This window comes from Anguilla anguilla, chromosome 11 (assembly GCF_013347855.1).
Source record: "Anguilla anguilla isolate fAngAng1 chromosome 11, fAngAng1.pri, whole genome shotgun sequence".
Classification (NCBI taxonomy): Eukaryota; Metazoa; Chordata; class Actinopteri; order Anguilliformes; family Anguillidae; genus Anguilla; species Anguilla anguilla.
The window spans coordinates 18,807,699-18,948,023 of record NC_049211.1 but is presented as its reverse complement, the minus strand read 5'-3'; the positions used below and the strand labels follow the sequence as shown (position 1 = coordinate 18,948,023).

Here is a 140,325-nt window from a genome sequence, read left to right as displayed (position 1 = left end):
TAACCCTTACCCTAGCTGTAATCCTAACCCTAACCCTTACCATATCTGTAACCCTAACCCTAGCTATAACAGTTACACTATCCCTAACCCAAGATGTAACCCTAACCCTAACCCTAACTAAATCCCTAACACTAACCCTAACCCTAGATGTAACCAAAACCCTATCTCTAACCCTAACCCTAACCCTAAAACTAACCCTAACCCTAGATGTAACCAAAACCCTAACCCTAACCCTAATCCTAGCTGTATCCCTAACCTTAACCCTAGCAACATCCTATCAACCATCTAGAACACCTTAGTAACCACCTTCAACTCCATGACATCCACCTTGCAACACCCTAGCAACCACCTAGAACACCCTAGCAACCGCATACCGTGAGTAAAACACTGAGATGTCAAATTTTGATGAAGAGTTCATTTAGCTCTGTATATATGTGTCGAAAATCAACTCGTTGCCGTGATGTTATAGCACATACACAATATTCTGTCTCTGCTCATACTACAGACACTGTTATTATTATTATTATTATTATTATTATTAATGAGAATTGACAGGGAAGTGTATTGTTAAAATGTAGTTACTTTCCCTTTGCACGGTTCTAAGTATGACGATATTTCTCATTGCACCCAATATGTATGACAGGCTAGTCTCACCCCTGCTTGATGTAATTCAATAAAGTCTGGCTTCATGTATGAAGCTACACTCAACCTTGGTGTAGAATTTTACAAACTGCTGGATAACTGAATTAAAGGAATCAATTTTAATCTGCATCGACAATAGAGCTTATTGTGAAGATTGCAGGCAATGGATTTACCATGAACTACCATGACTAAAACTATTTTAATGTTATGATTTTCCTCTGATTTCCAATTGCATGGAATTAATAAAATGTATGATTTTTTAAATTATTGTAAGTGGTGACATTCTTATATGTCATACTTGTCTAAGTGTGTGATGAATGCAAGGAAATGTGATGAATATTCAGAAATAACAAACTAATAACTCAACTAATGTCATCATAATTTAAGGCCAATAAGTTGCATGGATGCCAATAGCTAAGTGAGTAGCTGCACCATTAGCCAAGCCTGTAGCTAAGTGTGTAGCCAAACCAATAGCCATGCTAGTAGCTAAATGAGTAGCCACACCAATTGGCAAACAAATACCTAAGTGAATAGCAAAACCATTGGCAAAACAAGTTGCAAAGTCATTTGCAACTACCTCTGCAGAGCTAGCTCAGCAAGTTCATCAAGTCACAAAGCCAATTACATTGCACAATGCAAATAATGAAGTAGCGATACCAATGGCTTTGCACAACAAAAGCGGTAACAAAACTGATAGCAGCACACAGTGCAAGTAGAAAAACCAATTTCATTGTAAAACATATGTAAAAGTTTTTGGCCTAACCACCTTCCATACCCAGCACTGCCCCAACCTCGGGGCCTTCCGTGCTATAAAAACATGCACCATTGGAGGTGAAGGTTATTGTGCTCTTTCTGGCTGTTCCTGTACATTTTATTCATTATTCATGTCTGTTTCCCTCCCTGATACGGGGATATTGATCTGTCTGCAGATCCTGCTTCATCTCTCTCTTATTCATTCCTTCCTCCAGTCTCACACTCTCCCTTCCCTACCCCCTCTTTGTCCTTTCCTCCCCTTTCTCTGTCTGCTCTGTGACAGGGGAGACAGGGGTTGAGGCATACCGTCACTCTCTCCATGTAGACCTCATGGCCTAAGCAGCAGCCCTGCGGCCTGCCACTGGTTTACAGGGCTCATGACAGATTGTGGAAATTAAAAACACTATTTCATGGACCTGTAAACTTAGCCTTCACTTATACATTTTCTTGTTCATGTTATTTTTGCACTGGCAAAAACCTGGAAATTTACCCCATACCTGGTAACCCCAGGTCTGAAAATGAATGCATCTTATCAAGGACCTGATCAAATTTCATTGTCAGGATTTGTGAAAACAATTTGCATAAACACAGAGCACTCTTGCTGTTCCGCCATTCACAACAGACTAGAAAGTTCACCGAAACCACCGATCTCCATTATGCGCCTGTCAAACGTCTTGCTGATGTTAATCTTCGAACCGTGCCATTTCAAAAATGACTCTCTCAGGCATTCATGCATAGCCAGCCTTTCTTCTCCATAATTAGATATAAATTAAGAATTTGTTTTGTTTTCAAATTACGGCTCAAGTTCTTAGTTTAATTATGAGAAATCAATAGCAAAACAATAAATAAATTGTCACCTCAACACAGGGGGACAAAATCAATAGCAGTTCATGAATTTGAAGAAATTCTTACTTGTATGCCTACTTCTTTATTTTGATTTGGACATTGATCACAAAGCTCTATCTTTAAGAGAATAAAAAAATGAATGGTTCTGACATAATATGGTGATTTAATACAGACACAGACAACACATGGACAGAAAGCCTTTGGTGGAAAAAAGCTTTTAATGTGCAAGAGAATTAAGAACGTGTCAGGCCCAAGAAGCCCTACTCTCCCTACATACTTTTGGCACTATCTCCCTAAATGTTAATTGAACTCCCAGCGTTCATTGGAAACAAAGTGATAAAGAGAATTCTGAAAGAGATGGTAGTTTTTTACCTAAAATACGACATTCAAGCTTGATGCATCTACCTAAAAATTAGTGTTACATTTGACCTCATTTTAGATTTGGCCCTACACTCCTCTACATACAGTTTTCATTACAATGCTTTCACATTTGAAATAACCAGCTAGTTTCCTCACAGCATGCAGTATACAGTTACACACATACACAGAATACATAAATGCACTATACACATATTGTGAAATTAAATATTTACATGCATATTAATTGTAACAACTGAGAACAATATTTGCTTGATTAAATTGCAGTCTCACACACTTTGCATCAAAAATGAAATTTATTTATTTTGTCTGACCTATAAGCAAATGCTTTCATACTTGCAGGTCAATAAACAGGCAGGAAAGAACATCTTTTCTGCATTGATTTACTTGTCAGAGGACTTCAGTGTACAAGCATGTGGAATATTTGCTCAATCCATTTTGGAGGCACCTGGTACAAAAGACTCACCGTCTCCTGCAAAGAAAATCTCAGTGCCCTTCATCAATACCATTTTGAGAGTGTCAGCAGAAGACCTGATCTGAAATATTTTCAAACAGCACTTTGACACCGTGCAAGACGGGACAGTGCAGATACAGCGTGAGATTAAAGGGATGGGTGCAGTGTGTGTAGATGAGCCCCATTCATAGAAATGTTAGGATGACAGACTGATTGGTTTAACAGAAAGAAATGATATAAAGATAAAACTGTTAGAGGATTCAATGTCTAAAGCCTTTCTGATACAATACCGCTAGAGCCAACCACAGAAAGAATAAAACTCAATGGTATAGATTTCTGAGTCCAAAGCAAAAACACAAAAACATTCCATCCTCCTGTTAAATTCCCCAAGTCTTCTCTGCATGACTCAAAAGCATTAATGGCACCAGTTCCTGCTCCCATTTAATTTACTTTATTTATTTATTTTATTGTACCAGGACTCCAAAAGTTTGAAGACATTTCAATAATGTGGAGCCTGGAGGCAGCAGCAATAAAGGGACAATTCCATCTACCACTGAGCATTTAAACTCCAGTGATAAAAGATTGTGGAATATAAAACTGTGATGTTGAAAAACAGCAGGTGACACATAGATTTGCTGGCGTAGTTGCACTTCAAATGATATAAGTTCAGGAGAGTAATTTCTGTACTTTCCAGTTTTTTTTTTTACTATGTACTATCAGGCACTACAGAAGAATCTGTGTGTTCTCCAAACTAAACCTTCAATGACACTTTCCTCTTTGGGTCTGGGCCCACAAAATGACTGCAGAAATTGGATAAAAATGCAGATATGTTAATAAACTTGGATATTTTTATTTTTATTTTAAAAATTATTTTACTTTGCTTGCCTTTTAAAACTCAAGATTTCAACCGTTCAGCTGGGAAAAAATAAACTCCTGGGATTCGTTTGGAGACATTATTGAAAGGGGATTTATGATCTTGGGGGTTATTTTCTGTAATGAAATATTAACTTGAGGTGAACTGAGCAGCTTGTTTCTGTAAGTCTGAACATGCTCTGTGCAATTTCAATTTGAAATTCTAATTGAAGGAAAATCAAGTTTCTGTGCCACGAACCGCACCTCTGTGCTGAAGCAGGAATATTGTCATTTTTGTTATACTGTTATGCTTTTCACGTAAATAACAAATGGCCATTTAAAAAATTCTATGCACCCACCACAAGTTCCAATTTGTCACAGTTTAATATATATTCATTCATGAATTGAACTAAGATCAACTGCTACAGGAAAGGTTACACTGTGCTTCTATCTGAGATTTGGATCTATAGAGAAGAGCCTTTTCTTGGGAGAATGTGTACTTTCTTGTTAACCCCACTCCTAGGGAGCCCGGGTGTGGATTACCTGGGAACAAGCAGCCTGTGAACACGTATTAAGAGGCCAAGAGACTGTTAGCCTCAGAGCCACAGGTCAAAAGTCCAGCTGCAAGCTCAAGAGAGACGGACTCCATATATTATCATTAACACCATGGTTTTGTCATGGGTCCCACAGAATGAACACATTAACCCATAGAATTTTAAAAACGGAAAATATATGTGACAATAAAATGAAGCATTCATAGGAGAAACTACTACTTATTTTTCACAAGTCATTTTGGCACAAAAAAAATTGGTTGTCAACAAACTGCAGAAGAATCAAGTGTGCTTCTGAAGAAAATCATAGATTTTCCCAAACCTCTTTTTTTCTTTGTTTATACTCAGGCAGCTTTAATTTGTGTTCAGATTAAAAATACAGGATGTATATTATTCTTTTAAAGTGACAAAATAAAAATATACTCAACCCAACCAAGCACGGCTATGTGAACCTCTCTCATCTTCAAAAAAAAATAAAAATAAATAAATAGTATAGAGTGCATACTCAGTATTAATTAAATTTCAAGATTAATTCACAACTCCAAGGATTTTCCAATTTTTTATTCTTAGGAACTGTGTGGCAATGGGTCATAGGGCCATAGTCATGTTGCATGGTTAGACTATTTAATCCAGAGACATTTTCTCAAATTCCAAAGGACAAAATACTCCTGCTACCCTAATTTGCTTATTATGAGTGGTATAATTAATGAACAGTCAGTTTGTAAAATCTCCCTTGAAAACTTTTGTTCACATCTCACTTCTCATTAGTACGACGGACAGTAATGCTAAACTGCATTGTTTTCAAAACAATGAAAATGAATTTATTTTGAACTCATCAGGCCATTATCATTTCTTTAGATCATTACACATTATTACAAAAATCAGAGCTTATTAGTATTTTCTGGACAATCTAAGAGAATCTAATACAGCTCCCCTTTTCTTGCTGCTCCTGAGAAACATAATGGTGTCAACATGTTTTTGAGAACATTCTAGCATTCCCTGTGTTTTTGATGACATACATACTTCTGTCCATATTCAAGAAAAAGGCCAAGACAATCACAGGGTAGTATTTTACAATGTGACCTGACAATGACCTCAAGGATCCTGCCACTGGATCAAATGAGTTCTTGAGAATGAAAAATAAAATATTTAACGTAATCACTCTTGAAATTCAAATCACACCGAGCGTCCATTTTACTAGTTGAAGATCAGAGTGATGTCTCAAGAGCTGAAAACTGAAGCTCAACAAGGCTGAAAGGGCACCGCAAAGTATCTCAGATTAAAAATCAAAGGGTTTAGTGATGCAATTGAATCACAGGCTTGACAGAGTTATGGATTACAAGGAATACACAATGAAAAATTGACTAGAACAGGAAACGCACAAAGTAAGATTAATTTGTCCCAATACTTATGATTACTTGAAAATGAAGGGGCAAGCAGAATTCATTCAAATTTTGTTATTTAAAAATGGTAATCCATGTCAAAGTACCCTCAAATATTTGTCACATTATAAAAATGCCCCTCATATTCTGATTTTGATCACAAGAGTACATTACAGAAATACCATATTAAAAAAATCACTTGAGTATATATTTACATCTATTATACCACATATGTTTTAAAAAAGTGTTCACCAATTCACCACCCCCAGATTCAATACTTTGTAGAGAGGCCTTTGGTAGAAGTTACTCCTCACAAATTTGTACCATTCCAGAATACTGACCCCTTGTTATTAAGCTATTCCTTTGTAGTTTTTACCATATGCTTTCATCATTGTCCTGTTGGAACAAAAATTGTTGCTGTAAACACAGATCACTCATGGCCTAAAACAGGTTCTCCTCAAGGATCTGTCTTTCCATAGATGGCATCAACCTTCCCAGTCCATCTGGCTGAAAAGCAACCCCATAGCATGTTGCCGCCATCACCATGCTTAACATTGGGGATGTGTGTTACCTGGGTAATGGGATGTGTGTGCTTTGTGCCAGACATTTTGCTTTTCGGCCAAATAGCTCAACTTCAGTCTGATCAGATTAAAAACTTCTTAGGGATGGCCTCAGGGTTTCTTCACATGGCCTCTGGCAAACTCCGGGTGTGACTTCATTTTGGCATTTCACAGAAGTGACTTTTGTCTAGCCACTCTCTCAGTGCACTGTGAAGCGCTGAGGGGATTGTTGCTCTACTGACAATTTCTCCCATTCGGGCCAACAAGCTCTGCAGCTCTGTTAGTGTTCTAACTAGCCACTTTGCCACTTCTCTGACAAGTGCTCTTCTTGTCCAATTGCTCAGTTTGTCAGTGTCATTTTTGTGTTATAGGTTCTGCCAAATTTCTTGCCCATTTGGATACAATGGAGTTAACTTACATGAAGGTTCAAAGCTTTGCCCATTTTTTAAACCTTCCCCAGCTTTTCAACTCCTACCAATTTCTCTTCACATCTGCCTAGTGGTGAATACATGGTGTTTGAAGTTCAGTAGACATATACAGGGCCATAGCAGTACTGTAGCTGTGTCCCGATACACCTTGATGAAGAGCAGGTTGGTGTTATTGTTAGGGTTGATCAGTTTAATTGTTTTATTGAGGCTTTTGGCAAATGCTTACTAAAATTATTTAGTAAATTGTTTTTTTTTTTTTGTTTTTTTTTTTGCATGATAAATTTGATTGCACATGAAGTGTGTATATTCCTACTAATTGTCCCCAAATTGTGTGCATATTCCTACTAATTCTACTATTCCTACTAGGTCCTCATCTTTTTCAGTCATCCCTTTAAAAAACATTATTGCCATTCCAAAAAGTGATGCTTTTCACTTTTATTTCCTGTCCACATTAAATGCTGAATTGATGAAATAATGAAGACCTGCCTAAAACATGTACGTCTACAATTGTGGAGTATGTGACTTTGACCACCAAAGTGTCACCAAAATCAATCAACTTTCACTTACTTTTCCTGAGAATATAAAGCAACATTTTTTCCATCTAAACTATTTCTAAGGCACAGGATGGAAGACAGTAATATCTGCTTGGATACTGCCCTTAAACTCTAAGCTATTGTTGTCCATAAAAGCACTGAGCCATGCTGTCATTGGAGGGTCATATATAGACTTCTGTCACATAATCTTCAACAGCAGCATTGTTCTTCAAACAGGCAGCTCAAAAAAGCCCTCCAGTGGTAAACAGACACTCTGAAGATGCTGAACACAAGAAGCTGACGATGCACAAGGGCTGAAAAAGATGAGAGCAGAGTGCTTGAGCAGACATCTTATGCACACACAGGGGAGCAGGCATGCATGCATGAGGTGTGAGTTTGTATTTTGCAGTCCCAGTGGCCAGTCACTTGATGCTTGCGATCCAACAGCTCACCTTGGAGCCAGCATAATACACATAAGCATCTCGCAAATACTTTGCAAAAAAACAAAAAACTGCCATTTTTGTGATGGCACTGTAGACTCCCATCTCTATTTTAGATGGTGGCTGGAGCCACCATCAAATAGTTCTAGTGGTATAATTTTAATTAAGCCATGAGATGCACATCCTCTTCCTTATTCCCATAAAAAGCCTCCCTCTGGATTGCTACCCCCAGAGGGAGCCCTAATCTGCTCCGATGGCGAAGGATGATGAGGCTGGCGGATTCAAGGGACAGGGGCTGGGAGGAGACAATCACGCGGAGCAGCCTCTCCATCTCTGTGACCCAGCCGGGGGTCCAGCTCAGGGCTTGCCATCAGAGACTTAATAATATGCATCCTTCAGTGGCAAGGATGAGAGGCGCAATGAGGAACAGCCCAGAGCAGATAGCGGAGGATTGGGCTTCATAACATTCCGTCCCTGCTGATCGACTCAGTTCCGACTGTTCTCCTCATGCTGACTGGAGCACCCCCACCCATCTCCTCATCCATCACTACCCTAGGCATGAGCCCTGTTCTCTCTCTCCCCAGATCCAGAATGCACTGCAGGAGCTTGTAGAAGGAGGGTGATGTTGAATTCCTCAGAGGATATCTCCATTATACCAATGAAACGCAGATGGCTGCGTTTTTTCTCTGCCATCGTACAATACCCCTCCTGGTCTCCACTGTGAAACACTGCTACAAAATCGCATTGATGTTATTCAACTGCAGGTTCTTTGGCTGAGCAGGCTGTTCAAATATTTTTAATATTCAAATATGTAATATTCTGCAATGCATTCTTCTCTGGAAGTGCACATCATGCAAGGAATTTTGCTTCTACATTGTTTATAGTGTATTTTGTCAGATTTTAAGTTTCTAAATTTTACACACAATATTGTCCATGAAGTATAAAACAAAGCTTGGAATCTTTTGTTTATATTTGCTAAGGAGAGAGATGAAGAAAATACCAGTCATATAAGCTTGTAAATACATGTGCACAGCTCCTAATAATTCTGTATTAACTCCCTGCTGTTGCTGTGCATATTTTACCTCGCCTTCACATCCCATCTTGTACAATAGATTCCATATGCAGGATGTCCATCCTTTTGTGACCCCAAGCCAAGGTTGACCTGAGCCATTCTATATATTTACCAATTACACCATTTTGTCATTTGGTATATTATTAATTCATCACATATTTCCTCTTACTCAATGGAATGATACAAACAGCATCATAATGAACCCAAATCTCTGAAGCCTTGTCATCCATGTAGATGCAATGTCTGCCACCACGATCTTATCTCACAGGGCCATTCTCAGTTCAGCACCAGAAAAAGACTCGCCTTTTCTCTCTCACTCGCATTTGCGTGCGCGCACTTGAGCGCACCCACAACTGGAAAACATGCAGACGAGAAATCTGTCCTTTGGGCGCTCTCCTGCCCCTTTACTGCTGCTCAGCACAATCTCTGCTCTCTCTAACTGGGCCATTTCCAACCACAGACCTGTGAGCTCCTGGGAGGGCTGCCACCACACTGGGAGAGAGTACTAGCTTTAAATGGACTGAGAAACATGTGGTTAGATATGAAATTGCCTTTGGGGGGTTGTGGAGACACGTTCGCGCCAATACTTCATATGCTCCCCTTGTGATTAGGATTTCAATTATGATGGACAATCAGAAGCAAGGCAGGGGACAGTGACGTTGGGAAAAGGGGGGGGGGGGTATGTGCAGGGTTTTTTTTCCTGATATACTTCCACACATTAGATGGCTGGGCTGACACCCCAGAGAATATTGAGAAAATAGAGGGACAATGGCACATGCATTATAGTTACAGGGAAATGTATTTGCACTGAGGAGTAAATGCGTTTTTGCATAATAAGGAGAAAAAAAGCGAGCTGTGGTGCACCTGACAGTGTTATTGTTTTGAAACCCCATTGATTTATATGGAGTCGCAACTCAGTCATATGTGAAATTGAACATGGCCTTGATGTGAACCTATCATCAACCATCAGTTGACACATGACACGGACTGACTTACACTGCCACTGAAGGATAAAGGGTTCAAACAGCCAACAGTGCGTACAGAGCCACCGTCCTTTTATATCGCAGCATACACACTTGAGAAATGGACAATAAATTAAAAAATAGAAGCACGGAGCCATAATTCTGAAACGTCTGTAAAATATTCAATTTTAATGACTTAATGGAATTATCCTAAGTAATATTTTTCAGAAAATGCATTCCCCAAAGAATGTGCTAGAAACATTTGCACCCCTGTTTTCAGCATTTTGTGAATTCGCCTTCAATTTAATCCATGAGTCATCTTCTAGAGTCTTATGAATCTGGTGAACATATAGGGGGATCTTTGACCATTCCTCTATACAGAAACCTTCTAGATCTTTCAGATCCTTTGATCTGGCTTTGTAAGCTGCCCTTTCTATTTCAATCGGTTTCAAGTCTGGAGCCTGATGTGACCATTTTCAAACAGTCATATAAATGTCTGTCCCATTTGTAAAACTCCAGGGTTTTTTAATGCCTTCTCTGTTTAAATGCTGCCATAGTCCCCGCTTCCCCAAAACTTCATAATTCTGCTGTGGAATACAAACTAGGCCAAAAACACTAAAAATAAATAAAATTAATGCACTCTGTTTGCTCAACATAAAGCTGTTTAATGAATGTAAAAGCAAGAAATTGAAATCCTCCAAAAATAAAAAATGCCATGCCTTCTGTTACTTGGTCAGCTATTATATTACTGATGATATTTTAATGAAACATTAGCATTCATTTCCTGCAAACTGCTCCATTCGTCAAATTTGAAATGGCGGTGCTTGTCCTGCTCTCAGTATGTGTATGCCTATTATTTCAGACAGAATGCAAATATTTAAAAGACTGATGAATATTATGTTTTTATAGACAAGAATTTCTCTTTGCCAAAATGCTGCCTGAAAAGTAAATGGTATCACCAGTCAAATAAATCAGCTTGATTTATTAAGGATCAAAAGTATTTCTTTTGTGAATCACAACCACAAAAAGGTTATCTGAGGATTATGCATCCATCCACAGTATTGAACATAAATATTCAAAGTGGCTACCTGAAAGGTCAGAATGTGTGTGTATATATATATATATATATATTGCATGGCCAAAAGTATGTGGACACACCTTTTAATAAGTGAGGTCAGCTACTTCAGCCTTAACAACCTACTTCATAGTTAACAAGCACATAAAATCAAGCATACTGCCATACAACCTCAATTGACAAAATTGACAGTAGAATGGTCAGTGACTTTCAACATGGCACTGTCATTGGATGCCACCTTTCCAACAAGTCAGTTCATCAAATTTCAGCCCTGTTAGAGCTGCCCCAGTCAACGGCACATAAAAAAATGGTTTCCTGAGTTTGGTGGGGAAGAACATGACTGGCTTGCACAGAGTCCTGACCTCTGCCCCACAAAACACCTATGGGATGAATTGGAACGTTGACTGTGAGTCAGGGCTTACGCCCAACATCAGCACCCAACCTCACTAATGCTCTTGTGGTTGAATGGAACCAAATCCCCGCAGCCATATTCCAGAATCTACTGGAGAGCCTTCTCAGAAGAGTGGAGGCAGTTACAGCAGCAAAGGGGGGGAGGAGGGTCCAACTCCAAATTAATGCCCTTGGTTTTGGAATGAGATGTTCAACGAGTATGTTCAGGTGTCCACATACTTTTGGATATGTAGAGTATATCCAGTGAGCCCCAGAATGTTTGAGGCACAGGTGTTTCTGATCAGTCAGGTGTGTTCAGTTGCTTCCATAGTGCAGGTATAAGAGAGCTTTCAGTATCTAGTTTTGATTCTAGCCTCTTGATTGCCTTTTCAAATTCGTTATTGGCATTTGTCAACATGAGGACCAGAGTTGCACAAATGAAAGTCAAGCCATTATGAGGTTGCAAAATAAGAAGAAGAAAAAAAAAACAGGCAGAGGCCAAACCTTAGGCTAACCAAAACCAACTGTTTGGAACATCATTGTGAAAAAGAGCCCTGGTGACCTCAGAAATACACAAAGAGGCAATATAATATATATTCTGTTACTGGAAAACTGTATTTGACTGCAATGTACAGTACGCTGGGGCTCCTCAGAGATTTAACATTTGGAACATTAAACATGAAACTGTTTTTAACTGCATGTTCTACATTACTTGATGTTGATAAGCTAATAAGTTTTTTAATTAATGGCGATGAAACGTCAACAGATACAGACCAAATGTAGAAAGCGGGGTGCAAATTAGTTAGAGCCATTTAGTCTCATAAAACCATTTAAACATCCATTTAATTTGACAGAAATGGAATGATGGAATAAACAGAACATTAAAGCATATTTCTCATCTGGCCATAGATTTATATTCACCTTAATGTACAATAAATCATCAGTAACCATCACCTTGGATTTAGTTACATTTCTACTTGTTTTATAAACCATCTGTTGTCATACAAGTTTCCACAAAAACACTTACTTAGATGTGTACACTTTACCACTGAATGATGCAGACCAGAGTAAAGGAATCCCTGGGGAAGGATATTCAACCTTTCTAAATGTAATTTTTTTAAAGACATCTCTGAACTGCCCTGCAATAGATTGGCGGTCTGTCTAGGGTGTATTCCTGCCTCTCCCCCAATGCACACTGGGATAGGCTCAGGGAGCACCCCTGACCCTGCCCAGGATAAAGCGGGTATAGATAATGGATGGATGGATGGATGGACTTCTCTGAACCTTACAGCACTGGCTATGTGACCAGAGATGTGGGCATTAATTTTATTTCCTGCCGAATTCATTATTATAGACTATCCTTGCAGGGGCACAAACTGACGTGGCCTGGAAAGACAGCAAGATTAAAACGAGTAAAAAAACACCCACTTTGATAAAGGCACTGAGCCGTTAATGCATGATGACCCAAAGTGAGCGTAGAATCTCTTGGGGATTTTTAGGCTTGAGACTGTGTTCATTCAGAGCCAGTTGGTGTAGTTCTGAAACATACTGCCAAAACTGTGCATTTTAATTTGATTTACAGCTTAAAGTAATCCTTTGCTTTGTCTCGCACCTCACTACACCCAAGATTCATGGCATGACACAACCTCCTGAGCCTTATTCTGGCCCAATATGAGGTGGCGATTCCAGCAAACATTTAAAACCCGGGACCACTTTCATTCAGTGAAAGTCAACAAGTCAGGATACTGTCATTATCATCGATTTAAAATTATTTTAAGATGATTAGTCGACTTGTACATCAAGTAGAGGTAAACAGCCACAGTCATTGTGGAATTGTTTTGACCAGATCAATACGGGTCAAGCAAAAAGCACTGGCAGGGTTTTTTTTGTGTTTGTGTTCAGTATCAACAATGTCAATTTTGATGCAATCTTTTTTTTTCCTTGTTTTGCTGAACAATCCTATTTCAGATACCTCCTGGCAAAATAATATGAATGCTCACCATCTGAGATTCATTTCCACAGCGAGCTGGAACCACAGCCAAACTCCCCTTCCTTTAAAGAAAGAATTTCTGTATGTTTTCTGGCCATCTGCGATAGAAAGAAAGCTTAGTTGCTCCCTAATTAAAAGTTAATCACAATAAGGAATAACTTGCATGCTTTTGCAAAGCCTTTCACACCCACAACCAAGCAGCATTTTGCAATAACTAATCAGAACTCCCACCACAGATCAAAAACAGGTGCCTCCTGTCAAGAAATATGACATCATACCATTTTATGCCGAAAGGAACCAAGTTACACTGCAAAAAAAAAATCTAAACTTGAGCAGGCTACAAGTTTTTTGTGAATATTAAGGCTTCTTTAAGCAACTGAGGGCTTTAACAATTCAAGATGTTTGGCAGTGTAAATTGTTTCAAGTGCTACTGAAGGTAAATCCAGCCACTGTTTTTTTGCCTTATATCACACATCATTTAAAAGACAATATTAAGGTGGCCTGACAAGGCTCTCAGGGAGTAATGAGAAGATTTAATGTAGTAAGTAATATAAACAAGAACATTTTGTAGGCTTAAACTGACACAACCTTTAAAAGTATGCAATATTCTCAAAAAGAGAATTCAGAATGCATGCAACGGTGGTAATGCATCCAGGTCCGAGGCAAAGTGTGTCAATAAGTTGTAATGGAGCTCTATGATCAACACGCTGTACATGATGTAGCTAGGTTACCTTCAATAGTGTTGAAATAAACAAAAACAAAAAAGACCGGATGAAGCACATTTTTCATTCGAAATTTACAATGAGAACATACTAGGGATTATTTGGTAAAGATTGCAGATTACAAACAGACTGCAATGGGATGGAGAATGCCTCTTTTTTTGTAAAGCCAACCTCAATGGAGGCCTCTATGAGAGCCTTGGCAGGCTGGGATACATTTCTTAATTAATGGTGTGCAAAACCTGTGTGGGTAGCACTGTCGCCACACAGCAAGAAGGTCCTGGGTTTGAATCCCGACCTGGGTCTTTCTATGTGGAGTTTGCATGTTCTCCCCGTGTCCGCGTGGGTTTTCTCCAGGTATTCCGGTTTCCTCCCACTGTCCAAAGACATGCACGTAGGCTAATTGGAGATTCTAAATTGCCCATAGATATGAGTGTGTAAGTGAATGGTGTTTGCCCTGCGATAGATGGTGACCTGTCCAGGGTGTAGACCTGCTTCTTGCCCAATCCACGCTGGGGTAGGCTCCAAGACCCCCCGCCCCGCCCCGCCCCCCCCCCCCCCCTTGTGAGCCAGACCAGGGTAAGTAGATATAGAAAATGGATGGATGGATGGAAAACCAGTGTGATAGCCTCTGCTTTGTATATACTTCTTGTCTTATCTATCCAGGTTTTTCTTAGAAGCTAATACAGAAGTCATTGTTAAAGGTTACATCTCCTTTATGCTTTATTGACAGCACAAACTTTTTAAAACATGTTCTTCAAAAAAATAATTAACATATGCAGCGAACATGATGCATTTGCAGAATTGTCATGCAAACTAGTTAGAAAAAAAAAAAAAAAATGTTTACCCTTTAAGATTAGCCACTTCGTTTTATTTATATATATATATACATATATTGACATAACATGACTATACACGTGAGATGTAAAGCAACCACACAACTTCAACCGCTCGGTCCGCTGGGATATGTCTATGCCCTGAGTGGGATTTGATGTTGACTTTAGTCCGAGACAACCTGCGCATTACACGCTTGGAAAACTAATTACTTAGGCAAAGAAATTGCCTTCAAAGGGTCTATTTTTAATCATACAGTATGGATAAAGAAAGCCTGACACACATAGCCCATCCGGTGATGTCAACCGCGGGATGATTAATGTGGGATGCAATCCATCATATAACATAAAGGAAATTACTTTTACGCCAACCTAGTGGGAATGCATTTGTAGTTTAGCTGTCCAGCAAGAGTTCAGTATTGACCAAAGGCACAGCCACGTCTCTACAATATGCTCTGAGGAGATAAGATTCACTTCCAAAGTGTACTTCCAAATTGGAGTCACAGAGTAATTTACTATCTGGGTGAACATTTCATTACTTGTGACACTAAGGACAGTTATATCAAATGTATAAAACCATGAATGTTATGTGTGTGTGTTTGTGTGTGTGTGTGTGTGGATAAGTTATAGATTAATATAGACATGTCAAATCCTAAATGGTCATTGGCAATAAGTATTTATCATGATGAGGTGTTGGCTATCGTAAGAAATCTCAGCGGATATGAGAAATGTATGTAAATTCGAATTTATAACATGCTTTTGACACTCATGCCAATGAAATGGGGATTTGAGACAGTAAACCATGCCAAAGTGGAAATAAAAGCAATGGGCCAGACTGGCTTTTCAGCTTCACCCAATAATGCAGCCTTCAGATGCTATCACAGTGCACTGTTATCAACAATGCAAAAATGTGACTTTCATAAAATGTGTTGCATTTATCAGTTAGACCGTTTATCAGTTCATCAATTAAAGTTAAAATCCTATGAATAAATATATAAATAAACCACCAGCAAAATATACTAGACAATTACCACTCAATGTCATTTCAGTGAAACAAATTATATAGGCCTTAATTCAACAAGGAGAGACAACTTAAAAACACTTGTCTGGAACTTGTGTTCGCTTAACCTAAAGTTAAGTCAAAATATGTTTTAGGAGAACGGTTTGATCTAATTTAGTTCATTTGGACCTTGAACAGGAAGAGAACGTTTTTCAATTAATTAAATTTGCTTTAAACCAGGGGTGCAGAACTCCTGTCCTAGTCTGCATGCTGGTTTTTGTTCCAACCAATTACCGTAGGGTTTGTTTTCTGACAGCTCTACAAACTATGCGGGTTCCCTCTCGTACGTGAGAACAGTAAAACCTTTAGGATACATTACAGTCTGAGGCTGTAGCTGGTGCTTATACAGTTGTCAGATCAAGGTATAATTGAGCTAATTAAATAATTAAAATCAAAAACTCAGCTTGGCAGAAAATCCTGAAACAAAGCAGCCCTTTTTGTGCACCCCTGCTTTAGAAGGTTGCAAAACACCTCACTGTGAACAGACAAATGTACGCTACCACATACACACATGTGCATTTGAAAATAATGTACAGCAGTAACAAGACTAAAATATTCTTCTCTCCCTGTTGCGGTGTTGTATTTATCTATTGTTAGCAACTGAATTGCAATTTTGTTACAATGTGTTTAAATCAAAGTAACCTAGTTTATATGCTAATAGAGAAAAGTCAACTCACACCAGCGGTAGACAACTCCTAGCGGACTGCCCTTGTAATTGATGGACACTTGGCATGCATGGTGCACCCAGCGATTTGTAGAATCCATAAAAAGAGATGTCGAGGTAATTATGTTTGTCATGATATATTGAAAGCAGGAATCGGAAGCTAATCAGAATGCCTGACAGCTGTAGCGTACAGATGCTATCAGACCCCTTGTCCAAGACTATAAAATGAAAGCAGGCCATTTTAACAGGTAGCAGCTGTTCATGGCTAATTTGTTCAATTAACGGAAGAGGCTGCAGGCTGAGGTTGTTTCCTGGCCCTGGGGTACTTCTATTAGGATGTTCTCTTCCTGCATGGAGACAAAAACTTGTATTTATATCTGTACTGAATATGTGTTAAACTTGATTTGTGGCTCTCTGATGCAGCTTTATATGGGTCCATAAATGGGGAACTACTGTACTTCAGATAAGCAACTATAAAGAAGTGTAAATAAGCAAGTACTGGCAACCCAAAATATGCATTTAAAATTACAGTGTTTCTGACCACAGTCCTGCAAATGATGTGATGTTCTTGTTTTTGTTTCAAGTGCTTTTTATGCAATTATCGAGAATGCTTGTTTGAGCTATTAATTGAACACTGGCCACTATTCAACCTCTCTTGAGGGTTAATGTGCTGCAGATGTTATATAATACAAATGTGTGATTGTACAATTATTTGTGCTTATATAGATACACACAAATGAGCTTGGTCAACAGCACCTTAGTGTATGCCCCTTGATTTTTTTGGCCCCAATACACTTAATTGAATAACTTACTGTAGTCACCTGCATTAAGAATAAAATAAATTATTGCTAATAATTTGACCCAGTGGTACAAATGAACAAAAAGAAGTTGACAAAATGCACTATTATAATACAAAATTATTACGAAAGTCTAAAGTCCATTTATTTCATTTAGCACTAAGAGTAGAAACATTGCCAGTCAAACCCAGATCAGCATGCAGTCAATAAAATATATTAAAAAAGCTTAGTATGAAACTAAACTGGTGTATAGAGTGCTCACCCAGGGTTGAGAGAAAATGACATCCTAGAAGCCATCTGACAGGGTGCGCCAAGAGTAGTGTACCTGTCTGTCTCTGGGGTGGGAAAGGGACTCCACAGGCATCCTGGCATTGGTCACCTGCAGCAGAAGCACACAAGGAGCCATGAGACTTGCCTCTCACCCTGAAGGTTGCCCCTGGCATACTCTGGGAGGCCAGACCCGCACCCCTGCTCCTGCCCTCTCCCCCTGCAAGTTGCCCCTGGCATAGTTTGGAAGGCCAAACCCACACCCCTGCTCCTGCCCTCTCCCCCTGAAGGTTGCCCCTGGCATAGCTTAGGAGGCCAGATCCACACTCCTGCTCCTGCTCTCTCCCCAGCTCACTATAGGTGCATGATTGTCAATGTCCAGCTGCTCCTTCCATCAGATTTAGTTCAGGCGCTCAGGAGACATAATTGGCCCCACCCCCTCCAGGGCACAGGGAACATCAAAGCACATGACTGCGGAGAGCTCTTCCCCTGACAGGGTGGATGGAACAAGCCCACCTTGCAGTCCTCTCCTCCCCTTGGCGCTGTGGGAAACGGCAGTCCGTTGGGAAGAGCCTGCTCTAATTTGACATGAGAGCATTGCTTCCTAATCCTCTTCAGTTGACTGGGAGGCGCTCGGTGAGTGTCATCAGAGTGTCTGATGTATCTCTCAAAACAAAATATGTTTTGCCTCTGGTACGGAAGCATCTGACAGTGTAAGGGATACAAAATGGCAGACGTCACCTGATATTACTTTTTCAGAATGAAGTCTTCTTTTTTGAAGGCGACATGGAAATTTGTAAAGATCTGAAGAAGCTGTAATCCTTAAGTCAAAATCTTCAAAGAATACTCTTTCTTGTAATGCTCAACTGCTGTCCTGATTTGATAACCAGCCATTTGCCGTATGCAATACTACACTGTGTGAACTGGCAAAAGTAATTAAATGCATCAGTACATATGAGATTAATTTGTCCAGTTTTCCAAGCTGTTTTACCTATCATGTTTTCCTGATTTTATTCCGGCCTATGTGTGTTCAGTTGTCCAGTTCTTTTGTGCTGATACATTAAAGCTGTTCAGTCATCTCTGTGGTTGTGTTTAAAAGCTGAAATATGCGTAGGCTTACAATTAATTGCTAAATTGCTCAGAATTGGTATAATTAAAAATTAAGCCCATTCAAAATTTAATTCAAAAGTTCCATCAAGTCAAAAAGTTTAGATTTTTGGGTGACCCCTGTAACACACAAAATGTGTGATTCACAGTCCTAATTATTATCACCCGCACAGCACTCTCAGGGGTAGATTTAATAGAGGTAAATATGAGCCTGAGTACATAATTGGAAAATGGCTCTCCTAATACAAATTTGAAGGGAGATGTAAGTGCAGCTGTTGTGAACAGCAGACATTCACATTTTGGTTGATCTACATTTACAGCTGTGCGCGTAATTTCCAAGGACCTAGAATTATGGGTAGAGTTTGTTTTTATTACTCCAGTAAAAAACTAAGGCTTCTGCTAATGCCGTTGATGTTATGCTAATTAGCCTTATTCGATACTTGCATCAAAATAAATACTTGTGTTCAGTGGTTCTACTGAACACAAGTACGCATCAACACCAGAAGTGTGGTTGACTTTTCTGAAACTAAATTAACGAATCACAAGGCATGTCCACAGATGGCAAAATTTGGGTGAGTATATACAGTTGTTGATAGAGCAGCAGTCGGTGGGTTGCAATCACAGCACAGAACATAGTTGACTGCGGTGTAGCACAACATTGCCCTCTGGTGGACAAATGTAAAAAAAAAACAACCATTTTAATAGTGTGGTTAAATGGACATTCAGTTCCATGGAAAAAGCACAGATCGCTTCCAAAAAATGCACTCCACCTTGGAATAAAGGGATTACCCTAATAGTGACTCAAAAATAAGCAAATTCAATTCAATCCATGTAAATTGCTTTGCTCTTTGCACACTGTGTGTTGCCTCTGACTTGGGCTCATGAACCCCTTTGTACCCGGGCCAGTCCATTTTTTCCAGCAGAAGGGACGCACATTCTGTTATACTTCACAGAAGCTTCATACATCATAGCGCAAAAAGCTACAGTCCCTGCTGCTCTGTGTGTGTGTGTGTGTGTGTGTGTCTGTGGGGGGAGGGGGTGAAGTACTGACAAACATAAGAAAGGTTTATTTTCTTCATTTTTAATGAAGGAGTTAATTCTCTTTCAATCCTCTATAAAACAATAGCAATTAAAAACTTTTCTTAGGTAAAATATTTACATATAAACAAACGACTGTGCAAAATTTACAAGAAAAGAGGGAACCATAGGCCTCTAGTTTTCTTGCATTCGTTTTTCTCTGTAAAAGAGGAATGGGGAAGGTGTGTAACAGCCACCAGACAGCGGTAAAAACACTGAGAAACAGAAGGTTAGAGGCTCTTTCCATTGAATAGTCAAACAGATCTGTTCAGTGAAGATCTATCAAACAACCATTATAAGGGGCAAACAAAAGTATGTACAAATCATAAAAGTACTATCTTTGACAATTTTCATACAGTGTTGCAAAAAATATAAAGAACCAATTCAATAGTATATTCATTAAAAAAATAGGTAGAAATTGGGGTTTCCCCTCTGTCTTATTGTCTAAATGAGAGCAGATCTGTCGTTGGATGCAGTCCTTTACCGGCAATTTCACGAGTATGTGCCCAGGTTACACAGCATTACATCGTTTCCACAAACTACTCTTGATCTTCAGCTGAAACATTTTTTCTCAAAGACATTATCTTTAGATTTTTTATCTTTTTTTCCAATCAAAACAGTGCAATTAAAGTAGGTCTGCAGAAATAATGCTTCAAAACTATTAGGAAATAAATGTTTTTTTTGTTTGTTTTTTTTTGTCTAAAGGGATATTGGTGCTTTCTTTTTCTTCATTGAACATTCAAAAATGGACATTTATTAGACGTAGGAGGCCTAATCCATGCAATAAACTGCTAGTAGCGAAAGAGATTACATATAAATACATATATTTAAAATTGGTGAGTGTATATATATATAACCTCCTTAATAAAGAGAACGTTAAACTGAGATAAATAATTAAAACTGATTCATGGGAAATACAATAAAAAAATATAACGACAGATTTATGAACAAAAAAAAAACTAGTAAACTAATTGGAGAACAAGAACAATTGCTACATCTGACTAAAAAAAGCCAACTGCTTGATTAATTGCTTAGCCTTGAAAGGTCAGATACAAACACATATATGGCTTATATTGGCAAGAAGGCAACTCACTAAATGGAACTCAAAACTGTCCAGTTAAAACAATCCACAGGCCATAATAATGGTAATAAAATAACCAATGAATAATAAGATCTATGTCTTATGGAGACTTGTCTTACTTTCAAATTAGCTTTTATAGAAACATAAACATGACTTTTTAAGTTACGACTGTCATTTTTACAGTTGTTCATTTGCATGTTACAAAATGGCTCTAAAAAGTTCTCAGAATTTTTATATGTATGCATATATATTCATATATATATGAATATATATATGTACATACATGCACACACACATACAATACAGGCCAAAAGTATTAGGCCACTTGTGGTTTTTATTTTAAGAAATAAAAAAATGTAAAAACTTCAGGTTGCACATTCAATTAATATGTGTACATTTATTGAATAACAAACCAAAGTATAAACTTTTTTATTTTTTATTTCTACCTACAATAACACAAAAAGATTAATTTTACTTAAAAGACAACAGCACTTCTAAGCCCAACTCCTTTGCCATATTTCTTGCAACTTCAGTGCCTAAGTTACTTGCACTGCAGGTTAGAGGCATTAGGCTACCTGTAGTTTAAAAAAAAACTTCAGGTAGATAAGATTTCACTCAATTTAATTATCCCTCCACCTCCCACTTTGCAAAAGGATTGGATAGACTTCCGATAATTTCATTGACCATTAAACCAATTTTAAGGAAAGTCGTGTCCAAGATTACAGTATTGAAGTAAAACTCAACTTTGTGTTATTGTGGGTAGAAACTGAGAAAAAATAAATTAATAAAAACGTTGATTCGTTATTGAATAAATGCACATATATTAACTGAATTCTTTAAAAAAAAACCGCAGGTGGCTCAATACTTTTGACCTGTGCTGTGTGTTTGCGTGCGTGATAAATATATATAAGAATGAAAATGTAAAATAATCATAATAAAAGTCCTGTTCTCTGCCAAGAGTCTCGGTGGCCACCAGTAGGGGGCACTATTTGAGGAAGCCGCGGTATAGCAGGTGTGAGTGGCTGGTCTCCCGCTCGTTCTCCAGGCAGAAGAGCAGGTCCCTGAGATTGACGCGAGTGATGCGCTGGCGGGTGAACTGCCTCGACGCTCCCGAGCCTGAGCCCCCCGTGGCAGACGAGTTGGACCCCGAACCCTGGGAAGGAGAGCAGAGGGGCGGAGGTCAAAGGGGAAAAGGCCTAAATGTCTGAACCTTCAACCTCATCTGAACCGAAAACCGGGGAGAGCAGGAGACCGACTCAAATTGCCGTCGGGTTATTTGGCATGGCTGCTGTGGCCTTGACGGCTCTCTGAGGCGTCCGTGACGTGCGTGTGAAGACGCGTGTACCTCGGCCCCGACCGCACTCCCGGGAGAGTCCAGTTTCCGCTTCTTCCTGGGCCCGATGGCTGCCAGCGCTGTGAGGTTGGCGTCTCGCTGCCTCATCTGAGCAAGCTCCTGCTGCTGCATCTGAACCACACACAGCGCGGGGTTAGGCATTAGCCCCACCTTACGGTTCTATAAGCCTGATCAGGATGACGCCCTGATGCGAGATCATTTTGACAAAACTCTGTGGATGTGTTTTTATTTTATTATTGCTGATGAATCAAGCGTGGGCGGGGCTCCAATTGGAGGGACAGATTCAAGGCAAAGCAACCATTTAGGGCCGGGTGAGAGAGATTTATTGTAATATGGACTTCATCACTACTCAGGACAGCAGACAGAACTGAGGTAATAGGCATGTAATTTAATGCAATGAGCCTTATTTATGTCAAAATATTATAGACCTATCTGATCTATAACATGAGGCTGGCACCCTCAAAAGCGGTAACTTCCCTTTCCAAATGCTAGAGAAAGCGTCTGGGGTTAAAACAAGATGGCCATCATCACGCATCACACTCCTACCTCTTTGGCCTTCTGTTTCAGTCGCAGCTGCTCTGGGTCCTCTTGCCGTGATCGAGACTGTTGGGCAGACGGCGACAGAGAGGTCATGGACAGGTCTTTGCAGGGGAACGGCAGTGGGACATTGCATGTCCTGTCTGCTCCACTAGATGTCAGCGCAATCTACACCTACACACAATTTTAATAGGGCACTGGGCACTGCCATTTGAAATTAATTAAGTCAAAGTTAATATGCGGCTACAATGACATTCAATTACCAAATTTACAAAAGAAATATAATCATGGCTGAGAACCACGAGCCTGAAGGCAGTGTGGGGAGTCCGACAGTGATGGGGCCTGACTGTGATCAGACTGTTAATTCTGCGGGCAAGAACGCTCCGCGGCGCTATCTGAGTAATTCATGAGACATGGAAACAGCTTTATCGCCCCCTTCAAACACGTGCTTCTTACTGCCGCTGAAAATGAAGACACCTCTTCTAAAACTAAAAAAAGTTCATTGGAAACACATGGTCCGTTGGTTGGGCGGCAGAGGCACATGTCTGAGGCTAGAGAGCTGGTCTGGTGACCTTGCAGGCAACCAGCGTAGAAAGCAGACGCGTGGTGGAGGCGCTTGGCTCCGTTACCTTCGCTGCTTTCATCAGTATCTCCCTCTCCTGCTCCTCTTTCCTCTGCTTCTCCATCTGGTCCAGCTGCTCAAAGAACTTGAGCTGCGAGCGCACGTCGCTGACCTGCTCGTACCGGTCGTCCTCCTGCGGAGAGAGGCGCGTGAGGCGGGCTGCTCTTTCGCTCGGGCCCTCATCGCCATGGTTACCCACAAAACGGGCACAAATGACAGAGGGCGATGCCCCAGCTGTCACGAGCGTGAGGCTGTTCACCTGATGGGACGAAAGTGGAGTCAAACAAGCTTTTATAAAGGCCTGCATTTGTATCGCGCCTTACGCCATTTCAAATCGCTTTGCAGTGAATGGGCAGACGCCTCAGCTGGTGCCAGGCGGGACCCCTTTGCTAAAAATGAATAGAATGCTTAATGGCCAGAGTGAATCAGGGCCTCAATTTCCTCTGACAGGAAGCGTGTGGCTCAATTGTGCAATGCTTTTATTCGTAAATGAATGACTTTAAACACAGGAGCTGAAAAATAAAAACAAAAAGATAAAAACATGTTTCTTTACTGCAAACCAGCCCACGCTCATAATAGCCAGTTTATCGGGGAGACTGAATGCTTTGGAAAGCACAATGCGGATGTTATTAAATTCACTGCTGTTTGAATTTTCATTTTATGGGACATCAGAAAAAGGAGTTTCACAAAAGTTATAAACCAACAGAAAGCCAAGCGCCTTTCTAGCACTTCAATATTTCAAGCACATTCTCAAACATGTACAGTACTATCCCAATTCATAATCCAGCACTTCCAAGTTTCTTAATGATCCAAGGGACTCCTGATCTGACAAACGGCTGCCATGGTTTGAGGAGCCTTACTAGTGGTGGACACTAAGATTGTTTTTCAAAGCTTTCATTTGTCTTTAGTGATAATCATTAAAACAAAGGGAAGTTTCTCAATTGGCTAAACAGAAAACATCATTACTCAGAAAACTGATACAACACACCCACAGACATATGGATGCAATTACGAACAGTCAAAATAGTGTACAAAATCAAAGATGAAGCAGCCTTAAACAGAATACAGGAAAGTCCATATTAAGCCAACCATGTGTAAGCCAATCATATCAGAAAATACTTTCTGGCAAAATAAAATCCCTTCAGTAAAAGGAGAGATGAATGAATGCAACTATGAAACTAGCATCTGCTGAATAACAGCCTCGCTGCAGAGCAACACAGGCATATGGTATACCCATCTAGCACAGACTGCATTTAAAAGGCTGTTTTAAATTTGCACAATTCATAACCTGTACTGTTTAAAGAACCGGCTCGGTTTGAACTTATGTGAACTGCCCAGTGGGGTGGGCTGGGTTCCCCAAACTCCTTCTGTATGCTGGATACGGACATACCCTTTCTTTACTCAACATCAAAGCCACAACCGTAGCATATGCAGTTGGGTCAGGTGTGAACAAAATACTATTTTATCTTACAAGGTTCTCTCACTGCATCTATTAATTCTGCCTTTGGGCAGTAGAGGGGCTCATACATGAAATGAAAAGCTCATCAAACAGCTTTCCCTGTATGATCCTGTGGCTGTTCTCACCGGGTGCCATTTTGGCTGAGAGGGAAGCGCAAGCAAATAACCTGTGACCTGGAAAGCAGGATTTAATGAGGCTGGAAAATACAAGCGTGACGCTCAACAGTTTTCTTTCCCAAAAGAGCCTTTGATACCGGGGCTCCCAGTCAGATTACTGCGTTTCCAGAGGCGTGCCCGTGACCCCGCCGCGGCGAGCCGCGCTTATGACCAGAATTTAGCGCACGTGTCTCCAGCCGAGAGTTTAGCTTCTCCCGTCGCCGTTTTTAAAGCCTCTGGAAGTCATATTTTGAAAAGGGGGAGAAAGGCTATTAAAATCTGGCTTTCGAGTCGTCTCTTAAAAATAGGCAGAGTTTTGACAGCCTGCCATCTGTCTCGCACGCCGCACAGTCTTAAATGTCTGCGAGTAAATACTGACAGACTAAATTAACATCACATCCAGCCCCCGAGTGCCGCGGTAATTTAAACCACGTACAAAGCGCAGCTGGGAGATGATGACAAAATGATGCCACGACGTTCATATCACCACTCTCACTTCAAAAAGGATCCCATTCGATCGCGATCTTGGAAATGTAAAAATGACATTGAATTGGTTAATATATGGACTGTAAAATGATTAAAATCATGAAATGAGGCTAAATGTGTTTTCTCTTAATGTTGGACAGCAATGAAAAATGTGTCATTTGTAGTTAGATGGCCAAGACAGCATGTGTACTGTTTTAGACCAGCCAGGCAATCTTCCCTCTCAGATACCACTAATGACAATTGACAGTTTCAAAAACACCGATCATGGATGCTTTCCCATGCAAAAAGATGATGGCACTTGCTTGCCTGCTGTGTAAAAGTAGTATTGAACAGAAAGGAGTGTAATTTTTTTGCCAGTTGCACCCACACACCCCCTCAGGTCTGATTTCTACAGAGAGCCCTATCCACTGTCGATAAGCAGCCTGGCTGACATCACCAGTCTCACAACTGTCCTCATGCACTGTCATTTCTATTTCAAAACAAAGTTGGCGAAGCGTTAGCTATCGTAGCATCAGTGTTTTGATTTGTAAGTAGGCAGCTGCCTGTAAAATGGTACATAGCCTCAATCTTGTTAAGTTAACTGTAATTCTAGTAATGATGAAAAACGTTACTAGAATTACAGTTTGTAAATCTACTATTACAAATGTTACATTACATTAGGTAGACCTCATCCCGATGAAAATACTTACAAAAATTTGCTGCTAAACTACTTAACCCCACATAGGGTTTTCCTACATAGTAAATACCATGAAGACAGATATGCGGTTCACCTTAAAGGGGCAATTCTTCTGTTGGGCGGCCTCCGACACTTTCTCTAGAAGATTCTGCAGCCTCTGCTGTGTAGCATGAGAGACAAAGTTGATCACATCTGGGCCCAGCTCAGTTATCCCGTACTCTTTACCTGTGGAGAGAGTAGAGGGCGGTGTTTTCCATTACTACCCTCAGGTAAGATTGAAATGACACCAACATATTTAACACTGCTGTCACTGCAAAATGAGTTCGCTTGAAAATAAGGCTAGATTTGCATTCTGTTACTCTTGGTGACCAATAAAAAAAATGTGTTACTTTGTGTGAAAAGGATAGGGGACATAAAGGATGGAGGCTGGCTCACCGATGTCCATCACCCGTCTGTGCAGGGAGGGCGTGTAGAGGAAGGCCTCGTCCTTGCAGGAGCGGGTCACCGTGCCCACCAGCTCCGAGTTGGTGGCCAGGATGCGGGCGCTCTCCTCCGACAGGTTCACCCCGGCCATGGAGGCCACGTCGTTGATGTCGTCATCGTCCCTGGACACACGGACAGACCTTTAACAATCCGTCCCCATTTCAGCCCCAGCACCTAAAAGCCAAATGTCCTGCTCTGATGGGTCATCCATTCAGACAACTGTCCCAGGAAAAAGGAAAACGTGCCATACTAAAAACTTACTGCAATGATACAGGCTGCCAACCTGAAACAGAACTGCTTTTCATGGCTTATTCACAATACAGCCTATTTTGTTCCTCAGATATAGAATTAGACTATTGTAGTCAATATAAAATAAGAGTTAAAATAAGGTTAAAATGCATTCTACACTTAATAATCTACATGTTGCAACGTGATAGTATAACTTCTTATTTTCATTACATCGTTGTTACAAACTATAAAATGGTCAGTAAATTTGCCTATTGTATTCAGGGGTTAATCAATCCCGCTGTCTGTTTTGTCACTATCAATCAACGGTTTTATGTGAAATCTTTAAGTGGAACATCACATTCCATTGCTTTTGCTCCCTTCTTGCACCCCCTAGTGGACATAACAGGCAGAAAAGCTTAAAAGTATCATACACATTAGAGCCAGGGATCTCAAACTCTAATCCTGAAGGGCTACTGTGTCTGCTGGTATTTTATGTGTTCCTGCATTTGAGTGCATAATTGAAGTCACTGATTGGGCAGAGTCTGGAAACCTTGTTTCCAAGACCTAAACGGACTTGCTGACTGAAAGGACATCACAAAAACCAGCAGAGACCGAAGTCCTCTAGGACTTCAGTTTGAGACCACTGCATTATACAAATGCAATAATGATTCCAATTTTTCAATAATTTCTTAAATATTCTAATCTGTCATTTTTGGTTCACTGCTTATTTTATTTTTTTGGCCCAACTGACAGCCCTAGTATGTGTGAGCCTTTGTGACAATACTAACTTAATTTCTTCCTGGATAACATAAAATAGGGATGATATAAATGCCACTGGATATGTATGTCAAGTACATGCTCAAATGTATCACATCGCATGCACAGGGCTTTGCTCAATTCAGCTAATAAAATATGAAGAATCAAGACTTGTCTCTCAATCTGCTGACCTGAAGGAACCTCCAGCTGCCTCTTTGAGTTTGTTCTTCTGGGCTAAAAGGGCCTGGGACTGAACACCAGGTACCATTTTGGCTCCTGGAAGGATGCCTTGCTTCATCAGCGGGACTGAGGTGGAGGAAAAAAAAGGGCATGAGGAAGCCAAGTTGTAATCAAATAAATCATACAACCAATGCTGCCTCCTGTGAGAAAACCATGTATTCACTTATCGCCCACAAGGGGGCAGATTTTCCAAGCTTGTCACGAGACCGTGAGAAATCATGGTCACCTGAGTGAGGACATTGGGAATACGGTTTGTCACATCATTGTCTCTAGAAGCTAATGGCTCCAAGCTCCAGACAAAAGCAATATTATGTGGCCAGATGTGTTCTGTCACAGTCTCTCAAGCTCTGTGGAAAGGGACAGGTCAAATATGTTCTAGGGGTCGCCTAATTTTCAGTTATCTGGGAATTGAATAGACATATATAACCAAAGAAAAATGAACTATGCTGAACTAAAATGACTCAATGTTTTAGATTATCCATCTGTATAATGTATAGTAAATATTTAAATAAGATTTGCTATTTGCAATATGGAGTCCCTGCATTTTAAGATAAGTGATGAATGGTAAACACAAAAACATTGTCTTTCTCACATAGATACACACGCACACGCGTGTGCCTGGCACAAACCTGTCTGGAGATGCTTGACCACCTGCGGCTGGCTCAGCATCGGCCGGCTGTGGGGCTGGCGGAGAGTGACCATGGGCATCTGGGCCAGGGTCACCTGGGGCGGGCGCACCACGGCCCCCTGCTGCTGTGACTGCTGGAGGATCTGCAGGTGGAGGTGCACAGAGGCTTTTCTCACACACACACGCAAGGCCCCCCTGGGGGTCACTGCATTCATTACAGATCAGCCATCGGCTCACAGGGGAGAGGCTGTGCAGGGGGCACATGCAGCCAGTCGGCCATTCCCCTCCCCGAACCACAGCCAATTTCTGAACAATGCTGAAAACATGCTAATCAAATAGTCAGCGGTTTAACATTCCAGGCAAGCATCACCTCTAAGTCACGAATAAAACAATATAAAGTACTGGCATTCTATTCATAGAAATGCTAAATAGACTGAGCTATATAGAGGACCAGCAGCAGGGACACATCTTTCCAGGCAATGTACCATCAGTAAACCCTTACCCTGCTCACAGAAACATTTCTAATGACAAATGTGTTTCTAACTGACAATAAAAGACACAAGTGACAGTGGAGGAGCAGTGACTGATGAGGTACGACAATGTCAGATAGGTGTGGTCAATCACCTAGCAACCCAGACAGTAAGCAACTCGGGGCCGGATCTGCGCCGATTCTGGCCCCCAAGTCAGCCGCAGACCCGGCCTGGAGTCGCTGGCTATCTGGGTTAAGCGCTCACAGTCAGAGACACGCGTGAGGGATGTCAGCAGGGTGGGGAGGAGGCGCCGTGGCTGTACCAGCGATGCCGGCTGGCCGGCTTTGCCCTGGCCGGGCTGCGTCAGGCTGATGACGGGCTGGTGGACGGTGCTGGTGACGGTGGCGGAGGCCTTGCCGGCGGCGCGCTGCGTGGGGCTGCTCAGCACCACGGCGGTCAGTGCAGTGGTGGCGGGCTGGACGCTGGGCTGCGGAAACTGGCTCTGCTGGATGAAGGCGGCCGAGTCCGGGGTGAGCTGCCGCAGGGCCGGGAGACTCCTCTGAGCGGTGGGGGGGCGGAGGGGGAGGAGCACAGCGGGGAGGGGGGAAGAGAGGAGAGAGACGGGGAACATTTTAATGGAGGGACCACCGCGCTAGCAGGCTGTTAGCAGGCTACGGCTGTTGAGAGAGAGAGGCGCGCGTGTTCGGCCGCCTGGTGTTACCTTCAGGAAAGGCACAAGGTATGGCTGAGGTGAGGAATTGAGCTCTCGGTAGAGCATGCTGGTGAAATCTTCAGCTTCCAGCTTCCCTTCCTGAAAGGACCAAAAACAAGACGCGAGAGATGAGAGCAAGTTCCCGCGCTCGCACGAGGCTGACTGAGGCTCAGCTGCTAGCCAATCAAAATCCGGCCACAGCGCAAGGATCTCACCAGGAGGTTCTTCACCAGCTCCTTCACGTTAGCCGCCGTCTCCGATGACTGCTTCCCACTGGAGGCCAGCTTGATGAGCGTGGACAGGAAGTTCTTGCACTTCTTCACATTTTCCAAGGTTTCCTGCACACAGAACACAGACGCTGTCATGACCTCTCAAGGCGAGCTGCTTCACCAGGGGAGAGTCGTCGGGCATCAGCGGCTCAACCGTGTGTGAAGACCCCTTGCTGCTCACCGTTGCCGTGGCTGCCGGGGCCCCGGGCGTCCCCGTAACCGTTCTCTGAGTCGCACCCGGTTGCACCGGAGAGGCCGTTCCAACAGAGGTGGTGGCAGGTGACCCGCTGAGCATGATGGGATTCTGGAGCATGGGCAGTGGTGCATTGAGACAGAGTAAGCAAGTCAGACACAGCACACATTAAATCTATCTGCTCTCCATTTTTTATTCCACGCTTAAAGAGAGCATTGTGTATTACGTTTTATGTATAAATATACTTGTTTGAATCATCTTCTGATGTGCTACAAACACACCCCTTAGCTTTTATTTACAATAGAAAGGCATTTCTTTTCACGAACCAGGAATTTTCCATAGGAATAATAAGAATGATTCATACTGCCTGCCCACTAAGTTTATGAGAAGAACACTCAATGGCAAACAGATACTTTAACAAAAGAACTAAAGTCAGGTTGTAACCCGACCATTCAATTGCCTGAGCATGGATTCCAATGGATGGAATACATACACTGTCTTTAAAATAAATCCAACCTTTCACTGAATGCACTGGCACTGTTAATGGATATATAGGGGCACCATGGTGACACATACCTGAATTGCACAATAAAGAACAACGGCTAAATCACAAACAGCTGAACATGAGGCTGAAATAGATGGATATCAGGATAAGTATAAAAAGTAAGCTGTGCCCTCCTCAATTTTCCTGTGCTCACCTGCAAAACCGGAGGCCTCTGCAGGGTGGTGGTGGTCTGCACGGTGCTTTGGGTGGGCGTGGCCTGTTTGATTATGGTTGTGGGCGTCACCTGACGAGTGAGGATGGAAGTCCCTGGTGCCTGGAGGGAAATGGACAGAGAAGGGTCCTATTTAAAGTCCTGTTTGTTTCTCCTGCGCTGTACCGATCCTTATGATCAACACATCTAAAGCACAGTAAAACAGAACGGACCACGATCAAAGGATGAGAATTAGTCAAGCGAGAATTAGTATTAGTGATGCTGGCTTGGCAGGCAGAATATTTAAAATAAATAATTATGACAATCTGAAAAAAATGAATTATTTTATGAATCTGATACGATTTCAACTTCCGCACTCAAAATTCCCCAACAGCAACATTCAGTTGCTCACACAGGTACAGGTCTACGCAAGCTCTCAAGCTGAGGCAAGGAAATTTTGTGTTGAAACTGATCGACCAAGAGTTAGAAATGCCTCTAATTTAATCACCCTCATCACAAACTCCCAGCCCTGAAGAACGGAAAGGAATCCTCTTTTTCCACGAACCAAGCCGCGATGGCTGAACAATGACCAATGACGTTCGATGCAGGGCAAGTGTCTTTACGCCCGGGGCTTACCTGGACTGAGGTAAGCTGGACTGGGGAGCTGCTGGTGGGCGTGGCCGGTCGAGGAGCCATAGAACCCTGGGACTGCGACTGCGCTTGCATCTGGGCCAGCGTCTGCTGGTGGATCATGAGCAGCTGGCCGCTGTCGCTACGCACCAGAACCATACCTGCGCAGACGGACACAGACCTGGGTCAGGAACAGCAGAGCAGAGGACGCACTCGCCCTTTACTGACAGCCCAACCACGGAAGGCTTTCTTCCCACTACTCACAGCAGTGAAATCCAAGCAACATCTCAAAAAAGGAGAGGGAAGGAAGGCTCGATGACCTTACTGTGACCTAATCCAAGAAACTGAATAATGTGAATTTTACCCCAGATCTGACTTGGATACACAATGAAACAGAACCTATCAAGAATGAGTCTGACAAAATGATTTGCTGTAGGGTAGTGGTGGAAGGTAAACCTCAGACCGTCATATTGAACAGTGAATTTGAATGCTCAGGGCTTCCCCTCCAATCAGCCCCTGCGAAACACATTCTGTAGAACTGTGGCTGGTGAACTCAGTCCAGGATACGTTTTCTTTCCCTCGTCCTCAGGGATGTGAGCACATACAGAAACACTGTATTTTGCTACATATGCTTACTTGAGTATTTGACTACATTCTCATGCCTACCTGAGCCAATAACATCAAATCTTTGCAGCAAAAAATTACATTAAATAGTAAGGTGACAGGTTAGAAAAAAAGAAAACTGAAAATAAATTCAGAGAACTTTAAGTTAAACTCCAATACGGACAGGGTCCAAAACAGACAAGCAGATGGTCAAGCCCAGAACTGCTGCCCAGTCTGACATGCAGGTAGGTCACTAATGGATGCAGTCCAGAGCAGACTGCCACAAATCCTTGTGTAGTGTCTTACTGGGTAAGGACATTTTAATTGCTGAACCAATCAGAGAGCAGAACAGTACAAAACTGTGTTCAACAGTGTTCAAAATACAAAAATGTAATGGTGAGCCCGTGTTCTTTTTAATGCTTTCATACTGTATAATACTGTACAGCAGAATGGAAAGTCATTCTGTTTTCACGACTAACTAGTGGTTTGCATCATGCAGTGTAGCCACGGTAGTTCTGAGCGTGAAGCCGACTGTGGACAACAGTCACTGACGTACCCAAGCCTGCCTCCTGAAGTGTTTCTGATCTGTCAGATATATGTTTCGGGGTTTTTCTTCATTGTGGTGAGAATTCTTTGGTAATCAACTTCAGAGGTCTAGCTTGGCCTACCAAGCTGGTTACTCAGCTCACCAGTTCTCTTGGTCTTCTTAATGATGTTCCAAACAGGTTATTTTGGTAAGCCTAAGGTTCGGTCTATGCGTATGAATTTCTTTTTCTTTATTTCTCAGCCTCATAATGACTTCCTTGACTTTCATCAGCACAACTCTGGACCTCATGTTGACACACGCCAATAACAGACTCCAAAGGCAACCAAAAGCCTAGAATCAAGACTAGATACAGAAAGCTCTGTTATACCCACACAAAGGAAACAATTGAACATATCGGACTAATCAGAAACACCTGTGAAGCCATTTTCCCAAACCCTGTACATTTATGAACCATAAGATAATTAAAAGTAGAGAGATAAATGCATACGCATACAAACATGCAAACAATTACAATCTAGCTCAGAGGGAACACATAGGCATGGGTTTATAGTGTTATTTTACTGCCAGTTGTTGAGAGCAGAGTAATTAAATTAGATTCATACAGCTCTCATGCAGATTTCGTATTCTCTCGTGCAAAACTATATGCGCGCCCTCAAATTTACACTGGTCTCACACAAAATTGTACACGCGCACTCAAATATACTCGGCCCTTGCACAAATTTGCTGTTCTCTCACTTGGAGAATATAAGCGCACATTCAAATTCATCCCACCCTGGATATCTCTGTTCTTGCTCAAACAGCCCTCTCCTTGTGCTCTGATTTTCAGTGCAATAACACCACCAAAAGTCCGAAACCAATGAGAGTAGGATGTGAGTTTGACAAATGAAATTGTTAGGCCGATTGGTCCCCTACATTCTCACTGAATTTCAAGAAAAATCTTGAAATTAAAAAACAGATAGGCTATTGATGGGGAGTCAAGTTACCCATGTTTTAGACATGCAATCAGGCATAACACTTGAAATGAACCACAAAGCTAAAACATGTATGGTTTATTTGAATGAAGAATGTTGGAAGCACTTATAAATGCAAATGATGATTCCTAAAACAAAATTGCTATGATCTTAATTTATTTAATATATAAATAAATTATTTATTTGTTCTGATGGAACAAAACAAAGCGTAGTTAGTTTGCACGCTTTTTTATGACTACTTGAATGGAATGTTGGCATACATAGTGTGAACCTCTTTTGGTGGAACAAAAACATTTACTGTTCCTCTTTTCTTCAGTATTGACAAATAACGATGCAATTTTTAACACTGTTTTTAAGCATATTCAGGTGTGTTCTTTATGATATTTTTGAAATATATTGAATCATTACACTTGTATCATATGTATCGTATTGCCAAGTTCTTGCCAATACACAACCCTATTACTACAACTACAACTAATAATAATTATTATTATTATTACCATTATTATAATAATAATTATAAGAATGTTTCTTTATTAAATGAGGCACGCAGTGACACTTTGATAATAATGCATACTTGGGATGTCACAAGAACCAATACTTCAATACAAAGCCAATGCCAGAACTCAGAAAATGCAACGGTGCTAAATCTTCTACAGTACCAGTGGTACTGAGTCCAAATTGAAACTGTACTCCTGTCTGACTGATAAAAAGCAGAAGATGTCTAGAAAAGCTGTTAAACTTGGGAACGCCTACCAACATGAGAGAACAAGTAAAAGTAGCCAACACTAGTGCTTCTATAGCCATAGCTCTGCTGCCAGTCAGGCATCAAACCACCCACCATAGAAATTTAATGGTTTGACGCTGTGTTGTGACGATGATCATGTGCAAGCAGCTTAAGAGTATAGGACTACAACAGCACTGAAAACTGACAGATTTCACTTAACAAAACTGTAAAACAATGAGAAATGGACCGTGGATTTATCGGTACAATTTGGTCGTGAATGATACTGCATTTCAAGTTTTTCAAGTTTTGACAGCTTTCAAGTTGGCGTGCAACCTTAGACACACTAATCTAACAACAGAATGGTAAATTAGTGTGTATCCAATTGGGTGTTGAAAATCGTGGAATTTCAGAGGTATCCAAGTTAGGGATGTTAATAGTTAATGAACTATTAATTGTTAATAAGAACATTGCTCAATTCCTTTTATTGGTTAAACGGTTAAATTTCAATGAATAACCTAACATTGGCAATTAGATTTTACATTAGAGCAACGTTTCTTCGTCATCAGACACAAACCTTCTCACCTAGTGGAAAGCTGAGGAGTCATACTTCCCTTGACAGGCAGTATTAGCGAAACGCTATTAGTCCATTCCTGGAACATTGGTGCCATCTGAGTGCATCTTCTCAGCAGCTGATCTCACCTTCAGCAGACTGCACACCAGACTGACCCCAAAGCACGTAGACATAGCCTACTTCTAATCCTTAACAAAAATGCTTAGGTATTAAGTTAGGTAATGGCATACAGGCTATATTGTTCATATTACGGCTATATTTTTTAGCCTTCAGGAATATAGCCAATTAGCAGCCTTCTGTTGGGTGTCTGTAGCACTTCATTCTATTTTATGCCTTTGCTTAGCTTTTGTTTGCTGTTCATCAAGAGGCCGACTTCGCTAAGTTGGGAACCTGCTACTATTTTGTTAAATGAACAGCCAACCACTTGCACTGTAGAGTACGATTTACACTATTGAATAGATATATGCTTTCTTTTTATTACAAGACTGTGTTAGAGGCTACAAGTGTTCTCAGAAAGAGAAAACAACTAAAGCGGTTCAACAGTTTATTACAAAGTAAAGTGCTAATGAGGTGCATTAATATCACAAGGGCAGTTCATCCAGGCTGTAATAAAAATCTCAGTGGTCTCTCCTTTCCTGCACAGATTTCTCCATCTGTGAATCCGTGTTTTTATTATTATTTTAATGATTTGTCTGAGCATGTCTTAAAACCTCTGTGATGTATACAACTCATGAATTGGTAGACCTATTTGAGTCATTCTTTTTATAGGCTTTATAGTATATTTTAAGCATATCAGTTAATCCTCATTAATTGATTAATGGGTGCTGATTAATGCAATTTAATTTGCACTCCTAGTATCAACCACACAAACTCTGGTATTGTGAATTCTCACACTATATTGTTGGGATATCATTTTTAAAAGTTGGCCAAAGAGTAGGCCTAACTGAAAATCTTTCACTCCTCCATCATGACTGGGTAAAAAGCCCCATACTTGGTGTAGACTAGTGACCTGACATTTTACAATAGGTTTATGCATATGAGCTTATTGTCAACATTGTCAACCTTTATTGGGGTGTTTTCACTTTATTGTCACTGAAAATGTGCATTAACCCAGCTTGTCATTCATAAGAAATTTTAAAGTGGTAACCTGCTAGAGTAGGGCTACTACCTCACCACAATTGTAGAGAAATTATCTGTTAAGCATTTTAGGCAACTCACTTCAACACAAATGAGGAGAATAACATATAATATAGCTATTCAAACATCAATCTACCGTTTCAGCGTATTGTCATGCTCCTACATTAAAGTGACAACAGAGTAGACTGCTGATACTCTATTAAGCAGAGTACTATGAGAGGTAAGGTATGAACATCACCAGCATGGGGGACAGACTTCTGACCAAATATGAAGAGCCATATAATAGGATTGTGACAAAAAGATTGCACGAGAGAATGTACACTTACAATATAAGTGACAATATAACTAGTATCATACAGTATGAAACTTTTAGTTTACTCATAATGCAAAGACATTTATTTCCTATGCTTGAATGCAAGGCAACATTATTAGTGATAGGTTTAACCTATAATCAATGTAAGTGACTTCAAACTACAGATGTAATTGTGGAGGTATGTGGTTGACCCATGTTGCTGAGGGCATCTGTACCTCAGGAATACAAGTTAGATAAATACATAAATAAATAAATAAATAAATAAATAACAAACAATACAAAATTCTTCCCAACTGTACTTTCCTTCATGGAAACTATTTTTTTTTTTAATACACAAAATGCATCAAATGAGCATATTCCACTGACTGAAGGCAAACTTTATCTAGAAGTACTATATATAAGATTTTATGGTAAAACTACATATCATTAATAAAATAACAGATGTTGAGTCAGATCAGCATTAACATTAAGTAACTTTGTAAATCTAACTCGCTCAGTGGTACTTGGGGCCTTTATCTTGGTTTTTGGCTGGACCGCAACAGTGCTACAGCGCCAGCCCTACAAACGCTAATGTCTTCTGTGACTGACTGAGTGAGTGATAAAGTTACACCACGCATGTCTGTGATGTCGGCCGGTTCGGTCCAGCCGTATAGGCCTACTAGGTTTTAACCTGGTCTTGTTAACCATTTACATTACTGCAGCTTATCAAGCTAATATGCTAAATTTGCAGTAACGTTAGTGTATCACAACCCTTCTTCAGCATTTGATGTTGGCATGCCTGAAGGATATTGCCCCCCCCCCCCCCCCCCCCCCCCCCCCCATATACGTTTGCCATCTTCTCCAAGAGCTGGAACAAAGTGCACAAGTTCACAACAAGCTGAGAGAAAACAGAGGTTCAACTGATGGACAACCAGAGTTGATTGGATGGCCAGCACTTGGGACTTTCACTCCAATGAAAATGTTCAGAGTTTAGATTGAAATACCACTTATAGCAATCCCAGATCAAATCAGGTGTCGATCATATACGGATCTGGGTGATTACAGACAAAATCTCTACAGGAATTTCAAACTTACAAATTTTTCGGGTATTACCATAACTAGAGTGTGTATTTAACTTTAATTCTAAAAAATGATTTTTTTTTATAATCACAGTCTGACATTACAGAAAGCATGCAAAATGTGTTCAGCAACACTTCTAAGCAGCATGTATTGAAGAACTGTGGTAATTTGCCACAAGCAATATGCCAGAATAAACTTTAATAGTGGAAAAATTACCTGGAGGAAGTTGAATGTTCTGGATGTTTGGCTGACTCTGGGAAGTATGGGGGAGTCTTGGAGCTAACACCTGTGGTGCGATGGCTCGTATCCCGCCAGGAGTGGCAGCAACTGTTGCTGCAGTGGAAGTCCTTGTTACATTTTGCAAAACTGTGTTTTTCCCTATTGCTCCTGTTGTTGAAACACTTGTCGCTGAATGCAGAACACTTTGCATGGTCTGGCAAAGATTAACGTTACCTGCATTTGCAACACCTGTTGCTACAGTCTGAGGTGTGGCTTGTACGATAGTTTTAGGCGACTCTGACTTGATTACCGGAGTCTGTAAAGGAATCCCCGATGCAACAGTAGTACTCAGGTTCGCTACATTGGCGGTGGACGCTAAAACTGTATTATTACTCCCATTTTGCGTAGCACCCAGTCCTGGTGATTGCATAGGCGGCCTCACAAGTGTAACGGTAGGTCCACTGCTCATGTTTGTCGACGAGATCACTGTCGAAGTAACAATGTTCTGTGCATTCATTAAAGGGGTCTGGATGACAGTACTTGAGGGTGGAGGCAAAACAACGTTTAAATTTTCTTTTACAACGGATCCTGGTCCGTTGTTTACAACTGTGACAGCAGGTACAGTGTTACTGCAGCTACCAGCACTAGTTGTACTTGATGGTGTCCCTGTGAATGCGGCGACACTTCCTGAATTGTGAGAGTTTATTACCACATTACTTCCATTCAAAGTTTGCACAACAGAGGTCCCGACTTTTCCATTGCCCACATCGTGGTTAGGCACAGTAGTTACCATGGCACTGACGGCAACTGTCTTGCCTTGGCTGGGCCCCACTGATGTCTCTGACCCAGCCGGCGATGTGATTCCTGTTGCTGCATCCATAGCTGAACCCTGGGATCTGTTATTATTAATAACACCCCCTTGCACTCCAGTCCCTGTTGGAACGGAAACAAACAAGAATGCGAGGGAAAACACCAAGGAGTATAACAACACATCGTAGAGAAAGCATTTTCTTTCCGTTTAGTTTTTAAAAAGGATAAACGTGAAAAGCAAAACAACGTTTAGCTACATTACATTGCATTACCTGCTTTAGCAAGCTGTTGTGCAAGTCCCATTTTGCTTTCTTGGACATTGGAATTACCTCCTATTCCGGGGTTGGCAATGTGGTTAGACACCGCCTGGACCCTTACTTCTGAGTTCCCGTGACCCGAGCCAGTAAGCTCAGACTCAAGGGACCCTACAAGATCGCTAACTACTTTCTCGTCCACCTCTGTGTTAAAGAAAACCTCATCTAGTAGATCAGAGCCCGCCGCCATCTTTACTCTGTTACGAACCGAGGGGGGCTCACATTAGACACCGCGCATGCGAGAAAAGGGTATAACGTCACCAGCACAGGGATTCCGGACTGTTCTGATTGGTTATTTGTAGATTTAAAGTGCGGGACAAATGGCCGCTACTGTCATTACTGAGGGTAAAGGCACGGAGACAGACAGTACTTCCAGCAAGGGGACTAGTGGGAAATGCGTAAATGTCGATTTAACTGCAGACCTCTATGTGATCCCAATTCTGTGCATCGTACCCTACTATGCTTGACTGGATTTCATTATTTCGAGTGTGTAACCCCGCTATTGAGCAGTTAACAGTTTAAATCAAATTGATTGTTTTAGTGGTTTTTGCATTTGTGTTTCAAGATGGCTGCGCAGTATTCGCTCTGTAGTTCAAGCTACCTGACCTGATGAAAAGTGTGCGAGAGCGCCACACTTGCATGTTGCCAAGTTCCGATACTGTAGCTACGCATTGTTGAGTGCAACGATTAGTGAAGTGATTGTGTAGCACCTACCGCAACAACTCGCGTTGAATTTGTTCTAATTTAGCACACTTGGTAACGTTATTTTCTGGCCGTTTTTAATTTCGCATGGTTTGAAATCACCAGAACTACAGCGATCGCGACTAATTCACAGTCCTGGAAAGAAAAAGGCAAACTGACTAGCGTCAACCTTCGCTAAAGCAACTGTCCCCAATTTTTTAGATCTTTTTAGCTAACATGACCGGATATTCCAAAATAGTGTGAAATTTACGCGCGTGGATAGTGACCCGTCTTTAACCTGTTTGCTAACGCTGACAACTGCAAGTTTAGCCTACTACATTGACAGTCATTAAATGTTTGCAGATTTAAATTCAGCTTGTTTCTGAGATTTAATGTTTAGTCTAGGCTAGCCTACACATTAACTTTCAAACGTAAACTGGGTAACGATGACTACAGAGTTGAATAAACTGGATTTCCCGACTCATTACAGTTGCAGAAAAACTGCATCAATTAATGGCAAAACCGCTGTTCCTGCACTAACTTTTACTAATACCGGCACCAGTAGCCTAACATGCGTTTATGTAACGTTAGTTTACTTTCTTTGTTCTAATCCAAAAATAAATGGTGGTTCGTCGTATAAAGTGCACAAGTGACCTGTCTTGCGATGCTTTGTGGGGGTAAATCTTGAAGTCGTCCATGCATCGTCAGGCAGTGTGACCGAACACAATTCGTTAATTAGCTAACACATTCTTGAGCTGAGTAAGATCGCAGATAAATTGCATTAAAGCCACTCATAACTAGAACCCACAATGACATGATTTCTGGCGTGCGTTTAGCGAATTAATTGCACGGAATAGAATTAAACGCATATGCTACATTGGCTTAAAAAAAGTTCGTACAGATAGTTATTTGGATAATAAACAGGAATATTCGGCTCTAAACACATTCGGTACAAAATGAAAATTTGTTTCGCTTCTGCCCTAACGTGGGCATTTCATTCTGAGTAACTGGTGAAGCTGCTGTTCTCCCTGTAGATCTCCAGGGGGAAAGTAGCCTAAAATTAAAACATTAAAAAAGCCTTTATTGTATAGCTTTAAAAAATAAAACGCAAAAAATGAGTCTGCAACAACTGGCGCCTTCAGGGTACAAGCGGAACCCAGCACAAATGTGAATAGGTGCAATAGGTTTATATTCACCACTTGTCTCTAACTGCGGAACTACTCTTGCTTTCCTCAGATTAACGACATTGTGGCATAGTTTTGTAAAAGACTGACATTATTAGGTGTGACCCATGTGCTGCTGTATTTAATGTTGTCTTGTTTTTTTATTTCTCCCCCTTTTTTGTCTTGTTTTGTATTTTTTATTGTTGGTTTTTGTCAAATTCTATCTATGGGGGAAAATATATGGATTCTGGACTGTTGTTTGTATTATGTGTAATAAATTATGTTTAAAAAATAATGTTTTAGCATTTGATTTCATTTTAAAAGCTGTTACAAGCAGTCATCTGATAACCCACCCCCACCACCATTTTCACCACCACCACCCAGCCCTTGTTCTGTACTTCATGCACAATTGTTATCTGTAGCATCTATGTATTTTAAAAAATGTATTGGAAAAACATGTTAAGATATTTCTGTCTAGTTACTGTCAACTCAAACTTACTCTAGTGTCTCCTGTTTATTAATCCAAGGGCAACTGATCAGACATTTTATAGGTGTCAAAACTAGTCCTGTGACATTAGGTTCCTGTTACAGGCCTGTATGGGTGCAATGCACTACCATCAAGAACAGCAAAAATACACACCCCCTTTGTAAGTGTCCAAATAAGTTCAATAACTATACATTTATGACAATATATAGGTTTAAGAGGTGATACTTTGCCATCAGTGTCTACAAATATGAATAAAGAACTAAATATTTATTGTGTTTTCAATAATTTGATCAATTGCACATGTTTGTTTTTCTATGTACTTTGATTTCCATCAGGTCGCCTATGTCAACAAGGAACTGTACTGTTAACCAAACACAGTTATATTTAAGAATAAGTAAAACCATTTAACAGCCTATACATTTAGTATATTTTCCAATGCATTTACTACAGTTCTGTTGAAGGGGTAATACATTTGTGTGATAGACCAGATAATTGTGAAACACACTGGCCAAGCAAGAATTAGCCTAATAATTAAACCAATGAAGAAGACATTTGGTTCAAAGTATTCTGATCATAAATTTCTTCAAACTGCAGAAATTTTCCACCGACTTTGGCGAAAATCTGTCATATGGTAGGCTACTGAACTAGTTATGAAATAGGCTAGGTTACTTGCATTTTCACTCTGCAATTTGCACTGTAGTCTATACTTGAATGAAAGGTTGAAGGGGTAGGCTAATAAAGAAAAGCTAAAAGGATGCTTGGCTGTCCTTTTCGGGACGAAATCGGTCTCCAGCCCAACAGGTGGCATGTTCTAGCTAAATGAAAAGGCGTGCCGCATGCTCACCTGTTAGCAAGCGCAGATTGTCTATAAATTCCTCTCTCGCTACCTGATGACCGAGCGTTGTATTCGTTCTATGCAAGGTTTTACTGTGACGAAGTGCAAAGTTTGTAACTTAGTTACCTGCAACGGTCCCTAGTTCTGTAGTATATTTACGAACGTTTATTATTACAGGTGCTGTAGTTAGCAAACATGAGCACCGGAACTCCATATATTGGCAGTAAAATTAGCCTGATATCCAAGGCCCAAATTCGATATGAAGGCATTTTGTATACAATTGATATGGATAATTCCACAGTGGCTTTGGCTAAAGGTGAGGAAGTTTCACTTTGTCGACTGCATTTCCACTGCTAGAATTTTAAAACAACAGTTACCTAGCTACACTATTTTACCTACAGATAGTTTGATTGTTACTGTCCGCTAAATACACTTGGCGGATGGAATGGATTGCGTCTTTAAAAAGTAGCCACTTTGGCTGTTGTAACTACATTGTTGACTAAAAGGCCTACTAACGTTGCCGCTTCCGCTTGTTTCCTCCAATTTATAGTGAGATCCTTCGGTACGGAGGGGCGTCCAACGGAGAGGCCGGTGCCGCCAAGAGATGAAATTTACGAATATATCATTTTCAGGGGGAGTGATATTAAAGATATCACTGTTTCCGAGCCTCCAAAATCGCACCATGGATTACCTCAGGATCCTGCAATAGTGCAGGTAGCATAGCCTTTGCGAGGACCGATTCTATGAGCGACGTCAGATAGGCTCTTAAAATAAGCCAATTACTGTTGTGCCTACAGAAATCCCTGTGTAATTAATAGGGGTTTCTTCCGTCTTCCAGTCTTCAATTGCCAGTTCAACCCAATACCAGCCTCAAGTTCCCTATAGTCCTTACCGGGGCATGAACCAGTCCTACAGTCAGCTGGCTGCCAGCTCCCTCCTCAATCAACAGTATGCTGCAGCGCTGGGTCTGGGTAAGTTGAGGCACGAGCCTTAATCACTTGGAGGGCATTAGGTGGTTGTTGTGATTTTAGCCCTTGTGTTAACACACCAAGCAACTGCCATTTATTGTATTTGTTATGTATTTGATTATGTATGTCCTCCTATATTTATATATACAGATATATACAGCTTTAAATAAGTTGAATATCATAGGCTACAGCCCCACTCCCATGAGCTATGGGTCTGCAGTTTATAAGCAGGTGAAGGTCTACTTCCTCATGTCCATAACTTCACCTGGCTCCCTTTATGTGGCAACTGGACCCTGAGCCAATCTGAGTCCCATTAGGAAACAAATTAGCAGAGCTATCAAAGGTATCATTTCTACTCCCTTGTCTCTGGGTCTGGGCACTTGACAACTGGCCACCCTGGCTCCGGCCCCCCCATGTCCTGCTACATTTTATTTCCCAGGGGCTGGATTTCATGGTTTCCCAATGAGAAGAGGCCCAATGGTAGAGCAGGCTGTGCAGACCGTGCCAGCGGAAAGTGCTGCTCAGAAAAAGATCCTGCCTGTGTCCCAGCAACAGGGCCGAGAAATGACCAGGGCCCCCCAGGGAGGTGGACGTGGGAGCCCCCAACCCCAAAGGACTGGTCCCAGTAGTAAGCAAAGTCATTAGGGTGGTGGATCTCCTCCTGTTTTTATATTCTGGGCATGCGCCTGTACATACTCTCAGGGAACACTTCAATACTTTCTGGGCTCCAATTACTCACGGGTGTCATTCTGAACTTTTTTTTTGGTGCTATAGTTTTTTAATGCAACTTTGATCAATCATATTAAGAAAATGTATTTGATATCAAACTCAGTCCCTAGTCATGCAGTATATGCATTTTAAGATTCTGAAAAGACTGCTTTGACCAAAATGAACAATTTCTTCATCTAAAGCCAGTTAAGTATAACCGGTATGAATTTCACAAGGAATTAAACTGACCTGTTTTATATTTCTGAATTTCTATGTAGTCTTAATGTATCATTTAATTTGGAATTAATATTTTGAATATCTGAAAACTGAAATATTTGTTATTGTCAAAAGTCAGAAATATAAAGAGGACAGTTTCCTAAAATCCAAAGTGGTTTCTGAATTTGATTTTGATAGAGGCTAGAGGACAGGTAAGTGAATGTTATTTGATTTGATTGATTTGATTTGCCTTCACCAGTTTGAACAAGTGGGGACTATGTGCATTTACTACCACGGAACTGAATCTTGAGTGAATGACTAATTACTTCCAAATCTTGCTTTAAGATGCAGTAGTAAAACAGCCTGGTGTATTGCAAGATCAAGAGCAGGGCAACGATGAAACCCGGCGGTCACAGAGGAGGAGACAGGGTAAATGTTTTTGCTTTAATATCTGGAGCCTATATCATAAAGCAGGCTAAGAGGGATAGGCAGCTAACTTTGGGTTCAATCCTGAGTTTTTTGGTATGAGTTGCTCTGTTCTGATTGGACCAAATTGCCATGGTGATTTATGCTGCAGAGCTAACTTGCTCCAGGGCTGTTTTTGTTAGAGTTAAGCGTTCAACCCATACAACCCTGACCAATCAGCTCAGTGTAAATGGCATGTGCATTCCGGGAGGATCCCATTTATGTAAGCATAATCCGGTCATAATTTTAATATGCAAATTGGCAACTGCGTTTCATTTTCATTTAACGTGGGCAAAAACTATGACAATTCAAATTCAAAAAGCCGAATTTTCGTTTTCAATTTAACATGCACTATCTGACAATTAGAAAATTTAAATGTAAAGTCCATTTGACTTCATATACCATATACACACGAGACAATCATGGCATAATTAAAGTGCAAGTGGGAACCATCAAAACTGTCCATTTGAAATGGCATTCTTCCTGGATTATGCCGAATGATCACAACTGATGTAGAACTACTTCTTCAACAGGTTTTAATTTCTGCAAGATACCAAGTAGTCTTAATGCTTGTTTCCAAAACAACCTTCAGTGTACCTACACAAATTTGTTTACATTTTTTCCATATATACAGGAAATAGAAGGTCCAGGAACCGTGGAAGAGGACAGATTCTGGTTGGAAACTCAAAACCTAGCACACTCCAGTTTGAATCTGACTTTGATTTTGAAACCGCAAATGCCCAGTTCAACAAAGATGACCTTGAAAAGGAGTTGCAGGATGAGCTTAACCTCAAAGGTGATTTGAGTGCTGTTTACACAAACCAGTGAGCATGGCACAAATCCGAATGAGTTCTGAAACTTTGAGCAGGTGACCAGCCCTGCTCTTGTATTGCTGTTCTCTTGTTTGATCCTGACCTTTAATGAATCTGATTCAAGTTTAATTGGAAAGATTCAAAATTATTTTATCAAGAAGACCTTCAATGTCCTCCCAAGTAGCATATCCAATGATAGCACTTGTACTTGGTATAGTCATAGCTTTTGCAAGCACTCCTGAATTTATGGAGGATGTTTCAGTGATATGGTGGGTCAATTACAATATAATTTTTATTACTGGTAATCGTTAAACTGTCCAGTAATTCACGCAATACATTTTGGCAGCTGATGGTAATGATGCTGCATCAAATGGAGAACTTGCTTTTATAACCAGATGCAAAGGATGATGTAGAAGAGAAGGTGGACTCTGGAGTGGACACTCAGAACAGTGAGGGGACAGTGGAGGAGGATCCCTTTGGTCCCAAGTGCTACTATGACAAAACAAAGTGCTTCTTCGACAACATTTCATCCGAGCTAAAATCCAGGTATATGATCTAAAAAAAAATAAATTTTTTTTTTAAGTTTCCCTTCAATATCAAACAATTGTATGACCGCTCACAAAAGCAAGTCATTTAATATCTTGACTGATGCATATGAAGTTATAACACATGTTTTAACCACTTTTAAAGGAAACCCTTTTGGATTATTTTCCTGTACTGTGCTTTTGAGGCATTTTACGGTTTCTTTTCAGGCGCACCACCTGGGCAGAGGAGAGGAAGCTGAATTTGGAGACGTTTGGGGTGCCTGGCAGATTCCTGAGGGGCCGAGGGTTTCGGGGAGGCTTCCGTGGACGGAGGGGACGGGGTGGCCCACAGCGTGCTCCCCCCATGCAAAAAGTGGGCTCTGGGAGACTGTAATGGGCCAGTAAGCATCTTTATTGAACTAGAATTTTGATGTGTGACTGCTTCTGAATTTTAAAGCATTGCTAACTTTTGAAAATGAAGTACTAATCTCTCCCCCATTTTTGTTTTCAGGCCTCTTGGAGCTTGATTGATGTCTTCAGTGGGGTGGTGCAGTCCTTTTTTTTTTTTCCTTTCTTTTTTTTTTTTCTTTCCTCCCTTCTCTCCTGTTCAATTTTAGTTGAGATTCTCTCACCACCCTGTAACTGACCCTAAACAAACCTGTGTATCTGAAATTGGATAGGAAGTGATTTTTGTATGTTACACTCTGACATTTCTGAAATTAATTACATATTTGTCCTCATTTGTTTAAAATACTGTTTTATAACCTTTTTAACATTTACATTAATTTTGCTCCTCCTGGAACAAAGGCTTCAAATATTTGCATGTGCAATCAAGATGCATTACTACAAACACTTCACTTCCTAAACAATTTGTATTAAAGAATTTCAGACTGTTTAAAGGCATTTGATATGATGCTGAGTCTGAGGAAAGCACTTTATTTTGAACTCTTTATATTGTAAATATGTCACTGAAGCAGTGGAATGTTAATGGCTTAAGAGTGCCCAAATATTTGCCTAAAAGATGAGAATCCCATAAGTGTTTGACATTTAGTTAACATTATATAAAGAGGCATTTTGTTTTGATATTTCTGCAAAATACTAGAAATGCAACTCACATGGTGAGGATATCTGTACTATGATCCATTGCTAATAAAAAAAATAAAAATAAAAAAAAGACTGCTCCATGCGATTCAGGGATGGCCTTCCATATTGTGTGTCATTCCTTTACTTTATGGGACAATAGCCTGTAATGCCCTGCCTCAAACTAGGTTCTTACTTGGTGAACGTCTAAGCCTAATCTACAATTGCATGTTTGTAGTCCATGTTTGTTGGATCTGTCTGAAAAATGGGTAAATCCTCAATCTGCATGCTCAAAGCAGTCTAGTTTAATGGAGGAGAATGAGGGACCGAATAAGGTTTATTTGTAAAACATTTTATGGATGTTATGCATTTAGTGATGTTTCAAGTCAGGGAAACTCATTGTGGCACCAAAAAAGTGGCTACATGGTACCCTTTCAGCTTTTTTTCAGTCTGAGATATACACTTCTGTTTTTTCAGAATTTAATATCTGAGCACAAAGTAAAGGTGTGGGTTTATTCAAAATGTACATAGCATCTTTTGTTCTCATATCATGAATGTACAGATTTGCACACCTTAAGTGACTCAATGTTTCATAATGGAAAGCTTGTTTTCTCCACATTAGACAACATGGGGGTGAACTGATCACTGTTGACCTCTTAATTTTGGAGTTCCTAATTTGAATGGCTTGCTAAAACTACAGTTACCATGTTTTCAACATCTAAATTGCTTGATGTCATCAAAATAGAATCACAATCTTACGTTCTGACCAGCTTTTTTTCTTCTTATTCCAAATTGTCATGTTTATATTGTTTTTCAAATAATTCCCTGAATTAAATAATGGTGGGCTGTACCCAACCCAAAGCTGTGAATTTTTTTTATTTTTTTAAATTAAACGAGACCGGCTACTGTGTAGCCTACTGCACATCTACACTTAATATTATTGGAAAGTCAAGACCAGGCCCCCAACTTGCAAATAATCTGCAGTTTAATAAGGACATTTTTCAGTAACCTAATTCTTTCCTAAATGAATGGCTAGGAAAGGGTTCATTGGTTCTAGATAAATTGACCAAGCATGACTGCACAACACTTAAATCAAATTAATTCCCTATCAATTACACGGACACACTGATGTCTCCAACAAGAAAAAAAAACTATCTGGCTATTCCAAGACTGTCACCAAAATATTTGGAAAATCTTAGGCTTCTGAAATTTTGCAAACCCCTCCCTCTTATACCTGGCCATTTTGGATGTTGGGCATTTAATAGGGTGTCCCTCAGGAAGACTAAATGGTACTCATCACTTTTACTTTCATGTTCACTTTCTGCAGGTTTTTAAAAATATTTCAGTTTGATTGTGTATTTTTATTAGCCCAGACAGTTTTGTGTGTGATTAAGAATATTTTAGATATTTACATTAAGTTTCTGATGACCTGCCATCTTTATAATTGCTCTTATTAGGCCATTCAGGGATTTTTGTTCAATAACAAAAACAATAGATTTTTATACACCCAATGTTTCAGCTATGTCTCTGATCAATTTATTCTGACTTTTTCAGCCTAACGATGGCCTGCTTTACTGCCATTGACATTTATTTGGTCTTCATGTTGAGAGACATGAAGCAACAGATTCCAAATGCAAATTTCACACCGAGAACTCTAGACCCTTTGTTAGCTTACTTGTGCACAAACTAATGAAGAGGAGAAACACAACTGGCCCAGAAACAGGTGAGCAGCCAAATGTTCAATTAATTTTTCTCCTCTAAAATGGGAGGACTACGTATAACAAGGGCTGTAATTCCTATACAGATTACCTGATATGGATGTTAACACTGACAGTCTAAACTTTAACCTATATTCATTGTTTTATTAGAAATCCAATGTGCTGGAGTACAGAGCCAATGCAACAAATTGTCCAAATACTTACACACTGCACTGAATATCAGAGGACTGGTGGGTTTGAGGTAGCAGGTTCCCTAGTAGAACTGTTTTACCCCCTAAAATGCAATTTAAGTGGGCGAGTCATTTTGGGCACAGGCTGTGCAGTCTACCACATACATCTTAGACCAATCATCTTCATCTTCAAGCAGAAGTACTTTGGTGTTACTGATGGAAACATTAGTGAGACTGAACGCTGAGCCTACCTTCAACGCATGATATGTTCTGGATCGGTCAATTTGGTAGATTCTCTGTTCCATCAGTCAATCCTGGCATCGGCCGTCAGTCCTATGGGGAGAGCGCACCTTTATGAATTGCAGTAGGCTATTTTAATGTATATAGGATAATATATATCCTTCAAATACTGCAATGTGAAGTAAATTTAGACATGAACACTTTTTCAAGAATATAAAGTCAGTTCTTACTGCTGTCTAACCCCTTTTCTTTACTTCTTGAGCATATTCCGACATGAAAAAATAACCATCTGGAAAAAATAACTGATCGCTCAGTCGTAGCTCATTTTACACCATAAAGCGAAACATCCGATATAGGTTTCAAAACTGAAAGTAGCCTAACTAAGCTTGAATAAAACGGGTTCATGTTGCACACCGCTTCCCGGAATACACTGCCAGCGTACTTTTACGTATGATTTATTGCGTTCGTGCGTTTTCAAATTACTGCAATTTACGTGGAATAATATACGTATTGGTTGTTGTGAATCATAGAACACCCGCACTACATTGGCAGTGGTAGAGTAGTAGGATACACTGGTACAGACTGGATTGTACCAAAAATGACATCCGTACATGTGTAGATCTGGCTGCCACCGAATATTTAATTATGGTTAAAAACCTTTCAATATACAATATTTCTCATGTTGCAGAGTCATCATAACACTATGCAATTCTATTTAAGGGTTCGGTGTTTGGCTAAATATTTAATCCCTGTCTGATTGGTCTTGAATCTACAAACCCCCCTATTTTTTTCAAAGGATTGGAAACCTTAGTATGTAATAGGAGGTTGCTTGCTTGATAAAATATTAGATTAAAAAGAAGCGTTTTTTATATATAGCTATTTATAGAGACTGAAAATGTCTGTTGCGTTTGCTTCGGCTCGCCCCAGAAGTAAAGGGGAGGTGACACAACAAACTATACAAAAGGTATGCGTTTTTTCCTCCTTCTGATTTTCAATGTGAATGCTTTTTATTATTATTATTGTTATTATTATTATTGTTGTTGTTGTTGTTGTTATTCTGGTCGGGTTGTGGATGTGTCAATTGAGAGAAAGTAAAATTCAGCGATTATGGGTTACTGGCAGACTGTAGAACACGCTAAACAAAGCGTGTGGTATGGCTTTTAGCAGGTGCATTCTCAATAATAATAATAATCAGAATAACAGTGATATCATATCTAGTAGGCAGTAGGCAGTTACATTGTATTTTTTTAAATGTGGAGTTGGCTGTATACTACGCCTTAAATATAGCCTTATATGAAGTAGGGTACTATAAGTATACAGTATGAAATTACAAATTGGAGCTAGCATTTAAGTAGGTCTTTCTTGATGAACGTTAATCATTAAATCTAAAATGTATCTATTCAATACTGAAATTCTAGTCTATTGGTTCGGCAGGTGCCTTTTGGAATTTAAAGAGACTATAATTGACATTTATGCTGTGGAGAATGTTTTTGGCTCCATTGTATCCGTGGCAAAGTGGCTCTGTAGCCTCCTTGTAACGTTATTTGCGCCGTTGAACTGGAACTGCAATAGAGCTTGGTCAAAATGGAAACAATTTTATGCCCCCCACAGAAAATTATTGAGGAGGTAGCTGGCTATAAATCTGGGTCTGCGCATCCCGATGGTCTTCGCTGCGCTGTGTGATAATGGAAGGTGTGTAGCAGTCACTCGGGAGAGACCGTCTGTCTACGAACATCCAGACCTTTGTTCCCCCTGTAGCTAACACGCAGGGAGAGAAAACAAAACAGTGAATTACACACGCATAGGCTGGCTACGATTTTCTCAGGTGTGATTTCACAGCACGCCTTAACATTAATACCGAACCTGCGTGTAACCAAATCTTCTGTTTTATTCTTTGTTTTCGTAACAAACAGTTCGATTCTTTGCGGACAATTTAACGATATATTTTTATTTAAAGAAATCAGTGAATGTGACGAATGAATATGGTTAAATGACGTGCATATGCTACAGAGATGGAATCAGTCCTCTTTTCAGTTCAGCGCAAAACCTCCTGCTGACCAGTTTATGGGGACTGGGTGAATCAACTGACCCAGATCATTTTGTCTGGAAAGTAGACGAGGCTGACTAGCTCCGTGCAAGTGCAAATAGGGGGAATTCGGGTTTAGATTTGCTAGTTTTTTTCTTGTTCTATTTTTCAATGGATCACGTCGAAAGGTGGAAGAGGTTATTACTACACGGCAACAAGGCCTACATTTGTGACAAACCCTGAAACGATGATTTTATATTCGATGATTTTATATTATTTAACGAATATTCTCTCAAAAGATGCTGGATGAAAATCATCATCTGATACAGTGCATTATGGACTATCAGAGCAAAGGGAAAACGGCGGAATGCACTCAGTGAGTACATTTTGGCACAATAGAGAAATAGTTTAATATTCTCGTTCTGCAGTTCTGTAGCTGTGCCTTTGTCATTAGTTTGCATTTCAGCATGGTACAGTAATATAAATATTAATCTTATGTTTCTGCCTTCTAATTGGTTGCTGGTAACCTTTACTAGTTTTCTACATGTATTTTCACAGGTATCAGCAAATATTACACAGAAACCTGGTGTATCTGGCTACAATAGCAGATTCAAATCAAAACATGCAATCATTGTTACCAGCGGTAAGTTAAAATCATGTGTGTGTTTGTGTGTCGGTGTGCGTTTGCAAGTGTGTACGTAAACATCTCAGCATACTCCAGAGCCCTCTTTTGGCCTTTCCTTGGTACTACTTAAGAAAGGGGGTTACAATTTGCTCTTAGCTGGTTTTAAGACCTTAATTACACATGGGTTACCTTTTAGTCAAAGCAAGACTGTTCATCCCTCTGTCAGGGCAAGAATGTATTTTACAGCAAATAGCATGTGCTCCAGTTCCTAATGTTAATTTTACACCTGTGTCTGCAAGCTAGACATCTCATATTGTCTTGCTCGTTAGTGAGAACCCCACTCTGGTGCAGATGTTTGCTTTTTGCCCAGAGGTGGTTAGATGGCTACCCTGGGGCATACTGTCTTTCATAGTGTCATATATTGGTTGGTGAGTAATACCTAACTGTGGTATCCTCCCCTACCACCTTCCTCCTCCACACCCTCAGCCTCCCACTCAGAACATTAACATGGGCCCAGGGGGGATGGGTCAGAGTGGGAGCAGCCAGTCCCTGCACTCCCAGAGCAATCTGAATGACAGCATGGCCACCGGGCTACCACCCACCTCCCTCATGCAGAGCCAGATGAGCAACGGTGAGCATTCAGCAAGTCTGTCTGCCTGTCCATCCGTGTCCCTTCTTGTCCATGCTCCTGTTTGCCTACCTCCTGGCCTGTCCCATCTGCTCTGTTGTCCATCTTAACTTCCTGCTGATCTGTCCATCCTTCTTTCTATAGTTCTGTCTGTGAGTCTATGATAAGGAAACAAGACAGGACACCAGAGGGAGATGAACAGATTGTCTTTTGTTTGTTGCCTCCTTCCAGCTGTTTTTCCATTATTTTTTTCCAGTCCTTTGTTTTTAACTTATTAATGAACTGAATGTGTTCTTTGCACCGGGGTGCTCACTGACTGTGTGAGCATGTATTGTCAGGCCCAAGTCACGCCTCCATGCAGCAATCAGGCCAGACGTCCCTGCCCTCCACGTCCATGAGTATGCCAGTCAGTAGTCATGGCTCGGCCACAGGGTACAGCCACTCGGTGCCATCTTCGCAGGGCATGCAGATGCAGAGCCAGGGCCAGTCCATGGGTAGCTACGCCTCCCGCAGCAACCTCAACATGCAGTCTAACCAAGGTGAGCCAGACGGAGAGCCATGTGACCATCGCACACACATCTCCATTCAGTGGCAGTAGTGTCCACTCAAGTCCTCACTGATCCATTTGTACACATGCTCCCCTTACATGTACTGTAGTGGCACGGTCCATGATGTGTGTGCATCGTAGTGACACAAGTTTTTGAGCTACCAATAACATTTCAGTGGGTGAAATATAGTAGGAAACACTGATACTGTACTTGACATTCCTGTGATAGAATGCATTAATTGTTCACAGTTTAGAAATAACATTGTGCGGTACTCATAAAACTGGATAGCAGCCAAATAACAGGGCTTTGTTGTGCAAAATAAGTGCTGTTGCCATTTTTACCTTTTGATCATACAGGTTTAAAGTTGCAAATATGCAGCATTTCTATGCCAGGCTCTCCCTTTTGTCCTCTGTGGTTCTCATTTATGAAAGGCAGTTTCTTTTTTAAACTATCCAAGATTGTTCAGGAGAGCAGTTGTGAGTTATTATTATCAGCCATTATAATATTTGTCAATATCTGAAATTATTCTGAGTTGCACAATGGACATACGGTCAGCTTACATCTCCAGGGTCTTGAACCTAGCTCTGTCTGATTGGAGTTTGCATTTTCTCCCTGTTCACACCAGGTAGCTTTCAGCCACTCTAATTTCCTTCCACATACTGCCAGGGTTATTGGCATCTCTTTATTGTTGTGTTTGTGTGTGTGTGTGTGTGTGTGTATTTGTGTGTGTGTTGAGGGGACTGGCATCCCCTCTAGCATGTGTTCTCACTTTGCAACTTGTGGCTGCATGTTTTGAATATGTTCTTAATATAAAATAATTCTGTCCTTATAATTTGGCTAGTAAGCATGTGGCACAAAAGCCAGAATGCTATGATAATGCACTTGCCACAAGCAGTCTTTCTCACCAATAATATTCTTGATTGACTGAATTTCCATACCAACTTTTTAAACAAGAATCTGCATTACCTCTGGTTCATTGTATTTAAAAGTATGTTGTATATACGCACAAATCCTGGGCATTCCAAATTAGGAGAAAAGAGGGGTAAATGCTAAGTTTTGGATCTTTTGATACACATAAAAAATTAAGACTGGAGTTGTATTGGCAAACATTATAAAAATAATAAAATTTTAGGCTTTCAATTTAGGAGAATTTTTTTGTAGTTGGTATTGTTGCAAGATTTATTTTGCTAATACTTATCTAGACACTGATGCTAGGTCTAGCAGACCAAAAAAAGGCAACATAAGAAGGCGTATTGAGGACTTGCCAAGTGCATTACAGGGCACTTGCTTTTAAAATATTTTGATTGCATTCTAGTTTATTTTCTGTTTCCTTGTATGTAAGTACTTTTCCTTGATAGTCACAAACTGAACATTGAAATCTTTACTCTCTAAAAACGATAAACACATGCAGTTCATCAGCCTGAAGCCACTCCCCCTCCTTGGGATGATGTTAATTTCCTGGATGTAGCCCCTTCCATTAGTGTGTTTAACTCTATCTCTCTGCATTGGCCCCTGGCTTGCCAGTCCTAACGGGCACCTGACCTTTCTTGTTCTGTTCAGACCCCTTGCTTTTGTTCTTTTAAGCTGAATTCAGGTTTTTTCTTTTGCTCTCATTCCTACCCTTAGCCCTTTTTTTATAATGTGCTCGTTTCTTTTAATGTGCATTATTTCCCACAATCCTTCCAGTCACAATGATGCACCAGCAAGCTGCGACGTCTCATTACTCCTCAGCTCAAGCGGGGAGCCAGCACTATCAGGGGCAGCAGTCCATGGGGATGCTGGGACAGGGTAACCAAGGCAACAGCATGATGGCACAGAGACCCATGGGATCCTACCGTCCCTCACAGCAAGGTAAGGGATGGGTTCAACCTATGAGCTTTCGGTGTACGCTAAGCCTGCTCGCCAAGCTGTAACCTAGAAGAAGCGTGACTAGATTAATATGCAATAGACATCCTCACAAGGAGGGCTTATTGAAAGCTTATTGTTGCCTGAGGTGATGGTATTACCACCTAAAATCCAACTCGGGTGCACAGTTGGCCTTGCTGATGATGCAGGAATATAGTTGTTCATAAAAATGAACAGAATTTAATGTGGGTAATGCAATATAACTACAGGTAGGCAGGACAAGAAATATTGTTAAGCTGTGGTGCAGTATTGAGCAAATCCTCTTGTAGCTAGATCGTTTTCAGACCTTTTGACAAGGTACAGTATGGCATAAGTGCTGGTAGTATTGAAAAGCGCGTTGTGCATTCGTTTTGCAATGGGTGTGTTTATCAGGCAAGATGGTTCTGGATTGAAGGTTAGACATGGGAAACATATCCAGCCTTAGTTGGTACCTCTAATGGCAATACAGTACAGCAGAGTAACAAGGCCATTGTGTGGTCTGCCTGTGGCTTTAAGAGGCCAGTTAAGATTTATTGTAGCTGTCACTTCTGGTTCCAGTCTCTGTAAATCACCACTCAGAGCTTTGTCAGCGGGCACCCAAAAATAGTCCCCAATGTGCCGCTGTGTGTTCAGCGTGGACCTGGACATTGTACACGGTTGAGCTACTTGTACATCTGACCCTAGAAGTTTGGGATTTTCAGGTGCATAGTGTCTGCTCCCCATCATGCACACCTTACTGGGACCTGCAGGGTTCACATTATCATGAGAGCTCATTCCCTCACTTGGATCTCGCCCCCAAGCCCCCCCCCCCCCCCCTTACCCCTCCAACTGTGAACCTGATTAGTCTCTTGGTTGTCATTAATTCAGATCACTTGGTTCTGAATTAACTTTGCATATTGCATCTGTATATGCCTTATGGCTTTCTATGTGTTGTTCCGCTGTATGTAGTGCCTATTTCTGACGGAAATCCTGTCTGCCGATATACTGTATGAGCATGAAAGTGAATAGTGCAATGTGTCAATTGAATGTACTGCAGTATGCTCAAGAAGAGTAAGCATCAAATTACAGCCTGAAGAAATAATTAATTATTTCACCATCACTGATGGATTGTTGTGTGTCTGGTGGTTTCAATCAGTCAGTCAGTCAACCTTTATTTAATTCCTGGAAGACACATTGAGGAAACGAGCCCTAATTTACAATGGTGTCAAGATTAAAATGACAATAATAAAAAGACTAAAAGACTGAAATCTTGGTTACCACTGAATTAGGCCTATATTTTTGCATGCTTTGTGCATTTATATAAAAATAAAAATGTGCTGGGAAAAGCAGTTTATCCTCTGCCACAATGATTTGAAGGAAACAAATAGCATCTGAAGTTTCTGCACACCATCCCCAAAGATTAATGTTCTCTCTCTCTCTCTCTCTCTCTCTCATTGTCTCGCATTTGTTTATGGGTTTTTCTAACTCACCACTTCATTTCATTTTCATACAATTGTATATACAGTAGATTATTTGGTACACAGTATTAGAAATTAGTGAAGCATTTAAATTTGGAAAGAATATTTATCTCTTGCCCAGTCGCAGTAGATTACAAAAAATATTCAGTGTAGGCTTAGCTTCATTTCATTGGCTGTGGCCATATTAGATCTCTAACTTGAATGGATTTAAACCATTATATGATCCCCATTCACCAATGGGTAATCTTTACACTAGGGATTTGTAGACTCTGCCCCTGCCCCATCTCCTTGTCCAACAGTTAGCAGTATGCACAATGGGATATTGGTGAAATCAGCCGATTAACCAACCCTGGTGTCGCCTGTCTTGCAGGATCAGCACCGCAGTACATGGGACAAGACGAGTTCTACGGCGAGCAGTATGGACACAGTCAGAGCTCCAGCGAGCCAATTAACCAGCAGTATTACCCTGATGGTAATAATCACAGTCTTCATCCTAAACACACATCCCACACCCTCCTCCCCCAGTGTCATCTCAAACCATGTTGTTTTAGTACCTCCAAACTCCCATTCTTTTACAAGTGGGTTTATGTAGTCAGTTTTGCAGTCCTCCTTTGACTGTATATTCTGGTGTGCTGAAATTTCAGATCTGGTTGCTGTTTCTGCATGTCTTGCTGCATGCAATGGCGTGGGGTGCAGTTTGTGAATGAAACACTGACTCTGTGCTTTGTACTCCCCTATGTGTGCGTATACAGTTAATGCTGCAGAATTATTTCAAGGGTAGATCTAAGGGGTTATTTTTGTCTGTATGTCTCCCTACAGGTCATGGGGATTACTCCTACCAACAGTCCTCTTACAGTGAGCAGAGCTATGAAAGGTCCTTTGAGGAGTCTTCACAGCATTACTACGAAGGAGGTACATGTGTTTGCTTGTCCCACGGCTACATTGGGCTCAGCTTTAGGTGTATGTAGTCAAGAAGTGATTGTTTTGCTGCGATCCATCCATTACGTTGCAGTCATGCTTTCCCATTGGCTGACAGGCCATAAAGTGAATGGTGCTTGTGCGCTCTGTGCCCACAGGGAATTCACAGTACAGCCAACAGCAGAGCTCTTATCAGCAGGGCTCCAGCCAGCAGCAGCCCTTCAGCCAGCAGCAGTACCCAGCCCAGCAGAACTACAGCGGGCAACAGCAGGCCTACGGTAAGGGGAGGGCCCAGAGTCCTGCCCAGCAGTGATCTCCCAGTGACATTCACATATGAGATTCACATCTGAGGTTGTCTGTGGTCTTCAGTGACTTTCATTCACTGATAAAAAGTCACTTATTCTCTTTTGGTGGCTATAATGATAAGTTCAGATCATAAACACAATTTTTTGTCTGGTATGTAGCCAGGGCACTATTCTGTTGGTGAATGTTTGCTCCTGAAATTCTGGCTTGAAGGCTGCAACCTGCATAGAATTTACTGCCTGATGTTACTAATGTATGAGAACAGAGAAGAGCACAGCTATACCACTGTCAGTACAGTATGTGCAAATTGCACAGATCTTTTTTTTGTACACAGAGAAACCAACCAATATGTCCAATAGCATACTGCAAAGTATATTTATATATGTGAAGTTATTGTTTAATTATTATGTATTAAATCACACATAAATCTCAATAGTTTGCTCCCTTTTTCACATACAGGATTAATTTCTCTGTATTGTACTGTATCTGTAAGTTAGTAAGGTTTGCTTTGTTGATTGTCTATGAAAAAAGCCAGGATAGTGACTTGAGCAATTGCTTTGGAATTTGCTGTGTTTTCTGGATGTGGTATACCTTGAATAGTTTGAGTGTGTTTGTTAGGCTAGCTGACTTTACTAACTGTAGATGAACTTAATACACTCAAAGCCTATCTATTATCTATTATCCTTCTCTTTGGTCCATCTATACTTTGTATTCGTAATGAAAACACTTGTAAACTTAATTTTGTAAGTGTCTGATGAGTGCCTAATGTACTGTGAATGTGTCTGTTCTCTCACAGGGCCAACCCAGGGAGCTTCGTCCCAGTACTCTGGCTACCAGCAGGGTCAGGGCCAGCAGTACAGCTCCTACCGCTCATCACAGGCTGCTGCCGGTGGCCAGACACAGAGGCCCTACACATACGAGCAGGTACACACCACTGTCATTTACTAAAGCCTTGTCAACACTAAAGTACTCATAACTGATATTAATAATAATAATAATAATTATTATTATTATTATTTTTTTTTTTAACTGAGTACATCGTACATTCATACACACACACACACACTTACACACATATACACACACATATGCATACATGCATACAAGGGTTTCAATCTTAACACGTCCATTTTACATGTTTTAGCCATCAATTTTTATGCAATCAACAATTGATGATAATTACAAATTAATCGATAAGAAAATTTTTTACTAAGCTTGCGTATGTTTTTGTGATTTGAATAGCTAGCAAACTCAACAAATATGTCCTGTGATGAATGAATGCTGAAGACAACCAGTAAGAATTTGAAGAGTTTGAATGGGTTAACGTTTACAAATCTGATATTTTTATTTCACATGCCATATGTAGAAGCAGATGTGGACAATTTATAAATTCATGTATATATGGGTATAATGGAATATAAATTTGTACATTTGTACTATTTGTATACAACATGGTGTTGTCACACTTATTACATCCTTTATCTTTTATTTTATGTGCTAGCATTGTACTGCATTTAATAATTTAACGGGTCCGATTTGTGTGCAGTTTTGTAGTTCATGTTAAGTACGGAATGACTTTCTGTGTGCTGATACACATGCACTGCTAAACTTGCCCTTTTGTCATCTATAGGGTCAGTATGGAAACTACCAGCAATAAGGTGCTAGAAGTCGATGACTGTTGGGCATATCGAAGAGTAAACAGTTTTGTGTACACTGCTTGATAGCTCTTTTCTTTGTTTTATTTGCGCTAAACAGTTGGAAAGTAGGGTAGCCCATATGAAATCCAATGATCTTTCATTCACTGTTTGACTGTGTGAATCTGATTAAAAGCCGGTTCAGAGTTGTCTTTTTATGTCTCTTGAGATGAAAGAAAGCACAAGGGAAATGTTGTGTGCATACATGTTTTCAGTTCTTCTTGTAACAGAGAAACAAATATGCTAATTTGTTTATGAAGTCATTAGGAGCAGTTTATTATATCCTGAATTTAAAAAAAAAAACTGTCAACCATGGAATAAGTCACAGTATCGAAGTAAAAAGTAAGATGTGGGAGCTTCTTTGGGTTTAAATAATCATATGACATTATTTGTTCATTGTATATTGTTTTTTAATCTTCGCTGCTGGTGTTGTACCGTGTATTGCTGCCACTCTCTGACAAGTCTCACTTTTCATCAATGATCACTGCTATGGCCAACAGCCTCAAATTGTGTAATTCGTTTAATCCACATTGAATGCTATGGCACACTTTGTTGTTGGTGGTGCTGTTGACTCTTGATCTTGTTACATGCATGTGCATAGCCATAGCACGTGTGTAGCAAGGCTTCAGGTACTCTAGTCAAATGTACCACTTGTCTTGTTCAACAGGCACCACTAACATTACATGTGGTTATCTCCTACCTTATTCTGTGAGTTCTTTGCTTGCTCAGTAGCTCATAGAATTCATATCATCCTCTTTTAGTGTGTAGGGTGGAATCTCTCAGACAAGGGTGCCAGATTTATGTTTATTTGTCTTAAATCTATTTTTATTTAGGTGGGGTTGTTTTCTTTAGATCACATTATAATGCATCCACAGAATAAATATGGTATTTTATTTTTTATTTACCTTTTTACATATTTTATATATTTATATTAATTTATTTAATCTGTGGATTGTTCTGTTTGCTTTAAAGATTATTTTAATATATTTTGTGCAAAAATATCATTGTCCTTTCTGTTGCAATATGATATTATTATTCTCTAATTCTCCATTTGAAATGCTAACGTTATTTATAGAACGTGACTTCAAAACTACCAAAGGAACGTTTTAGGTCTGTAGGTCTACATACTGGATGTTCTAACATTTCTTTGTAAATATCTTACCTTTACCTGTATCACCAAGTGCAATACATTCAGTCACAATAATGGATATAGAAATGCATGTACATGTGATTTTCGGATTTCTATGCTCTCGTATCCTGTTCTCTTTAGGTGGGACACATGGAGCAGATTTTACATGGGCTTTTATATTTTATTTCTGGCTTTATCATGCTCCGTTGTAGTTTACAGTAGCATTTTTGGCATATTGACATTTAGACTGGCATATTTAATATGTATTATTTCAAAAGTTTGAAATCACAAAAATACCAGTAGGTATTAATAGAAGTATTTTGGAAAGTTAAGGATGGTGCTGTTCCATGTGTTTGATTAAGAAAGATAAAATAACTTTATTTGGTGCCCAGCAGATTCACTGGTTTAAAAGTATTAATATTTACCCAGTGAAACTCATGAAAGGGTTAGACCAGGCCATGCTGTGCTTGCCCCCATGTGGGTATGCTTTTATAGAATGTGTATTTTTCAGACTGATGTGTATTGCTTCTCTGTATGTACAGTATATGTGTGTGCGTGTGTGTTTGTGTGTGGGTATGTTCATATGGCATTTCAGTTTGATATACTTTTACTAAAAGTATTTTATTTGAAGTATAATATGGTTGGTTTGTTCAGTGTCCTCGATGAAAGCATGTACTGTCAGGTATAAGGGAGTGTACAGGTGGGAGCTTCATTGTTTGGTAGATGTTAAGACATATTCAAAACAAAGGTTCCACAAACACATTTGCCTTATTGTTTCTATGACACTGTACAGTATGAAGTTTTTTGTGATTGTTTTGTATAAATCAAAGTAGCATAACTACCAGTATTGCAAAACTGGTAACTGTAGGCGATATGAATTATATCAGCTGTGATAATGACCGTAATAATGCCATAATAATGCAAATCAGGTGCTGAAATTATCTGAACTACAAAAGAGACAGCACAATTCATTACCATTTTGATGTTACAAAAGGAGTTTGAAATAGCATTGATGTACTTGGCTGTTAGACAGCTTTATTATGTTACACAACTGTTCTGTGACAATCGTAGACTTCTTTCTCTACACTACATCGTGTCAATTAGAATTGATTTGGTTTCTGTGAATTGGGTATATTATCTGTATTCTGTTTAAAATTTGGTTATAGTGTAAAAAAAATCACTGTAAACCATTTGGTGTGTGTGTGTGTGCCTGTGTGCGTGTGAATGATAAAGAGCGACTGCTGTAAATCATTGACCAAATATGAATGTTTCATTTGCAAGTAACCTGTACTGCATTGCTTGTTCTATATTGTTTATTATTTTTGGTTACTGTTTAATATGAGAAATAAAGTTTCGCATTTTATGTGTGTCTTCATATGTGCAAATCTCCAAATTATGTGAATGTGTGTACTGCACTCACAAGAAGAAAGTTTCATAGTTTGGTATTAAGGCCTTTCAGACAGAGACAAGTCAGAACAGCAAAGCCATCCATCTCACCAAGAGGATACCTAAGACACTGAAGGATGGAGAATGCATTATATAGTTCTACCAGTAGCTATCGCAATCTCATGTCACATCCAGCCAGATAAGATCACACGCTGGCTTGAAACAAAAAATGATTTTTGTTTTGTATTCCATTTGAGAAAATACATTTATGGAAGAACAAATTGCACTAAACCAGTTTAATCATTACAATCAGAATGCAGAAATACAAACATTTCCCAGTAACTGCACACATTCAACTTTTCACAGGTACTGTTAACAGTACTGCACAGAAATTTACATTCCAGACTGAAAATTTGCTGAACATACCAATCAACTGAAAGGATTCACCAAAACAGATGACACATCTCACATACTCTGAATTTCACATAGGCCTACTGCACTTCACGTTTCAATTTTAGGATATGAAAAAAGGCTGAATTGTAAATAAATAAAAGGCATTTTAACATTCAAAACTGAATATACTTCTTAATCTTAATCTGGTGATACCACGTGTCCAGTTTATGGTTATACTGGTGAAAATGACTAAAATAAACGAATATGCACTATTTTCGCTCGCCGATGAAGCCGTTATAGTTTCGTAAATAAGTTTACATGTTTCGGCGTAGCGAATTTGGCCATCACTGCTCCCCGTAGTTTCATTACTTTCCAGTCTTTGATTTCAATACGCACGGACACCGGTAAATCGTAGTAGCTACATTTTTAAAGCAGTATTAGATGTATTTGTGTACATGTATAGACACGCGAATGCCTAGTTAACTTCCTCGTATATAGGTAGTTAAAGATAGTTGGATAGCATCACTGACCGGGGCCAGCATGTTTCATGCAAGACCCATGCGAGTTGAGGCTAGCAGGCTGTTAGCGTGATATCCAATAATGATATCAACTTATTATTCGTTGCGAGAAACATATAGTTAACAAGTTATCGAGCAATCCATAGATCGATATATACTAGCTCTCGAAATGTCCCATGTCTGTGTGACAGGACGCGGAAGGCGTCCGTTTCCGACAATTTAGTAAGCTGTGCAGTAGTATACTAGTAGTAGCTAGCTAACTACCTTGCTAATTTAGGTTGCCAGCCAAAGCATTGCTTTCCTTGGCTAGCTAGTCGGCTAAGTTTATTGCTATAACGTTACTTTGGAATGGAACTGTTTCCCCGCCAGGTTATTCTGTAGCTCCAAGCCAATGACGACATTGAAACTGTACACAAGTTACCTAGCTAGGTATCACTGCCAAGCTTATTTACCTTAGTTAAGTCACTACTCATACGACATACTTTCTAATTTGCTTGGGATTACTTGAATTTACTCGTTCACAATGTTGAACTCACCGAACTTCATACGAAAATTGATTGTACAAGGAATGAAGCGGATGGTGTGGTCCGTGGCTGACAGGAGACGAATACACGTCAAGTCATTCGTGTCCGACGGTCACAAAATGCTGTGGACAATCTTAGGGAATGGGAGCTATTTCTCCACAAATTCCGCGCTCTGCGCCAAGACTCGGGGAATTCAGAAGAAGAGAGACCTTTCAGAGAAGAAACTGGTAAGGGCAATAGTGCTGCAAATAATAGTATTTATTTATTTATTCGCATATGTTGCTATGTAAACAGCTTTCATATATATATATATAATGCAGTGCATAAATATCTGTGTGTATCTGCTCTCCAGCACTTCGCATTTGAAATGAAACCATGAATAGAGACTAAAGTGCAGACCGAATTTTACATCCATATCGGGTGAACCGAGTAGGAATTGCTGTCTTTTTTATACACTGTTCCCTCATTTTAGCAAACTTAAATAAGTTAACTTTTGCCTTTCTCCCTCAGACTCGCTACTTTGTTGATCACCGCACAGTGAAGCTGGTGGCTGGCACTGGTGGCAAGGGTGCTTGTACTTTCCACAGTGAACCCAGGAAAGAATGGGGAGGGCCAGATGGAGGGAATGGAGGTGATGGAGGAAGCATTATTATAAAAGGTACTCTTTATACATTGTATTAGTATGTAGTGCAGGTAAGTGACAGTTCTTCATTCAAGTTTGTGGATGAGCGTTATTACTGAAAAGAAATTGCGTATTTTCAAAACACATTATTGTAATTACTTGTTAGATTTCTGTGCATTTTACAAAAGAATTTGGATTAGAGATAACCACAGTGGTTGATTTCATGAGTGCAAAAATGTTGCGTAAAAAATGATGCTGTGTAAATATATTTTGAGCAGCTGTCCATAGCCTAGCCTATATCATTTTACCTACCAATTTTTTGTGAAATGACCTGATGAAAGTTTATCCAAAGATGTGTGTTGTGTTGTAATGAGAATTAAATTTCTGGGCATTTGCCACGTTGTGTGTTCAGGGAGTTCCATTAGATGTGACTTTTGTTCTGAATGTGCCAAATTGAATATATTTTTGGGAATTCATCTGTATATTATTGGACGAATTTTGTTGTGAGCAAGGAAAATTAAAATGATGACTTTGGTGCATGGTCGTGTAATGAAGATGGAAAATGTGGAGGCTGTGGAGTCTGCCAACTGGATGTTAAACTACACATTTTATGGAGGACACGATTTCCTTTTGCACATGCTTTCTGTGCTACCTCATATTTTCAGTTGACCAGCAAGTGAAATCGCTGTCATTGCTCACCCCGGTTTACCGTGGGGAAGATGGAGAACGGGGGGGCAGCAAAAACTGCTACGGCCGCAACGCAGCCACTACCTACATCCGAGTGAGTGTCCATGTTTCCTTTCCATCGCCCTCTCGACACTTTAAAGTCGACAAGGGCTTGAATCACAGCAAGGGCTGTGTTTCGTGTCGCCCACCGCAGGTACCTGTTGGTACAGTCCTTAAGGAGAATGGGAAAACTGTTGCCGAGCTGACACGTCACAACCAGGAGTATGTCGCCGTGTACGGTGGAGCTGGGGGCAAGGGGAACCGTTTTTTCCTCTCCAATGAGAACCGTGCACCAGTGCAGACCAGCCCCGCGGAAGAAGGCCAGCAGCGGGTTTTACACCTGGAGCTGCGTACCATGGCACATGCCGGACTGGTGAGAGAGACGGGAACAGCCGAGTAACAATTCTTACTGCAATTCACATGTGGTTAAGGTGCACATTCTCAGCTTTTATTTAAGGGTATTTTTTTAAATACATTTTGGTTCCATTGTGTTGAAATTACAGACCTTATTATGCGTAGTCCCCCTTTCCAGGGCACCATAATGTTTGGAACAAATGGCTTCACGGGGGTTTCTGTTTAGTTAGGTGTGGTCAATTGCTGCCTTAGTGCAGGTATAAGAGCTTTCAGTATCTAGTCTTGATTCTAGGCTTTTGATTGCCTTTCTGTTATTGGCATTTGTCAACATGAGGATCAGATTTGTGTCAGTGAAAGTCAAGAAACAAAGAATTTTCACCATAATAAAAAAAGAAAACCCCAAACACCTGTCCAACTGATCAGAAGCACTGTTCAAAAAGCAAACATGGATGTGTCACTGTCTACTGTCTGCAGAAGACGTCATGAACAGAACTACAGAGGCTGCACTGCAAGATGCAAATCACTAGTTAACCATGGAAACAGGATGGTAAGGTTACAGTTTGCTAAGAAGTACCTAAAAGAGACTGCAGATTTCTGGAAACGGGTCATGTGGATAAATGAGATCGAGATAATATCATTTCATATCAAATGAGACCATTTATCAGAGTGATGGCAATAGCAAAGTGTGGAGGCCAAAAGGGACTGTCCAAAATCCAAAGCACCCCCCCCCCCACCTTATCTGTGAAACATGGTGGTGGGTGTGTTATGGTTTGGGCATGTATGGCTGCCACAGGTACTGCTCACTTGTCTTCATTTGTGATGTAACTGCTGATTGTAGCAGCAGAAAGAACAGAATAATCTGAACTGCTCAAGTTCAACTAAAGGCCTCCAAACCCATTTGATGGCACTTCATCCTACAGAAAGATACTGATCTCAAACATACAAGGGGTTTTTCAAAGCCGAACTGGATAATTCTTGACTGGCAAAATAATTCATTCAATCTGAATCCGACTGAACATTAAATTCATATGCTGGAGAGAAAAGGCAAATAGCACCTGAAGCAAGCAGGGACTGAAGGCTGCAGTACAGGTCTGGCAGAGCCCCGCCAGAGAAGATACTCAGCACCTGATGATGTCTGTGGGTCACAGATGAGCAGTCATTGCATGTTACGGAAATGCAACAAAGCACTAATCATTTCTACTTTTATTTGCATAACATTAATATGTCTCAAACATTACGATTCCCTGAAATGCGGTGGGGGGCTATGTATAAAAAGTGCTGTAATTTCTACATAGTGAAAGCTCATAATGTGCAATTTAACCACATGTGAATTGTTTTATTACAAATCTAAAATTGTGGGGTATAGAGCCAAATCAAGAAATTGTATAATTTGACTTTGATATCAGGAAGAACGCTGCTAATAGAGCTTACATTTAATTTCATAGTAACCATAGATTTTTTTAATATGCTCATTGCGTTATGTGCTTGTTGTTCTACAGGTAGGATTTCCGAATGCAGGAAAATCTTCACTGTTACGAGCCATTTCAAATGCAAAACCAGCTGTGGCAGCTTATCCCTTCACCACACTTAACCCCCACGTCGGCGTTGTGCAATACCAGGACTATGAGCAAGTGGCAGGTGTGAGAGTAAGACTTTAGATACTTCAGAAACAGCAATAATCTTTGCAATAATCAGGTTTTTGCTTTAACATTTCATTAACAAATGAAAGTTATTTCAGTCTCTGCTTTAGGTTAGCTCTTCAATTTAGTAAATCTATTGGCTAGCTGATCCCTGACTATTTAAAGCTGAGCAAGATATTTTTTTTAACGAGTGCTCATTATGGTTTTTGCCCTTGTTGCTGTTTTGATTCCCATTAACCTGTCTCCATGGTGACAGTGGCTGACATCCCAGGGATCATCAGGGGAGCGCACATGAACCGCGGCCTGGGGGTCTCCTTCCTGCGGCACATCGAGCGCTGCCGCTTCCTGCTGTTTGTGCTGGACCTGTCGGCCCCGGAGCCCTGGGTCCAGCTGCAGGACCTGCGCTTTGAGCTGGAGCAGTACCAGCCAGAGTTGTCCCGGCGGCCGCAGGCCATCGTGGCCAACAAGATGGACCTCCCCGAGGCCCGGGACAACCTGGCCGCCCTCAGGGGTCACGTGACTCAGCGGGTCATCCCCGTGTCGGCGCTCACTGGACAGAACGTGGAAGAGCTCATCCTGCACCTGCGGTGGTTGTATGACGGACACCCACACGCAGAGGAGGGGGGAACTTCAGAAGGGTAGCTGTGAGAGGAGAAGGAAGCGCCTGCCCATTTGGACCCCTCCCTCCTGCTTGGGGCTATATATTATTATAAATTATTTGTGAAACTGAAATGGACAATGCATTCTAAGCTAATATAATTTAAAATAAATTTAGTACACATCTGGTGATTTGTATTTATATACAGTTATCTGGTCAGTCACACACTTTTTTGTGTATGAATAAACGTGTACACTGTGCAGGTGTCGTACATTGTCTTCTCTGTTTGATATGTGTGTGTGCATCAGTAGTGCATTCTGAAATCACATACATTTGGCCTCGCTTTTCAAAATGTTCTGCCGAGGGATGATGTGTTATTTATACTTTAAGCTACATTACTGTTGTATGGCAGACTTCTGGCATGGAAAAAATTACAGAATATCTACTAGTCACTGCACGTGAGGGTTATTGCTGCTTTTTAGACATTCTTTACACGTTGGCATGCACAGTGCCTTTCTATTAATTAAGGTAGAAACATATTTGGCAATTCTGATGGTATTCCTACACATTTTCATATGAAAACCAAAACTGCACATCCTGAAATTGTTTGATGGAACTTGCACAGTATAAAATTGGGAGGTTAGATGTTGTAGTTAAGCTCATTGTCACAGAATCAGCCATATGTTGCATCTGCTGAATGAACTGATAATTGTAGAGTGGCCAATGGATTATTATGAACTGAAATGTAAGACAGAGGGGGATTGGTCTGGATAAAGAAACTGGGCCTAATGGCCGAGACAAAGCTCTTGAGCCTTTCTTACTTTCCTTACTTAAAGGGATAGTTAAGTGTATGTTTTCTATTGGCCCTGTTTTGATGTGCAATTGCATGCATGCAGAAGAGCGAATACTTTGAAGCGAAAAACTGAATCTGCCCTCTCCCAAGGAATACTCTTGTGACTGTTACAATGAGAATTAAAAAAAAAAAAAAAAACAAGTCACAAAACATTTAAATAGTATGGAATAAATGACAGTAGCCATGCATGTTCTAGTACTGATGACATCATAGACCCTTTATGAGGTAGGATTTGTAAAAGCACATTAGTTAATTTTATAAGAATTCAAAACCATTTGAGGCACGCTGACTCCAACACAGACAGAGGCATACTGTAAATGTTAAGTTGACACGAGGGTATGAAAAAATTTTAAAATATTTAAAAACTCATATGACCATAATTATTGCTATAATTTACTTCATTACTAGTCAGCTAACTAGGCTAAGTGAAGACATATACACATTGTTGGTGGCCTAGTATTTTTTCTACCTAAACTTCAGATCTGAAATAAGTTAGAATAAACAAGTTTTTTCTTTTAAGTAAAATGGGCTGAATTGAAGTTTTTCTTTAATCCTTATATTAGCCTACTGTCTTGTCTACTTCAATGGACAAATATGTAGCTGCTATAAAAATGTGATCACGCAAAAAACTGTTTTTCAAACTCAATATAGCAAATTATGAAAAAATTAATAATTTAAGACCATTTTTCTTAGGGGCCTCAACCATCATCATTTTGAAATGCGGAAGGTCCAACACACACTTTGACAGACATGTTCTGCATCTCTTTAGTCTTCCATCCAGCTGTTGTCTACAAGGTCAAAGCTATGAGTGACCATGCTCAGTATCCATTTGCTCAGTGTTCAGTGTTCCTAGCCTCATTGTACCTCTTTAGAATATCTGGTGCCTGAGGTTGGATATTTATACATTTGCTTCACGTTCATGCATTTATTTTCTATTTTCCTACCTTGCAACCTCACCATCTCATATGCCTACAAAGCTGGAACCCAACTGGAGTGGTTGTTTCCATTATGGCTTGCCTGATTGCAGTTCCCTCATTCTGTCTTTGCCATCTCCTTATTGGTCTTAAAGGGTGGATATTTGTTTTTGTTTTTTTCCAGCAGTCAAGGTTTTTCAAATGATACCATCTGATGCAAAACTAGTTTTTGATGGGTTATTTACAACCCACTCTGTATGTACACACTATCTGACAGCTATGCCCAACCCAACTGGTCTGAGAGGGTTACAAAATTACATAAATATGCTTAGGGCTGCCTGCAATAACAGACATTTACACACACTCTCTTTCTGACTGGACCTCCATACTGCCAATACAGGTCCGTCAGATGAACCATGAGATATAGGCCACCTTATGTTGTGCTGGAGTAGAGTCAGATGACAGAACAGGGGTGACAAACAAAAGAGAGGCACGCAGTCACTGCTGGGCAAACAGGCATCAGTGCAGCAGCAGCTAGCGCAGTCAGTAGAGCGCTCCTAAAGGCCTCTGGTCATGTCTCGTCTGTGGCTCTGCCTCGCAGTGCTAATCTAGGACAGAACTGCTGCTCTCAGCACCAAGCCTGGCCAGTTACAGTAAGTGGTAAGTGGAGAGGACGGGATGCTGACGGAGGTCGGAGATAATGTCACGATGCATGAGGCCACGCGCAGGCTGAAGTGACTGTTGCGTGTGTTTTATATCGAAGATGAAAGCTGGTGAAAGTGATGCTAATGGCACTGGGATAAATAGTATTTTTAATGCTTTCTCTTGTGCCTCTGCTGTGGAGGAGGGGAAAGAGGACCTGGCAGCCTGGCAGTGTACTGCGGAGTAAAAGGCCTCCGGTGAGATGTTCTCTGCTGTGAAACTGAAATTTAGTGGGCCTTTGGGCATACGAAGGAGCTGACTTCCTATAAATATGAGGCTACAGATGGGTGTTATCTGAAATCCTTTACTTTTTTGCTTACTTGCTGAGTGTATGAGTTTATGAAACCAAGTTGGTGCTTAAATATAATACTGTGTATTTATATCAAAATGAAAAACAAATTCTTTAAACACCCTCTGGTAGTCATTGTAGAGATGTTCTCCAGCAGCAGGAGGTCACAGCAGCACCAGCCAGACTGGGATTTAGGTGAAACAGCACGCTGAGTGATGGCTGCCCTCACTGTGGTGTCTAACGTGCCTGATTTACTGTCCTTCAGGCGGTCATGTAATGGAAATGGATGATGAGTGTAAGAAATCGACTCAGGCACTGTGGGACTACTTGCATCTTCACCAGCCGCTTGAAAAGGTGAGACCTCTCGTATTGCTTGTGCGTGTGTGTGCGTGCCTGTGTGTGTGTGAGTGTGCCTGTGTGTGTGTGTGTGTGTGTGTGTGAGAAAGAGAGGGCAAGAAGTGTTTAATTGTATCTCTTTTAATTGTCAAGCTGCCTTGTCATTGAGATTTCCATTTTGGTTATGATATTTCAGCTCTGTTACTTACAGTGGAGCCTTTACTGAACCAAAGAGAAATGTAATGTTGACATTAGCTAACTCCTGATAATTACTCTTTTTCTCAGAGTGATGTTATAATTGGCCTGGGCTGTCATGACCTGCGTGTAGCAGAGAGAGCAGCTACACTCTTCCTGGAGGGGTGGGCCCCCTGGCTGCTCTTTACAGGTTACCTGGGCAACCAGACTGCAGGTGAAGCCAATGGGATGACACAAAGCCCTCACATCACGGCATTAACATCTGAACGTCATCGTCAGTCAGTGTTTTTCTATCACTAATGTCGCCGCCTGCCCTAGTAACGTTCCACCAAATGTCTCACAGGTGTCTGGCAGCACCCAGAAGCTCAAGTCTTCCTGGAAATTGCACTAAAAATGGGGGTTCCAAGAGAGAGGATTCTGCTAGAGACTGAGGCCACCAACACTGGAGAAAACATCCGCTTTTCTTACCAGGTCCTTAAGGACAACCTTGTTCCAGGTGTCTACCGCAGTCAAAGGGGGAGGATGAGTGAATCTATCTTTTAGTTGACACTAAAGTTGCTGGAGTTTAGCTGGCACAGTATAATACTCCTGTCAAACTTATTCTGCACCGTAACTATACAACATTGCCCTTCTGTTCTTCTGCAGTTTTTTTGCATTTGTACTACTCATTTTAAATTAAAATAAATATTCCTGTTTTAAGATTTCTTTCCCCTATCGGTTCAGGAGATATAAGGTTTTCTTGAGCACACTGGCAAAATTCTAAATATTGCTATAATATTAGTCTGCCACCAGAGGGATTAGTGAACCATGAAATGCCAACTGATGTTCAAAGCGGCATTGTACTCTGATCTAGAGGATGCACCCTTTGGCTTTCTCATTTGTACAGCCTATACTGTTCACACACGACACATGAGTAAATCATTTGATCTTTGCATTCGAGGGCATTATGTGAAGATGGATTGTGTGCTGTGTAACATCTTTCATATTTCTCATGACGGCAAAACAACAAAATAAAAAACAATGAAATGTTGCTATGTGGGTGGATGTGTCTCAGTCGACAGGGTTATCCTAGTCCAGCAGCCATTCATGGAGCGCCGCGTGTTGGCCACCTTCTTGCGCCAGTGGCCTGGAGATCAGGAGAACACCCGCGCCATCGTCACCTCCCCCTTCACTGACCTTGCCCAGTACCCCCACCCCACGGTGGGCACCGCCAGCGACCTTATTGGATACATGCTAGGTATTCCACTCTGTGGCTGTTCGGCCTGACCCCAACATCGCTCCTTAGCTTTCACCGTCGCTCTTTTTCTGCTTGTGTGATAGTCTGTTTACTCGACGGATTGTGCTATTTATTTTTGTATTTCTACAGTTATGATTGTTATTTTCATGTGGTTGCAGATTGATAGCTTTTTTTTACATTTTGATTCAACGATCCATTACATGCACCCTGACTCGTGTGGTTGTGATTTACCTTTCAGGTGTCATTGAGAGAATCCGAGACTATCCAAAGAAAGGCTTCCAGGTTGAGCAGGAAATCTCACTTGAGGCGCTTGCAGCTTATCAGTGGTTCCTGAATGCTGGATACAGTCCAAAATAAGGCAACGTTACATTTTAAACGAAATCCATCTACACTTTAGAGAATCCTTCTTGTTAATAATATTGTCCAAAGGCTGTGTTCATAAGTAAAATGGTCTTGACACCGACGTCTTTGATGTTTCTTTCACTCGAACGTGTTGTTAATTCATTATAACCTAATTCAAGCATCATTAACTGGGAGGCGATCTAGTTTCATTTCAGTTCCTCTCTCTTCATTCAGTATTGTTTTTGTCAAAATAATTCCCTCGCTGTAATTCCCATTTCAGACAATATGAATATCGATAGCTTAGCATTATGTAAAATGCATAAGCTACCCAGATACAGCCTGGTGTGCTTGCTATATCAATTTACTCTAAGAAGAGTACTTTTTTATATGAATGTGTTAAGGTAACCACAGGTTTTTAATCAGTTTCAGCGGGTGGTAGTTTTATCCTTATTAGAACAATTGAGTGCACAATGGTGTGTCATAAATCATACTTTCCAAGGTGTCTTATGTGATAAGATCTCTAATGTAAATACAGATCATTTTCTAAATTCCAAAATCAACTTTATTCTAAGGCAGGGTCTTCTGATCGTTGACAGCACATGAACTGTTAAACCTGATTTGTTTTCTCCCCGGAGGACATAACACAAGAAAGCAAGCCATACTAGTTTAACTGCAAAGTGAGACAGTTGCATATATTAGAATGACGTATCTGCCCTAGGCACAAGACTCACGCTGAAAGGCCTCTATGCACGCAGCTTCCCCTTTTTGGAACTATGACTTGGGTTAAGAACCGGGTGTGGTGTAAGTGCAGTATGTCCAGTGTAGTAAAGAATTATGGTCTGCGTCTATTAACAGCAGGTGTTCTGATTTCTGTATGGATGCATTGGACTCATTATCATTCATGACTGATTTCTTAAAGCAAGAGTTTATCAAAAAAATAATCTTTTTCATATGATTAAATGTCCTGAAGTCATAACAATTACTAAAGATCCTTTCCTGTCAGAATGAAAGAACGGTCTGAGGTAATGGGCACTGAAAATACACTGAAGAGATGAGTCATCTGTGGCATGGAATAGTGTAATGCAAAAGCATACATTAAAAAAAAAATGCTTTTATTTAATTTTATAAAACGCAAACATGTCTGACTATACATTTGACTCTATGTCCAGTATCTAACAATTCATAAAGAAAGCTTTGTTGTTCGATCACAAGTAGTAATAAGAAAACATGCACACTTATTATGCTCTCAATGTTGTAAATGTAATGTATAGAGAGACGATGTTTCAACTCAAAACGGGCCTTCATCAGGACAACCACAGTAAAGAAACACTGGATTTAAATAGTGGTGATCCCTTCAGGGAGAGTGTGATATGTTTCTAAAGTGCAAACAGATGTGTTCCAACAATTAGGAACATTCGCACCACCAGGTGTAGGCCTGTTCCTGTCATTATCTATTTATATTAATTGTGCATCATTAGGAACATAACAAGCATGTATGTCTTCTTATTACTGTCTTTTTTATTTCATCAGCCTTATAATTTACTATGTGAATGTGCAATTAGTAATAGCTTCTGTTAGCTTTCTTGTGTGTTAGCTAATGATGCAGAGATACATAGCAGGCCGAGAAACAGCTGAGCAGCCCATTGTCCAGGTACCCTTGTGGGGGGGACTATGATCATGCGTGGATCATCCAATATGGATGTAAATACCCTCCAATTGAGTCTGTGCTTTTACCTCATATTCATCATTTTATTAATAATCCAATGTGCTGGGGTACAAATCCAAAACAACAAAAATTGTATCACTGTCTCAATACTTTTGTATACAGTGAGCACCATAATGTTTGGGACAAAGACTTGTTTTATTGATATGGCTCAGTACCTCAAAATTTTATACTAGAAATCAAACAATGCATATGTGGGTAAAGTGCACATTCTCGGTTTTTATTAAAGAGTATTTTTATACATTTTTGTTTCATCATGTAGAAATGACAGTACTTTTTATCCATAGCCCCACATTTCAGGGCATGCGTGGAACAAGGGGGAAAAAAGCAACTCCAAAACTTCAAAATCAGTTTCCCTCAGGGATAGAATAATGTCTGGATTTGAACAGATTTCAAATCCAAATATTGTAACATAAGTATATAATATATGTCTATAGTATGTCTATAAAATGTTTTGTTGCCTTGTGCATGGATCCAATATGTTATTGGATAATGAAAATTCACAACATATTTTTAAAATAAAAACAGGTCAAGTATTATAATCAGTTTCTATATAAGCCTTTCACAAACCCCATTCTGAAACAGCTGTTAACTCATAATTAAATAACATTTCTGCTACAAACATCAACGAAATACTCAAAATGTGCAACAATATGTTTCCGAAATTTGAGTACAGATTTTCTTCAGGCTTTTATTAAAAATGTAAGAACAGGAACCCACTCCCACTATGTATATACATTATCCAAATTCAGTACAGCCCAAACAGTGCCTTACATATGCTATATCAAACTACTCTTCTGCTATTGACAGAATCACAGGTATTGTGCTGAACCACTACGACAGAATGGTATTTACATTTTAGGCATTTAGGAGATGCTGTTATACAGAGCAACTTACATTATTTTTATGTAGTACATTTCAACTGTCAGATATTTACAAGGGTACAACTGCAGTGCCTTAACTGTGAACCAAATGCACAACCTAAAATTTACAAGCTCAGTCCCCAAACCATTATGCAACACTGCTGCCCTATATGGTAACACACTACAATGCATGTGCAATATAGTGCTGCATGATCAACCAATATGCTTTCAAGGATCCATAAACCCCATTTGATCGTTTTGTATACTCATTATAAATGGCAAGTACCATTTCACCTCCTTCTTGGCATAAATTCCATTTCAGTTCAGGCAATTTGGGAATTGAATTGAAATTCATTAGTTTAAAAATTCCCAAATTTTCCATGGAGATTTTAAAATTTATGAGTTGAATTTCTGATTTTTTTCCTGAATTGACTGCATTGAAATGGAAGAGACCTCAGCACTGTATGACACTGCATGCCAAATCCCAGACATCCTACACAAGGTGGGCTGTGTCACATATCACCCAGCGTCCTCTACTAGAGCACAAACTTAGAAATGCACTACATTATTTGTCGGTACAGATCTCAATTCTGGAGACTTTTTCTTCTTCAAATGGCAGCATGAGAACAGGAGACAATAGTTCTGCTTCTGAAACCTTGTGGAACGTATGACCCTTGTTTTCTGGCATACATAATTGCCATTCCTTAGCGGCAGTCTCATCAGATCCTCTAAGCTGCCTGTAATTGATCCATGTGTTTCTCTTGCAGTGAAACCATCCTAATGTGCTGGTGGGGTGGAGTTGCAGATAGTGGCCAGGTAATTAAACTGGGGTCCTAACTCCAGGAGCTTGTCTGGGGCAAATTCGCTTTCAGGGATAGAAATGGCATCCAGCTGGGGGTCAGTCACTAAATCCTCCTCATAGGTGTAGACGCGAGGCTCATAATGGAACAGCTCCTGACCGGGTGTTTGGATTGAAAATATCCTCTGCAGAAATGGATTTAAACACAATGAGAAAAAGAAGCAGATCAAACTTTTAATGTTTTGTATTTTGTTTTAAAGACTACAGGACCACCAAGTTGTGGCCAGGCTGGGTACAGTACGCAGAATGAAATGTCAAGAATTGCATTGTGCAGGAATAGTTGAGAAATGAGTAAAAAAAAAAAAAAAAAAACATTTTTTTTGTATAGGATGGATAAACAAATGTTTTTATACCTGTCCAAGCAAAGAGTTCAGGGCTTCATTTTGCATGAGGAGACTATCTCCTCTGGATATTGAATATGATCTTTGGAAGGTTGATCCCTGTGTAATAAAAATACACATTCATGAATATGTTAAAAGTAGAGATATTTAAAAAGGACATAAGCATATATGTACTTCACTTGTCAGTATCTGATCTACATAATTATGCTTATAAATTACTTTCAGTAGTAGTTGATATTGTTAAAGAAAGTGTGGTTTTTAATTGGTGCCATTTACCTGATACTGGCTGCTTCTGCTCTGTGACTGCATTGGCAAGCTCTAGAAAACAAATAGCAAACAGTCAGACATTGGATTCATGTATCCTTAATTTTCACCAAGAATTCAATAGGTGTATGTAAATACCAAGTGTAATTTTTCCTTCTCAAAAGTTTGCATGTCAATGATTGGAATGTTAATTGAATCCAGGTCTCATCATAATTTCATTGTCCAACACAGACTCTGTGATATCCGAAAATCATATCATGTCGAATAGTTTAGGTGTATTCTCTTACCCTATACATAAAACTTCCACGTTGGAACTGTTGGGTTGGCCTGGCACTTTGCGAAAAACTTGACAGGCCTTGAAAACTTGATTGTAGCATGGTCTGTGAAAATGTTGGTACATTCCTCAGAAGTAATTAAGACCTTCAGTGTACATATAACTCATCTCACTCATTTAAAAATATTTTTTACAGAATAGAAAGACAAATGGAGGGCATTCTTCTATAACTGCGAATTGACAGCGCTCTCCTACCTGCTGAGCCATCTGGACTGGTTCAGTTTCCAAGCTTAGAATATGATTTGACTCAATTTTTTCTTTATCTACTTGGAGTAATGTTGAAGGAATCTGTGTAAATGGATGACAAAAATTGAAACAAAATTATCCAAATAGATTCAATAATGTGCCCATATGGGTCCTTTAAAGTTAGTTGACCCTCAACTCAATTATTCAGCTAAATATAGTAGAACACGTACAGAGAATGTACATGCAGTGTAAATACACTGATTAACCCATTGTCACTTAGTTACCTTACAGTCAGTCCCTGGTGTCTCAATATTGGATGGAATCAAATACTCTCCAGAGCCTTGGTCAATCTGGATGGCTGATTTTTTACTTCGGCAGGATATTAGGAAGACCAAGAACACTAAACCTTAAAGGAAAAAAATGTTCATACATGTACTTCTTTCTGCAAAAGGTATGGCTGAGGTATATTATATCTTTCATACAATAAAATAAGTTTCAGCAGCATTATAATATTTCATAGGAGTCAAATACTGAAGGTACCTGTGTCTTAAGATTTAGGATTTGTTTATGTTTTTGACCACTAGATGGCAATGGCAGACATTTTTATAATGTACAAGGTGAGTGTCTGGAAATTCAGACTTACACAAAATGTTATTATTATTATTATTATTATTATTATTATTATTATCATTATTATTATTATTATTATTAATAATAATAATAATAATAATAATGTTTATGTATACAGGATAGGTTGACTGAGTGCACATGCTCTTTTACAGCAGCGCAATATGAGTTCCTCCCCCAAGTAGCTTGCCTTAAGGGTCTGGTAAATGTTTTGTTTCTTAGAAGCTAATTTAAAGTTATGAACACTGTGAGTTACTGTTATATAGCTTTTGGTGGGTAGCTGTTGATTCATTCAAAGAATTAAAATGATGCCTGATTAGCTATACTGAGAGAGCCAGATTAGGATTTCGGCCAGGACACTTGAGAATGCCTTTATTCTGCAAGGAAAGCTATAGGATATTTAACAACTAAAGTGAGTCAGGACACAGATCCACAGGTTAATAGGCCTTCGGATCATGCGTGTGTGCAGTCTATTATGAAATTAAGATAAGAATGCTTGTAATACTAGCTAGTCTCCTACCCATTAGCAACAGCAATGCACAGATCATTATTCCGACGGCACTCCCGCCCAGTTGGGTGCTGGTGGCACTGCGGACCTGGCAGTTTGGCACGACAGAGCATTCACACACAGTAACAGCGAGGTTTTGTATGAAGAACGCTCCTTGCGTGTCATAAATCTTCAGCATCAGCTTATGTTCTCCAGCATAAACCGTATTGGCCTTCACAAGGTTTATAGTGGTTCCTGTAAACAAGGAGACATAACATTTCAAAACAAAACAGTATAACAATGTAATGCAACAAATACAGCTCTTTTTTAGGAAAAGGTCTTCATTCAAAGCTGTTTTTGAAGAGAAGGAGATGCAATTATCATATACCTATTCTTGATGAAATTTTCTATGGATTACTTTTTACCATTCAATGTTCCCAGTCACCATTTGGCAACTTTGCAATGTTATTTAAGGACACAGGTAAGAATTATGGGTTTTTACTGCAGTTCACAAGTTAAGTTGAAAATATATTTTGATATATATAAGTATTGGAAGTTATGGGACATATTGAGAATCAGACCTGACTAATATTTTGTGTCTGCTCAGATTCACTTGGCCATGCCCTTGGCAATAGTTATTACAAATGCAGGCTGATTATACCAAGCAGCAAGAGCTAGCCACTAAAATTCAGAGAATTAATAAATTATTGAATTAGCAGGCATATTCCTATCACTGCAAGATTACAATGTAAAACTATATTTTTAACACATTTGCCATTGCTTTTCAAGGATGGTATTTCAAGGACTAATGGATTCCTCTCCATAAATTTTCCATGACTTATTATTAACATTCTCCAGGGATTCCCAGAGGTTATGGGAACACTGACCATGGAATGTCAAAGGTAGTGGTTAAAGGTGGTTAAATCAGTGGCCTGTTGCCAGTCCAACATACCTCAAACCACAAGACCATTGTAACAGCAACAAAGTCTAGACAGAGAGCTAGTTTCCTTTACCATAATTTGGGTCTAGGTGCCATTTGTTCTTGACGTCCCCCAGTAGCTCAAAACGGAACGGTCCGCTGTAGGGGGGTTCATCCGAGTCAATGGCGGTAAGACTAGCAAATGTGGGCCCGTCTGACATGCACATGTCTAGCATTTCAGACAGCAAATGGGGCAGGTTGTCATTTTTGTCCTCCACGTGGATGGTGAGTGTTGCGGTCGCGGTCATAGGGGTCTCACCTGTCGCCAAGTGAGAAAAGCAGTTATGTCAATGCAGGCTAGTGCAGACCAAGAAGGCCTTCTCTGCTCCTGCTCCATTCACATGGGAGTGAATACTGTACCTCCCACTTCAAAGAAAGCTAGATCTAAACTGAAAATTCCCCTATTGTAATGGAGGTCTGTTACTGTGTTTTAGTATACAAATATGTCAGAAGCTTGGTTTGGGAATAGACACTGCTCAAGTAGGAAAAAAATCCCACCAAATCATTGTAATAATCATACATTTAACTATTTAGGAAATGCGACTCGTAAAAGTAATATCCAATGCAAAATTAATGGCAATAAATGTTGTAGGTAGTTTGCCTATTTAACTGGTTCTTACCATGAGAAATTGCATACAAGGTTACAGTGTAAGTATTGTTCACCACATAGGGTGATTCTCTGTCCAGGAGCTTTGCCGTTGATATCTGACCAGTTTTAGGGTCCACAGTCACCCAGTTATCTGGGTCATCACCTTTACTGTATCTATTTGAGAGAAGAGGGTGAAAAAAAGCAAAGTGTAAGTTTCTTGTACCTACTATACAAGGTTCATCGCTGGTGTAGGTTTCATTTCAACTTTTGGGGAGACACTTTGCTGGACCACCTAATCTTGCATAGTCAAACAAGCGTACTAGCTAGTCTAGAAATGAATCCATATGAAAATAGTGGGGCTGCAATGTCTCCCTGTCTTCCCCTAAACCTATGTGTATGACCGCAGATATACTAGGTCACCAGAAAGAATAAGCAATATGTATAAAAAGTTAGAAATGCTACAGGTATTTGGTGAAAATGAGACACTAAGTGGTTTTCCTTCTGATAATCTCAGTGCAGTTTACTTGAAACCTAGAGCTGTTTATGCTACTTCCTTTTCTCTGGATAACAGTGACTGTATTACATATTTACAATGTTAACACTTAGCATTAAAAAGACCCATTCATTTTGACATAAATTAGTTACAAACTAAGGTATTAGTTGATTAGTTGCACCAATCAATTAATATGTTCATTCATACAGCCATAAATATATATTTTTAATTTACATACAAATACATCACTATGGAATTCAAAATAAAAGCCGTTAATATTCAGCCTTACTCAAATTCATTGTTGAAACTGAGATCCATGTCCACAGCAGTGAATTGCTCTAGCAGTTGTCCAACCGGCACGTCCTCCTCCACCATGACACTCTTCACCTTATGCGTGAACACCGGTGGGTCGTTTATATCCTCCACAACGATGATGACTTTCTCTGTGACAGGCTCAGGGATCAGGCCTGTGCCACTTGTTCCGTCAGCAGTGACCACCTGCCAGAGCTCCGTCTTGGTCTTTCTTTTCACCACACAGGAGAAGTATGGGTCCTCGTTCTCCAGGCTGATGAACAGGTTCCTCTCTGGGCCCTCTTCGAAATCTAGGGGCTGAGGTCACACCAACAACAGGCTGAGAGGAGGCAAGCATGGTCAACGTGCACTGCATAGCGCATTGGCAACACTACATGGCGGCTCTATGCGCAGCCACCCATAACACATACATGCACCAAGAAGGAGTAACTCTTCTACACAGTCTTGTGTGAATCAACATGCTTTACTGGTGGACTACAGCTAACCTTTTGATCGAGAAGGAGTGAAAGTGAGATGGCTCTATAAGGTGCAGTGTGAGCGATCTAGTTTATTCACGTGCCTCTTCTTCTATTGTATAGCTGACATGGTGAGCAATTGTTTTTCATGAATACGTTTGCATGAAAAAGTTGTTTGATGGCATTGTTTAAATATATGTTAACCCCTGCGGGAGGATTACACTTCTTTTGAAGAAGAACATTAGGAACTTAGGGAATGAAGAAATTCACCATTTAGTTACCTTTTGCACACTTAAGACTCCCTCATTTGTCTCTGGGTCCGTTTCTATCTTAAAGTAGTTTCTGTTGTCTCCATTTATTCTGTATTTTACTCTCCAGGCCGGGGTATTTTCTGCATCCCTATCTTCTGCTTGTAATCGGAGAACTTCCTGCCCGGATTTCCCCTCCTGCACTCTGCCTGTTCCCTGAAACACAGAATCATCATAGCACCCTGGCAAATATCATGCAGTCACTGAATTGCATCTGCAATCCCTTCATCATCAATTTGGGGGGACAGAGCAATTACTACAGCAGAAAAGGGAATACTCAGTGGGTAGAAATGGTCTGTTTTGGAGATTTACTACCATTTTGACTTTTTTTTGATTTTGAGATATTGACATATTTATTTTATTAACATTTTATTAGCTCCCTTGAAAATATAATCTCAAAGTGCACTACAGAAAAATAATGAGGAGCTGTGTATGAAATGACAAACAAAAAAGCATTTTTTAATTATCCAAAGAGAACAACATATCTGTTATACTATACAGCTGAATGTGATGTCATGCTATCTAATTAAACCAGATATGTGAGACTGTGAGACTTGAGAAGCTGTGTATATGTACGTGAGCTCCATAACATTTGGGACTAATATGCAATGGGCATGTTTTTTCTTGATTTTGCTCTGTACTCCACAATTTTAGGAGCTGAACATGGTTGCAGTGCAGGCCTGGCAGAGCATCACCAGAGAAGATACTCAGCACCAGTTGAAGTTGTTGGGCCACACATTACAAGCATTATTACATGCAAAGGATATACAATTAAGTATTAAATATAACTGCTTCATTTACATGACATTAATATGTCCCATATTACGGTGACCTGAAATGGGGGACTATGTATTACAAAAATGCTGTAATGATGAAAAGAAAATGTAAAAAAAAATATTTTCAATAAAAGCTGAGGATGTGCACTTTAACCATGTGTGAATTGTTTGATTACAAAGTAATTTTTGCAGTGTATATGTTTGATTTTTGTTACCTGCCTATGATTCTCACCACAATAATATGGTATTTCTATAATTTTTTTAATATGACACAAAAATATATCAAAGCAATGCCACAGACCATATTCCACAGCTGGATAGAACTCTACATAACCACTATGACACTCTAAGTGCTTATCTTTGAGTGTGAATTGTAATGGTGTTGTGATACATAAAAAAACGACAAAACAGCTTAAAGCTGGCAGTTTTATGACCGGTTTTCACTTAGAGAGCAACATGGTCTCTACCACAGTCATATTTGCAAATGCAAATTTAGTTAAAACCAGTGTAGCAGTGAGAAAAACGACTACATTCACAGACGCATTATAATAGCCATTAATTTCCCAGGTTCAGCTCATTTCCAAAACAGAAAACATTTCCTTTGCATTGCACAATGTGTAGGTATGTTACACCATGAGAAAGAACCGAAGGCTACACTTCAGCATTTTATAGGCTAAATTCTTTACTTCACGTGGCCCCTGCTCCTGAAATATGGCTTTGGGTAAACATGGGGAGAGTTCAGTTTCTAATGCAGTGCATATTTTTTCCACAATCTAATATATATCAACTTCAAATTTGTTGACTTAGTAAGCTGACTAACAAAAAATTCTCAGGCAGGCAATACCTTCTAGGCACAAAAGCAGTAATTTCCAATACATGTAGAAAATGTAACCAAATGAAAAATGTATGGAAAGAAATGTATATGCTCCTGATGATATCCTCTAAAAATGATTGAAGCATTTTAAAAATGAATCTTATAATATTTATACCATAGAAAAGTTTACTTACTGTGCGACCAATGACAGTGGGAAGGTGGTTATTTTTGTCTATGATGTCAACCAAGACAGTGCAAGTGCTTGAAAGCCGTATCACCTCACCACGGTCCTTGGCTTCCACCAGGATAGTGTATTTTGTTGCTTTCTGAATTTAAATCACAGATCCAGTCCATCTCAATTTAGTGTCAGTACTAGTCATTTACATTACTTTAATAAATGAAAGTTTGTTTATTCATTATTTTTGTTAATATGTCATTGCTGTATTGTCTGATATTCCCCTCAAACAAAATAATTTTTTTTTTAGATACAGACAAATTATAAACTAAGATTAGCAGAATGCCTCACTGTACCTTCCTGTGCATTGTGTTTGAAAGAATTCGTTTGAAGTCTAAACAAATTCATGCTCACTGTCTAACCATTTGTAAACACTGCAGTGAGAGCCAGGCATGTACGTGTCACTAACAAGTCACTGGGTGGCCCAAAGCAAACAAAAGCAACATCAACAGGCATTTCACCCATCTACAATGCTCGCCTCGGTTTTGCAGGCACAAAGTTAAAACTACTGTCATATTAATGACAAGATGTATGTTGCTGTGCTTTTTCTTTTCCTCTGGAATTTCAGTATCTGATATTTTTACTCTGGCTGTATAATTATTGTTATTATTCATAATCTGCCTATTCAGAAAATGTATCCAGACTGCCTCTTCTACAGTAGCAGTACTGTATGAAAATTTATGGGTGTTGTTATGGCTTTAGGGCTAATATATCATTTCATTTTTCTATAACTTGACAGCTTCACAATATTTTTCATTGCAAGGAATTTATGCCAAAGGTGTAATTTACTGTTGTTAGGGAATGAATTTGAGGCCAAGTCTTAACCAATACCACATCAGATTGAAAGATGAAATGTTAATATTTGCATTTGTGTGGGAAAAAAAACTGTTGGGGGTGGGGGTACTTATCCTGACCACAGCCTGATTTGGTCTTACAAGTAAATGGTGATTTCATGGAAGTGGTACATTTAGTACACTTATAACACACGATTCTTTGTTGGTGGTTTTACATTAAATGTTGTTATAAAAATGATATAATGATTATAGGACCATCTAATGGTCAGGATTTAAAACAGCACAGCTGCCATTTACTGATGTACATTTCCCAATATTTTTATACATTTTATTTGGAGAACGGTAAAACTAATATTAATAATAAGTCATTCAACACATTATGTTTGTCATACAAGATTATATCAGCAGAAAGTCCTCACCTCATAGTCCAAACATCCTTTGAATGAGATTGCTCCATTTGTTTTAATATAGAACTCTACATTAGGTGTTTGGGGGTCCACAGAGACAATATTGTAATCAAAGGTCGAATTTGGACTGTTTCTTGCATCCTTATCTGTGGCAAGCACTACAATGACATGTTGTCCTGTTGGTAGAAATGAAGGCAAATGGTTTTTAAAACAATCTAAAATATAAAATAGTTTACTACATGAAGTATACTATTTTAAATAGTATACTATGTCAGCACACTGTTTTTTCACATGGACATATATGGCATACCTATAACACATGAATGGCCCATGAAGATGATTATGTTGTGATAAAGAAGCTATTCTAAATGCTTCACAAAGGCCAAAGTAATATATACTTAGTGACAAGTCTAACCACAGTTTTTTTTTTTGTTTTTTTTTTGCAAATGGGCAACCCTAAAAAAATAAAATAAAAAAAAAGAAATTGACCATTATTACCTTGTGAAGTAGATTCTTCAAGTGAAGTTTTATATAACTCCATTTGGAATTCTGGAGCGTGGTCATTTATATCACTTATGGTTACTTCAACACCAAGCACAGTGTCTACCACCATGTTGGACATATTTTTGGCTTCAAAAATGAGCTGTAAAACATACAACCTCTCACTTATTCTTTTTAGCCCAGACTTATTTAAGTCTTTGTAGTTGTGAAACCATAATGTTAAATTTATTGATTTAACAGGAGACATGCAAATATATACATTTTATACACACACACACACACACACACACAGTATTGATTTCTTATGTCATATAACAGTTTAGTTTTTTATGTAGCAAACAAAACTTATTTATATACACACCATATATTTTGAAGAAATAACTTTCTTAGACAATGTTATAACACAATTTAGATTTGGCTTACCTTGAGTTTCTGGTGCTGCTCATAGTCAACCTTTCCATTAACATAAATCACTCCAGTCTCTTTGTCAATGGAAAGGATGCCCTTAGGTTCCTCATCCACCCCCTTTCCATGTAGTGAAAATCCTACTTGGTAATCCCGCTCAACCTTTACCTGTGATACAGTATGTAAAAAGGAAAATGTGGTCAAGAAAGGGATTGTTATACCTGCATGTGTTTGTGCCTTTGATTTGTTGCATTAAGGTGTAAAATCCATGAGTGCTTTGAGTTTACATATAATTGCTATGCATTTCAATAAACATACTTTTCATAACAAACAATTTTGTCATGAATGTTCTACAGCAGGAAGCTCAACCTCAACAGCTGGAGGGCTGCTGTGTTCCTGTATTTCATTTGCGTCACTGATTGGCTAAAGATTGTGTACACCTTGTTTCCAAGGCCCTCCAAGACTGGAGTTTTAGACGCCTCTGTCCTACACAGTCAAAATTCCAAATATTTCGATTTCAGTGGTTCAGTTTTTATACTTACATTCCCAAGCACATATGGGAAAGGGCCAGGGTGTTCTTCCTCAATGATGAATGAGTCTATAATCCAGGCTCTCTTCTCACGGATATGTTCCTTGGAGGAAATGGCTCCAAGAATGTCCACGTGCTGGTAGAATTGGCCATGTACAAATGAACATTCAACTTTGCATTACTTTAATTTAGCAGATACACTCATCCAGAGCTAAGAATATCATGAAACCATAAAGAATTTCATAAATTTAAAATCATACAAAACCGTCACCTGAATTTGTACAAAGGGTGGAAGTGGTAGGGGATGGGGATAGGAAGGGATTTAAGATTAGAGTCGAAAGTGAGTTTTCAATCTGCATTGGAAGATAATGATTCTGCTATTCTGACAAATGTGGGAAGTTCCACCAATGGGGAGCCAGTAGAGATAGGCTCCCAGGTTTGGGAGAAGTGACCATGCACGGAGGGAATATCCAGTTGTTTTGGGATTGTCGAATGGAGAGCACTGGCCATGATGCAAGGCTTGAAAACTGATTGGATGTATGGTGGAGCTGTTCCATTCACTGTCCTGTAGGCTACTATTTAAACTTGACGTGAGCTGTGACAGGTAGCCAATAAAGTGAGATGAGGAGGGGTGTGACATGAACATACTTGGGAAGACTGTAGACTGTAAGTCACAGGGTTGTGTTTTGTATTAGCTGCAGGGGGTTAGTGCATGGAGATCTTAATAACAGACAAATGACTAAATATTTTGCAAATATGTTTTTAGCAAAACTTCATTTCTTGATTTATTCATTCATGGGCTAAACTGACAATTGCGTTTTTTACTGCCATTTCATTTGTTGTCAGTATAATGTACTGATTTTGTAAGGAACTCCATTGTCCTTCCCATATTTTAATAGAATGGGCTATTTTCTTTAGTTTTTTAAAATAAACTGACTCATACACTGTAGTTTCTATATAATGGAAACACTTTACATAGAGAAAAACATTCTTAATGGTTTTTCCCAATTTTCTCCCCAACTTGAACAGCAAAGGCCTGTTGCAAGTCAAAGTTTCTCAGCCTTCTATGTACGTGAAGGGCTATATATAATAAAGCCAAAGTGTCCCCCATGCAAACTACAGTGCACTTAAGGCAAGAGCTAGTTTGAATTATAAAATCTCCAGATTATGGCCCCAGGTACTGTTTCATAAATCAGAAGCAACTGTGAATTGGATAACAGAAGTCCTCTGAAATGATAATTATTTGGAAAAAAATATTTTGGATTTGAGGCCTAGTTCATTTGTATTTTTTATAACTTGTAGCAATACATCTGTATATATTTGTTCTGTTTAGTTTTTTTTTTTAGTTTTTTGTTTGTTTACTATTTTTTTGATGTACTTGGTTTATATAAAGTACTGAGTTGTACTGAAATACAAGATGGCCTCAAAAAAGCCAAAGCTATTCATAGAAGGAAAAAACGTGTGAACAACCTGTTGCCTATTGTAAAAGTATTGTTGAGCACAGTAGCAGCACCCGCCTAGCACAGTCACACAACAATGCAATCTATTGTACACAACAGAAAAAAATGTTTAAAAAAAATTATATGTACCCAGATGCTTATAAACACATAAAACACAGTGAAGGAAAAGCAACACAGATTTAAATATGTTCTTATGTGTTTATTTGAATCTGAGTGTAACCCCTTCCCACATGGGTGCGTTTGAGTGCATCCCTGTATTATCCAGTATGGTAGCCAACTATAGACTGGGTGATACAAATAAACTCAACATTTCTTTTAGATATAAAGAACCATAGATTGCCAGACACACTGAAAATCTGTATGTTTAGGAAAGCATGATGTTAAAAAAATTTTTTTTAAAAAGTTTCAATTACAGGTGATTTTATTATTGTTTCAATTAAACTAAGGTCTATGTATACACAATGAGAGTAGCATATTTTAAAAATAAGGTAAAGTTAATATAAGTAATTATTCCAATGACAATTCAAATTATGTAAGTTGGCATAAGTTAACACAGAAAATTAGCCCCAAAAAGTCCTTCTAGGACCAGTTTAGATACTACAATGATTTCATCACCATGTTGGCCTTAATAGATAGGACTTTCAAGATGAAATAAAAGAACCCCTTAATCATTTCTGGAATGGGAGATAAGCGTGAAGTCACAAGCTGTTTTTCCAAATTCAGTCAAAGCCAAGTAGAGTATACTTATTCTTAAATGTTTGTCTTAATGTATGAATCTCAGGTAAATTGCTAAATTTGTCAAATTATTTTGGTTTCATGTGTCCCGCAAGCTTTAAGATTGACTTTTTTCTCGCATTTTACCAAGTTCAGGTAAAACATTTTATTAACAGATATTTTTGGAAATCCATTTAGATCTGTAAGAACTGAGAGGGCAATCAATACTGTTTCCCCCCATTTTTCCCGCAGAGACTGGAGGCTGAGAAGAAGCAAAAAGTCCATAAGGTTGTCATGTGAAACAGGGATGTCCCCAGAATAGTATACATGCATATTAAATTCTTTTTTGGCAGTTTGATATATTAGCCAATTTACCTTAGGCAAACTTGAACCTGATTTACCCAGAAAATTAACCTGTAAAGAAATATTTTGGATTCAGAGCAACTCAATAGTCCATAAAAAGAGGAAGAAAGAAATGTAATAGCAATGACAAAAAAACAAATCATTGGATTTCTGATGACTGGTGGTTTCGTTGTTGTATTACTAACTTAAAGTGAAGTACTAAATGTGAATAGTCCTTTTAAAAATAAGCCTACCAAACACCCCAATTACAATTTTAAGTGTAAAATGGTATATTTCCACGGTCACTTTCAATGTAATGATATTTGAGATTATTTGGATTATTTCCAAAAAGCCTCCATTGCATGATGCATTAATATCCCTGAAAATTCGTTTTATTGCTATGTTTATGGGTTCATAAATAATTTTGACAATATATTACACATTACATGAAAACTAAGGTGTATTTGTATGGGGGTGGGGGGTGGGGGGGGGGGGGGGGGGGGGTGGGGGGGTAACAACTGAAAAAACTCCTTTGCCTTAAACCTAATTTGTACATTTTCAATTCACTATCAATTCTCTCAATTTTGTTTACATATCCGTTTACATACATAACTTTCAAATCTCAAAAAGAAAAAATATGTTCTTGAGAATAGGAATGAAGTAATAATAATGGTTTCTCACAATGATACATGTGAGATGCGTTCCTGGTCCTAGTTTTATTTGACTTTTATGCAAATTAGTCATTTAAATAAAATGATGACATGAAAAAAAATGTTTTACCTATTACTTCCCTGTCACAGGTAAAAGCCTTTTTAATGTCACAATATTAATCAATAATTCAAGTGGTTTTAATTTCATTTAACAAACATTGATTGAATATTGTTTCAGACATTTAGACTGTTAGAACTACTGGCTTTGTAATTTCAATGCAATATGGCCTGTATTCAATCAATGTTTGTCCTTAACTCTGACTTATGAATAAATGTAAGCATTACACTTTCTTTACAAACTCTTTTCAGCAATTTGGTGATTGTTGAATTCATAAAATTCTTCATTTTTTGCTTTTATTGTTAATCAAAGTTAAAGACAAATGTTGACTGAATCCCAGCCATTGACATTGATGATCCAGAATCAAATCCTGCTTTTGTGTGTTTTGTGTAGAATCACAATCCTATGCTGTAACATGAGTTGGTTTGCTATATGCTCCTGCCCAACTACTGTGTGGCTTAAAAACATGGTTGTTGCTCCCTAAAGAACATTAGGTGTTCATTATTTTTGCTTCACTGCGGGGCACACACATTATGTCCTCAAACCAGTAAAACAAACAACCCTGGTATGAGGTTTCATGTTCTGAAACGAGTCAGCTCCACATAAGAACTAGCATTCTGTGTAGAACCATCAACATGCTTTGCATACTGTATGGTGATGGAACTGATTAGCAGTCAGTGACTACATATGAACATTAAATGCATGGATCTAAGACACATGCATGCAAATATGATAATTTAATCAAAAAAAAAAAAAAAACTCTGTAAACATAAAACTCAGAAAATGATGTCTTAGCCATTGTACAAAAATATAAGCATGCACTCTACAACTGTGTTGCTTTGCCTCATTGATTTGTGAAGCGACATTGACAATCTACATAGTCTGGATACCTATAATGATACAGATACACATACAGTACAGTATACACAAACATTAAATGACTACATTATAACTATGCTGTATATATATATATATATATACAGAGAGAGAGAGAGAGAGAGAGAGTGAGATAGGTCATTGAATGAATTGTGATATCTAAAAGCATTTTCTTTTTTCCAGGATAATTAGCCTGAGAATTAACAATCATCAATAAATATACCTACCAGAGTGACAAGAAGAATCATTAAGATGGCCTTCATGGTGTAAACCAGTGACATTCTTCCAAAAGTAATCCAAAACATCAGAGAGCAGTCAAGAGTCTTGTGAGCACGCTTACTCAGCTTCACACAGGGAAGTGCAAAGGGGGGGTTGACTATTTATGTGCAGGAAGGCAGTCCCATGATGTAATCACACTAGGTGCAGAAGCTTCGGCTGTTAGGAATGATATACATCAATTCACGAACAAGGAAAGAAGAATAAGACATATACAGTGTAAATTTGTTTGGTAAGTGGGAATCAGAGGGAATTTAGAAATTAGAGGGAAAGATGGCTGTTCCAGGAATAAGTTTGTTTTATTTTATACCTATGATGCCTACATACTGTTAATGCTTGCACGCTGGATCCTGGTAATATGTTACTACCAAGCATGGGAACTCCTATAAATGCATATGAATCAAAGCAAACATGCAAAAAAGTGACACAGGTTTTCATTATTACATGTGCAAAGTGGATTTATGACACTGTGGAAGAAACAGACGGCTGCTTTATATACATGGGGAAGATTTTAAAAAACGTTTGCAAGCACGCAAAACAACGTAAGGACTCTATTCTATTCTGATTATGTAAACACCAATGCTAGCATGTACAAAGCTGTGTTGGTTTGGAAAAAAAACAAAAAAAACAAAAAGAAAAATATATAATGTGGCACACTTATGTTTTATGTTGTTTTGAAGAAGGAATGCAAATCAGAGATGAACAGAGCAATATGATGGGGTCAGACAGGGGAAATCACAAAACTATGACACCTCAGGGGAATGATGATTCAGGGAATGGTGAACAACTTCATGTTCATCCAGAAAACAAGGCAAGTGCAACAACACATACCCTGTTTCCATGACATGCTGTATGCACTCACCTTATATTTGTTCTGGGAGTTAGTCAAAGCAATGATATACTTGGCATAAAGGTCTGTTGACTTATTTCCCAAAATTAGGACAATGTCTTGATGTGGACAGCATATATCAACAATGCATTAGAACAGTTGGGTCTGAACAATTTTACTAAGGCTCAAAGCAGTCTCGGTAGGTTAGCCACAGCATTTTACAAACTGCCTATTTTATTGTATTTCCTGATTTGGTTTAAAACTAAATCAGTGGGTGATGTTTAGTCTGCTGACTGAGTTTCTAATTCTGTTCTCTCAGAAAAATAAAAAATAAAAATCCCAGATGGATTACTGCAATAAAGTAACCACTGGAACTCCACTAAAGCATCTAAAGAGAAAAGGTCAGCTTGTTATTACACAGAACTGGATTCACATGGAATATTTTGTATATGATTAAATACAATGGTGAAAACAACTGGCCTCTGTTTGCGTCTGTCTTAAGCAATAACTTGGCTATGGCAATTTTATTTAGTAATTTCATTTTTATTTAACCAGGAAGGTCAGCTGAGAACTATTGTCACCTGTAAACATCAGGTTTAAGGTAGAGAAGCAAGGGAATGTGAGCATGGGGTTCAAGATGAGTAGGGAATACAAGGGACTATGTACCCTCTGAGGAGACCAAATAATGAGTTGTCTATATGAATAAAGTCATGTTCTAAATAATTTAACCCTTTCACAATTGCATTCCCAGGAAGACATCCTTGAGGTATTACCCAAGCCCAATTCCATTTTGCTTCAGAAGTTTCACATGCAACGGGCACAAGATGTTAGGGATGCTGGTCACCACACCTGTTATTTATTGTGTATGTTTAGGAGGTTGACGTCTTGCCCAGAAGTTTCCAGCTATTTATAACACTCAGCATGGTGCTTGGCGTTACTAATTAAATAGCCTTAGGTTATTACTGTAGCTTAATTTATCGGCTACATTAACTTACCACCCTCAACAGTGATTACAAAAGCATGATAGCTTAAATTAGTGACCTGTTTGGAATGGATTACATTTCTACTTGATTATATCTAGTGTAGTAGCATTTCCTTGGGGTTATTCACACAAACTCACACAAATCCTTGGTTGTGAGAAAATGATTCATGTGTTTCAAGTAGTTTTGATAAGGAAACTATACTGGTATTGGCACATCTGTTCATTTGAAATGATCAGAAAGTGGTTGAGGATCATTAGAAAAAAGCGTTCAGCCCTCCATAATTTTAGGCTTATTCTCCAGCCTCCGCAACCAGAGATCAGTTCTCCTTACATTGACAGCTGTGTTTCTGTTTGGTACAAGAGTGCAAGATTTTCCATTCTCCAAAACGATTTTAAAGGTCAATCAATCAATCAATCAATCAAATTTTATTTATATAGCGTATTTTACAACAGTTGTCACAATACGCTTTACAGACAGCCCTAGCCTAAACCCCCACAGGAGCAAGCCTAAGGCAACAGTGGCAAGGAAAAACTCCCTGTGCAAGGAAAAACTCCCTGTCCATGAAACTAGATTCAAATTGTGGTTACATTCCCCAGAAGTGACAATTGATTGTCTTCTTAACCTTTTCTCTCTAGCTTTTAACCCAGTTACAACCATTAAATTGCAATAAACACATTTGATTATCATGACCTGTTCAGGAGACAAGGACAAGGTGGGCATGTATCCTGTGCTCATTAACATTCATATCCTTAAGACATCAAATGTAAACCATTTCTAGCTAGATTAGAGCTGGTTAGAGAAGATTTTCCCATGCAGTAACATAAGCTAGGAATTATTATCTTACATTCAATGTGCAATAATGTTGTAATGCTGAGCTACTGTACATAACATTAGACTTCACAGCAGTTTGATAGTCTGAACATTACACCTGAATAAAGAAAGGCTTTGATTCCTCATGTCTAAGCTTGAAAGTTCTTCAATCATCGCTGGCTAATGGTAGGCCTACGTACCGATCCACTGTGCATCTGTGCTGCGACAAGTTCCGAGCGAAAGTGGGCACTGCAAATACTAACGCTACGGGTCGTGGACTCCAGAAATGAAACCCATTTCTGGTGCGTCTCTTCGTTTTTGGGAAAAGAAAAAAGCATATGCTTTCACTGCATCTAGAGAAGGGGTAATGCTTAGGCATTTTAAACTTAGCTTACCTTGCCCGCACAAAACAGTGGCAAGAGCATTATTTACATATTACATGTAGGAAGGATTTCAATTGGCTTGGCATTTTTCTTACAAAACTAACACCCAGTTAACCCTGCGCACTGAAAACCTGGTGTTCAGCCAAGGGAGAAAGCAAACCAATTTCAATGCAGATCTTTGTATGCTTTTTTATTTATTTATTTATTGCAAGAATCATTTAAAAATATTTCTAAGCTTTTCGTGAATGCAGAAAAGTACTAGAACAGCACATCAGCAAAGAATTCACAGATATCAGTTTCCTGGACATATAAAGATTTGCTAAAAATGTTACCATAGCAGTGTATCCCTAATCTTAGTCCTGTTCCAAATCAGGTTTACGTCAAGTTAGCTGGCTATGAGCCTGAACATATTTAATCTTGCCCAAATAGATCACTAGACCAAAGTGACACACCCCAAAAACAACTTCACCATTCCTCACTGATCCCATTGATCTGGAAGCAGTGATAAAGATGTCTGGAAAGTTTTTTTAGAGATAAACCATAAGGTTGTAGGACATTTCAACAAGATAGGACAAATTGACAGAACACTGGCTATAGACACTCAAATTAGCTAGCTAGCGTAATAACAAAAATGCACATTAGATAGGCCTAATACTGTATCACTGTTTCACTCACCTTTCCTCTTCCTATTTCCTCCATTTCTATATTGCACCCTAAGGGCATATTGATCATATTCAAATAACTTAAATCAACATTTGTCAAGTCTCATGGAGCTTCAACTTGATGTCACATCATCATCAAGCAGCATAGTCTGTCAATATTGAACTGTGCCTGACCCAAATGCACAAGCCCATCTCCGATGCCCACACCCCGCCTGTGCTGCTGTCATTCTCAAACTGCAAGCATCACAGGTTGGCCCAACACCATGGGTCAGGGAAATTTTAGCAAAACTGTTTGAGGCGTGCAGTGTAGTGCAAGCACCGGTTTATTTACAAATTAAATTAGTACAATGGATTCCACTTTGACACACGTTTAAAAGTAGATGGGGCATCTACTTTTAAATGTGTGTCAAAAAATTAATCAAAAAAATGTTTTCTTCCTCCTGGCAGCCCCCCCAGCTGGTGGTACTTTCAGCAACTGCCTAGTTTGACTATGACTAAAAACGAGCCTGGTTACTCGATACACCCAGCCCCAATTTGTCATTGTGCTGGATATTTTACAATAGGACTTTTATGACAGCACTCTATCTGATATATCAGAAAGTTCCTGTAGAGTACCGAATCAGCACAATGATACACCCGAGGCTTTCTGACACTCTGTACAGACTGTGTATTTTTGCAGGTTATTTGCTACAGTGGCTACTTACTGTATGTAACTTCATGTCATGCTATACTAATTGTATAATTGGGTACTAAGTCAAAAAGTTATGTGGTAGAGCATGTGTTGCCAGCCTTAACCCTGATATAGGCCGTTTGGGAGCCTGCTTGTATAGAAAACAGGCATTACATAGCGCCAAATCAGGTCATTTTTCTGCTATTGGTGAAACTCTTACCTTCTCAATGCATCTAGCTATGTGTACTATTATGTCAACACGCAAGATCAATCTCATTGCTGATTGGTTCACGACATGAATCAGTCTATCACTTTGGTTCACATTGTAAACCACTTTGTTTTGAAAACAAAAATTCAGGCCGCATCCTTGGTTTTATAATGCAGAATTTGAGGTTTTACACAATTCAAAGTAACATTCCCTAATACCTTTCTAAAAGTTACATATACTGCAGCTTTAAATATCAGATTTTCACATTAGAATAGATTGAAACAATTGAAATATCATACATTCAATGACACAAATACAAAGATATGTGCTTAAAGTAATTTATTTTGTAAAACGTATTTAACTGAAAAAAATGAAAAGGCTATAGAGTTACATCACAGAAATAAAAAAATAAATAATTGGATCTTCCATAGTCAACCATTTTGGAAGAAAAAAACTCTTTTCCATTCATAAACTGAACCCTAATCTTACCTCAGCCCTCACTTTTACCACTTTCCTAACCATACCCTGGTCCCTAAAAATTAGTTCTAATGTCTGATTTTTCAGTCCAAAATATATGAAATCTGCTTAAATATAACAATATATTGTTATTAATGAAATAAATACAAAGAAATGCATTTGATGTCATTTCATTTGAAAAATTAAAGAAAAAACTCCAACATATAGTCAAAGCCTAATTTGAACCCAACAATATAATTCTAGCCCTAGGAATCATGATAAATATCAGATTTTAAAAATGAAACACAAGTGAAGACTTTTGCATATGGAGAGCAAAATCACTAATTGTCATTGTTACAAAACACTTTATTAAACATTTAATTCACTTTGCCTGGTTTCTCTGGTCTGAATTTGATGCTAGTGTCTTTTTTGAGACCCTTAATATGTGTCATCAGTTTCACTAGTAATTAGAAAACAAAGTAAAACTATTCTGTGCTCAATGTGTTACTGCTCACTTTTGTATATCATATATACCGTATCCACTGGAATGTATTTTTTGTAGTCATGGATGAGTGATTATCATATAGTAACTCTAAGGTCTTCTTGCACATATGTCAAAGGAACATGACAGGCCATAAGTCAAGCAGCACATACTGTGCAAAAACAAGTTAAGCAAGAAGCAATACATCGTCATGACCAACACTCTGAGGTACGTTGTAGGTGTCATATAAAAGTAACCTACTGCAGTGGATCTGTAAATATATATTTACTGAATAACTCTCCCTAATATCTCGAAAGAGTAAGGAGGTTTAAATTCTTGATTAAAAGGAAAATGTGTGCAGTACACTAAGTGGATTCCCAATGATGGATACAGTGTTACTGGATGTTTTTGGGGTGAAGTTTATAATGTAGTTAATATCAGTTGTGAACATAATTCAGTATTACAGCTGCAGTTATGCCATTCTGAAAAGTGTATTATCTATGATAATCCATACAGTGGCAGGGAATAGATTACATTTGCACAAATTTGTGTCAATATTATGACGCAGCTATTCATTTTAGACAACAGCTCATCAATGGAACTGTGGCATCCCTCTGCACTTAGTAGGGGGCACTGGTCTGCACGGGTGTCATATTTCTAATTACAGATTCCAAATGGAAGTTCACAGGAGGCAGTGCAAGGGAATCCTACTGAGGTCAAATACCTTGATAGAAAGAAAACAGAGACCCAGAATTCAGAATTAAATTCTAATGATTTTTTTGTGCCAGGTTTGACAGAAAAGGATTTCAGCAAAGAATGCAATGTCCTATGCTTAGCTTGTGCCAACACGGGCCGTCTAGGTAGTGTAGAGGTATAAGCACTCGCCACCAGAGACCCGAGGAAAAAAAATTGTGCCAACACTCTGAAGATGAAAGACATTGTAGTTGTATTTCAGTGAGTTAACCCCAAAAAGGCTGCAAAAAGGAAAATCCTCCAGATGATAACTAACTGCTCACGATAACTTTCCTTAGTGCTTTATAATTGCCAGGTAGATCAAAGGTTTCACTAACAAGGAAAAAAAAAAAAAACAATTTGTCCCCTTAACAGTCACCATCCTCAATAAAGGACAATTAGGGATTTAGACATATAACTGATAGTGCCTGGTCTTTGTAGTTTTTCAGAGGGCAGCCATGTCAAGTTGTAGTTCCTGTTGAGAGAATGTACCTCTCAGCAAGGACCTGACCTCAGATGATGCCACAGGGCATAGTGACTTGTATCTTCTAGTACTGATGATCTGAGGCTGATATGTTTGAACTTGGGTTGTCAGTATGTGACAACTTTTTTTTTTTTTATGTTTTTTTAAAAATGTTCCTGCATAAGGTTGCCGTGTTTACCTTGGCACCCAACTGTGCTTGATTGATGGTTGATTGCATATTAAACAACTGAATTTTTTTCATTTTCAAATGACAGAGAGATTTATGGTCCACGCATGCAATCAAACCCCATCCAACAGCACACTGAAAATGTGAAAATGCTGACAGGTCAATATTATACTTCCACTGCTATGGCAGATGTATGCAGGTGTGGGTGGAACTTGTTCGTTGAAAAACTGCTTAGCCTAATTCTCTGTCCTACCTAATAGTGCCCTTTACCCTACAGTAATCAGAACAGGTCCAGTTTGGTTGTCATATTTTTTTCAGTTGGGTGGCAAGGTACATTTAATAGCACTTCCCCCTCACCGAAAGAAGGTACCGAGATTGACTCTTGACCGAGGGCCTTTCTGTGTGGTGATTGCATTTTCTCCCTGTGTCTGCGTGAGTTTCTGTCAGGTACTCCAGTTTCCTCCTTCAGTCCAAAGACATACAGTAGGCCAACTGGATACTCAAAGAGGCTATCCCAGTCTACACACCTGATCACGGTAAGTGCGCAAATACGTCCCAAACCTGCAATGTACTAAGTTGGTGACACTTATTGATTAAACAAGTCACAAGGTTATGTGTACATAGCCAAGCGTGGAGAAATGGGACAGCCCCTAAGTTGCCCATAGGCATGAAAGTGTGAATGAATAATTGTGGACCGTGGAAAGTCTGTGCATGGTCCTGGTCCTGCTATTCTGGATAATTAAACAGAAAAGAACAAAAAAAGGAGAGATATTCAGGGGCCCTATTAAAATTACATTTATTTAATTACATTGTTTTTAATATTTTCCCCTGAAGTTGGTGAAAGCTAGCTTATTTAGTGCCACTGTTAATTCATTTAATATTTACTACTGTGTGCCACACATTCTTTTCTGTGGGTAAAACGAGGTGATTATGAAGTAGCAGAAGAACACTTAAAATGCATGCATTCACATTGGCTATATGGAGAACTCATATCAAAACTCACCATATATGAAGCAAAGAATGCTACATTTCAATGGAGAAATGATGGATCAAGCGAGAAATTAGAAATGGCTTCTCCCTGCAAAGGGAAGGTCTTTACATGTGGGGGGGGGGGGGGGACACACCTTGTTTCTTATGTTCTTAATTCATAACGGGATTGATATTCTATAGGATTAATTACAGCATTTCCAGTTTTCCCATTGTTGCATTTGGAGATTGATCCTGAACCACATACACAGATAAATACACCTCTTATGTACCATTGGGGGCTTCTACTGCTCTGAATTTCAGGTCCCAATAAAAGTGAAAGCATAATTGCACATCCATTATCATTTCAGTGGGCATACTGTGCATTATGCAAGGTAATAAAGAATTAAAAGACCACTAATGGGCATTTATAATGTGGTACAAGGAGCTGGGATTATGCAGTGTCATCGTGTGAAAATTACCCTTTAGGGAAATAATTGACAGAGTGCCAAACATTTAAGCACCCCAAGATGAATTCACAAGTGGATGTCAGCCATTTCATGTCAGCAGGCAAACTGGCTGGACAAGTTCAGCAATTTGCATTTAACCGGTCTTTGTACATAGTGTGATAGTATTATGCTATTATGTAAAAACATGAGGGCTGTGGAGAATGCTATTTACCGTAGACCTCCTGTTGCAGCCTGTTTAAGTATGTGTGAAGTGTCCCACCTTCAGCTGTGGTAGTATGTCTGTTGTACTTCAATAAAATTTTATTGCAATTTTATTCAGCAAAGAAATGCAGCTCTTCAAGCTTGCATTGCAAAAAATAACGTATAAACACGTATATACACGTATACACACACACGCACACAGTATTAACATGGTGTCAAAACAATTTGTCAGTGACATGTAGGCACAGTTGGTAACCAAAAACATGACATTATCTTTAACCATAATGGACTTGCTATACTACGTCCATTATGGTTAGCCAACCAAAATAGACCAGACATTGCAGCAATCTCTCTCATGCTGACAAAATGTATGTTTCTTTGTCAGAGCAAAAGATGGAGGCTGAGGCTGCTGTGGCCTAAGGGCAAATGAACACAACTCCCTTCATCACTGGTTTGCAGAGCAGTACAGAGCATGTATGAAGTAATTGTACTCAACATTGTGATTTTTAGACTAGCATGAAAATGTTCATTTAAAGAAGTGGTATTTGTTCTTGCGCACTCAAAGTGCTGGTTTTATTGCCACCACTGAACTGCAGGTCTGTTTCTGTCTGCTTCTTCTGCTCTGGAGACAGCTGGGCAATCATAGCAGTATTCACAGGAATACTGCTGCACCCCACCTCCACCTTGCAGTTCAGCTGACCTGGCAATTCCTGTAAGTTTGTCTATTATCACAACATTTATTGTTTGTTGATTTTCATGTGAAAGTAATTAATAAACTCTCCAAGGGCATGATGTAGGGTTCTCACACAGATCTATAGCCCCTGTCTTGTGTCCAAAATCTATAAAAACCTATAAAAAGGACCCATAAAAAATTGTACCTGCAATATCAAGTGCTGCAGATCAACAGTGAAGCAAATTGCAACCCTTATTTGACTTAATTTGTTATTTTATTTACAATTTGCAATGCTCGTGAGCTCAGTTCCATTGCTGCAACATCCTTCATCCATCAGGGAAGGCACACTAGAATATACTCCAAAATACATGAAGCCAGCCACTTTTTATCTTGGCTATCCATCAACTGAGCTGCATATTTACTGTACTCAGTGCAGGCACAGGAACTACAGCTGGTACCAGCAGATCTAACGTACCCAGTTATCCATAGAAGCCACTACTGCTCCATAAGAGCACTTGTGATTGAAGGGTAATATGTGAATCAACCAATCGCCTATTTTGATGTGATCAAATGAACCATGTGATTTGTACAATTAAGTCAGCTCATTGAAGGTCCACGCATTATGGGATTCTTTTGAAAAGCTTAATGAAGAATTGTGAAATCATACTATTTTGTTGCAAATAACAAAGGCTTTCCTTGTAGTATCAATAACAGAACATGATTCAACCACCAACCCTGTTTAAGAGCCAAAGGTATAAAAGAAAGGTTCTGTTGTTCAGGGTATATGAACAGCTTGAAGGAGCAGTTCAAACCGTTTTTGTTGACCTCTTGCCAGTCATATGGATTTAAAAATGACTTTACAGAAACACATACCTTTCCAGTACACAAAGAACAGACAATGATACAACAGGTGTGATGTTTGATTTTGCAGTGACCCATGTTAAGCTAAAGGAAGACATCTTTCCAAGAAAGTAATGTGAATGCTTATGATAACAATCTTGTGCAACTACCCGTTTTAAACACATTGCTTTTTTGATTAAATACAGGTTTGGGTGGATAAGGTGCAGGTAATTCCTCAACAAACACAAGGCTTGTCAGTCTAATATTTAATCAGAGTTAACTGAAAATTCCATCTGTCAGCAAATCCAATTCCGTTTCAGGGAAACTATGAGAGTTTTGGCTTCAAATAAAAAATAAAAATTTCAAAATACAATGTAAAGTTTATGAATAAACTTTAGTGTGGTTGCGTCAGCAGTTGTTTAGCGGTTACTGTGACGGTGGGGGGGGTTATCCCCGTGGAGATTAGCCTCTGGGTTATCTGGGTTGAGGAAACGAGGAAGAGAAAAAATAACAGACTGACAGGAGTGAAAACTCAAAACTCCCTGTCAAGCCTTAAAAACCGGCCAAACCGAAAACACTGTAAAAACAAGGACGAGAAACAGAAATAAACACTGAGCACCGCTCAGGAACGAAGAATAGTTGGGATAGAAACCAGGGAAACCCAACGTAACTGAGTCGCAGCTCAGACCCAAAACAAAAGGAAAACTTGGGGTCGAACACCAAGATACTCAAGAACCTAAGACACAGCTTAGGAAAACAAAATGGTAAAGCCCTAACGGTCTGCTGACACAAAGCCCAGAAACACAGACCGAAATACAAACCTTCTAAGGGGGGAACGATTCTTGAGTATCGCGAACAGGAGGTTTAATAAACAGGCCCTGAAATACCTTACCGGCTCAATGCAAACATAAGTTGACACTAAAGCAAGGACTGAAACTCAGACAGCATCTTAAATAGCCTTGCACGATGCAGGTGGCAGGAATCACGGCATAGGGAGGAATAATTTGAAACAGGTGCATCCAATGAGGTAATAATCAGGCCGGGAGCCCAAAAAACGGAACTGCACCCCAAACCCATGACAGTTACAAGCTGAAAAAATAGAGCGCTGTAGCATCTATACTACTAGTCTTAAAACTCTACCAGTGTAACTTTATAACCCAATGGGATTTTGTAGACTATCAATTAGTGGCACTATACCACCAAATAATGCCTTTTGTACCACTTCCAAACATCCAGGGAAAAAAAGCACCCAGATTAAATTTTGAATATCTCAGCCATTTATTCACGTACAGAAATGGCAGACCCTCAAAATAAAATAAAGCTTTATAAAACAATGTACTCTGAGCCAAGGTGAATATTATAAAGGTGGAATGTCTAGCTTCAAAGTTCTAGAAGTTGTAGTACTGTGCAGAAATGTGAACAGAAAGAAAATAATATTAAGTTTTCAGTGGGCAACTTTCTCAACGCTAGCAATGTTGGGAAAACAACTTGAAAATCATGACACCCGCTCAGAGACACAGTCCAATCCCCCTGCTTCTCTGTTGACCTAATCGTAAAAGTGCACCAGCATTTCTAGCTCCTACTTTTTTACAAAAACAATTGTCCCCCAAAAAGTTATTATTAGTACTATGTACTGTGTATGGGAGATGAGATAATGTACCCCAAGGTAAGTTTATGAGTTCAGATGCACCCACTCCATTTTAAAATAGCTCCATATTGTGTGCATGTGTATTTGTTGTAATCTAGTTGTGATAGCATAAAGACCTTTATGCTCCTTTTTTAGTTTTCAGTATTACCTTTCATATAAAAGGAAAACAAACATCAAGTATCACAAAGTGCATTTATCTGAATAAAGTGCGTTTGCGTGTATCCATATCCTTTTATACCAGAAAATCATATTTGCTGTTTCACTGTAGTCAAGGGAACTGGTTTCTCTCTAGCTGCACTGAGATCTTTCTGTAGCTGCGGTGCAATTTTATGGTTTCTATTGATAGACACCAAAAGATATACATCAACTGCATCTTGATCTTCCTGGGCATCTTCTGTTAACATTACTACCCATAAGCTGGACCCTTCTGAGTGTGTACTTAACATTGCAAAAAAAGTTTATATTTCAACAATTCAATAAATGCACATATATTAATTTAATTCTTCTCTACCTAATTTTTTTAATTTTTTAATTTATTTTAAAAAGGAAAGATGGGAGCCTGCACTCTTAATTAATAGATAAAGATTATGAATGTCTACGCAACAAAATCATTTTCATTTTTATTCCTATTTGGACAAAGAGACAGACATGTTTCGGCCTAAGCTGTCCTCAGTGTCTTGAAGTTCTTCTGACAAACAGGAAATATAAAACCAGAATAAACATGACATCATAATAGCCAATTATTTATGTAAATTAGCTTCTAAATGATTGAATAATTATATAATCATATAATCAATAATGACCGAAACCTGTCTTAGGCCAATGTGTATGACAAGAAGGCTAGGCAGGCTAATAAGAAAAATAAGAAAAACACAGGTTGCAGCAACAACCATATTGTTTTGAAAGGGATATACTCATATACAAATACATACACATATATATGTATACACATATACTAAGTTAGAGGCATCCACCTCCTAATTCAAAAACAGATACATGGAATGAAGTGTAAGATCCACGAAAACAGTGTTTAATTAATGATGGTTCAGAAGTTGGTCCATGCAAACCCCTGCAGGCCAAAGACAACTTCACAATATGAGAAGCCAATGCACCATTCATTTGTTGTATAGCCTAGTTTGTTAAAAACTTCTTTGAGCGCAAGGGTTGGTAATTCTTTTTTTTTGTACAGTTAATTTATTTTAAAAACAAAAACAAAGGTGGCCTAATATGTTTGGCCTGTAAGTTTGTAAATATTAATTTAGTGTAGTTATAATTAATGACATAGCCAACTGGTTGCCAATTTGCTATTGAAAATCCTGTTTATATAAATGTATGATGTCTGTTGTGATATTATTGTTATATTACCACTATTAAAGTATTTAGTTATGATTAATCAGTTTAGTAGCTCACTTCACAAGCACAAAATGGCCTCATTGTTATTGTAAAATGCTAAATGTGTGTGGTGTCTGAATCTTTTTTTTTTTTTTTTTTTGCCTGAATCTAAAATAGAAGTTGCTAGATGGCACACTGTGTTGTTGTCTATTCTATTGCTATAGATATTTGTTAGTACTGGAGGTTATCGGTAGCTAATTGGCCCCCTAATAAGAACAATAAGTATGCAAGAGAACAGGCACACTAGTTAGAGTTTAAATACTTAATTTGATGTTTTAGCATATCACAAATTAGTATTTCAGCTTAATCTCTGTACAGAAAACAACATAGGGCCAGAGAAAATGCTGAGTGAAGTTGAAGGGAACAGTAATCCATAATTTGTAGAAATTTGCTGTACATGCAAGACCAAGCAGGTGCTTCAGTGGTGTGCTTTCAATGCTGATTATTTTACTGTATTAGTGTACTATTAATGTCAATTTCAATTTATTACACAGTGTCAGATTTGAGTACCTGGTTACCATGTTGAAGGTCATTATGCTTTCAAAGAGAGAGAGGCCAATATGGGGGTTGCAAAATTAAAATTCCAAAGTTCTGAAAGAGAAGGACTGATGTTTTTCTTGTTTTTCTTGACTGATGATTTTCTTGTACTAGTAAAGCTCATTTTTCATTCAGGTGTCCAGATATGTAAAACTATAGAGACCTGCTCTACTTCTTGCATTTTTATTTTGATGGTCTCAGCAGTTTCTTGTGTTATTTCCAGACACAGTTACTTGATTTGGTGGACATTAAGATGAAGGACACTTTCAGCTAGATTGTTGATATACTGGAGGTCTGCAATCCATGAAGGTTCAGTTATTTTCTAATTTAAAAAAAAAATGTAACTTATTTAAGCAGGGAGTGCTACTGAGACCAGCGGCTTATTTTGCACAGGAACCCTGCAGACCATACAATTACAGAATATCCTTGAACAAAGATCTTATGCATAACTAGTGTTCAAACAGAAAATACACTTGGGAGAAGAATACATAGAAATAACTGTATACATTTAAAACATTGAAAAGGTGGTGCGCATGAACACACACATACACATAATACACTTAATACAGATGGATTATACCAAGCAATTGCACACACTTTCTTCACTGGTCAAGTTACTTACCAAGGCCTTACACTGCCTGAAGGTGACAAGGCTGACAAGGCATATATAATGCATCCACTTAGTCAAGAACTTGTAAAAATTGTGGCTTGCACAATCCTTTTGCAGTTCTCAAATGTGAGGCAAGACTTGTTTCTTTATGGAAATCCAATTTTGACCAATTTTTTTAAAATGCATGTGCTTTGTATTTTAACAGGGTGAGTTTCTTAGTCTTTCGATTGATTTCATTTGTGTAGCTGTATGAAACTGCTAGGGATAGTACACAGCCTTGGGGAACTCTACTGTTCAAAACAAGTTCATGAGATTGATAGCCTTTCACACTGACACAAGTCAGGTGTAATCAAGTAAGTGTTACTTTTTCTAAACTGAGACATGAAGAATTATCTAAATGAACACAAATATTGTAAAAATATGTATAATATTTTATTTTATAAAGGAGTGAATATGCTATTGACTTTAGTCGCTGGTGGCAAACAGCCAGGAGCCTGCGATCATTTGTCAAACGATTCGACAGAAATGTGATTGGTAAAATATGCATGGGGTGGCCATGACCACAGGCTAATCCCAGACCATGAAATGCCTCCAAAAATACAATATATTCTCTCATAAAAGTGGAATGTGGTCCCACAGCTTCTCCTAGAGTATGTTTTAATGTAAAGAACGTTTCGGGTCAGACTACTTCTGTATGTATCTCATTATTCAACAAGGTGCAGAACTACTGACGGCAGCAGTGATTTGTTTCATTTATTTATTTTATATAGATTTGCCACCTCACGTGGGACTAAGCATATCCAATTCCAATCCAAATTTGGAATTTTCAGCCACAGCCACGTGCATGTTTGAAGAACATAGACAAGGTTCTCCTGCAGTTAGTGTCACCAGCTGCCTCTTGTTGCACCACGGACTAAGGTCACATAGATCTAAAGCGGAGGAAGACCCTTAATATGTAGCTTTAGCATGCAGTGTAGGTCACAAGCCATGTAGCAGTGAATGCGGACCCCTGTATGACTGAACCCTCCCATATCTTGGGCAACTCAAATCTCATTGTATGTTGCCCTGTGGAGCTTTCTGCCTCAGTCAGCACTGGCACAGTTCAACTTCAATCTGAGTCCTTGGGGCTCATCCTTATCTGAATGAGCCGTCCAGCAGCCTCAATGTCAGTGATTTTTAACAATTTACATGTTGTAAAAAATTTTAATAGAGACACTAGTCAAAATGTACATGTGGGCAAGACATGCTACCAATTATGTATAGACTGGAAATACAGAATCAACAAACAAAACAGTTAGAAAATAGAGATATAGATACACATGCAACAGGACTCTGTATTGGCCGAGTGGGTTTACATTTTTATGAGAAGTACACAATATGAGTGAATAATTTATGACTGTGGCTGAATAAAATGAGTAAATATGTAAGTAAATCAAAGTAATAAAATAAAAGTAGCATGCAGTTTGCGCTGTGGAGGCATCAATTACCCAACTTATATATTTATGTGAAAGGAGTCCATTAATGATATTTATTAATACAGTTGTGTAGTGAGGCTGTGAGATACTCAAGGAAGGCGCACCTTTAAGTGAATAAACCTGAGACCTAAGTGTGTCAATTTATCTGCATAAAGATTTAAAGTTTAAGTTTTGAGACTTTTTAAAGAAATGAAATTTCACGCAAAGAAATTGCAGCTACTGCATTTGGAGAAACACATGTAACCAAATTATGTACATGGTGTTCAGGTTTCTGTTCATATCAGTATAATATCCTTCATCTCCAAACAGGTTTAAGTATGAAGAGTCAGTTCTGACTTACGTTAACTGACCACCCACATACAATCCGTGGCCTCGGTAAATTCACAAAACCTAGCTTAGTTTCCTAATTTTCCAAAACCTAATTGGTACAAACCTCTTATTTCTGGAGAGCAAAGTACTGGTTTGTGGTTTAATGAAACTGCATAATGCACTAAAACACCCAATGTACATTTCATTGAATCTGGCCCTTTGAACATAATGTATTCATAATGTCTCTGATCATGGATCCGTGTGGCAGCAGCATGTGACTGAATTCTCTATAACTGCTTCATTTCATCACTCGGCATGTGTGCCACCACTTAAGTTTTTCACAGTATTTTTCCAAACTGTAAAATACTGTACCATACTCAAATACATACGCTTACATATCCTATTACAGTAATTGCAAGTGCATAAGTACACAGAGGGCAAAAACTTAAAGTTACAAAAATTAATCGTCTTAATTTTATTATATTACTGAACCAGTATTACTTGAAAGTAGGGCTCCACCCCCCCGGGACACACCGGCCCCTTTGGCCTTCTTTTGGTTCCCATGTATCAGCTAGAGGTATTGCTTGGGGCATTGGGGGTGGCAGCCAGTTGATATTTGCTGTAGGGTGTCTAGCAACATGTCGCACATTACTGACAAGGACTGGATTAGTGTAATAAAATTGCCCTCCATGCCAAAAAATAAATAAATAAATAAAATCATCGAAAGTGACTCATGATAAAAGTGGAATAGCCAAACATGCCCTCAGTCATCACTCTGGCAATGTACAAAAGTGATCAATATCAAGTAACATCAAATATCTACAAAAAAAAAATATCTACAAAAAGTTGAAAATGCACCTTATTTTAAAAACAACAAAAAACTATTTTCAATGCAACCTTTCATTATATGCACAATTTTAAATATATTAAAAGTGTTTCGCACCTTACACCACAGCTTTCAGAATAAACTTACATGCTAAATGTTATTCATACTCACAGTGCCACCTAGTGAACATAAACTTGCAACATGTTTCTTGATGCTGAATTTTCATACTGTAGGTAGTTTTTCACCCAAGGAAACTGTTCATTTATTTAATAAAAAGGTTAGTATAAAATTCACATTTTGAATTTATATTCAGCTGTCCAACAGGCAAATTATAGCATTTAAAGGATTATTAGTCTGCACTGGGAAAGAAAATGGAAACAGCTGTATGCAAAAACTACTTAAGAGTGACTAACCAGTTATATGTATGACATATCAATGTAGACCATTTCATTCTGTTGATTTATTTTCGTCACAATGGACCATAAACTCATGAGACAGCTCAATAATGTATGTATGAACTAATCCATATAGGCCAGCAATCAAAGTTCACAAGGTGGCAGTTCATTTTAAAAACTTCAGAGATGAGCAATGCCCAGAATAACAAACATAAATTCACTAATCCCAACCCTAAACTTCCCTAACAAAAAAACAAAGTTGAAACAAAAAGACAAGGCTCTAACCTAACTCCTAACTGAAAAACATGGGAGAAAATGATTTACCAAAAGAACAAGGGCTTCTCACTGCTACAGACTGCTACCTTAGTCTTAAATATTTAGTGTACAATTGATTCCTAATTCTAAGTACAGAAGAGTTAAGAGAGTTTCAAAAGTTACATAACACGCTTTGCCACTATCTCTTATTTCAAACACACGATTACTAATCACGAAAGTTCTCAGCTAACACATACAACTCTAAACTCCAGCAGAACAGCCTTCTTTGGGAAATGGAAGAGAGCAGGGCCACCAGGTTGACGTCAGCTGGTGTTCAAATCCTCGGCGTAGCCAATCAGCCAACAGCAATCCCGTCACCTGATCCAATCAGAAAGCCTCACATGCAGCTCATCTCACACACACAGACACACCCACACACTGAATGCACACTCTGGGAAGGAGAGAGAGAGCTGTTAATACATGAACAAGACAAATTAATGACCAAGAGTCATTACTATATATATATATATATATATATATATATATATATATATATATATACACATACACACACACACATATGAACACGTTTGACAGTGACCCTTTCTTCTGATGAAAGTAAAATACCCTACTCTACAGAGAAATACTCTACAGCTTTGAACTTACTCGATTACTCCTAAAAAATATCACAAACTTTAAGATGCAAGCTATTTCTGTTCCCTTATCAAGTAAACAACCAAACAACAATAAACAAAGACTGTAAATTGACACTTTTCTTGTATTATTGAACATATTGATTATGAGTTAGGTAAGAGTTAATAAGGCTGGATGTGATGTCAGTTAGTGACTTTGCCATTAGTCACAATACTTAAAGGTCTTCAGACACATGCTCTACAATGACATATTTGTAATTCTGACCAACATTCCCAGCATTGACTGAACTCTTGAAAGTCCTGTTTATTGCTGACACTGTCCATCTGTCATTGAAAATTTTGGTAACCTGACATAAGAAAATGTGCTGGCATTCTATTAAAATAGCCTCACCCCACAAACTGGTAAGAACAACAGGGTATGACTTGTGAAGATAATGCCCTGCTTAAACAGAGAGAGAGCGAGAGAGAGAGAGAGAGAGAGAGAGATATACATCATGTTGCTGGTAGCAGATTTAGGAACTACTGGAGACTGTGTGTGTTCAAGCCAGTGTCATGTGAGGAATAAAATGCATTGATATTTCTCTGCAAAACCAACATATTACTGCCTGTATTGTCTATTGCTGAACACCATGAACCTGCACTTGGTGCAAAATATTAAGAAGACTTGGGAGTACATATTGTGAATAAATATAACCCATCTGTATCAATAGCCTTCGCCAACCCCACCCAAAGCACACCTGACAATATGAGCATGTTGCTCCTGTTATCTGTTGTCATAGTATTGATAATATATCTATATACACAAACCGTGCAAAACAATCAAAATCATTATATCATAGTGCTTGATAATAAGCTATTATCTACACTGCATTTTATGCAAGGCAGGAAAAAATGCTTACCATGGTAAAGCTGTGTCTACATTGATCCTGTGATTCAGATATGATTGAGAATAATGTGAACAGCATCTCTTCATTTTAAATGCCAACCTTGAGCTTTAATGTGCGCATTACCTATTATGATTGGCTAATATTATTCTTCATTTAGGAATTTTCACAATTAAGCCAGATATTTTAACAGATAGGCCAACTAATATGAAACACAACCTCAGATATATGACATATCTCTTCATGAGCTTGGCATGTTTCAGGTTTTTGTTCCAGGTGGGGTGCTCCTGTTTACCCTTAAGCAAGGTACACACCATGTGAAGCTCCAGCTGAATAGGCAGAGGATAATCTGATTATATGTAATGTATGTGTGTTGTTCTGTTTCTGGGCTAGTAGCTTACGTAAATGAAGCTACCAGAAAAAAACATAAAGCTATGAAGGGTTGGACAGCCAGTAAAACTGCACTATTATTTATCATGTTCTGGGTTATGGTTTACAACAGGATGCTTTTGAAATGTTGAGGATGTGAAACTGTGAATCCTCTTCACAACAGACATCTATTTACTACATTATGGCTCATTGTTTTCCTCATTGATATACTAAATATGTGGTTTGAACCTACAGATGTATGCATGCGCAAGATGTGGGTGTACTATTTTTAAAAAGTACAATTAATTCTTTAGTTCACCTTTCATTCACTTGGAGGTCTGTGCAACTAGAACATGAATCTGTGTAAATTTAGAAACATATCACTGACAGCTAAGTTTGGCATTGAAATACAGTTGAAGAATGACGCAAATTCAAAGATGAGGCTGCCAGTTACACAGAAATATCTTTATGATTCAGAAAAGTTATGCACCATATATTCCATTACAGTTATTCATTGAGCATATTTAAAAAAACATGAGCAAAAGGTTAACGTATAACTATTTTCTTTAGCAGTGCTCAAAAGGATGGTAGGCATCTTTAGTGCATGTCATTTATTGTCTTTTGGAGCTCTTGAGAACCAGTCTTGAATCAGACTTTTAGGTTTTAAGGACATTGGACAACCATTCACCACACATAGCATCATCTTCAGAAATCCCAGCAGATTATTTCCCTCTTTCAACGAGCTCTTACCGCATGACACAATGAAGGGGATAAATTAAGCCATGCTCTTTTTTTCACCTTTCTTTACAGCTTCAATTTTTTCTCCTCAATTGCCTGGCGGCAAATTCCATCCAGTGTGTTGAACTTAGGGCCCAGGTGTTGCAGGAAATCCAGTTCATCCCCACGGTTGCTTAGCGACAGCTGATCCAGGGACTGGCATCTACTGCCTGTCCCCTCATAGGCATACAACTGGGGGTGGTATCCAGGGAAATCCAGCTGATCCTCCTTCTGATCGCCAAGCCTCTGAAAGACCACAGATTACACTCTCCCTCACCAAGAAGCAAAAAGATTTTGTGTGCATATTTGTATTTAATTTGAGTTCAGTTTACTTTTGTCCCATTTCAACAATGACTTGATATACAAGTGTATAAAACACCACCAAGCTCTCCAAGAATACTGTAAGCAATGCTTGATCTTGTCTTAAAATAGCTCTAGCTTGTGGGGTGTGTTGTAGAGATTAAGAAGATTTAAGGTTTTTCTGAAGTTGCCATTATGCAGCCTGACCTTTGCTTTTAAAATGCAGTACTGTATTCCTCAGTTGGAAGTCTGTGTATACACTGGTGGCCTGTAGATGGAGTTAGAGCAGCACCTGCTTCTCAAATCAGCAGATTAATCCTACCGGTAAAACAAGGGGAAACTTCCAAGAAAGAATAATTTTAATTCATTAAAATAAATAAAAAACTGGAAGCATAGCTGGAACTTCTAGTCTATCCACTCTGTGATTGTTTGGGCAAGTAAAGATGCTTTAGGGCAAAATATTCCAGTAAGTCGTATTGCCCCTGCATGCATATAACAATAGTGACTCAGGGACATTTTCCAACAGTTTTTATCAGAGATTTAATTTTCAGCTTTTTCTGGATGCCAATAAAAAAGATAGCTCTTGTAAGCAACTGTGCTTTAGCATTCTTTTTACACTTAAGTGTGCTCATATAAATGTAATATGTATAAAATACAAAGGCCTGGAGTCAAATAATATTATTATAAATACATGTATGTGGTTGGTTTTCTGTCTTTTTATTTGATTTCAGTCATTTAAAGTCAAAATCAAGGCCACATGCTAACTGGCTAACTGAGTCTATGTTAAGCATAATGTTTCTCAACACTATTCTTTTCAAAGCATTCACAGCAATGCCAATGATTTGATGTGAATCTAAACGGCTTTTCAGTAAAAAATGAGTTTCTGTGTTACAGCAAAAACTACATTTAGGTTCAAATGCCATATGTTTTTTACCTATGTTTTTTCTACAAGTTCACAATAAGGACTGAACAAAACTCCACCTCTGGAGTAAAGGGACTAATTACAGGAAACAATTTTTCAGTAAGGCCAAGATACTTGGGTGGAACTGGTTTTGGTGGAGAGTTGCATTGTACAGCATCAGCATATGGGGTTTACCTACCCTTTCAATCAGTTCTGAGACTTTCGTGCTTGACATCAGTTTTTGTGATCGGGTTTGGCTGATCTGAAAATAACACAAGTGAGTACTCAAAAAGGAGCCATACACAAGGAAACAGTCACACAGACATGACACAAAGTACTAATAAACTCAGAAGGGATAAAGCTGAACGATGTGGATCATCTACAGTAGTTGTGGTTCTGGAAAACTGTTGATGAAACTAAGCCAGCGCTCATTGTTTTCAGTACTCTTTGTGTTAACAGTTGAACGCTAACTAATATGATATCAGTATTTTATGAGGACAGAATATTCTATATCCTGGGTTTTCAACAGGGTTTTGCAAAGGTACTGCAGGTGGTCCTTAAGCGCAATCTGAACCCACCACCCCAGAGGGGCTAAAAATATTGAGCACATATGGGTTAAAATAATTCATAAATTATATTTCTGACAGAAACTTCAGCTCTAAAAATAAATATAAAAAAATACTAAAAATAAACATTTCCACAAATGCAGCACTCACTTTGGTACTTCTGGTATTCCACTGTGCCTCCATACCCTCCATGCCAAGATCATATGCGCCCTAAAAATATTAAGCAAGCAGACACTTTCAAATATGTGTTTCAACTTTGCTGGCCCTGATTTCCCCTAGTTGTTAAACATTTATTCACTGCTGGGGTTGGCTACCTCAGTGAATGGTGGAGGTACATGACCATAAAACTCCAGAAGTACAATATTAATTAAATGTATACCACAACGTACCAGTAGTATACCAATGGAAGGAAAGATTAGTAGGTGGCATTTTAAGGTTGGGGAGAGTTTGGTGAGCCATAATGCTTGCCCCTTCCCACCAGAAAACAGTGTTAGCTCTCACAGTAAAAATGGTGTTTGGTTTATCTATCCAGGCTTCAACGCCTATCCTGTTCCTCTCTTCATCTCAGATGCAGGGCACTTACCATGTCCATGTCCATGTCCATCCGCATTCCCATGCCTTGGTTTCTCAGCGTCCCATTGGCCTCACTGTGCTGGAAACCAGGGGACATCTGGGTGAGCTGTGGAGCAAACAAGAAAGGTAACTGTATGACTGTCTGCTGTCTGAGCCGTCTCATTTACTTCTTCAGTTCAAGAACTGGATTCCAAGTGTTATGAACACTCGCTCCAGGGCATTGAGTTTGAGACTTTAATTACATGGGATTTATAAACACTGGTTACAACTATAAATCTTTAATACTTTGATTGTGCCCTGGCTCATTAAAATACTTATGGATAATACCTCATACTTAATATGGTATGGTTTCAGTAAAACTCTTTTGGTTAATGCCTTAAACTTTTCAGACTTGTGACATTCACCCGTTTCGATAGGATGACATTCTTGGAAGAAAAAGAGAGACAATGTGACAAAGAAACTGCAGTTGCAAAAGTCGGTGAAGATGACCATGCCTGCATATGTGACAGAAACAGTTCTGTTCATCTTGTTTGTCAAGCTGATGCAGATCATGCAACCCACTCAACAGATAAAACCTTGAGGCGCATTACAGTAAGTGCAGAATGTCAGGTGTGGTGGCTTGGCACCTCCCTGAGCACAGTGTATCTACATTAGTCATACTGAGTCGCATGAATTATGATTGTTGACAAAACTAAACAAGAGCCATGGAAAATTAATTTAACATGACATCAAGCCTACTCTTTAGGATATTAAAACTAAGCTGATAAGAGGTTGTACAAAAATAAAAAAATATAAACCTTTAACAATTATTTGACTTATAATAAAAGCTGTGTAATGCAATCTTACAGTGAGTCAGGTTAGGTGGTTTTGTAACTCCAGGTAACCAATGGGTGTCCTTTACACCTACCGGTATGCTGGCTTGCTTCACTGCATCTGCGGCCACATAGCTGCTTATGGGAGACACGACATGTGGGGGAACAGCCTATGGGGAAGAGAATCAACATTCATGCATTTGTGGTGTAACAGCTCCACCACTGAAAAGCATCCAGTCCTGCCCTTGTCTCTGCACATCCACCCCATCTAGCAATACGAAACTGCATGGTAATAGTTGCCATGGCATTTATTTACTTATTTTGGTTCGACAAAACCAGTTTAGTCTCACCTTATATGCGGAGCTGCCACCCTCTTCATTATATTTGATCAGTGTTTGGTTTCCGTCTTCCTGGAGGTACACGGGTTTGTGTTGCTCTCCTTTGCACTGACAAATCAGACACAGGCACAAAAGAACTGGCAAAAAAGAGAGAGGGTTGAAAACATATTTATCATAAACAAGCAAGACAAACTTAGTATCACCTCTATTTAACGCTGCCTCCTGGCACATTCTTTCAGCAATTTTAAAACATACAGGCTATGATAAAAGGCAAGGCCCAAACTACAAATGATGTAATTATATGATGGGCTGACTCACGCAGGAATGCCAGAATGCCTGCAAACAGAGTTGCGATGGCCGCTCCTGCCAGCGCTGATGATTTTTCCTTGAGGCCCTTGCACACTTTGCCTGACCCGCAGTCACAAACCACTACCTGCAGGTCTTCATCTGCTGATTTTCCCTGCTGGTCCTCAATCGTGAGTGGAACTGTATAGGTTCCAAAGGGCAGGGGCTTAATGCTCACCAGGGTGGCCTTCTCTCCTGCCATAGGATGAAAACAATGGGAGAAATCGAAGTGGTCAGGAATACAAAGTGGTCAGGATATATACCCAGCATAGTTGTATAATAAACCCAGGGTCGTGGGGATGTAAACGTGCCAAGATAAGTTACCTTAGAGAGTTCTTAAATTACATAATTATTTTAGCGGGGTGTTATGTTCCTCAGGTATTTTAATTTGCCATTCAGTAGATTTTATTTCCGTATCAGTTAAAGTTATGATAGGGCTACTTCAATAGTTGACATCGACTTTGACAACAGAGAAGCAGATATGCTGTCCCAATTATCTTCAAGCCTCTTTCTTCTCTTTTCTTCTCTTTTCAGGAATAAATTAGAGAGACAAATGGCAAAGCAAATATTCAACAAAAACACCAAATCAGTGCTTTTTAGGCATAGAGATGGGAATATTTCCTATAATCTCAGTAACTTCAATACGTGTACTGCAAGGTAAGAAGCTGAAGGTTGCTATCTTGGTGAAAAGGTTCTCCAGCTGCCTTGGAAATAAATCAAGTGGGAATTTTATTATCAAGCCAGAAAAACCCAATTAACCAGATTATTATTATTCAACAACACTTTTTTGCCTCCGTTTTGTGTCTGATACCAAAAACAGCACGTTCCATTAAAAAATATACAATTAATATGAACATGAATAGAATTACATGATAAATATACAAAATAAATAAAATAGTAAACATTGATAGGGTAAATTTTAGCATTCTTAGCATACGGTTTTCACTTGTGACATTATGCTGATGGGTATCTATGCTTTATGCTATAACTCTTAAAACATCAAGTGTAGAGGTTCATTAGAGAACAAATGCAAAGCAAATGAGCCCTTATTTTAAAGTAGGCTGTTAATGAGTGCCTGATTTGAGGCAGTAAATTCTAAGTGGCCTGTGCTGTGCTTATTTCATCCTTTTAGTTCTATGTAGTCTGGATCACAGAACTACATAGAACTAAATTCACAGATCAATTTTAAAAACTGATAATGAAAACTGACTCAAGATTATGAAGCATAAGACTCTGATAAACATAATTATACGTATTATACATAATTATAATCATATCCAATCACAGGCCCTACAATCAGCTGCTACATGATGGTTATAAAGTTTATATATGCTTATGATGATTAATATTATTTATTATGTAGTGCTTATAAAGGTGCCATTGATGTTACAAAAAACTCACTCACAAAGTCTTACCACAGTGTTAATAATGCAGTACTATCTAGCATATCAGATCCGGGCATATCGCCTGTTGGCCAGAAGTGTAACAGGGATGACTGCATGCTATGCTAGCATTAAGACTGATCACTGGGTTGCTATGTATTTGGAGCAGAAAAAGGGTGCTCCCTACCAGGAACCTGATTGCTCACCTATATAAGGGTCCAGCTTCCATTGTTTCTTCAGTGACGTATCACCCCGCAACAAGAACGTGAAGGGCCCCCCAAAAGGAGCCTCATCATTATCATGTGCTTGGATCTCTACACTTTGGTCCTTGTTCCCGCACATATAGGTCTCCTTGCTCACCAGGAAAGGTGCGTTGTCATTGCTGTCACTGAGGTGGATCAGCAAGGTACCAGTACCAGTCATGGGTGGTTTCCCTGTAAGTCAAAGCACCGTTCCATTTAGTAGTTTTGATATAGGGCCTGACCCTGACTTATATGTGCTTGACTAGTATTTCCACACATGCTTTTTTCCTACTTGCATCCTGGTTTGGGTGTCTTAAGTGGTGATGCAATAGATGCATTCTTGTGGTAGAGTTTCATTACAAAGTAGGTACATTATGTCCTGGCTTGAGATTTAAGTGCTTTTTATTTAAATTTATCTGTGTTGCCTTTACTTGTACAAAAAGGTAGAATAAACAGGGAAACCCTATCAGTCAGCAATTTATATATATATATATATATATATATGCTAAAATAATTTCATAATACGTTCATAGGTTACAGCATTAAGTGAAAAAATCACAGACAACATGACACAAATTGCAAACACCATGCTTAGACTGTCAAAATCACAAATGCACTTCAAGTCACAGACCATTTTTAGCCCTCAAAACGGACATAAGTTACACATAAGGGCTACAAGACTGATTTTGTTTCAGGCATCATTTTAGGGCTACTTTAAATTCTGTATAGCTGCTACACTTTCTAATATGGATTGGTATGCAGTAGTATTCCACATTTCTACTACACTAATTGAAAAAGCAGACCGTCCAAACATTGTCGACAGAAAATGGGAAAATATCAGTGTGTGCATGTACAGTTTTGCTCCATCTGTGCTGCATGTATAAATAAATGAACATCACCACATTTGGTAGCCCAATACATATTAACTATAAATATTGTATGCTTCTATCATTAAAACACAGGATCCAGTTGGCAAGTTCTGTTTTTTTTTGTGTTTTTAAAAAAAAAATAGGAACGACCATTTTGTAAGCCCCAAGAGTGCAGTGTCTAGTTACTGTTAGCACAGACACTTATGGGTTTCTGTGGCTTTTGCCTCATCCCCCTGTTAGCCAGCATTATTTTGCTTAGAACAGAATTGACCAAACATGTACTATTTGTATAGATATATAGCAACTGAAACTCATTTCAGAGTTATTTTTTGAGGGCCAAGATACCAAGTGGACAGGTAATAGCCAGTGGCTATGGCCCATGAATGAGTATGCTCTTTTTTACAGTGTTTTTGTTGTTTTTATTTGGTCTATGAGACCTTTTGCCATCACCATTAGCATGTATTACCAAAAGCTGAGCTGAGCATCAAATCATTTAAGATGCTTACCATCATCAACAGCATGAACAACGACAGTGTAAATGCTGTTGTTGACATGTGACGAGTCACGATCCAGCTTCTGTACAGATTTGACAACCCCGGTTTTTGGGTCAATGTTCATCCACTTTGCTGAATCCTGGGCTATTTTATACCTTATCACACCAGAAAGAGATGAACAGATTCAGAAACACCTCAGCTTTACAGGCAATAAAATACGACAAATCATTAATGAATCATTAATCATTAAACATAAATTTCAATAATAATCATTGAACAGAAATTTTATGATAACTGATGAAACATAAGCATGGTATTTAGACATTATAATGTGTCTATACCTGAGATTTCTGTCTTTTAATTCTTTTACAATAGCATGTAGTAATTCATAAGAGCAACAACCAGTCATAAAACCTATAAAATAAGAGTGTAAACACACCTGATTTTACTGGGATCTGAATCCACGTCGGTGACCGTGGGTATGTACAGCACCTTGCCAGGCTCCTCCTCCTCTTTTTCATATATTTTAGTCACTGCCTTGGTGAACACAGGTGCATCGTTGACATCGATCACAGTGACGGTTACGTCTGCGGTTTGCAGCAGTGGTCCTCCTGTGGCCACATCAGCACCCTTGGACCCACACACAAACAGGGGCTCTTCATTCTCCACCCCGATTAGCAGGTGGGTCTTTGTCGTCACCTCGAAATCTTTTGCCTGAAAAAAAAGATTGTCTTTCCATAAATGTCTTTTTTAAAGGTAAAGGACAACATTAATGTGGGTCTGTTATTGATCATTTTTGTATTGTTCTGTAGGTCCCTTGGCCCTGATAAACATAAGAAACAGGTATACTTCTCATGGCATTAGGCCCTTGATAATTGAACTTTGTATTGACATTTTAACAGCATTGTAGTATTGTCAGATACCACCTATTTTCCTCTGTGTATATATTCCTCTACTGACCTGCGGTAAAACCACTTCAAGTTTTTACGCTCATTAGTCCCGGAATAATCTCCAGGACAAACTGAAAGTTTCAGTGTTTGGTTTCCGTGGGTCAGTAATAATAAGGATCAGTGATGTAGAATGTGCTGATGAATGTGCCTGCTTTGTCACTGTGGGCTTGGTTTTTAATGTATTTTTGAATGTATTTAGCCCTCCCTTCACGTAGTTAATATTCATTATCCTTTGTGCTCAGGACTCACTAGTAAAAAAGATCCATGGTCGCTAGTGTCTTGATGCAAACCACAATGTCAGCTACCTGCTTGTATACTGTAGGCTACATGCAATGACTTGTTCTTGAAACTTACAAACTATTTTGCAGCTTTAAATGGGCCGACCATGTGTAAAATCTGTATTTGGCTATGGGATTATTTGTGGGCTCCGTATCAGTTAAAGTTATGATAGGGCTACTTCAATAGTTGACATCGACTTTGACAACAGAGAAGCAGATATGCTGTCCCAATTATCTTCAAGCCTCTTTCTTCTCTCTTTTCTTATACTCATCTCTTCCCTCCTTCCCTCAACATACTTCCAGATAAGACACAGGTAGTGGAAGGATGGAGGAAAGGAGGTGAGAAGTGAAATGAATTGGGAGACACCCCTATATTTTATTTCAGGTCACCACTGATAGCCAGTGAAGGGAGATGAAGAGAGGCTTGTCGTGTGTGTATTTTCGCTGGTGTAGATGAGATGGGCAGTAGCTTTCAGAATAAGCTGGAGGGGCCTGCAGGAGGCCAGCAAAGAGAGGGCTGCAGTAGCCCAGGCATGACAGCACAAAGGCCTGAATAATAAGCTGCATAGCATATGTAGTCAGGAGAATTTTGTGGGTTTTGCTGACAAAATTGGCAGCTCAGTTACTGTTGCAATATACTCAGTGAAAGACAGTCTGTTATTCAGGACTACACCAAGATTGTTGGCAGTGGACACCAGGATATAGGATACCGTAATGTTATGTACCATTCTTCAGAAATCTACAGTGACCACAACAAACTCCCCAATGGCACAGAGGCTAACCTTAATTATTGTTAGGATTCCTTCATTGGTCTTTGGGTCTGTCTCGATCATGTAGTGTCCAGCTTCATTGCCCTTGAGAATTGTATATTTGGCCCTCCATCCAGGTGTATTTGGTGTATCTTTATCCGTCACTGCCAATCTCAAAAGAACTTTGTTTTCGGACATCTCCATCACTTCCACCTCATGCTGTGGGTAAAAACAGTTCTGTTTAGTATGTCTTTGTTAAGAAATCATAGTATCAGGCAAGTTTTATTACTTACACAACTTATTTTCATTTTCTCAACACACACAGTCAGCAGACAAAAGGAGTTGCTTGATAACCATCATCAGCACTGTTTTATACAGTTTGGGCAGAGCTGGTTGCTGGCATAAACGCTCTGTGCAGTCGTTTAGGGCTGCAACCATCTGTGGGCCACACAATTCTGGTTTTAAACTTTTTTTCTTAAAGACATTTTAATTGTGCAGTATTGAGGGCACAAATAGCTTCTTCAATGCTATTGCTCTGGCGCTGGTTCCCTGATCTGCGACAACCTCCACTCCCACCCCCGGTATGTGATTGGTTAAAATCGGACTTGCCTTCAGTTATGGTATTCAGTAAATGAGAACTAGGCTTTTGGAAGTTTATTTAGCATTTTTTAATTTTCTATTTAACAAATCCAGAAATGGGCATAAACCTGGCAAATGAAATTCAATATAGCCAAATGTTTTGCATGTGGGAAATAAAAACATTAGGCAGGATTACTGGGAGGAATACAATTAGAATGTGCTCAATTTGAAAAAGACTTAGTAATGGTTGTAATGGATGATCAAAGCCTTTCAGGTATGCTGGGATATACAGCCAAAAGTATTGAGTATAAATCCAAGGAAGTTATACTTTATACAATACATTTGTTAGACCACACTTGGAGTATTGTGTGCAGTTCTGGGGACTGTACTACAAGGAAGATATAGAGGCTCTGGAAAAGGTTAAAAGAAGGGCAACCAAATTGATTCCTGGTATAAAAGCTTAAAGCTATGAGGAAAGACTAAAGATGCTTAATCTCTTCAAGCTTAGGAGACTCAGGGGTGATTTGATTGAGGCTTTCAAATTCATAAAGGGGATCAACAAACTACAAGAGATTCTTCAGGTTAAGTTCTGTTAGTAGAATGAGGGGACATAAATGAAAATTAGCAAAAGGTAAATTCTGTACAGACATCAGGAAGAATTTTTCATGCAGAGAGTAGTCAATGTGCGCAATAGCCTGCCAGGTGACATAGTAGAGGCAAGCATTGTTGCGCTGAATGGCCTGTTCTCATCATTATGTTATGTTATTTATTGTAGATCCAGCAGACAAAACTTGTTCACAATGAATGGACTTTTACTGGGGTGGCCAGGATGAGGATAGAAGATGTTCATCATAGGTGTAAGAATGAACTGATATGCTCATGTTTATTTCTTTTTTATTAAAATGATCAAATACATAATATAAATTAAGCAATGTTGAAATGGAAATTATGTGCATCAGTACGGAAAGATTCACATTCTGTAGCGCGATCAGAACCAAAATATAAGAAGTATCATTATATAAAAAGCACAATAATAAATAGTCACCAACAAGTACCATAGTAAAAGTGACACAATCTCACCTTTGCTTTTTTAAAAACTGGCGGGTGAGTGTTGGAATCTTGAATACTGATTAAGACAGTTCCAGTTGAAGACAATACTGGTGTTCCGTGGTCTTGTGCTTTAACAAGGACTTTGTATTCCTTCACTTTCTATGGAAACAGGACAAAATATCACATCCACACAATTCCTTAAGACTTTGAAGGCATGCCTATGGATCTCTCATTGTACTTCTGTCTATTTATTGATTGATTTATTTATTAAAGATTAATCACAGTTATTATTCACTACTTAACTTCATGCACCTGCCGATCTCTGACACACTGGTTATTAATCAATCAAGTTTTTATATAATATTTTTAAACAAGCCTCTGTCTGGTTTTGTAAAACAGCACAGTACCACTATAGCAGCTATGATGGTTGTATATTACATCATACATACTCTCGATGCTAAATACCACAGTGTTTCATGCTTTATTGATCTTTTAACAGAGTTGACCATGCATAATATGTAGCTGCATATTATGAGAGAGTGATGCATATGAGATTATTACACAGATCTGTCTGGTTCAAAAATGACTGTTAAATTGTGTATAACATGTTGGTGCAATGTTTGATATTCTAACTTTTACCAAAGGTATACCACAAGGCTCAACCCTTGGTGTTCACAATTTATGGGAATCACAATTAAATATTATGGGGAAAAAAATTGGATCTAGGATTTTATCTTGAGAAATAAAGGTTTTTCCATTCACTTGTTATGCACTGTTTAAAATGGCGCTCTTAGATTCTTCAAAAACTCAAACTGTATAACTCATCAAAGTACATTATATACGCAAGAAGACTGGCCCTATGTTTTGCCTGTGGACAGATTTAATGTTTTATTTTGAAGGCAATCCAAAGTCAACCCTTCCTACTTATGTGGTTCTTTTACAAAATGAGAAATTATGTAGTTCACTCTACCAGGATTCTATACTATTCTCAACATCCCAGATGTTTGCCCTGGACTGGGAGGTATTCATTCCAAAAAAAAATTCATTTATATTTAAAAACTTTATGAACTGTGTGGGAACTTACGTAGGCTACAGTTTCTGGTTTTACAAGTCTGCAATATGTTTGGCCCTAAACATATAAGCTTAACTTCTTCTTTGCCATATTTCTTCAACTTTAGGGCCTATTTTACTCACACTACAGGCCAATGATATTGGGCTAACTGTGGTTTAAAAAAAACTTAAGGTAGACAAGATTTCAGTAATTTTAACCACCCCTCCACTTCCCTCCCACCCCCACCTCCCACGTCCAATAATTTGTTTAATTGTAATTAAAGCCAAAGGAGGCTATTTTGAGGAAAGTCATGTGTAAGATTATTTTTAATTAAACCTCATCTTTTTATGTCATTGTAGGTAGAAATTGAGGGGGGAAAGTATGTACTTTGGCTTGTTATTCAATAAATGTGCATAAATTAAATAAATTCTTCTGAACCTATTTTTTTTATCATCAGTGGCCTAATACTATTGGCCTGTACTGTTGACATATATTCCTCTATCATAATAGTTATGTTCTAATATAACTTCCCAAATGTTGTATAAAAGATTCCCTGGTACTTAAAATGCATGTCACTTAAGTGCATTGTATCCTCTATGTACTTGGTGATGTAAATTTGGTTTTGGCAGTAGATGCCCCTGACCATTAGCTGTCAGTATGCAATATTGACACTAATTTAGTGTAGTTCAGTCCACCAAATTGTAGAAATATTCTGATCCTGTTCTTTATTAAGTTGCATGGGGTTTATGATAGTGACTGCAATGCAGGAGCATTAGGCATCTTAGATTATGCAATGAATGCACATTCAGTAACAGCAAAGTGAACTTACATCATAATCAAAGCAGCCCACTAAATTCAGTTGGTTATTTCGTGAGAATTTTATTTCGGTCAGCCCAAACTTTGGGTATGCTGGTTCCTGACTAACTATACTCATTGTTATTTTAGAATTATCCGTATGTTCCTCATCCCGATCAGTGGCTGACAGGCTGATGGGCAGCAAACCTATTTTGAAGAGACAAAAAATGAGGCAGATCTGGTTAATTTGTTGGTCACTTGTTGGATTATTTACCATCTTAAGAGACAATGTCAGACATAGCTATGCATGCAATGAAGAATAAAAGTCCCATGCTCACATTGTGCATATTGTGCTATATTGCAAACAATTATATGAAATGAAAGACTGAAAGTTGACACCTGACCATTAAATCCAACAGCTTGGTAGATAATGAATTCAAAGACAACAGGAATGATAATGAGCCAAACCTACATTGTATTAATAAGTTCAAGGAAAAAATATATAAAAAACTGAGCACATGCATTCAACAACCTTAAATGAGCAAGAAAGTGGCTGTAACAAATCCCAGCATAAACAGGGCCCCCCGTTGACCAAGTTTGAGAACAACTGCAATAAGACAGATTTGGATGATAGTAAAGCTGTGATTTTGTATGGACTTCATGGCTCAAACAAAACTATTACTTGAAATTTCAAAATAGAAAATTTTAAAATAGAAGCAAAGTACATAATTTGTTTTTCAATTACGGTCTTGCTAGTAGCCTAGATACAATGAGAAGCTTGTTATTGACTGCTAAATAAATTCTGACACTTCCTGACAGAGGTGCAAATCCAGGTTTAGAAAGTGAAAGCCCTTCCCAGTATCCAATCAACTGAATTTGCTACTTAGCACATTCTTCAGCCGGGAGGTAGAGCTAATTAGTGAAATCAGCTGGCTGAGTTAATAGAAGGAAGAAACACACATCACAACCTTTACTTTCTGACCCCTGGACTTTCCACCCCTGTATTAGCATAGCCGACATGATTCCTTGTCTCAAACTACCACAGTTCATTGAAAAGCCATTATCTTCGATAAGGGAAATAACTTAAAAGCAGCCAGGCTACAAACCTAAAGTATACAAAATTACCTTTATAGTCAGCCTGCAAAGTGACAAAAACACAACATGACAGCAATACCCATTATCATTGTCTGATGTGTAAAATGTAATGGCCACTGTTTGGATGATGGTCAACATTTCCATATTTTCAACTTTCATATATTTTCCAAATGACTGCTCCATACTTACAGACAGATTTACAAATCATTTGAAGAAGGTAAAATGAATGAGGAAACATCATCACATGCAATAAATCTCCAATCTAATCTCCTAAAATCATGCACATGCATTTAGTGTACATGAAATGTGATAAAAGCAAAAGCCACTGACTTTTGTGGATTAGTTTTAATTAGGGATTTTTGGGACCATCATAATTGTGAGGAGAATATGCAGATAAATGCGTATATGAATTCCCTCCAATTTATTGCAGCTGGCTGCAATTATGGAAAAGCGTTTTTTTTTCCCCCCAGTTGGGCACAAGAGCATTGACATAGCCGTTGAAGTCCCTCCTAGATGGAGAAATTCAAATGGAAAGAGTTTTTTCTTATTTTTTTACATTCATTTTTAGGAAATGCCTTCCCTTAATGTCAGATATGTCTAGTTTCAAAACTAAAGTAGAAAAACCTAATTTCTCACCTTCTTCCTGGTTTTCATTGATAACTACTTTTTTCAGAGGTTCATCAAACAGTGGAGCATTGTCATTTATATCTATTACTTCCACATCAAAGGAAAGTTGACGGTCAACCACCTTCCCAGTTCTCTTGTCAAGGACATTAAACTTGATCTGTTGATTTAAAGGAAAAACATAACATTTTAAATTACAAAATATGTATCATGGTTAAATCATTTTGCAGCAACACTTTAATCTTTTGTTTTTTATGACTGCAATATCTATTTGCATAGCACAGCATTACACAAGCTTTAATTGTTTAAATATTGCACATATTTATACAGGTTGAAAAATGCTGAAAATGGTCAAGCTATGGTCAAATTTTCTGAAATTTCACTATTAGAAATACAATTATCAAAGAGCAACCCTCAGCATGCCATGTTTTACATAACACATTTCTTTTTAACAAAGAAAATCTCAAAGCCTCTGCTGAATACACACTCCAACATACAGTACATGGTTGGTTTAAAAACAAAGCAGATACCATAACTGGTACCAAGATGCTCACATGGAAAATAGGATACTCCTCACGATCGACGGGCTTGTGAGCAAAGACTTCTCCAGTTTCTGAATTAATGGTGAAAACCCCCAGCGGGTCTTCATCAACTCCATGACCACTGATTGAGTACACAAGATCGTAATCATGTTCTTGATCATTGAACAGCTGTGGAAAAGAGGGGGGGCGTGGCTATTACATCAATTGAATCCTGATTGAAAGGAATTAAACACAGGATTTTAGATATCAGAACATTGTGCTTACTTTTGTGGCAAGTTTGGGGTAAGGCGGTTTCTCTTCTTCTATGATTTCAATGGTTGACAAAACCCACCTTCTTTTTGTGCGCCTCAACAACTCCTTTAAGAAGAGTAGAAGCAATCTTGAGAATTTGGCACTGATTTATTAAAACATTGACTGGATTTGTTTACCAAATATATATTTGTAAATGACAGTTTACAAACCCTCTTTTCCCTGTGAGGACTCCATGTGTCATTCCTGTACTCCAAAGCCACAGTGACAGACAACTGATGACAAAGAAAGTGCACGATTATAGAAATCTTGTGGACCATATTTATGTGACTGCTATTTCCTGTCATTATGCATCAGCCAGTTTTTATGCTTGTTTTTCCCCCTAAGTGCTTGATTTTTTACTTTAGTATTACTGCCTTTAAATGAAATATCACAAAAGGACACAATGACATCCTTAGCAATGATATGGAGGAATTCTGCAGTTTTTTGTTGATGTAATTGATGTTTATGAATACCCAATTTGTGAGTAAATAAATTTGAATACATTTATTTACATTAATTTTAAATACATTTTAAATATTTTTTAAATAAATATGAATATAAATATACCATATTTCAGAGCAAATGTATTTTTGCATTGAGGTCACCCACTTTATGTTAATAGTAGTTAATTGATTTGTGGCTTTAACATGTGTGTTCATGCATTTGTCTTATAATGGTTTTAGCCTGTATGTCACCAGCATCTTATGTGTAAGGAGGCTAGTTTCTGTTAGAAACCTGATCATGTGGTTGCTGAAAGGATGAGTTAGGCTACTGGATAAGCAGGCTTTGGGTGAGAATAGGGTGAGAAAAATATCTGTAATAGTCAGGATATGTTAAATCTACAGCCTTATTAGAAAGGCATTGCTGCAGAGACACAGGAGTAAGGAAAAACTACATCCATGTGTTCCTTTTATAGAATTCAAAAGACAGGGTATTCTGAGAAGTTCAAGTAGAGCTTGGCAGCTGGGTTTCTGTAGGTTTTCATAACTATAATGGCACTCGTGTGGTTAAAAGGCATAAAAGAAAAAGTTGTATAGAGCATAGAATAATAAGGTGTGTAGGATTGAAAAGCCAAGTAATCTATCTGGCGCCAGAAACCAGTCCCCCCGCCCCCTCCCCCCCAAGTCTACCATTTCAACAGACCTCTTTGTTCAGTTACCGGTGAGTCTGACAGTCACATTGCTGACTTGTCTTACTAAAGCCCAAAGAAACATGCATTCTTGTCAACTCCTACCTCTCTTTCTTGCTCTTTCTCTCTCCACAATTCAGTTACCACCCAGTGTAATCTGCTCACTGCCACACCTGTCTTATCCTTTTACACTCCCACCTACTCAAAACACATGAATCCTCATTCTTTTGAAATTATCTAATGGTGGTCTTCCTTGGGTATGTCTAATAAACAATGTCACCAAAACAAGAACTGGTATGTTAATTGTAGTGAACATTTCTAACTGATATTCTATTGTGTAACTCTGCGTATATGGCTATTTTTATATCTGATTTTTCTCATATACCAGGTACCGCCTCATCTACCTCTAGTATACCAAACTAAAGATTTGATTTTGTTGTCCCATTGACATTTTATGTTGTTTTCAGTAGAAACTCTGGCAAAAGATTCAATACGGGTTTGCACACATATCTTATGCATTTCTTTTATTCATTAACTTATTTTATTTCTGTATTTTTTTCCTTTTTCCATCACATTGTGATAATTTTGGATAAGCTGAGTTGGGTAGATTGCAGTGCACTAAGCTGTTTTAAACCCCTAGACCAAAGAACTGCATTATAAGTCAGCAATAAAAGCAGGACCTGTTTCATTTTCATTATTTTACTTTAGTAAATGGGCACTAGCTAAGCTTACTGCTTCAGAAAATATGAAGACAAATATGTGAATGATTAATAGTCTTGTTATAATTTTTTGATAAGTCAGTAAATTTAAACTATATACAGTTATAGGTTGATAATTATGGTATTTTATAATCCAAAAACTGTCTGCAACAACTCAAACAACTGCTAATACTATAGTGATGGTATTGATATTGCTAAAATCCCCCTCTTATCCCTAAGCAATCTATCTGCTCTTTGTATACAGGCTAGCAAAAGTCATTATTCATTATGTGTTATTTCCATTGAGCTGAAAGTGTTTGCAAGAGCATTTGAAAACAAGCATTTCTATGCATGTAAATAAGATTTCAAACAAAAAAAGTATTTTTCTAATAAAAAAGCAACTTCTTACCTTACAAAAAGTGAAAAAATCACCTCAATTAGATATTTCAGTGCATAGTAAATAACCTCAAAGCAAGTTACTACCTGAAAAATTGACCCTCTCTAAGACCTTCCCATTGTGACTTTTGACCCTGCTTGGAAACCCTGTATGCACTACAGTAACCTAACAGTGTCATCTTTTTGAAGCTCATTCTCATAGCTTTCAAACATAGTTTACAACTTTCTTACAGCTGAAATGATGTCTTAGCTATCCTGCTGCAAACCCAGTTACTTTTACTTTTACTTGCGTTTTTGCTAGGGCTGCACTGATTGATGGATCGGAACTGGCCGGTTTTTGCTCCATAACATGCGATTGGTGACTGTCAGGTTCATGCCTTTGCCGCATTGGAATGCTGCTGCTATTTCTTTTCAAAAATGTCAGTTGCCTGGAAACAATACAAAGCATGTGAAGGCAGCAGACATTAAAGGTCTGTTTTTTTCAACCTGGGTCTAATTTTCATAACATTTTTCATCAATCCTATCGGTTCTTATAGTATTTTACGTGACTGCTTCCTTGTCAAGTTTTGGCTTTTTAGACTTGTTTTTCAGTGCCAGTAGCTTCACTACGACCTTGATGGGGCATATCAAGATAGGCAACAGGTTCAATGTACCTTCAAGCAAGTTAAGTTTATCTAAACCTGTTATTGGGAAGTGAAATTTGATGTGAATGTTGAAATATATTAGTTGAAATTAAAAATAATTCTGTCTAAACTTGCAGAATTGACCGTAAACTATTCTGTGTGCACACAAATTTAATTTAGCTCTTTGCCTGTGTATTCCAATTCAAATAAATACAGTAGGCCATCAAAGTGAAGAGGCTCGACAATGTCCTCGTAATAGTCTGATGAATAATTAGCTAGTGCAAATTATTAGTGTTCAGGATTTGGATTTTCTAAATGACCTTATAAAGTAATCCACATTAAAGGTAAAACACGTTGACTCTACTTGCACCTTTTTAGGAGCTTACTAGAGAAATCCACTGTACTTGCTGTACACTGTACTTTACTCTACTTGCTGTTTTTTACCCTTTTATCTTTGGTAAGTGACCTTGGGCTCTGGAAAGACACAATATAAATAAATTTCATTATTATTATTATTATTATTATTATTATTAACTAGAACTGTGGAAGTCATTCCCAGACAGGACTTCTAGCTGACTTGAGCAGTCTCAAAGGCTTCAAGAGGCTCTTTTTAAAGGTGTTTCATGACTCAGCTATATATATAGCTACACATATTTATCTTTTATTTTTCACTGAAAGTGTTTTACTTCAGTTAAAGCAATACTTTAACAATAGTCTGCTATTCACATTTTTCTTTTTTTTTTTTTGTTCAGTCCCTTTCACTTGAAATTTAAAAAAATATATATTCCGGAATATAAATTTCTCATTAAATAGGTGTGGTCTTCCGTGGAAACTACATATACCTCTTTATTTGATCACTATAGGCCTGCTGTAGCAGCAGGCCCCCACTTCTAAGAAAGAACTTCTATGAAATTCTGCCTCAGCAGTACTCCTGCTGCTTTATTGCACTTGCAGAAAATGTAGATAAATGGCAGCCACATTAAGCTTATTTTTAAATTACAATGACCACTTTTTTTTTTTTTTTTTTTTTTACTCAACCACGTATCATGAGGGGTGGTGCTTTGATATCCAGATGATAAAAACCAGAAACCAATTTTTTTCTCCAAAGAATGACTATTCAATAAGGGGAAAGGTGGGAATTTTCAAAAGGATAAACCATAGCCTTTATGATCATCTAGATAACATAAGCATTACATTACATTACAGTTAACATACACAAACATTTGTATTACATTAACTTATTTCTAAAATTTCATTTCAGAGTATTCAACTACTGGGAGATATACGAATAAGCATTTTCTTTGCCGAAATGCATACATGTTGGATCCACAAATATATAAATTAACTGAAAACAGTGAATGTTAAATATTAAGACAAGACATTCTAACTTTATAATTATTAATGAGAGAACATTTTCCATCAGAACATCAGTTATTCCACCGTATATAGGACTGGAACTTACAGTTAGAAGTAAAAAGATGTAGCGCTTCATGTTAAGCTCTGCGTCTTCAGTGAGTCAAAGGCAGATATGACGGTGCCAGTGTGGAGGGAAAATATCGATAGCATGAAAAACTCCCAAAGCTGTTGTATACTCCGTTTCCACACGTGAATTACAAGTACGTCTTCCTCCCCAGTGCTATAAAATTGGGGGTGCTGACAGCTCGACTTGTACGGCAACAAATCGCCTGGAAGCTATCCAGGAAGTTCTCATTTTCAGACGAACAGCCCATCCTTTTCGCTAGGCACTTACTATAGACTATGTTTAATCACAGTGAGTGACAGCATGGGAAAGATATCGTGTGCTTCATTTTCCCCCAATGTTTTCTATTTATTTCATTTCGAAATGGAGGAAACACGATTTTGTTCCTTCATTTCGTTTTGAGAGCAATTTAAAATTGTGCAACGCCTTTTACTGGACGTGACTTTTAAACAGGCAGCGAGCCCCTGGGTAACAGCCACAGAAGTCCAAGCGCTGCCACTAATAAGCGGGAAGGTCGTGGAAACGGATCAACTACCGATCAATAAAATATGAGTTTACTAAATAGATTTTTTTTTAAATACGTAGTTTGCCTGTTGTTCGTGTGTTATCGCCATATGTCTTCCGTAAAATATTTCACTAGAAGTCACTAGATCACTGGAACAAAACGCAACTACCACTTTTATAAAAGCAGTTGACAATGTAACAACAATGGCCCTCATTCACCAACCGTTCTTAAGAAGAATTTTCTTCTTAAAACACACTTACGCAGTTTTCACGAAAATTCTGACATTCACCAATGTTTTCTTATTTGGGATTTGTTCTTAGGTAAGAACAGAATCTACCCACACTCTAGAGCACACTTAGGCACATTTGAGTGCTGTAAGTTTGTGCAAAATAATTGGTTATTGCGTTTTCTTCAATTCTACAGTTGTATGATATTATAGTGCAGGGACGGGTTTACTCCGACGCATTTACTGCCGGTTGATTTAGTTAGCAGTATTAATGTGACGAGAAGCGCTTTGTCGTTTGAATGTATAACACGCATTCCTTGCGCCCACTCCCACCAGCATTTTTTTTTTTGCCTCATATTCGACATCAAACCATTTTTTTTACTTCATCAGTTGTGCGCCCTTCTCGGGATACATCATTCAGTGGACGAGTAGCTAATAGCATCCCATGCATCTTTTTTGTGTTATTTTATATCTACTACTGACGCTACTAAATATGACTGGTCGTTTGCGGTTTACTTCCTGTAGCAATACTTCCACTTCAGAACTACTGAACTTTTTCTTACGTTTGGAGTCCGGTGCTCCACCGTCTTTAGATTTTTGTTTGGGCATTACTGACTTCGCTCTCAACTTTTCTTTTCGATTTCTGTGTGCACACGGCCCTGCAGTCTCATGCCCTTTTATGGGGATTGGCGGGGCGTTTACCTATGCTAATTAGGAACAACTGGCACGCGCTTTCCATTTATGAGGACAATGGGATTCATCATTTTTAAGAACACGTGCGAACAATTCTGTAGTTTAAGAACACGTCGTGATTTTAACGTGGACTTTTCTTAGGACCTTTCTTAAGAACAAATTCAAGAAAAAACTTAGGAAGATATTGGTGAATGAGGCCCCAATGGTCTTGCATTAAGACCACTTGCATTTGCTCGCCACGGTTCAATCAGAGAGGGTTCAATCCGTGCAACATTACACAGTTGAGCTCAGCCATAGTCATTCTGGAAGGGATTTTGTTTACATGGCAATAAAGTGTGGCAGCCCTAGTTTGCAGCACATTGTGAAGGATACCCACTGGGCAAAGATACGTCCAAAAGACGTCTTTTGAACGGCTTGGTCGCACGTTGAAAAGAGGTCCCCTGAAGAGCCGGAATTAAAGTTTTTATGACGTCTTTTTATGACGTATTCTGAACGTCCAATGTTCACGTCCATAGGACCTCTGTACAAGGTTGAAAATAAAAAATAAAAATAAAAAAAATTTTCTCGTTAAACCAATCCCCGGTGTGTATTAAGGTCCTGGTTGATGCGCTATTCTCTGGCGGGCTGGGGAGGGTACCGCTGCTGGGGATTGAACCCGGCTCTCTGCGGCAGTAGGTGAGCGGTTAAACCTCTACATTACGCCTATTAAATCATAACTTATGTTTCTGTAGACGTGCTAGTTCTGTTTGTCTCTGTAAGACAAAGTAATGTGCATTTTATTGGGCATTATATTACTTACTATATTTAGATAGTTTAGATAGGATTTATTGTGCGGTAGGCATTTACCTTCTACCAAATGATTTACATGCTTTACAGTGTAAGCTATTTAAATGCTGTTATTTAGGTTTTTGATTGATAAAAAACACACACACTCTCTCTCTTGCGCGCTCTCTCTGTCTCTCTGATAATAACAATAAGTATGTTGCTGTCTTGCACGTCCACAGACCAAAAAAATCTCCTAGCCAGACGTTCAAATATTGAACTGCACGTCTACGTCCAAGAGGGGTCATAGTCAGACGTCCAGATACTAAACCTGTCTTACACGTCCATAGACGTACAAAAAATCTCCTAGCCAGACGTTAAAATATTGAACTGCACGTCTACATCCAAGAGAGGTCATAGTCAGACGTCCAGACACTGAACCTGATTTGCACGTCGAGCAGACATACAGATATGGTCCTGGACCAACCGACACAATATGGACATGATCTGCACGTCTGGCAGACATCTCATGCAAGGAATGTGTGTTGTCTTACCTGGTGGTACTGGAACGGGATCAATTTAATATCTTGGTTATCTGACTCCAAAATAATGTTTTAACCTTTCCTCTGTGCTCTGCACGTAGAAGGAGGCTGCAAATGATCTTCCAGTAGTGTGACTCTATATGGATCGCTATCTATCTTGGTGGAAGTGGATGTGCCTCTGGCGTGTGCAACCAGCATAGATACAATTGTGTATCTTTGCTACAGCACAAGTGACTAGAGAGTACAGATATCCTGAGTTCTAAGTATATGTTAGAACCTTAAGCATACTAGGTGTGCAGTGGTAAGAGTCAAAGAGGAATACCAGGCAAAAGTGAATGCAGTTTATTATACAGTGGTCCACAATGTGTGTACAGTGGAATGGCTATACGTGAATGACATGTAGGAGACCATGTTGAGGAGTCTCCTCGAACTATTCCACTTTTCCTCTTCGATACCCAAGGATCAAAGGAAAATCCCAAGTCATCAAGTAAAGACACAATCATAACATGACCAGTTCACTTTCTAATGGTGTTCCAAGATCTTTAGTCAGCGCCCACTGCACCACACCATCAAAGACACCAACTTAAGGTTTACATAATGCTGATCCAGTAGAATCTTTAGGAACTGCCATCGTGTTTTTATCAAACCATGCTGACTCCCTGTCAACACAGTATCAGACCGCTACTGTAGTTTTCAACCTAACAGCACTGGGAAAAACTAGTTTTAATGGGAACATCTTCAAATAACTGTGTACCACATACACATGTTAGATTCTATAGTTCAGTGAGATGCACATGTGCAGTCATGAGAACCAAATTAAGAGCTATTATTAATTTGAAGGTACTTCATGTTCTTTGCCTTCCGTGTTCATAGGTTTCAAAAGCCATCACTGCATTTTTCCCCACAGTTTGATAAATGTGACACCCTTAATCCTCACAGACTAGTATTGTGAGCAGTATAATCCATGCAGTACAAGTCATATCAGGTCCTGACATTTAGGTTTTCTCAGACAAGCAAGTTTAATTCTCACCCCATCTGTACTTTTTTTACTCTTCGGTGTAGATTTATAGAATGTTTGATAGACTGCTGTATGGTGGAGGGAGCATGTAAACAAATGTATATTGGAAAGCTAGCTGATTGATAATGATAGGTTGGGCTCTGTCAGACACCACTGGTCGGCCGGATCACGTGTGTTAGGTCCAGCCATATACTAGGTTTTAACCTGGTCTTGTTTACTTTTATTCACATTTGCTGAAGATATCCCACTTATTCTACAATTTCCCACAATTTCTATTGACCCAAATTTGTGGGTCAGGGAGGAGTAAACACACATAATTGAGTCCAGCTCAAGACCCGCTCTGTGTGCGGGGGTTCTCTTAACTATAGCAAATAAGAAAAAATATTTTTCATGACATGTGCCAGGTCCAGACAGCTGGCTACAAACTGTGTATGTTGTAAATAAATAAATAAATAAATAAATAAATAAATAAAAAGGCACAAAATATCACATGGCAGGTCTGGAGCCTCACAACTGCTATACAATGCCTGGGACACCACAAGTTTGTTAGAACTCGTTAGAACATATAAGCTGTTACCTTGTTATTTGACTAAACTGTTGCAAATAGTCATCACATTTCTGTATAGGTAGATACATGCTGTGAAAGAGGGAGATGATGTTGCTATTGTTTGCTGGCATCAGATTTGAAGTCAGAACTGCAATTAAAATAGCTTGATTTCCACATGCAAGAGCATGATGTTTATGTGGTCTATTGTTAGTTAAAATTTGAATATTTAAGGCACAAGAATGGATCTGACTCACAGGCATCATATTCTGGAAGTGTTTCAGGAGTTTAAAGCAAGCTCTATGTTCATTGCTAAAAGAAGATGGGAACTAGGCCAGCTGGGGTTAACATGGTTCACAAAGGTTATTTGTTGGCTAAATGGCTTTAAGTCATCAAGGGTCCAAGGTATCAAATGAGCCTCAAACCATTATGCTGCTGCCAGATGTGCAGTAGATACTACAAGAATTGTTTCTCCTGATTAATTTTCCTGTTGAACTCAATGGAAAAAATATTCAGGAGAAACTATTCTTGTAGTATCTACTGCATATCTGGCAGCAGCACAGTGGTTTGAGGCTCATTTGATACGTTGGACCCTTGATGACTTAAAGCCATTTAGCCAACAAATGTGTTCCATACTGTATCAGCATAATTTACAGCTGAATCTAGTCCCACCCACCAATTCCCATAGATATCCATTCAAATGCAAAGAGTTTTTGTATCGCTTGTAGGACAACCTGACAATAAGCTATCCAAACTCTGATGATGTTGATAGGTCACAGACATAAGGAAGTCATGGCATGCAAATGATATGCAACCAAATACAAAACATGACTCTTTCATTTGACATTGTTAATTTGCCTAAAAACACTGAAATGGGGGACTACATATAAAAAGTGCTGCAATTACTACATGGTGAAACCAAAATGTATAAGAATACCCTTTAATAAAAGCTCTGAGTCTGCATTTTGACCACGTGTGAATTGTTTGATTACAAACAGAGAAAATAAAATATTAAATCAGAAAAATGCAGGTGGTTTTAATGTTGTGGTTGATCGGTGTATATACTGTATTTAAAACATGTTATATACATTAAAGTACACACATTTATGCTATGAAATGAATGCTATATGTATGATACATAAGAAGAAGGATTGTTCTTTTTTGGGTGGATGCAGATAAATTGGCTTGTTTTTTACTGCTCTCATGCTATAGTAAACAGTACCTGTGATCATGGCAGCATTAGCGGTCCCAGTATCATAGAATTTTTTAAAATGCTGATAGTCATCTCTCATCATCCTGGTGATCTACATTACCGTTTATATAATCAGAGTTTCATGATCGTGCCCAGTTCTTCCCATGGCAATAATTCACCATTTTGAATATACGGAAAAAAAAATCCTTTTATGAGTCATTGCTGTTTGTCTGGTAGGGTAGGTGACGGCAGCTTGATATTGTACATGGGCTTAAAGAAATTACCAAGTTGAACCAATGGCAAAACAACGCTTGCCAGAATGTTTGTTATGTTAATGAAAATGCAGAAAGAGATCATTGCAATGAAAGATAAGAGTGCGTCACCTACATGATTGATTCATTTGACTAATTAAATATTTTCTGCCAACATGTTAGGGTGGAGTACTCTCAGGAAGCCAAATGAAATACAAGAGTGTGCCACCAACTCAAAGAACAGATTTTGTACATTTGTAAAGTCACTTTTGTTTAATTTCGAGTTAATGCACAAGCCCTTTAACGTCTTGGTCTTTTATCTTTCGGTTTTTAACTTAGTTATGGGTAACTATGGGTAAGACATAACAACTTGTTATATTAATATATTTTAGCAGCACTTAATTCAGAAGTTCCATGATTATGAGGTAAAATGTTATCATGCAGGCTGCTGCGTAAACCACGCACATGAATATATGCTCACCGATTACTTTATTAGGTACACTTGTTTGTTAATGCAAACAGCCTGCTTCTCCAAACAGCTAATCATGTGGCTGAAACTCAATATATTAAGCATGCAGACAGGTTGAAGAGGTTTCGTTTTTTGTTTTACCAAACATTAGAATGGGCAAGATGCATGATTTAAGTGACTTGACCGTGACTTGACCGTGATGTGATATGATTGTTAGTGCCAGACTTGGTGGATCCAGCATCTCAGAAACAGCTGCCGTCCTGTGATTCTCACACACTATTCTCTTGAGTTTACAGAGAAAGGTGTCATTACATTGTGTGGCAGATCTGTGTCCACATTGTTAACGAGAGAGGTCAGAGGAAAATGGGAGTTGTTAAAGCTAACAGAAAACCCACAAATCCCCAGATATCCAGCATTTACCACTGTAAGGCAATTTACAGAAGTGTGCCCCTTATCAGACCCCCAAAGGAAAACAGACTATGCTGACAAGGAGACAGCGCTCAGTTGCAGAACATCCTACTGGATCAATGTTAGGTCCTCCATAATACAGTGTAATCATATTTTCTACAGTTGGAAAGCCGATGTCATGGGGAACAAGTTGGTGTCTTTGGTGGTGGGGTGCTGACTAAAGATCTTGATACCTATGAGTCCGTGCCCAGCCAGATACAAAGGTTAACCCGGTGTGGTATGCTTACAGAAATAGTGCAAGCAGGACTGTTGATGTACTGTTTTGTTATGAGTGTGTGTTTATTTGATGACTTGGATTTTTTCTTTAATATTTTGTTTATAAGGTTAGGAGAAACGTGCAATGGTTCAAGGAGACAACCTCCTATATGCCATTCACGTATAGCCATCTCACTACACACACTCTTTTGCATCTATATTACTTGCATTGCACATACTATAAAATGAACTGCATTTACTTTAACCTGGCATTCCTTTTTGTCTGTTACCGCTGCACACCTAGCAGTTTCAGGGTCCTAACATAAGTAGAGAACTCAGGATATCTGCACCCCATGGTCACTCGCCTATGCACTAGTGCTGTAGCAAGATACACAATTGGATTTATGTAGGCTACACACGTCAGAGACACATCTGCATCTACCACAATACATAGCGATCTGTATAGAGCACTGAAATCAGCCACTATATATAGTGATCTGTATAGAGCTCTGAAATCAGCCACTCTAAATGTAACCACGCCTGAATCCGAACAACCAATCAGGACAGCTCTCTGCAAGGAGAGAGCACATAGAACAGAGCTGAGACCACAGAGATAGTGCTATAGCTAGCTAGTTTCATAGAAAATAAAACATCAATGGTAGAGAAAAATATGCCAAAATGGCCAGTTCCCCCTTTAACTACAACAAAAAATTTTTGAAAAGATTTACTGTCAAATTAATTGTCAAAGGAAAGGAATTGAACCGAGCGAGCGACGAGACTCTAGTGAACACTGCTTCAGCTTTTCAGCAATGATGAGAGCTCAGGGACTTCAAGTACTTCAAACGTGATGCTGAGCTTGCAGTATTGCTGCTGGACAGGTATTTATCTTGCTTGTTATATTTCTGTTGGAATTTGTTATTGCCCCAAACTGTATAGGCGACATAGCTAGAAAATGTTAGCTGGTTAGCTGATTTATTTAGCCCACTGCTTATATTATAGCTATACTGTATGGTAGGTTGTTGTCTTATATGCTATATGTAGCTAGCTTGCTATGTTTATAGCTACCTATGTTGTTCAAAAAAAAAATTTTTTAATCGCACACTCCAGTTCCATGTAATGTTTATTTGACTGACGTTTCACCTGTAACTTCGTCTGGGTCTCATACAAGCAAAAACTCTAGTGTCTACATTTATTGACTGTTGTTAGCCCGTACCTGTAAGTAAAAAGTATAGCCATGATTATTGTTTACGCTCATGACATTATGTGTTTTATGTTCTACCTGTGAGTGAGACATGATGTCTTGCACTCTCCCTACTTTACTTTTCAATGCTCTTGTCCTATCTCCTGTACTCAGATGTCAGGCAGCATACATGCATGTGTTTGGAGGGCAGGGCTTTGGAGGGAGAGCTAAGCGGAGGGGGTGAAATGTTTTTTTTTTTTTCTCAAAATCTCTCTGACAAGTTTTTCCAAACTTATATGCTACACCTTTAAACACCAAAGTAATGTCAGAACCAAATTTTCAGTAGTTGAAGTAGGGAGAGGGACATCCATCCTTTTCTTCTGGCCCATGCATACTTAATGAATGATCAGGGGAAGATCCAAGGAATGCTGTTCACCTCTCTTTTATACATCATTATTGGTTCACTCTACAACTCAAGACATCTTTTTGAGGTGATATGGTAATTAGCCCTCTACTGGTGAGCATTATAGTGACATTAAATATTAAGGACGTTGAGAAGTTTTGGCAGGGACAGCTTTGGCTATAATATAAATGTTTGTGAGCTTCTATGCTGGGAGCCTATCCGTCCATTCATTATTTATACCCGCTTATTCCTGATCAGGGAAGGTGCTGGAGTCTATCCCAGCATGCAGAGGGCCAGAATACACCCTGGATAGTTTGCCAGTCCATCGCAGGACACACACACCATTCACTCACACACTCATTCCAAGGAGCAATTTAAACTCTCCTATAGAGAGCCACAGTGATTACGTCTTTTTGTAGGCCAACTCTGGTTCCCTCTGCAAATTTCCAATTCATTTTTCTTATAGGCATTTCGTTTTCTGTTGAAAATAAGGTCTGTCGTCAATGTATGTCAAAGAGAGATTCATGTTTTGTTCTACGAGATAAATTACACCCATTAATATCTCAACCATGAATTTAGAAGCCGTTATGTTTTTTAAAAAAGTAAGTTGCTAACAAGTTGCTATGTTGCAACTACAATGGTTATCAGAAAGTGACCATTGTTGTAGTTTCAATATAGCAACTTGTTAGCAGCCAAGGAACCCATGGCTCAAAAAAGCGAATTTACTTCTGGGTTTTAGGACTAAAAAAATGTAACACTCTGTTTACCTAACCTGCATGACTTTGGACTGTGGGAGGAAATCAGAGTTCCCACTAGGAAACCAGGAAACCCATGCAAACTCCACACAGACAAGCCCTGGCTGGGATTCGAAACCAATGAAACGGTTTGAAAAGCTAGCTGTGACACTCTGGCTTCCACTTTATTCTGGTATGGTCTGACCCAGACAGAATCTTATGAGGTGTGCCAGTGTGAGGTTTCCCAGGCCACCCCTGTTGACACACACACATTCACGCGTACACATCCATACCTATGTACACGCACAGTTACACCTCTAATGGCTACCCCCCCCCCCACCCACCCCACCCCACCCCACCCCACCCCACCTCACCACAGATCCTACTGTCTGTGTTTTATGTACAGCATAGGCCACTCTGGCCTAGCCCTTTGTTTCCTAGGGCCCAGAACAGGCCAAATGGTGAATTAGACGTTTGGTTTGGTTTTCTTGGACTTGCTCTCTTGGCGTGCCAGTTCCCAGTCTCAGCTTTTTGCTTTGAAGACAGAGAGCCCCTCTGGCACCGCCGCTGATTTGCCAATGTAAGCATACTGCATGTGCCCATTCAAAAATAGGCATGGCTCTAGCCCGCCACAATGTCATAACAGGTTAATCAACTTTAGAATATGCTACAGGGTTTTTTTTGCATGCGCCGATGGCATTTATTGGCAGCTTGTGTTCACTTTTACTGGAAGTACACTTTGTTACATTGATGCTGTTACAAGAACTTGGACACACCAAATATCTGAACACATACTAAAGTTAGAAGCAACCTGTGATGTTTGATTAGTGACAGTGTTGCCAGAATGCGCTGACCGTTTCCAGCCCAATCACTGCTGAAAACCCATCCAATCCAAGTCATAACTTAAGCAAAATAAAAGAAGTCATAAAATCTACCTGGCTTTATATCTGAAACAATAACCAAAGAGAAATTGGGAGGGCAGGTATGCCATCCCGCCAAGTTAAGAGTTTGGCACTTTTCAGGGTTCCCAACAGAAATAACCACAATGACCACAGACACTCAGCCCTTAAAAACATTCATTTCTGTACCTTCTGAGCCCATTTCAACAGACAGAATTCACAAACAGCTTCACACATCCACACAATAAAGCCCCAAACATAGGGGATTTTGCATTCTTTCCTTCTTCTTTTTCCTACCTTACATCATCTCAAATGCTTCAGGCACAAAAATAATATGTCTCCCATTAGACATTTAGGTTGGTCAGCTAATAAAAGCATCGGATACACACGCAAAATAAACCTATATAGAAGTGCACTAGTTTAAAAGAGCAAAACTTTGCAGTTTCTGTGTCTTCTTCTAGTGGCGCACCAGGTAGTGCGTCTACCTATGACCCTTTTGGATGAGCCACAGGCGGGGTTCCAATCCCCCCTCAAACTCTGAAAAACTTCTCACTCAATGCCTTGCTGGGTAACTAAAAATAAAACATTTTTAATTATTGTTTTGCATCTGTATAATCTTTTCGGGAAACTAATTTATATTTCTGTATTTATATAACTACAAATAAAATACACCCACGCTTTGCACGGTTCCGTTTTTTTTTAAACGTTAGCTACCTTGCAACAGAACGAGTGTATAACGTTAGTACAGTCGGCTGTGGAATTCAGCTGTAAAATCTTAACATATACACTTAATAAAATGTGGGGGACTTCAGGAGCTGGCCACAGTAGAGTGAATGGCTCAAGGCTGAGGACTGTAGCCGGATGGTTTCAGGAGAACTGTGTATGACGAGCCCTCCTGGAGTGTTATATAGGGTGGAAGAAAATACTGTGTTTAAATGTGTAATACATGGTTTTTTCTGTAATATTTTGACAATATTTTTTTTGCGCCAGCATTGTTATGAACTTCTTTAACACCAATGATGATGACAATAATTAATAAAGATCTGGACCACTCCCTACTGGCCCCAAGGGAACGGCACATGTGAGCACATGAACCGAACCCTCCTGCAGCTGCTGAATACATTTGAAGCAGCCGAGCAGGGGTGTGTAGAGTATCTACCAGAACTTGTTCATACTTATAATAAAACTCGCCCCCTATTACATCCTGATCGGGAGGCATGTCTGCCTGCCTGTTGATGTGCAGATCCCCCGTCAAGACTGGAGATCACTATTTGGATGGGTGAAGCAGCACCATGGCTTCCTTCAAGCACTATATCATCAGGCACAGGCAAAGAACCATCAGTGGCAGCAACAAGACCTGGGCCGTCATGATCGCAAGGCCTGCTTAACCCCATCGGTGCTTGGTAAGTGGGTCCTGGTGAAGAATTTCCTCCGCCAAAGGCGTGGAAACCTTATTCAATGAAACCGTATTGGAACCCTCAGTGTCAGTGCATGTACTATATCACAAGGCAACTGAGGGCCCAACCCGAACCATTCACCGCAGTCA

General features: G+C 39.0%; 7 protein-coding genes across 12 annotated transcripts; 4 read left to right on the top strand and 3 right to left on the bottom strand.

The window, feature by feature from the left end:
* Positions 1-19,816: 19,816 nt before the first annotated feature.
* On the bottom strand, positions 19,817-49,353 carry LOC118207713 (transcription initiation factor TFIID subunit 4-like). 2 transcript variants are annotated; one of them, XM_035381582.1, is made up of 17 exons: positions 49,075-49,353; positions 48,856-48,937; positions 37,651-38,586; positions 31,513-31,667; positions 30,880-30,999; positions 30,170-30,292; positions 29,935-30,057; positions 29,729-29,818; positions 29,330-29,566; positions 28,539-28,680; positions 27,861-27,975; positions 26,638-26,807; positions 26,297-26,427; positions 23,434-23,559; positions 22,814-22,870; positions 22,259-22,378; positions 19,817-22,066 (listed from the first exon to the last, which is right to left on the bottom strand). In XM_035381582.1, the coding sequence occupies exons 3-17, from the start codon at positions 38,531-38,533 to the stop codon at positions 21,899-21,901; spliced, it is 2,760 nt and encodes a 919-aa protein (XP_035237473.1). In that variant the 5' UTR covers positions 38,534-38,586; positions 48,856-48,937; positions 49,075-49,353; the 3' UTR covers positions 19,817-21,898. The 2 variants fall into 2 exon arrangements, with proteins under 2 accessions (XP_035237473.1, XP_035237472.1); XM_035381581.1 differs by lacking the exons at positions 48,856-48,937; positions 49,075-49,353 and adding an exon at positions 38,736-40,963.
* lsm14b (LSM family member 14B) lies at positions 42,139-46,235 on the top strand. The gene is made up of 9 exons (XM_035381589.1): positions 42,139-42,259; positions 42,494-42,657; positions 42,782-42,914; positions 43,351-43,539; positions 44,181-44,264; positions 44,935-45,096; positions 45,508-45,658; positions 45,865-46,037; positions 46,148-46,235. Exons 1-8 carry the CDS (start codon positions 42,139-42,141, stop codon positions 46,028-46,030), a joined length of 1,170 nt encoding a protein of 389 aa, XP_035237480.1. The 3' UTR covers positions 46,031-46,037; positions 46,148-46,235.
* Positions 49,354-49,432: 79 nt separating the features above from the next.
* Positions 49,433-61,431, top strand: LOC118207714 (calcium-responsive transactivator-like). 5 transcript variants are annotated; one of them, XM_035381585.1, is made up of 12 exons: positions 49,433-49,808; positions 50,456-50,536; positions 51,170-51,246; positions 51,429-51,513; positions 51,982-52,126; positions 52,462-52,662; positions 54,358-54,522; positions 56,383-56,484; positions 56,832-56,924; positions 57,089-57,208; positions 58,030-58,157; positions 58,864-61,431. In XM_035381585.1, exons 3-12 carry the CDS (start codon positions 51,170-51,172, stop codon positions 58,888-58,890), a joined length of 1,143 nt encoding a protein of 380 aa, XP_035237476.1. In that variant the 5' UTR covers positions 49,433-49,808; positions 50,456-50,536; the 3' UTR covers positions 58,891-61,431. The 5 variants fall into 5 exon arrangements, with proteins under 5 accessions (XP_035237476.1, XP_035237475.1, XP_035237474.1 ...); XM_035381584.1 differs by lacking the exon at positions 50,456-50,536 and having other exon boundaries at positions 49,434-49,808; positions 54,403-54,522; XM_035381583.1 differs by lacking the exon at positions 50,456-50,536 and having other exon boundaries at positions 49,434-49,808.
* A 629-nt stretch (positions 61,432-62,060) lies between these two features.
* Positions 62,061-67,077, top strand: mtg2 (mitochondrial ribosome-associated GTPase 2). The gene is made up of 6 exons (XM_035380755.1): positions 62,061-63,104; positions 63,388-63,535; positions 64,165-64,280; positions 64,380-64,598; positions 66,079-66,217; positions 66,476-67,077. The coding sequence occupies exons 1-6, from the start codon at positions 62,877-62,879 to the stop codon at positions 66,859-66,861; spliced, it is 1,236 nt and encodes a 411-aa protein (XP_035236646.1). The 5' UTR covers positions 62,061-62,876; the 3' UTR covers positions 66,862-67,077.
* A 95-nt stretch (positions 67,078-67,172) lies between these two features.
* On the top strand, positions 67,173-71,806 carry LOC118207308 (uncharacterized protein SCO4629-like). The gene is made up of 6 exons (XM_035380757.1): positions 67,173-69,483; positions 69,841-69,929; positions 70,197-70,320; positions 70,450-70,602; positions 71,161-71,343; positions 71,582-71,806. Exons 2-6 carry the CDS (start codon positions 69,852-69,854, stop codon positions 71,698-71,700), a joined length of 657 nt encoding a protein of 218 aa, XP_035236648.1. The 5' UTR covers positions 67,173-69,483; positions 69,841-69,851; the 3' UTR covers positions 71,701-71,806.
* Positions 71,807-75,048: 3,242 nt separating this feature from the next.
* Positions 75,049-89,459, bottom strand: LOC118207979 (cadherin-like protein 26). The gene is made up of 17 exons (XM_035382209.1): positions 89,354-89,459; positions 84,980-85,102; positions 84,456-84,605; positions 84,030-84,174; positions 83,544-83,707; positions 82,290-82,421; positions 80,479-80,661; positions 79,720-80,039; positions 78,969-79,111; positions 78,383-78,607; positions 77,403-77,624; positions 76,540-76,661; positions 76,265-76,357; positions 76,023-76,115; positions 75,748-75,789; positions 75,484-75,570; positions 75,049-75,255 (listed from the first exon to the last, which is right to left on the bottom strand). Exons 1-17 carry the CDS (start codon positions 89,429-89,431, stop codon positions 75,049-75,051), a joined length of 2,529 nt encoding a protein of 842 aa, XP_035238100.1. The 5' UTR covers positions 89,432-89,459.
* Positions 89,460-109,207: 19,748 nt separating this feature from the next.
* On the bottom strand, positions 109,208-129,035 carry cdh26.1 (cadherin 26, tandem duplicate 1). Its single transcript, XM_035380806.1, has 18 exons — positions 128,681-129,035; positions 124,543-124,605; positions 124,346-124,438; positions 124,094-124,249; positions 123,552-123,699; positions 121,855-122,027; positions 120,005-120,133; positions 118,379-118,564; positions 116,808-117,082; positions 116,381-116,523; positions 114,970-115,197; positions 113,355-113,576; positions 113,049-113,173; positions 112,794-112,868; positions 111,897-111,992; positions 111,464-111,523; positions 110,947-111,009; positions 109,208-109,792 (listed from the first exon to the last, which is right to left on the bottom strand). Exons 1-18 carry the CDS (start codon positions 128,708-128,710, stop codon positions 109,574-109,576), a joined length of 2,484 nt encoding a protein of 827 aa, XP_035236697.1. The 5' UTR covers positions 128,711-129,035; the 3' UTR covers positions 109,208-109,573.
* Positions 129,036-140,325: the final 11,290 nt, after the last annotated feature.

Excerpts from the sequence above, each read along its gene's own strand:
- cdh26.1 (XM_035380806.1), bottom strand. The coding sequence starts at position 128,710 with ATGAAGCGCTACATCTTTTTACTTCTAACT. Across the intron at positions 123,700-124,093 it reads AGGAGTATCCTATTTTCCAT|ATCAAGTTTAATGTCCTTGA; the intron begins GTGAGCATCTTG and ends TTAAATCAACAG. Across the intron at positions 118,565-120,004 it reads CAGTTTTTAAAAAAGCAAAG|CATGAGGTGGAAGTGATGGA; the intron begins GTGAGATTGTGT and ends TTTTACCCACAG.
- LOC118207713 (XM_035381581.1), bottom strand. The coding sequence starts at position 38,967 with ATGGCGGCGGGCTCTGATCTACTAGATGAGGTTTTCTTTAACACAGAG. Across the intron at positions 30,058-30,169 it reads CCCCGGCAGCCACGGCAACG|GAAACCTTGGAAAATGTGAA; the intron begins GTGAGCAGCAAG and ends TTCTGTGTGCAG. Across the intron at positions 29,567-29,728 it reads ACCTTGTGCCTTTCCTGAAG|AGGAGTCTCCCGGCCCTGCG; the intron begins GTAACACCAGGC and ends CCCACCGCTCAG.
- LOC118207714 (XM_035381583.1), top strand. The coding sequence starts at position 49,740 with ATGTCTGTTGCGTTTGCTTCGGCTCGCCCCAGAAGTAAAGGGGAGGTG. Across the intron at positions 52,663-54,357 it reads CAACATGCAGTCTAACCAAG|TCACAATGATGCACCAGCAA; the intron begins GTGAGCCAGACG and ends CAATCCTTCCAG. Across the intron at positions 57,209-58,029 it reads CGGGCAACAGCAGGCCTACG|GGCCAACCCAGGGAGCTTCG; the intron begins GTAAGGGGAGGG and ends GTTCTCTCACAG.
- mtg2 (XM_035380755.1), top strand. The coding sequence starts at position 62,877 with ATGTTGAACTCACCGAACTTCATACGAAAATTGATTGTACAAGGAATG. Across the intron at positions 63,105-63,387 it reads ACCTTTCAGAGAAGAAACTG|ACTCGCTACTTTGTTGATCA; the intron begins GTAAGGGCAATA and ends TTTCTCCCTCAG. Across the intron at positions 64,599-66,078 it reads CCATGGCACATGCCGGACTG|GTAGGATTTCCGAATGCAGG; the intron begins GTGAGAGAGACG and ends GTTGTTCTACAG.
- LOC118207979 (XM_035382209.1), bottom strand. The coding sequence starts at position 89,431 with ATGTTTTGGATTACTTTTGGAAGAATGTCACTGGTTTACACCATGAAG. Across the intron at positions 82,422-83,543 it reads AAGGATGTTTGGACTATGAG|AAAGCAACAAAATACACTAT; the intron begins GTGAGGACTTTC and ends ATTTAAATTCAG. Across the intron at positions 75,256-75,483 it reads TGAACTCTTTGCTTGGACAG|AGGATATTTTCAATCCAAAC; the intron begins GTATAAAAACAT and ends CCATTTCTGCAG.
- LOC118207308 (XM_035380757.1), top strand. The coding sequence starts at position 69,852 with ATGGAAATGGATGATGAGTGTAAGAAATCGACTCAGGCACTGTGGGAC. Across the intron at positions 69,930-70,196 it reads TTCACCAGCCGCTTGAAAAG|AGTGATGTTATAATTGGCCT; the intron begins GTGAGACCTCTC and ends TCTTTTTCTCAG. Across the intron at positions 71,344-71,581 it reads CCTTATTGGATACATGCTAG|GTGTCATTGAGAGAATCCGA; the intron begins GTATTCCACTCT and ends TTTACCTTTCAG.
- lsm14b (XM_035381589.1), top strand. The coding sequence starts at position 42,139 with ATGAGCACCGGAACTCCATATATTGGCAGTAAAATTAGCCTGATATCC. Across the intron at positions 42,658-42,781 it reads AGGATCCTGCAATAGTGCAG|TCTTCAATTGCCAGTTCAAC; the intron begins GTAGCATAGCCT and ends TCCGTCTTCCAG. Across the intron at positions 45,097-45,507 it reads GGATGAGCTTAACCTCAAAG|ATGCAAAGGATGATGTAGAA; the intron begins GTGATTTGAGTG and ends TTTTATAACCAG.